This window comes from Pleurodeles waltl, chromosome 3_1, assembly GCF_031143425.1.
Source record: "Pleurodeles waltl isolate 20211129_DDA chromosome 3_1, aPleWal1.hap1.20221129, whole genome shotgun sequence".
Taxonomy (NCBI): domain Eukaryota; kingdom Metazoa; phylum Chordata; class Amphibia; order Caudata; family Salamandridae; genus Pleurodeles; species Pleurodeles waltl.
In genome coordinates, this window is record NC_090440.1 from 440,630,997 (window position 1) to 440,775,175 (window position 144,179).

Genomic DNA, 144,179 nt, shown 5'->3' on the forward strand with positions numbered 1-144,179 from the left:
ACACCTCTGTGCCCACCCCAACAACAGGTATAGCCGCCAACCCCCACCAGCACCACCCTCCCAGCATCCCCTCAGCCTGTTTCCCGTGCACGCTCACCCAGGAGGGTGGGCATCTCCTTCGCCACGGGCACCTCAAGCCCTGCCCCATTCAGCCCTGCTGCCCTCAGTGAGGAGGCTATTGACCTCCTGTGATCCCTCACTGTTGGGTAGTCAACCATACAGAATGCCATCCAGGGTGTCGAGAGGCATTTGCAACAAACAAATGCATACCTGGAGGGCATTCACTCTGGCGTGGCGGCCCAACAGAGAGCATTTCAGGCTCTGGCCTAAGCACTGATGACAGCCATTGTCCCTGTCTCTAGCCTCCCTCCTCCAACTTCCTCTACCCAGTCCCAATCCCCTCAACCTCAACCTATCCCAAGCACACCTTCAGACCAGCAGTCATCCAAATCAACACACAAAGCTGGCTCAGGTAAACACAAGCACCAAACTTCATCTCACTGGCACTCACACAAGCACCATCCCCATGCAGAAACACCAACATCCATTGTCTCCAGTGTGTCTCCCTCCTCCTCGTCCTCCTCCTCCCTCTCAGGAGCGTCTCCACTCACACCTGCATGCACTACATCCTCATCCACTACCTCCATCACCAGCAGGCCCATCACAACACACCCCTCACTGGCAGTCACCACCCCCACATCCATGCACACGTTCCCTGTGTCCTCTCCCAGTGTGTCTGTGACCCCTCCTCCCAAAGTACACAAACGCAAGCACCCACCCACCCAACAGCCATCCACCTCACAACAGCATCCAGCCCATGCACGGCACCAAAACTCAGCAGACAGACACCTCCTACAACCACTCCCTCTTCCTCCCTTCCCAAACCCCCTCCCCACCGCCCGTCCTTCCCCTCGGGCCAGAGTGGCCAGAACCCAGCCCAGAACTTCAGCCACCAAATTGTTGTACGCTGTGGTTCCTGCAGCTATCAAAGGCTCAAAGGGGGCACCCGTCAGCCATCCAGTGTGCCACCAACCCCTGTCAAGGCCAAAACCATTCCGCCACCTGGCAAGGTGAAGAGGAGGACAGGAGCCACAACCACCCAGCAAGGCCACCTCAAAGACTCCAGCTGCCAGACCCAAGGTCTCACCACCATCTGCCAAGGTGAGGAAGGGGCAGAAAACACCAGCCAAGGCACTTCAGCCTTCTGAGGCTGCAGGTGAAGGCCTGGTGGCTACCAGCACAACCGCCAGCACTGCCACCTACACCGCGGCCAGCACCGCCAGCAGCCCCGCCGCTAGCACCGCCGCAAGCCCCGCCACCTGCACCGCCACCTGCACTGCCGCAAGCACCACTACTGTCAGCAGCCCCAGTGGGCAGCCCTCCGAGGCTGCAGGAGAGGGGCTGGAGCCTCCCTCCACCACTGGCAGCACCGGCACTTGCACCACGGCCAGCACCGCCGCAGGCACCGCCGCAAGCCCTGCCACCTGCACCGCTGCAAGCACCGCCACCTGCACCGCTGCAAGCCCCACCACCTGCACTGCCGCAAGCACCACTACTGTCAGCATCCCCAGTGGACTGCCGTCCGAGGCTGCAGGAGAAGGGCTGGAGCCTCCCTCCACCACTGACAGCAGCCCCACCAGCCCCGGCACTACCACCAGTTTGCAGCAGTAGCCGTCGCCGGATGGAGTCTAGCCCTGCCTCCATGGACTATCATGCAACCTGGTCACTGCAAATCTCGTGCCTCAGACACCCAGGTGAGGGACTGTGAACTGCCACACCCCAAGTGTTGCATCACTGGGCACAAAGCCCCCTCCAGAAGCAGTTGAGATATGCAGCCACTCACCCAATCCTTGGCAGGATGAAGCACACTGGTCACAACGCCCCCTCCAGAACCAGTGGACATATGCATCCACTTACCCTATCCTTGGCGGAATGAAGCACACTGGGCACAAAGCTCCCTCCAGAACCAGTGGAAGAAGGCATCCACTCACCCTATCCTTGGCAGGATGAAGCACACTGGGCACAAAGCCCCCTCCAGAACCAGTGGAAGAAGGCATCCACTCACCCTATCCTTGGCAGGATGAAGCACACTGGGCACAAAGCCCCCACCAGAACCAATGGAGATATGCATCCACTCACCCTATCCTTGGCAGGATGAAGCACACTGGGCACAAAGCCCCCTCCAGAACCAATAGAAGAAGGCATCCACTCACCCAATCCTTGGCAGGATGAAGCACACTGGGCACAAAGCCCCCTCCAAAACCAGTGGAGGAAGGCATCCACTCACCCTATCCTTGGCAGGATGAAGCACACTGGGCACAAAGCCCCCTCCAGAACCAGTGGAAGAAGGCATCCACTCACCCTATCCTTGGAAGGATGAAGCACACTGGGCACAAAGCCCCCTCCACAACCAGTGGAAAACCGTCACCCACTCGAGAGACTGTGGCCTTGCACTCCCCAGGTCCAAGCAGTAGGCAAACCACCCACTTGAGACACTGTGGCTTTGCACTCCCCAGGACCAAGCAGTGGGCAAACCACCCACTTGAGAGACTGTGGCTTTGCACTCCCCAGAACCAAGCAGTGGGCATACCACTCACTTGAGAGACTGTGGCCTAGCACTCCCCAGGACCAAGCAGTGGGCAAACCACCCACTTGAGAGACTGTGGCCTTGCACTCCCCAGGACATCGCTGTGGGCATGGAGCCCCCTCCAGGAGCAGTGGCGTTTTACCATCTTCCGGCTGAGGTGCACCCCCCTTTACCCTCCCCCTGAGGTGCCTGTGTGTTTTCGAGCTGATACCCCTGCAGTGTTCTCTCCGTATTGAGGCAGAAGTCAAGTGTGGACTTGGCTTATGAGTTTTGGCCCAGTGATCCATGGACATTTTGTGTGGACATTTTACCGCCTTATGTACATATTGTATATTTTTGTAAATACTGTTTTTAAAATTCTTACGTATATCTGACTATTTCTAAAATATTACTGATTTGACTCTATTCCTTTTGTCCTTGCGTTCTTCCAAGGGGTTGCAAATGTGATGTTGATGCATGTGTTTGTGTGTAAGGTGTTGTGGGTGAGGGTGGGGGTTGGGGGTGGCGTGTTGCGTGTCACTATCTTTTTCCTCCCCCGGCAGTACTCACCGTGGTCGTCGCCGCTGCCGTTGTTACTCCTGGTAGATGAGGAGGTAGACCAGCATGGGGAGGACCTGCAGCTCGGGCTCCATGGCGTCCTGGTTCTCGCTGAGTGTCGAGAGGGGAGTGGTTTCCCTTCCAAGTACTGTTTCCGCCGTGCTTTTGATGGCGTTTGTACCACCCAGAAAAGCTGGCGGATGGGCGGGTTGTGATGGAGTGGGCGGTACAATGACTTCTGCCTGTTGGCGGTTACCGCCGCAGTGTTTGTTGCTACCGCCGTGGCGGTTGGAGTGTTAAAGTGGCTGTATGTTATGGCGGTTTCCACCGTGGTCATGATCCCATTTTTTTTACTGCCGGCTTGTTGCCGGTATTACTGCCGCTTGAACACTGACCGCCAGGGTTGTAATGGACAGTATGTTCTGCTTTTTCATGTATTGTTTCAGCAGATGATGACATGCACTTCTGGTAAAGACCTCTCAGATATGAGGTATGTATCATGCAATCTCCTGTCCTCTTTTCCTTCCACTCACATATTTAGCTATGCTATGTTTGGCTCTGCAACCTAGGCTTAAGGTGTCAGTAGCCAATGGTGATTGCTGACAGACATGAGAACTGTATCCAATAGATACCTGGTTACGTTTAGTTTCAGTCGGGTGATACCTTGATAGTTTATCCTCCATACAAGTGGGGTGGTTAATGCTTAGTCCTTTTCATGCAGCTGCACAGTTGAGGAGGATGTTAAGTAGTGTATGAAGTGTCAAGTGAAGTTTGTGGCACATGTGTGAAGGTTGGATCATGGCCTTTCGCTTCACAATGGGTGTAGTACTTTTAGATGGCCATGGGACCTAGCTGTGATTGTGTTCTAACTTCGCTGTCCAAGGTCCATGTAACTGTAGAGTAACATAGGTGACAGACAATTCTACAAGTATTGTGCCTATGCTAGTGTATGTTTTGGGGATTGGGTTCCTCTGTTGTATTCTGTGTTTGTTCCATGGGATATGTGAATTTGTAGCTATGGTATGGATATTTAAATAGCCTCTACCTGGTGATACAGAGGACATATCTGTGTGCCTCTGCGTTGTAGGTTGTATAGCATGAGCCTGAATTCTATAACCTGCATATGTGCATTGCCTAACACCATGGATTACATCCTAATTGTATGCTCTGTCATGCTCTATCTGCAAACTGGAATGCTGACTCCACAATTATGTTGACCTGGATTTCGACCTCTCTGACATCTGTCCTGTGACATTTCTGTTGTAATGTGTCTCCTGCTGAGGGAGTCTCTGTCTGATGCCCATTACATTGGCTGTTCGATACAGGGGGCATGACCAGACCACAGTTGGCAAGCATGGCAAATGTACATGTATTATAAAGGACACATACACAGTAGTTGTTACTATATGTGATTTATTGTGTATATCAAAAGACTATCAGTAACCATTAAAGTGCATAAATGAAGACAAAAGTGATAAATGAAGTCATGGTTGATGTATTCATTAGGGTAGCTGCTACACCAGGTGGTTACACATGTCCTGTGTCCTTGTACCATGTCAAAATGGAGTTTGGTTTCTGAAAATTCAACAGGGTGTATCTGTGGCACACAAGGGTGACAAAACAGGAGAGGTTCACTTCCTGGCAGTGGGTTTGGTCTTGTCATCTGCTCCAGCTGGATGTCTGGGTGGCGTCCATGCTTGCAGGGATGTTCTTTGGCTACAGAGGGAGGGGTGTCTGAGGCCTAAGGTTCCCCTGGCAGGGCCTCCATTCCACTAGCTGCCACAGATGTAGAAGGGGCAGATGTAACATGTCTAATGGAAGGGGCCTGACGTTGTGTGGAGAAAGTCATCAGGGTGATATGGATATCCCTCAGCACTCCTGCATGGTAGACATGTGGGCATTTTGTGACTGCCACTGCTACATGACTTCTTGGTGGTGTTCCCTCTGCAGCCTTTGATTTTCCCCCAACATGGTGATGATTTGGCCCATCTTGTCTTGGGAACTTTGGTACGTTCCCAAAACTTGGGAAATGGTTTTCTGGTCACTTGTGTACCTTTGTGGCCCCATCCTCTGGCCCACTGCATCCTTCCCCTGCACCCTAGCTCCACTTGACTGTGCCCCTGGCACACTGTGCCACTCCCAGTGGTTGCAGGTCCATCATTGTCAAGGGTGTCAAGGTTATACTCAGGTCCTTATACTGTGGGGCACACAACAGATTGAACAGTCCTTAGATCACAGGTTTGGGCATGAATGTTGCCTGTGATGTTGATGCAACAGGGGTGGGAGCGGTTGAGGTAGGCAGGGCCAGGCTGAGAGTCATAGACTGACCAGGTGTCCCAGATGGGCCAGGTTGTTTGTCAGTGTCCAAACAGCCAGAGGTGTGGTCCTCACTGGAGTCTTCATCCTGAGAAGGACTGACAGTGTCAGGTATCCTCTCCATTGTGGCAATGACAAGGTTACCTGTGGAGGGTGTGAGATACAGAGTTCAGGTTAGAATGTGTGTTTGGTTGCTTATTTGTGAGATGCAGACAGTGGCTTAACATGATTCCATGCAATGACATTGGCAAATGCAGAACAGCATAGCCTAGTTGCACATACAACTTTGTGACTTGTTTATCTCAATCCATGTTGTGAGCTGTCATACTAATTAGGTTCATGTTTTTATGCCGCTGCAATCTCAGTATATCTAATATATAACATGACTGTTCACTGTTACTTTGTGAATAGTCAGTCTTGCTAGTTGTCTCACATTAGAGCTTCACAATGCGCCATGGTGTTCCAGTGGATACACAATAAGCGAGTATGCAGGGGAAGTTGTCCGGTTACTAGATGTTGTGCATGTGTGTGGAGTCTGTCATCTTACTTTCCATACCAGGTCTGTCTATTTCAGGTTTGGGATCTTTGATCTGTGGCCATTGGGAATGGTCACTGAGCTGTAGCTGTACTTTGCTTTGGTTGCTATTGTGTGAGTGCCATTGCATTGCTGTCATTGCCATGTACTGATCCTCAGTAGGGCAATCTAATTGGTATAGCTAGTACATTAGTCATACATGCAAACGCTGTGATGTGATGTACACAATTCAGGTTTTCAAAATGATGGATTAGTGCATTCTTGGAGTTGTAGTGATCTGATGAGCCTATAGTTAACGTGCCGTTGCCAAGGCCTGTGAGGGCAGATGATTAGGTGAGAGGTGTAGTAGCACAATTAGTAAATTAGGGAGGATTTGGGTGGTGAGGAAGCATGCAGGACTAATCAACAGTGAACATGAATGTTGGGGGTACTTACCAGACTCCAGTCCCATGTGTATTCCAGTCAAGTCCTCAGGATGCAATATGTCCATGACCTTCTACTACCATGATGTGACCTGTGGCGGAGAAGAAGGGGGCCCACTGCCAATCTTCTGCATGGCTATCTGGTGCCTGGATGCCATGGAACGGACCTTCCCCCGTAGGTCATTCCATCAGTTCCTGATATCGTCCCTTGTGCGTGGATGAGTGCCTATAGAATTGACCCTGTCGACTATCCTTTGCTACAACTCCATTTTCCTGGCAAATGGTGTTTGTTGGACCTGTGCTCCAAACTGTTGTGGCTCTGCCCTGACAATTTCATCCACCATGACCTTCAACTCGTCATCTGTGAAACGTGGGTGTTTTTGTGGGAATATGAGAGTGGTTGTGTAGATGGTGTGTAGGGGTGTTGTGAGTATAAGGGTGCAGTATTGGGTAATTGGTAAGGTGTGGGTGCTGCGTTATGAGTGTGAGATGGTTGTAGCGGATTGTGTGTGCTAGTGATGTGTGTACTGTGATAGCTGTGCTGATGTGGGATGTGTGCTGAGTGAGATGTGTACGTGTACCTATAGTGTAAGAGTGCTATTTCTATATTTTGGCATTAGCTGAGTATCTGAATGGCATACCAGTTGCAAAGCATTGTGGGTTGTGTAGGAATGTGTTATATAGAGCAGGTGTAGGGTATTCAAACTATCCAATGTTGTGTTGTGTTCTGACTCTTGAGCCGAGACAGCTGCGGTTTGCACTGCCAATGGTTTTCCGCCATGGAAGAACGGCTGCAGTGATGTATGGCTCGTAAAATGATGAGTGGATTTTTGTTGGGCTGGTGGTGCTGGTGGTGGGACCTCCTCTTTTCTGTCCTCTAGTATCCTGGCGGTTTCGGATTTTTGGCTGTTTTTTGGCAGTTTTCACAGTGTGAGTCGTAATATGGCAGTCAGATTACTGACAACATGGCAGTCTTTTGGCAGATATCACCGCAGCGGTCTTCCCAGAAGATCGCCAAAGTCAAAATGAGCCCCAAAATCTCATACTGATTCAGCTAGAGTAGCTAGGGAAAGATTAACATACATTTTAAGTTCCCGGTTCTGCACCTGAGTTATCGTAGTTAGACAATTATTTATGTCCAGTAGCGAGAAAGCCGGTCAGCAGAGATCACTGAAGTCACCCAGAATCCTTTTTCAGTTTTGTCTTTTTTAGTTTTCAATCAACAACGTCCTACGCAACACCTTCATTCTCACCACACAGCAGACTGCCCCTCAATATCCATTAAAACTGTTGACTATCAATTACTGTGAATCTCCTCAAATATAGGAGGAAGAAAAAGGATGACACACAAGTGACCAGTTTATCTCTTAAACAGAGAAAAAACAAACTTATCTAGTATATTGTAATCGCCAGTGAATGCCAGAAGTGTTCTTCCACATCAGGATGGCTGCCAAAAACAGTTTTAGCTACCTTTCGGCAGTTAGAGTATTATTACAGTTAATTTTATGAGCAAGCTATCTGCAAGATCATTTGATTAATAATGATGTTAGATACTCATACAGAAAGAGCTTTTAAAAGAGGTTGTAGTGCACTGGGAGTATATAAATGGTAGTAAAAATAAATATAACACACATTAAAAATGAAATAAATTAAACATTTTGAAAAGAATACAACAATCCAACAAATTCACATATTTAAAATTAGAAAATAAACACATAATACCATCCATAAAAACTGTAATATCTGAAAAAAGATATGTAACTACACACAAGTTAACCAATATGATTTACAATAAAAGAAACTGACCAAATAAAAATATAATCAGAATTAAGTGAACAAAGTAAAAAGAGCACAAAACCACAATACTTTTCCCAGGAGAAACTTAGCAACTGCAGGAAAACCACACTCTGCCAGACTGCACAAAGAAAAGCCAGAAGGAACATTCCAAGAAAATACTGTGGCTCGTTCACAAGTTTAAAAATTAAATGTACTACAATGTAACCTGACATAATTTGTAATTGCAAATCTATGAATCAATTACTTAACTCTCTCTTTTATTATGTGTATTATTCCTATTAAAGAAGGACTTGAGTGAAAACAAAGCACTGCACACCAAAAAATCCAACTCCTCACCCATGTCGGGTCTGCTGGCGAGTGACTACAGCTTGTACACACACGGAATACGTGGCCGGGGTTTTCGTCAACAATGCAGGTGGTATGCGCTGTCCATAAGACATGTGCCGTCCTTCAGGAAGTAATGTAACAATAGTAATGACATATTAAAAATGTACTTAAAATGTATTTAAATGATTAGAAAATGTTGACCAATCTATTGAACAAAATACAAGTGCATATGTGAAGTAGAAATTAAATAGTTCTCCAAAAATATAACTGTATTTTAAATAGTACAAACTAATGTATACTGACAGGGGGTGCCTTAGAGGTACCCTCTGAACCCTAATAGTCCTCTAGTGTTCTGGCTGACCTGTCCTATCCAGCCTGCCAACACAGATGAGTTTCTGATCCCCTAGGAGGTGAGAGCCCCACTCTCAGAGGTGGGAAACAATGTGTTCTCTGGCAGAAGGTGTTTACATTCCTTCCAGTAGGAAGGCTAGTAAATTAGCATGTCAAAGCACTGAGCATCATAGAGCGCATGGCTTGAGAGCCTGGCTTCCCCCAGACCTGGAGGATGCCACCCCCTGACTGAGGCTCATTTGGCACCAGGACAGGCAGGAAATTAGCTATGCTAGGAGGCGTTACACCGCCAGGCTAGTCAAATCCCTAAAGTGGGCTACCTGAAGTGAACACGAAAATTAGGAATTCACCATCTTGGTTGTGGTGAAATTAGGAACTCTGGGACAGGGTGATGCCCACTCTCCACAGAAAGTGGTCATCTAGGGGGCGTAGTGACCCCCAGGGGTAAATAGCCCATTGGCTACTATCCTTTACTCCCCTTAAGACCCCTAAATTGAGTATTTAGGTGACCCCCTGAGACCAAGAAATCAGATTAATTGGACCAAAAAAGAAGGAAGACACCGAAGAGCTGTATGAAGCAGGTACTAAGAAGCACCAACTGACCTGGCTCCAACCCTGCTGGACTATCTGCTGTCCTCGACAATTACGCCAAATACGATTCGTCCTGCAGCTGATCAGCCTCCAGAAGTCTGTGAAGCTGTCAGCACTTCAGAAAGCAACCAGCATCTCCAGAAGAGCAGAGGAGCTGCTTTCCTGCATGTTTGAAGCCCTAAAGACCGACACAGGAGTCTCTTCCAGAGTGACTACGCTGGACAAAGCAACACTGCACCTGAGCAGCACAGCTCGAGGAGGAGTGAACCGATGGTGCCAATGAGATCCAGAGACCCTCCAGAGCTGAGCCCCTCTTTGGGTTTAGCTGGACTGGACCCCTGCTGCTTCTTTGTACAGGACATCGAAACCAGGAGTGTCTCCGACAGTGAAAACCTGACAACTGAAAGCACCACTGTACCTGAGCCCCCTAGCTGAAGTCAAAGTGGACCAACAGTGCCAATGAGGTCTCAAGACCCTTGAGAGCTGAGTCCCTCTTTGGGTTCAGCCAGACTGGTCACCCAGTCCCCACTTGCAGCCTCTTTTCCCCAGGAACCTTTCCCATTAAAGTGAATGGGACCCCCATGCTGTAAATCACCTCTGCACACAGATCCAGTGCCTCCCAAAGTTACCTGTTGGTGCTGCCTTTGTCCTTGCCCCATACTTGCCAGTAAGTCATTGCCAAGTACCCATAAGCAGTACATGTCTTTTTCCCATAGGATAACATTAGGGCACCAAACACTGAAAAGCACCTCTGCACCCGGATGTCCCAGAGCCAACTAAGGTGACCTGTTGGTGGTGCCTTGGACCTTGTCCCCTACTTACCTAAACTCCAGAAGACGAGCCCTGTAAGTCGTTGCCAAGTACCAGGATGCTGTATATGCTTCTTTTCCTATAGGATAACAATACCGCATTAAAGTCAATGCAAGTGCATTTGCTGTATACTTCAATACTACTAACTTAAAAAATACTTACCCAATAAGGAAGTTCTTGGTTTACAAACAACATAAAAATATGTGCTATTTTTCTAAATTGGTACAGACCTCCTTATGGGGTGTGTCTCATTTATTGACTGTGCGTATCTAGCAAATGTCTGACACTCGCCTTTGATTAGCCTAAACTGTTCGACCACCCTACCACAGATCGAGCACTTGGGATTTTTAAGGAAAGCCCTGTCAACAACTAAGGGGATACCTGGACTCTTTACACAGCATACCTCCTTTTGGTATGCTATATAAAGAGCCAGCTTCCTACAAAGTGGTTCTGATCAGAAACCAGGTTTGAGACACAAAGGATACCATCTACAAGATGGGTGATCCTAGCTCTCTCTCAGTAGTTCACTTCCTCTGGGGGAAACATGGTGGGCTTCAACTCATGGACAAGCTCTCCTCCTGTAAGGCCAGGCAGACTCTTTCCCTCAGCAGCCAGGTAGATAGATAGGAGAAGTCACTTCATCTTTGAGAGACAGGATGTCAAGCAGGCACCAGCCTTAATCACAAAGACGTCCTTTGAGTTCTCTGCAGAGCCTTCATTTTCTTGGTCTTAAGGGGCTTGACACTGAAACAAAGTTAAGGGGTTCGGGTCCCTCTTGTATACATAACTTATAGAAATGAGATATGGACACACATTATCTCAAACTTCAGAACTAATTTGAGGTGTTTCTCTTTTCGTGTCTTCTTCTCAGGCTGCTCTACAGACACAGTATTTGTACATATGTAGGTGGTATTTGAATAGTGCAAACCTAGCAAAAAGGCAGTGGAACGCTGTGCAAAGTAGGTTCATGCTGCTGGGGCTGTCAAGATCCCTGACCAATTGTAAGTATCCAATATCCTAGTTTTTGAATTTTTGGCACTTACCACATGCTTTCTAGCTTGTGTGTGGATGCCTAGGTCTGTATCTTGAATTGAGGGCAGTCCTGGACCTGGAGGAGGACTCCAGGGCAATCTCATTTGTTAAGTGGACTACCATCCCTTTCACGTTTTAGCATATAGAGCAGTAATAGCAGCACATTGTGTTTTAGTGGTCCTGTAGATGTGACCACACCTTTTTCTCTGTGTCACAGGCCTGGAGGCCCATCTGCCCATTTGTGTAAAGTACTGCTGTTAGTAGACCTGGATCATAGTGCTAATATCCCAGCACGTTTGCCTGTATGTATGAGTGTAGTATGCATGATACAAACATAACAAGACTGAACGAACCAGAGCGAAGGAGGCCTGTAGATCCATTTTTGTAACCCCAGGTCTGTTCATGTGCACAATATGGAGGTGATGTTACTTTCTCAGACAGTGGAAGTGTACCACTGACATTCCTGAGACTGTAATGAGGTGACCTAAACACTGAAGTGAGGAAAGGAGTCATATTCCCCTTCAGAAGTCCGCTTAGGTCCTTCTGCTGTGAGGAACGCCTAATTAATCTTTCCGAGCATTGCTATCTGGTAGATAGTGGGTTTGAAGGATGGGACTGCAGTCTCTGCTGTTTAGAGTGTGAAGGATTCCTTAGATGAGGTTGGTCTTTTGTCTCTCTTCTTGATGATTCTCAGTTTGGCTGCTGATAGCCAGGTTTTGAATGCTCACACCTCCTTGTGCTTATGCTGTAGGCACTGCAACCTGGGATGTCAAGGTTGTGAGAATCATCACTCTACACAAAGGTTGAACAAGTTTAGAAGTCAGCATGGAACACTGAAAGAGAATAAACATCCTCTGTCTGACTTCTCAGTATAAAAGTCAGAGCTGCTAACTCATTTGTTGTTCTAATTCCAAGTTCTCTTTCGCTAAGGAGAGGTCCTGAGCAGAGGACTCATAAGATTGCTGTGAAACGTCAGCAGGTGTTAGCTGTCCAGAAGTGAGGACACATCACCTGGAGTCTGATCTGAAAGGAAGAGCTGGCTCCCTGCCCTGAAGCACCTGGAAACCTGGCCTGTGAAGAAGAGGAAAGTTGTGAGTCAAACCTACAGGAAGAGTCAATCACCAGGATGGGCAAGAAGGAACTGACCCAAGAGCTCAGGGTCCGTCCACCAAGGTCTCTGGGGCATGTCCCAAACCAGAAGCAATCACTCTAGCAGAAGTTGCTACCCCATGCCACTTGCCTGAACGGGCTGCACCTCTGACACTGAAGTTGCTGGAACTTGCCACAAGCCTGATGCGGCACCTGCCAAAGTGTCTCCATGTGGAATCTGCTATTGAAACTGAAGTCAGCTAGCCTGTGACATTTGCTGCATGTGCGCTTGAGTGGTCTACTACATTGAGACCCTGAGTACAGCTTTCCTAAGCAGTTGATGACCAGATGTGCACCAGATCAGATGGCCAAGCCACCAAGTGAACTATAAGAGTCTAGAAAGAGGCTAACTGCTGCAAGTCAGAACTGTGAGTTGAAGCGACTGGAAAGAAGCCTCAACCCTGGCACCAGTCCAGCTGTGCCACCTCTTCAACAACCAGTGCATGTGGCCTCAGAAATGCAGTACAGCCAAAGAAGAACTTGCAATGAACAATGATGGCCAACAACCAGCAACTATTAGCAGTCCCAAAACATGGCCTGCTGTTTCCAAAAGCTTCCAGAACAGCCACCTTTGATGCAGCCCATGCACCTGTGAATGGGTAGGAAGCTGGGTTCTGACGCAACTACAGCCAGCGAGCCTTCCACAAAGGAGGGAGGAAAATGAAGACCGGAGTGTGGTATGGTCCGAACTTCTGGCCAGCCACAAGGACTTGTATTGGTTAAAACTACTCAAGACCAAGGGACTGAACGCACTATTCTGCCTTAGAGAGACTAACACTGCACCTATCTTTCAGACCAACCATAGACTGCCTCAAGCCACTGAAGGGAACTGGGAGGAGGAGAAGCATGTGGGTACCCTTGACTAAAGTGCATTGGCCCTGCCCCGGAGATTCAAGAGTGCCTGAATCTTGTAGAGTGCTGCATTGTGTTTTAAAGTGCTTTAAAGTACTTTCTTTATTATACTGGGATGGGCAATCAGTTATTACACAGCTGGGTAATTTTTGAGTGCTGAGCTGGATGCTCTCCAAAGTTAACATCACTGAGAAGCCTGTGAAAAGATGTCATGATTACAACTGAAAGCTAAATGCTGAAAGGGTTGTACTTGGGTCAGTTTGCACAACCACAGCAAGATAGACCTTAGAGGCAAACAACAACTGCTTGCTCCTTTACCCTCCAAACGGGGCCTGAGAGATGCTATGTGCAGAGTGACGCTTCTTATACCAGGTAACACTGGGGCTGACTCCAGATTGGAGCACCCTTAAGACAAGTACAATGAAGTGTGAGGTTTCTTTCCGTGTCTATAATCAGCCTCTCTGAACAGCAATCAAGGACATACAAAACGGTAGGTCAGACCTAGAGACTTTCTGACGTAACACAATAGAAATTGCTGTCCCACGTTTCCGCTCACCCATCAACCAAATGGCATTGATCAGGAAGTACTAATTAGCAGGCCCTGGGTAACAAAAATCCTCAAGGAATTTCTAAATGTAGACCTGTATCCATGTTTCTCACTTCAGTGTCTGGAGCTCCAACCCCTAACCCCATGTATGCAGGCAACATACGTCAACTGACGGGGAAGCTGTACTCATGTGAGGTGCCAAACCAGAGGCATCGAAAATGAATCCCACTGGCTTCAAAACTCAAACTCACACACACAGCCTTACCATTACACACGTACTACACACTCACACACACTCAAAATATGTACAGGATGCCAGTATAAGGCTATACTCAATAACAGAGATAACAAATATAGCCACACTATCAGCCTCAAAAGTATTTTGTGCTGACACCACTGCTTTATACTCTATACCCAAGGTAGGTACAGTATAATGATACGCTTGGAGGACACCTCCAGGTTACAGAACTGTCCAGAACTTTACAAGGTTTGGGACAGGCCCAGGAATCTGTGCTAACACTAGATTGACACTACTAGGGCCAAAATAAAAGTCATGATTGTTGGAGTGTAGCTTTTATAATCAAAATTAACATGAATTGCTTGCAAAATAATGTACAATGATGCTGCATAGAAAATGTATTAATGTGCTACTAATGTACGCGTTTGAAATATGCCCACGGGGAGTGGCCACCAATGTATACGCTGATTAATGAAATTGACTCATAATGGATTATTAATGTACTAATGTATTATTCAGTATTAAGCAGTAAGGGTTATATGTTAAGGTTTTGCTAAATTAATCACTAGGCCTTAGTTAGCAAGGGTCTGGGCCTAGCGGCCTGGTCTCATATTAAATGTGTTTTTCTAACGTGCAATGTGCTGACTTGCTGAAGGACACAAAACTGTACTTTTCCAGAAGTTAGAGATGTGTGTGAAACAGTAGTAAAATTCTTTCTCATGAGACCCGACTTGCTCAAGGAGACGTTCTTGCCGAATGCAACAGTGTAATTCACAACAGGTGCAAGGTCGCCTGAACTGGTAAAGACAATGGAACTACTGACTGAAACAGCGAGTGTAACATTTCCTACCTGACATTCTACTCGTTGAAGACGTCACTTACTGGAGCCAATAAACTACTTGAGAACTGCCTTAAGTGAAAATTCTAGTAAGGTGATCGACGGATCATTGGTCAGAGATAATGATGCACCAAAGTTTGCCCAATTGGAAATTAGAAGTTTGTACGACAAGATTGATATAATGACATGTCACAAGGAGAACTCAGCCATTCTTTGCCATTTAGCCATTACCTAGCCAATTTGCCATTGCTATTACTGAGCCATTCATGCTGGTACATTGACAATTCTGTCAATCCTCTCCTTTCTTGCCTTGCCTGATACTTACTTCTCCTCCTTATGAGGGAAGTGTTCCTTATTGCCCTGTCTTGCTGAACTTTGCTGCTTACCCTGGCTGATGGCGAATCAACTGATGTCCTGAGGACAAAGGCTGACTCTGTATGCTGACCCATTACGGACGGTAATAATATATGATAATGAAATTGTAATTGTCTGTTTGCCTTTTCTTTCTAGGTACCAACTGCTGTTTTGATAGAGACCATAGTTTAGATGTTTTCTAAATTTGTGTTACTAAATTGTTTTGCATTAAGCCCAACATGCGGATGCTAATTCGAGGTTAGTTAAGGAGTTCACTAAATGAATGCAAATAGACAAATGACTGAATCTTTGCTTTGTTGAATAAATGCGCTAATGATACTCTGCTAAAGTTAATTCATGTTGACGTCGTGCTTTGTTCTAATGTTCATGATCTTTGCTTTGATGAAGTCTTATTCAAGTTGCCATATGGTGACATTGTTGATGTGTTTTCTGGTGTTGAGACCAATAAACTTACTAGTAGAGTGTAACAAATAGGGAAGAAATATCATAAATCTTACTAAATTCGGTGTGGTTATTCATAGCTGAAAGGCTATGGGGTGTTCCAATTCTTATTAATGTCATTAACTAATTTGATGGATTTGTTATTGTGAATATTGATGAGGTTATTGAACTATTGATTGAAATGCTGAATAGATATCTTGTCTTAAGGTGTCTCCAATCAGGGTCAAAAGATTCATTGGCCTAAAACGAGTCCCCGTGTAAGTTAAAATTATTAAAGGCGGGACGCGTTATCAGTTCTGGTAGCAGATGATAGTTTAGGCCCTTTGGGGCCCTAGGACAAGGGATCATTGTTTTAGAATTGTGTTTTTGAAATAATGCAAATTGGAGAGACAATGTGCCCCTAAGTCCCAAATGACTTTCCCGGAATCTCAGAGCTTGCCGAAGTGAGTTGGGTATGTTCTCGGCGTTCTAGTGATAGTATGCGTGACGTAGAATTTGCGCTTGCACAGATTATGCATACCGCAGGTGAATTGTGAGGAGTGTGCGTACTCCGCAGTATGAGAGTAGGGAAGTCGGCGAACTTTGTGCGAGTGTGGCGCTTTGTGCTCAAAAATTGTCTCGGCTCCTGTGACAGCTCGGGAGAGACCAGCACAACACACGGAGGTGAGGCAGGGGCCATAAAATAAAAAAATATATATAAATAAAAAAAAATAGGGGAGACTGAATTGAAAGGCCGCTTTTCATTAAATTGGCCTCAGCTTTTTTTTAGGTGAGGATTTCTAGTCAATGCTTTGGAAGACTTTGGCTGCCAGGCTTGTTCAGGGTCTCTTATTAGTGAGCTATTTTCCTAAAGACATTATTGGTTGCTATGGCTCTTTAGTTCCTGTTTGCACTCAGCCAAATCCGGATTCAGTTGTACTCGGAGTATTAAGATAGGCTATTGTTTTTTCTTTGTATAAGGGAACTATTAGAGTGGAAACTACTTACCTAAAACACTGGTCTTGCGACTGGCCCCTGGTCCGATTTGCCGGCCCCTCTCTGTGCTTCGTTGATGACTCATCGCACCTGAAGGATCAGGACAGGCGCGTTTTTGGTGGGACACGGCTATTCCGTGATTTTGGATGATGCGGCGTTCTCCACATCACACGCTGGGCACAGGTCGCTCGGTCGCCAGGACTCCTAGAACAACATGTACTGTCCAAACAAAATGCCCTGTGCCTTCGGATAATCACATCCACAAGGCTCCATCTTCAGAACCTCCCCTACCGTCCGCAATAGATTTAACCTCTAACTCTGCTTCACCCCTGCCTCATAATTTATCACCCTCCATGAGCAATTTGGCAAGCCTTCACTTTAGCTCTGACTGTCCATCTGATGAATTAAGAATTTTGCCATCCGACACGGATCCCAGTCCGGGATCATTTGGTAAAGGATCGCCACTGCTCACTCGGTCAACCCCTAGCTGGAACTCTGAGACCTCCTGCGGTCAGGTAATGGACACGGACTCTGCCTCCAAGCCACTCTATGGGTGGGGAAAGGCCAGAAAGAGGTTACCCCTTCACCGATTAATGGTTGCATCTCTGCCCCTCAGGTGGATAGTTCCGTTTCTTTCCCACTGCAGGAGTCAATCAGCAGGGTCAGGGGAGACACAGTAGCTGGATCCTCCCCTCATGCTGCTATTCCTGCTGGGTCTTCCGAGTTAAATGGTCAAAATGGGGCTCTGTCTCAGGAGCTGAAAGATACGGCAAGCACTGACACCCCCCGGAAAGCTTACTCTTGCAAATACTAAGGGAATTAAAAACCTTGAAAGTTTCCCAAGATGATGCAAATCAGAAAACAGAATCATAATTGAACTTAATCTGTAGTAATATCCAGCAACTTAATTCGCGAATTACGGATATCGCGCAGCGAGTTTCTGATCTTGAGGACGTCCATGTGACTGTAGAACCGTCCCCGGCAAAGTGTCAGGCGGACCTGCTAGATCTACAGATTCGGCTCAACGACGCCGAAAATCGTTCATGTAGATCCAATTTGAGATTCACGGGAGTCGCTGAAGGCCGTGAAACTGGCCAGACAGTTCCAGATCTGGTCACTGGTCTTATTCAACGCCATGTTCTATTAGAACCAATGGACAAGCATTCAGATCTCACCATCATGCGGGCCCATCGTGTCCCCGCAGTTCAGCCTCCGAACGCTAATTACCCTCGCACTGTTCTAGTGAATTTTGGTGATTTTCGCATCAAGGAACGGATTCTTCAGCAAGCAATTAAGACTAAAATTTACCAGATTCCCGGTGACTATGCGTTCAAGATTTTTTCAGATATGTCGGTGGCAGCGGCGCATCGGAGAAGAGAATTGAGAGGGATGATTCCGGCATTCCAAAAAGCGGGGGCTCAGGCTGGACTTGTGCAGCAATCCAAACTAAAAGTGTTTTTTCAGGGTCATTCGAATTTTATTCATACAGTGGATGCTGCTAAATCCTTGCTACATGTAATTCAAAGCTATGAGCAGTCAGGTCGAACAAGGGGGGGTGGGTCCGGGCTAGAAAAAACTTAACAAGAGAATGGCAGGGCGACAAACTGCACTATGAGGGATGATGATGCTGCTTGAAAATGTGGGATTCTTTAGATAGCGTCCGCAACACATGTCCAGGGTACTTCACTTTAGTCTCTCTCCAGTCTGTGGCTTAGGGTGCTATGTCAAGGTACCAGGTTAGGGAAGGTTGGGGCAGGTGGGGGCGTGGCCTCGGGTCACCCGGGCGGGAGGGCTCCAGGTGTGGGCCACTGAGGGTGAGGGTTGGGGGGGTAAGGGAGGTAAGGGAGGGAGTGGGTTTGGGGGGAGAGGTATTGACACCAGGATCTGTTTTTGTCACTTTAGAGCGCCGTTATGTCTATTGTAGTGTATTTGACGCCATAGTTTGGGGGATATTATCCAGACCAGTTCAAGGTGTAAATCAATGACAAAATTTTTGCCTCCATTAAGAATACTCTCCTGGAATGTCAATGGATTAAATACCCGTAGGAAAATGTCTGCAATTGAGGAAAGGGTAACCGCTTTAAATCCCTCAGTTATACTTTTACAGGAGACTCATATTCCGGTTAATAAAGTTCCGGATTTCCACATGTTTAAAAAAATGGCTGATTTTAAAGTAGTCGCAGCAGCTTCAGAGGCTCACAGAGGTGTGGCAGTTTTCTTAGCCAGAGCCCTCAATGCACAGCCACTTGATTTTTTTTCTGACCCTGACGGGCGATGGTGTTGGGTCCAGTGTTTAATTGCCAAAGAAAGATTTGTCTTTGTTAGTTTTTATGCCCCTCTGTTCGATGACCCAGCCCCCTATGTAGGCTTGTTTCACTCCCTCTTACAATTAACAAGCAAAATCATTATTGGAGGAGATTTTAATTTCCTTCAGGATCCAGTTTTGGATACCACGGTTAGGGGTAAGAAACAACACAAACCCAAAGTCGCAAAAATCTTTAAAGATTATGTTAAGGTCTTGATGCTTTGCAATCCCTGGAGAACGAATGCTCCTGATGCGAGGGAATATACTTGTATTTCCACTCAGTTCAAAAGCTCCTCTCACATCAATTTGTTTCTGATATCAGAAACATTGTGTTATAGAACTCAGTCGGTCCAACACTCCGGTCTTTCAGACCATGCCTCTCTGGTGCTGGAAATGTCTCTCTATTCCAAAACCCCTACAATTCAGACTAGAATGTGTTTTTTTAATCTCCAGCTTCTTTTGGATGAGGAGTGGCTACAGATCTCTCAGGCTGAAATAAGGGACTTTTTCAAACGCAATCAGGGATCCTCAACTCCAGCTGTAGCCTGGGATTCATTTAAGGCCTTTTTTAGGGGCTGGGTAATTGCCAAAGCAAAAACAACAAGTGATGGACGGAAGGCTGAACATTGTCAAACACTCACCCCCAGTCATAGATCTGGATTTAATCCATCGTTCTTTTGCTCACCATGCCACCCCAGTTTGGACCCAGCCATATGCAAATCAGTCTTGACCCTGTTCCTCATGGGAACAGTCCAGACCGAACTGCCAAGCCAGGTCCTCACTGGACCGGAAACAAGCATCTTGGGACCGGTTTCAGGGTTTCACCCCTCATCAGCCAAGCTAGCTTGAATCCAGTGGCATGGGAAGCACGGGACCCACGTCTGGGCCTACCCTTCCCACTTAGGGTGACAAAGCAAAAACAACAAGTGATGGACGGAATGCTGAACATTGTCAAACACTCACCCCCAGTCATAGATCTGGGTTTAATCCATCGTTCTTTTGCTCACCATGCCACCCCAGTTTGGACCCAGCCATATGCAAATCAGTCTTGACCCTGTTCCTCATGGGAACAGTCCAGACCGAACTGCCAAGCCAGGTCCTCACTGGACCGGAAACAAGCATCTTGGGACCGGTTTCAGGGTTTCACCCCTCATCAGCCAAGCTAGCTTGAATCCAGTGGCATGGGAAGCACGGGACCCACGTCTGGGCATACCCTTCCCACTTAGGGTGACAAAGCAAAAACAACAAGTGATGGACGGAATGCTGAACATTGTCAAACACTCACCCCCAGTTATAGATCTGGGTTTAATCCATCGTTCTTTTGCTCACCATGCCACCCCAGTTTGGACCCAGCCATATGCAAATCAGTCTTGACCCTGTTCCTCATGGGAACAGTCCAGACCGAACTGCCAAGCCAGGTCCTCACTGGACCAGGTCCTCACTGGACCGGAAACAAGCATCTTGGGACCGGTTTCAGGGTTTCACCCCTCATCAGTCAAGCTAGCTTGAATCCAGTGGCATGGGAAGCACGGGACCCACATCTGGGCATACCCTTCCCACTTAGGGTGACAAAGCAAAAACAACAAGTGATGGACGGAATGCTGAACATTGTCAAACACTCACCCCCAGTCATAGATCTGGGTTTAATCCATCGTTCTTTTGCTCACCATGCCACCCCAGTTTGGACCCAGCCATATGCAAATCAATCTTGACCCTGTTCCTCATGGGAACAGTCCAGACCGAACTGCCAAGCCAGGTCCTCACTGGACCGGAAACAAGCATCTTGGGACCGGTTTCAGAGTTTCACCCCTCATCAGCCAAGCTAGCTTGAATCCAGTGGCATGGGAAGCACGGGACCCACGTCTGGGCATACCCTTCCCACTTAGGGTGACAAAGCAAAAACAACAAGTGATGGACGGAATGCTGAACATTGTCAAACACTCACCCCCAGTCATAGATCTGGGTTTAATCCATCGTTCTTTTGCTCACCATGCCACCCCAGTTTGGACCCAGCCATATGCAAATCAGTCTTGACCCTGTTGCTCATGGGAACAGTCCAGACCGAACTGCCAAGCCAGGTCCTCACTGGACCGGAAACAAGCATCTTGGGACCGGTTTCAGGGTTTCACCCCTCATCAGCCAAGCTAGCTTGAATCCAGTGGCATGGGAAGCACAGGACCCACGTCTGGGCATACCCTTCCCACTTAGGGTGACAAAGCAAAAACAACAAGTGATGGACGGAATGCTGAACATTGTCAAACACTCACCCCCAGTCATAGATCTGGGTTTAATCCATCGTTCTTTTGCTCACCATGCCACCCCAGTTTGGACCCAGCCATATGCAAATCAGTCTTGACCCTGTTCCTCATGGGAACAGTCCAGACCGAACTGCCAAGCCAGGTCCTCACTGGACCGGAAACAAGCATCTTGGGACCGGTTTCAGGGTTTCACCCCTCATCAGCCAAGCTAGCTTGAATCCAGTGGCATGGGAAGCACGGGACCCACGACTGGGCATACCCTTCCCACTTAGGGTGACAAAGCAAAAACAACAAGTGATGGACGGAATGCTGAACATTGTCAAACACTCACCCCCAGTCATAGATCTGGGTTTAATCCATCGTTCTTTTGGGTCCAAACTGGAATGGCATGGGCAGCAAAAAAACGATGGATTTAGGCCCAGATCACTGTACTGGGGGTGAATGTTTGACAATGTTCAGCATTCCGTCCATCACTTGTTGTTTTTGCTTTGTCGCCCTAAGTGGGAAGGGTATGCCCAGACGTGGGTCCTGTGCTTCCCATGCCACTGGATTCAAGCTAGCCTGGCTGATGAGGGGTGAAACCCCGAAACCGGTCCCAGGATGCTTGTCTCCAGTCCAGGGAAGACCTGGCCTAGCAGTTCGGGCTGGACTGTTCCCATGGGGAACAGGGTCAAGACTGATTTGCATATGGCTGGGTCCAAACTGGAATGGCATGGGCAGCAAAAAAACAATGGATTTAGGCCCAGATCACTGTACTGGGGTGAATGTTTGACAATGTTCAGCATTCCGTCCATCACTTGTTGTTGTTGTTTTGGTAATTGCCAAAGAGGCAGCTGATAAATCATTTCTGAGACAACAAATTACTGCACTCAAGTGAATGCTGGGAGACCATTAATTGTCTGAATTTTTCAGTTCTTAGAGGAGCTAACTGGCACCGAATTATATTTTTCAGCAAATGGTTATTGTATCGAACCCCGCAGGCCCTGTCTCGCATGGGGACCGGCTATCCTGATATGTGTTTTCGTTGTAAGGAAGTAGGAGTGGCAGGCTGGACTCATGTGATTGCGACATGCCGATGTATATAGGGATATTGGGATGGAATTTTCGAGATCCTAACAACTATGGCACCGGTTTCCATATCCCCCAGCATTCGGCTGATGAGCTTGAGTTACGACCCTGAGGCAAGGCTCCCTTCTAGGTGGGAGAAGCTCGTATTTATTGCCACTGTGGTTGCTAGATCTCTTCTCCTAAGAAATTGGTGCTCTAAGCTGTCTGCCACTAGTCAAGAACGGCGTTGTAAGATGACGCAAGTCAGGGTTCAGGAAATGAGATATGCCAGCAGAGTAGGTAGTGGTAAAAAGTTCTCCCTGATCTGGGGGGATTATTTCTTAGATAAGCCTGGCTGAATTTCTTTATTTGCTTATGGTTTAATTTTTATATTGAATGCTTATACACAACTTTTTATTCTTACTGAAAATGACAATGTATCTTTTTTTTTTTGGTTCCGGTGTTATTCAATCCTGGGGAAAAAAAATAAAAAATTGTCCACGTGGGTGTTGGTGATGTACGGACCCTGCGTGGTCTAAGACTCCGGAATATATTGATAAGTGTATGAGACACTTGGTTTATGTTGTCATTTGTGCGGTTTAATAGGTCAATCGGGCGTGATTGATGAGTCGAGTTTGAGTCAAAGTGTGTGAATGAAAACCTTTGATGGAGATTTGGCAAGTTCTAAAGTGCACTAGGACAAACCATTGACAAGTCGGGAGTAAAATTTGCAGGTCAAATTTTGCTTGCGAGTGCAGGATCTGAGAAGGAGAGAGTAGCGGCCGAGGCTTCAAGTGAAATCTCTGTAAAGTTCTGAAGCGATTGTGTTATCCTTCCTGTAGTAAACCGGCAAATTTGAGTTTTTGTTGTTAAGTGCTCGCAAAAATACTGCATTAGTTTTGTATGGATTGAGAGTGAGGAGGACAAGCCGCAAGACTTTGTCAGCCGCAGTGTGTGTGAGTGTGACGTCATTGGAGCCGCGCTGGGATGGGTCGGTTAGCACAGATTGGCAGCCGTCCGTGAGAGGCAATTGGTTGAGATAAGAGGAAAGGTGACTGCTTGGAACAACAGCAGGCGAAGGCCGTGCCAGACACCGGTACGATACAGATGTTACCGATGAGGGAAACAGCTGGAGGGGTTCTAGTCCATGTACTGTGGTCTAGAGGTGACATTTTGTCATTCACAAATGACTTCCCCAGATTGAGGGAGAAGCCAGTAGAGTGGTACCAGAAGACAGACAGGTTTGTGAAGCTTGCGAAGTGTCTTTGGAAGACTTGAATACACTGTTTGAGATTATAGTTCCAGCTGATTTGTGGCTCGAGTGCAAGAGAAGTGTCGACTGGCCGACAGTGGAACCGGCAAGGGACAGGGTTACAGGAGCACCGTCTCCTGAGGTAATGAGGTACTACTATAAGGTGATTGAGTTTTTGAAGCAGAAGGTGCCGCCGCAGAATATTGATTGGCAAAAGATTGATGGAACTGCACAAGAAGGCAAAGAGTCGATACATGCTTAATATGAGAGGTTGTTGAAGGCTTTCAAGCACTACAGTGGTACAGAGGTCATAGAGGAGAAGGACATGAATCACCTCGTGTTTAGGTTTGTTGAGGGACTCAGACCAGAGATTAGCAAGATGATTAAGAATCTTTTGATCTGTTGGCAAGCAAAGCCGATTGATGATGTGTTGCAGTATGCGAAATACTGTAGTGACGAGATTGAGTTGAAGCTGAGAAAGTTGAAGGAAAAGGTGATGGTGATGCAAATTAAGGCAGCGCAAGCAGGGATGCAGGGGAATGGAGTACAGCAGATGGTGCAACAGCCGCAGGGAAACGGAATGTTTCAGACACAAATGAGAGGCAGAGGTCGGGAGGTTTTGTGAACCGTGGTCCAGACTTGAATACTGTTGTGGTTCAAAATGATGTGCAAGGGATGAAGAAGGTGTTACCATACCATGCGTGCGGGGCATGGGACACTGGAAGCGGGAGTGCCCGATGACGGTGCAGGAGGGTGTTGTTCAACAAAGCAATTATGTCAATGCACTCTCAAATGTCAAAGGACCAAGAATGAGGGGTCCAAACCCGAACTTTCAAAATAACATGGTTCAGATGCAGGGTCTTCGACCCATGCAACAAGTGCAAATGCCACATGTACAGCCAGTGCAGGTGCAGCAGGTGCAACAGCAGATTCCTGTGGTAGCCAGATAGCAAATGCAGTTGCCTCTAGCTCCAATGGGACAGCAACAGGTGATGCTTCCTCAACAGGTCACAGGTCAGACAATGAGTCAAAATAATGCAGTGCAACAGTTCCCATTGCGTGGTGAGAATGGAATAAACGATGACTGGTCGGATGACTGTTCAGATAGTGAGGAGTGCAGGCTTGCAGCGTCCCTAGAAGTAGATCAGAGGGGACCCTATGTGCAAGGGAAAGTGATGGGTCAAAAAGTTTCATTCCTGGTTGACACAGGAGCTACACGCTCTACAGTCAGAAGTGCAGAGGTTCCGAAATTGCCTCTTTCAGGGCGTACCATAAAGGTTGTAGGGGTGGCAAATTAGCTCCTGACTAATCCGATTACAGATGCGGTCTAAATTGAGATTCGTACATTCCAGGGATTGCACAGGTTTGTAGTCTGTGACTCAAGTCCTGTGTCCCTACTGGGAAGAGACTTGCTGTGTAAGACGAGGTGTTCGATCACCTGTTCCAATGAAGGAATTGAGGTGCAGACAAACAGTGATGATGAAGGGGATGATGGTCAGATCTCAGAGCCAGAGACGGAGACCACAGATGAGGAATATCCTTTGATAAGCTTTTCCTGATGTTCCCTGTGACCGATTTGCCAACAGAATTGCAGGGAACAGTCACAGAGAAGGTGTGGGACTTGACAGGAAAGGAAGTGGGATTGATAAAAGGAGTAGAATCAGTCAAAATAGATGTGAAGCCAAATGCTGTGTTTCCCCGGTACCGCAGTACCACATGGCACAAGATGTCCTTATACAGGTGACACAGATAATTGCAGACTTTGTGAAGCATGGAGTCCTGAGGGAAGTGATGAGCAGTCCATGTAATTCACCAATAATGGGACTGAGAAAGCCTTGTGGGAAAGTTCGAATTGTCCAAGATCTGAGGAAAATTAATGACATAGTGGTGAAGTGCTGCCCAATAGTGCCAAATCCAGCTGTGATTATGTTCCAGGTTCCATGTGATGCAGAGTGGTTCACAGTTGTTGACTTGTCTCAAACATTCTTTTCTGTGCCTCTTCCTGAGGATAGCCAATTTCTCTCAGTTTCAAATTCTTGGACAAGGTTTACAGTTGGTGTCGAATTCCTCAAGGGTTTTCGGAATCGCCTTCCATGAACATGCAGTAGACCTGTCCCAAAAAATTGGCTGCACAGAGTCGGGGGCAGGGAAAAAATCAAGTGTTTGGCTATGACATGCAATTTAAAAATTACCTAACTGATGTCATGTGTAGATGCTATGGTAAGACAGGGTGAAATCCAAATAGTAGACAGTGTGCAAGATTCCTCTATTAAAGTGATTACTCTTCTTGCCATATCACAAAGCCAAGAAGCATTAAGAGTGTCAGCAGCACTCTTCCTTGCAGCCAAGAGGATGCTTGGCTCAGGGAGGATGGAAGACAATGAATAGATAGGGTGTGAAATGATGTTAATGACAGAGTGAAAGCAGAAATTAAAGATTGCCAGGTGATCTCATGTCACAAGAAATCTGCAATCCTAGCTTTCCAGTTACAAAATCACTGTGTTCTGTAATTTGTTGTATGGTACTGCAGCATTTATATAGCGCTTACTACTAATAAGTGGGGTGCTGAAGCGCTTGTATACATGAGTAGCATGCTACACCATGTAGGGTGTGTGGCTGTGATAACGCGTCCTTTTATGTTAATTTATTACACATTAGGACTCGTTTTAGGCCAATGAATCTTGTGACCCAGTTGAGAGACACCGTAGGACGAGATAGCTGATCAATATGTCAATCAATAGATCAATAATGTCGTCAATATTTACCACAACAATACACTTCACTTTGGTAAAAGACATTAATCAGATTAGCGACGCAACCATGACCTTTCAGCCATGAATAACCACACCTTTAATAGAATATTATGAACTTTATTCCCTATTAGTTACAATCTACGAGCAAAAGGGTTAATCTCAATACCAAGAAGCAACTGTGATAAGTTTTCATTAACGCAAGAATCACAAATATTAGAACATAACACGGCGTAAACATAGATCAAGATAACAGAATTTTGAACACACGTCAATTCAACATAGCATAATGTCAGTCGTTTGTCTATTTGCGTCAGTTTAAGTGAACCCCTGTCCTAACCACTGATTAGCATTAGCATGTTGGGCTTCATGCGAAACAATTTAGAACACCAATTTGGAAAAACATCTAACTATGGTCTCTAACAAAATGAGCAGTTGGCACCTAGAAAGGAAAAGCAAACAGACAAATTACAAATTGCATTGTCATAATTACCCTCCAAAGATTAGGTCAGCACTCAGGATCAGTCTTCGTCTTCAGGGCATCAGTCAAAACGCCATTAATCAGGACTCAACTAAAGGGCATAGGGGACACTTCCCTCATAAGGAGGAGAAGTGTAAGGATGGGCAGTTTATGGATGAGGATGGTTTTAATAAATATCAAAGTCACCAAACAGAGTGACAGAGTTTCTGGATAAAATCAATAGCATTCCCTACCTAGTTCCAATGACCCTTCTGTGACATGGGTTTTTATCCCTTTTCCGTTGTACATTCCCCCAAAATTCTATTGGACATTTACTATACCCCACTATCTTCAACCTATCCAATTTAACATTAGGTAATTCCAATTGTCACCCCACATTAGTTCATCACATTTTGATTGGTCTCCATAATTGACGTCTTCGGAGGTGGCACATCCGGAGTTACTTCATCCTTTGGCATCTCTTGGCACGTCCTTTGGTCAGCAGTTTTCGTCGTTCACTGGTCTAAGTGACCTTGTACATAACATTAATCTACACTTGTTTCAATATGTTTAAACATTTATTCCAGGGCACCAAAAAATGCGCCTGAGAACGGAATCACAAAGATACATTCATCTCCCAAGTTTGAGGAAAAAGAACATTTGCAGGGTCATGGCCCTTTGCGAGTCAGCACACTGGAAAACAGGAAAATGCATTTAATATGAGAGCTGAGCAACTAAACTGCAGCTCACGCTAAATTAAGGCTTACGAGGAATTTCAATACGGTTTCATCAATACGAACGTTAATATAAGCTTAACTGAATCTAATATAAACATTTTATTCATCATTATTAGTTTGCGTATACATTGGTGGCCATTTACCGTAGTCACAAATCAGATGTGTGTTTAAGCAAATTCGCTATTATTACAGTTTCTATGCAATATCGTCACACATTAATATAGATATTCTGCTCTAATATAGGTTATATAAATCTACGCTCTCTCAGTTGGAAGAATGTTGTCTTGTTTTGATCCTATGTGGGAAGAGTATCCATGTTGTGTGAGATGACCATTAACGTCTTGTTATCTTGTTATGGGACAGAGCGTGCAGCAGTGTGATGGATGATGATGTGTGAGAGAGACAAACGTGTAGTTTAATGCTATCTTAGTTCAGTTGAATTACACTATTGGAGCTCATACACCAGAAATAACAATTTGTTGTAGAAAGATCCAGGTAGAGAAAAGTTGTGTACCAGGAATGTAACATCATATAGTCACCCTTAGGAAAGGGTGGTTTCGGTGGAACTACCATAAGAAGAAGGGGAGACAGAATACAAGATAATAAATGCAAAAGGAGTAAAAGGGTGGTACAGACGTTAAAGACAGATAAAGAATTGAGAATAAACAAGTGAGATAAGGGACAGAAGAGAGGTTACCCTGAGTCACTATGAACAACTCATGCAGTTTTATTTGTTTTCTTTGTAATGTAGTCTGGTTTTTGTTGCTTTGGATTTTCACCACACTACTATCCTTCTGTGTGAGAAGGCATGATGGAAATGTTGCTAGGTGTAAAAAGCACATCGTTTAAAAGTCAAAATCCTCCCCATTTTCAAAATATATTTGGCCAGTCATTTGGGGGAAGAGACATGTCTAACCCATCTGTAACATACTAATGTTTGCAAAATTAGAGAACTTATACTATTAGGTTCGATAACAGTCCCTGTGTATCATTTTCTATCAAGACGTTTCTGACATAAAGAGCATGACTTGGGGCTACCAGAATCCACACTTCCTTAGTTGGAATTTAGAACTAGTTTTTAAACTGTTTTTAGTTATAAAGATGCAAATGTCATTTGATTTAAAATGCGTTTAACTCACAAAAATACTTGTACTTTTGACTTTTTTATCGTTCTGATATGATATTCTTGAATATGAAACACACTACTCATAATAGCCTAGTTTCGGCTGTAAAAACTCACTCTCAACTTAAATGTCATTGATTGAATATTTGTTACACTATACATTTGGCAGAATAAATACTCCATGCACATATTTTCTGGGTCCGTTGTTCTGGACAGCTAAACAGCAATCTGAAAGTGTAACTGCCGGTTTCACAACCTTTGTTTTGGCAATCTGCACTAGCACAGATCAGTGAAAAGGGGGCTATTTTGCATATGCACAAATGTACAAAATGTAATGCTTTCATTTAAACCAATTTGGGTGCAATTGACTTTGCGTACAGGTGGAATATAATAACCAGCTGAAATTGGCTGTGTTGTGAACACTGTGACAAGTCCCATTAAGACTAGATCTATTTTCATTAGGTACCTGCTTGAGGATTCTTTTATCACTTGTAGTAGGAATTGTGAAGTTTTAGACACACGCAGACGTGTCTGCCTCTTATTTAGTCTGTCATATTTTTATTATGGATGTTCCCTGTACATCAAACTAGCACTAAGAAACAGGGGCCGCTTACAGTGGCTGACGTGTTATAATTGGTTTAGTCACAGGGACATATTATTTACATGTAAATCGAGATAACGTTTATTGCCATATTTGTTCAGTCTTGTTGATACTTTAGGGTCTGCAAGTACTGTTTTATTTTATAAACATCAGACTCAATTGTCACTCATGTTAGGCCATAATTTAAAGGCACTCAGTGTCAGGAATATCACACCATCGGCCATGTCGATTTGCAGCAACAACTCCAGGAGCGGTAAAGAGAGATGTGGCTTTCAACCTGGCACTGCTTATCATTCCGAGGCACTAGCTGTGACAAAGAATAAATAGCTATTTTCACCAAGAAAAGGTATGCTGTGTGTCCATATTAAGGAACGCATTCTTTTTTAGGTTTCTGCTTCTGTCAAAATCTTTCACAGCATTTGGCATGCTGACATGCCAAATATTCAAGCCTCGGGTTACGGAGCCTGAGCCAATGTTTGATGGCCGCCAAGTTATACCGTGTGTGTTTAAAGTCCGTTTTCTATTTCTCACATTCATACATTATCATCTCGCCTCGAAACGGAAGCGGAAGCCTACTGGTAAACAAGCAGGGCGACGGAGGAGTTTCGAGAAGTTCTGTTGCACGGACACTGCAGATTCGGGCTGAGCTCAGTAGGGAGGGAGAGAAGAAACCATTGCTTTGTTTTGGCGTATTTTTGGATGGTGGGACAGGGGGAAGAGGCGGGTGAGATTTTTGCCGCCTCCTCTCACTTTGAATTCTCGTAAACGCAGCGCTTTGTTTCAAGGGCGGGAGCCTGTCATTCTTTGTGCGGCGCCAAAATGTGCTTTATGTGAGAGAGAGGTGAATACAGGACTCCATCTCTCCTTTGTGCGACTTAAACATTGTGGCTTTCTTCGTAGAGGAATAGAAATAACCTGTGAATTAGAATACATGAAGGTGGTGGTTTCTTTGGGACTGCTAAATTGCCCCCTTTCCAACACCAACAGTAAAATACCAGTCGTTTCTTTTTCTTTTAACAGTCTGTAAAGAGCCAGATGTGATGCTACACAGGACTTTAAAAAAATAATGCATTGTAAATTGTTGTCTTTTACTACTTTAATTATTAGTTAAGGATCTTTAGTTCAGTGTTATAACCCTTTTAAAAGCGCTTTGTAATTATATTTTTAGTTAAAGTATTTACAGGTAAAGGCTAAATATACTGGCTTTAGATAATCCTCCTTACCTTTGTACTGATCAGGACATTAAAGTACTGGTGGTGATGGTAGAAAACCTGTCACGTGGCAACTCTAGACAGTGCTGCAAATGTGGGAATTCCTTAAGGAGTGTAGTAGAGTGTATGCGCACATCTCTGCAACAGCTGTGCAGACTGAGCTGCATTTTTGTTCTTTATCAGTTCAAGAGTGCATGTGGAAACCTGTCTGTATAGGATAGACTGTCTGATTTTATTTTGAAAGAGGTGGTAGCTTTTCTTCCTCTTCTCACCTCACTCCTTCCCTTCTCTCCATTCACCCTTCACTCTGCCTTACTTCTGTATTTCCACTTTGTCTCAGTTTCAGCATACTATCCCGTTGTCATTTTTAGGGTTGAGTCTGTGAGTGCATGCGCTTGCGAGACTCTGTTGTGTACAGTAAAGTGCATGACGTCCGCCTTTCACTGCGCAACTTTTCTTTCACATCTCATATCCCAACCTGCCATTACTCAAAATTCGGCCACCTGCAACACTCCTTTCTCTGGTTTCAAAGTATGAGGATTTATGCAACAGTCATGCTGGCTGTTGGCGGTAATTCTGCAAATATTTTAATGTCATCAAAACAAATCAGTTCTAGGTGATGACATTCCCATGCATTATAGTTTGTGCGCTGTACACTTTTATCAGTAAAACTGTATGTCTGTGCAAATGTAATGGTCACTCCAATTGAAGATGTGTTGTCTGTAATGGCATTGCAGTGCCACACCATGCATACTACACTTTACCCCACGCCACTCAACTCTGCACCACTCTACGCTTCTCTACACTGCAGTCTACTCTGCGCCATTACACTCTATGCTGCTTCAGTGTGTGACTATTCTGCATCACTCTTTGCCAATACATTCTACCCAACTCTTCTCTACTATGCACCACTCTACACATCGCCACTCTACTCTGCCACCCTGCACTCTATGCCACTTCACTTTGTGATCCACTCTATGCCACTTCACTTTGTCATCCACTCTATGCCACTCTGCACTTCATACCACTCCACTCTGCACCACTTTACTCTGCACCACTTCACTCTACGCTGAAACAATCTGTGTGCTACTCCAATCTATCCTGCACCACTCTACGCCACTGAACTCTACTCTTAACTGCTATGCTGTATGCCAATGCACTCTACAACACTACTCAAAAACAATACCACTGTACTCTACGCCACTATACTCTGCAACACTCTACACCATTTCACTCTGTGCCACTGTCCTTCTCTGCACTATGCCAATGCACTCTGCCACTCTACTATATACCATTGCACTCTACGACAGTCTACTCTGCAACAGTGCACTCTGCCACACTACTCTACGCCACTGCAGTCTACTCTACCACTCTTCTCCACTCTATGCCAATGCATTCTACGTCACTCCACTCTGCATCACTCCACACTATGCCACTGCACCCTATGCCAATCCACTTGAAGCCACTCTAATCTACTCTGGACCACTGCACTCTACAATACTGCACTCTGTGGCACTCTACTCTATCCCACTGCACTCTCCACCACTTCACTCTACTCTGAAGCATTCTACTCTCTGCCACTGTATTGCACTCTGTGCTATTCTACTCCACTGCACTCTACACCCCTAGACTGTATGCAGTGAACTCTACACCACTCTGCTCAAAACCACATCGCACGCCACCATACACTACACCACTCTGACACTCAACTCTTAAAGACTGCACTCTACACTACTCTGCACCACTTATCTCCATGCCATTACATTGTATGCCACTCTAGTCTGCTTTACACCAGTCATCTCTACACCCTATCCTGCACCACTCCACTTTACCTTCTACAACTTCACTCTACTCTGAAACAATCTCTATGCCAATGCACTTCAGACCACACTGCTCCACTCTGCGCCCCTCCACTCCATTGCAGGTTAAGCACTGCAATCTACGCTGCACCACTCCACTGTGCTCTGCACCACTTTACTCAAAGCAGTGCACTGTAATCCGCTGTACTCTATGCAACTTTACTCTGCAACACTGTATTTTATGCCACTTCACTCTTCACTCTGCAACACTCCTCTCTCACCTCCGTTCAACGCTAGTCCACTCTGACATTCTACTCAATGCCACTCTACGATACTACTCCACTCTCAGCAACTCCCTCTATGTCACTTTATCCACTCTATTCTATGGCACAGTACTTCACTCTGTGTCACTCCAGCACTCCACGCCACTCCACTCCATGCAACTCTATGTCTATGCCGCTCTTCTCCACTCTGCTCTATACCACTCCACAACACACTATGGGCCTCATTATGACCTTGGCGGTCACCAGAGGGTCAGTGGAATGTGCGACAGGAGCTGCTGCTCCCGCAGCACCTCCACATTGCAGTCGGCTCCACTAGGAGCCGGCTGCAATGTTAAGGCCCTGTTCACCGCTGGGCCGGCAGGTGGAAACTCTGTTTCCGGCCTGCTGGCCCTGTGGTTAACTCTTAATAGGGCAGGCAGGGTTCAGGCGGCCTAAGGGCGGGAAGAGTTTGGTGGCGGCCTCTGCTGCCCACCACACTCATAATGAGGCCCTATGCCACTCCACGACACTCTGCTCAACAATATTCTACTCCACTCTGTCCTTCCACTCTACTATACACTAGTCACTTCACAACACTATGCCACTCCAGTCTACGAAACTCCAGTCTACTCTACACCAGCCCAAGACTCTTTAAGCCACTGCAAAACACCCCACTCTACTGCATGACACTGTATGCCACTCCACGACAATTTACACCACTCTATGCCACTTTGCTCTATAATACTCCACAACACACTATGCCACTACACTAAACGATATTCTACTCCACTATGTCCTTCCACTCTACAATACACTAGTCACTCCACAACACTATGCCACTCCAATCTTCGACACTCCACCCCACGACTCTCTAAGCCCCTGCATAACACCCCACTCTACTCCATGACACTTCACACCACTCTCCTTCATGCCACTAGCTTTAAGCCATGTTGAAGAGCTGCCAAGCTGGTGTACAACATAGCTAAAACAAATTGGCCAAGCCAATAGCTCTTGCATAGAGAACTATTGGCAGTGCGAATGCTTGTTTTCCTTAGCACTTCTCTATAAAACATGTGCTTTCTTACTCTCTTCCTTACTGCTTTCAGGTGTTGCATTTTGCTCTTCTTCCACTACCCACAGCTTGTCCACGGCTTGCTTCCCACTCCTGCTTGCTTTTTACTGATTTCATTGCCTCAGGCGCCGCTGTTGCTACCTTTTTAACTACCCATTGACCGTATACATTTACTACTCCCACCACATGCTCTTCCGTTGCTCTCCTCCTGTCAGTCCTTAACATTTTTTTTCTTTTTTTTCCTAATGGCCCGGCAGCTCGCATTAGCTAGCTGGCCCTCTCTGTTTTCAGTAGATTTTTTGTGCACCTTTTAAGATCTTTACTTTTTTTTTTTTTTATCTACCTGCCCTCAAAGATGAGTCCCCCATCTTGCAATTGTAAATAAAACAATAATTAAAACAGTGGCTGTTTCATGCAGTATAGCGTGTATGCATGGTGATGCAAGTGCGCTTATGTCATCCTTAGCCACTATAGTATCATGATGTGTACACGTGACATTGGCACACGCATCACACTTTGAGATTTTTTATTTTTGCCAGTACTGCAGACCGTCTGCAAAAAAACATTGACAAGCCATATGGTTGAACATGCAAGACCTATTGGATTTACCAATTCTTGCTTCTGCAGCAGTAATCTGCTCTGACAACAAACTAATAAAATTGTGGATTTCACAACTTCCTGGATATGTCACATAAGGTTTACCCATTACTACTCAAGGTCATTATCTAGAGTAAAGCATGCCCATACGGAAATCATTATGCAGTAATGCAGCCAGAACCAATCTTAATGTAGTACATCCTTGTCATAAAATCATCGTAGTAGAGCCCCATTCTAAAGATATCATGGAGTCATTCTCGAGTAATTGAGTCTCATTCTGCAGTCATCTCAAGATCATTGCTTAATAATAGAAATCCGTCATGAAATACTCATTGGATCATCCTGGAGTAAACCAACCTAATCCTGAAATCATCACAGGACCATCCGACCGTAGTAAATGATCATCACATGTTTTCCACTGAAGTAATCAGGCACCCATCCTGGAATAACACAGCTTAAGCCCCGAAATCATCATGGGATCATCCTGTAGTAGTTAAAGATGATCACATGTTTTCCACTGAAGTAATCAGGAAGCAATCCCGGAGTAGTTTCTCTGAAGACTCTAGAGAGTCCTCTCATTTAAATATTTCGCCCTATACACATACTTCAGGGTTGTTTCGGATGACTTCCCAAGATAATTACAGTAATAGCCCAGCTGAAGTCATCAGATGACTTCGAATGACTCTAGGATGATCTTCCTTTTTGACTTGGGTTTATAAGAAGCCAAGGTGTTAAGATGCTAGGAACCTATTAACCGTGTTAGGAATGTTCATATTATTGTCGCTGGCAATGTCATGCATAGCTGCATTTATTTCCACATTCTGTGATACACTAGATTTGGTTTTAGGAAAAACATTTTTAACGTTTATCCCCGTTTCTTTGTGCTAGTTATTCATTTACAAAAGAGGGTTTGGAGATCCACGGAGTCCTTGAAGTGATAAGTAGCACTAGTTATCAGAAAACACTGCAAATGATGATGTCATATTAGAAGTACCTGCCGACATGAGGAAATCTGCATCCATGCTGGTGAGATAAGACATGTTTTGTGCTACCCACAGGCTGTGGCCATAATAACGACTGTTGCAATGCCGCATTCCACGCAAAGAACAGTCATTCCGGGATAGTCGATACTATTCAAATTCTACCTAATATTTAAAGTGGACAGCCCTTGAGCCAGGCTTCGCAATAAACGCATTAATCGTATGGACCAGTTATTCGACCTATGTTAGAACCACTCCATGACATATTTTTCAGTCAATATCATACTCGGATCAGTACACTGCCAATGCCCTCTTCACACCAACTGGACAAACGTGGAATAACTGAAGAAATATGATTCACGCTGCTAAGCATCGGAAGATTTAAAAAAGATTCCGCCCTTAAGGTCTAGACTAGCTCCGAGCTACATAAAATGATTATTACATGACTGACCTGTCCTGGTTTTTTCTTTTCAAAATCTGGTCACACTACTGATAGACCTCCGAAGCTTCTAGCCATGCCTACCTAGGTTCATAAGATCTTAATGGAAAACTCAACTAACAAACTGGATTGAGAAGACAAAATGAAAATATTATAGTGAGGCTTGAAAAGCGGAGCATAGCTGCAAGTCATAAAAAACCTCACACTTTGCACATCACTACTTGTTAAATGATGTGACACTAATGGTCATCAAGCAAGACATGGGAATATTTCCACATAGGATTTAAACACCATGCAAATCAAGTGTAGCACCATGCTCAGTATAGCGTGTTTTATCCATGAGGGCTCACACTTCAGCAACCCACAGTGGTAGCAAGTACTATCTAAATGCTACAGTGCGAAACTACAGGCATCCAGAATTCAAGAAAAACTGAAATGCTTGTAGTCCATTTCAGTGATATCACAATCATGCTGTGGCCAGTTCACTTGACACCATTTTCTGTGATGGCACTGGAGAGCTAATTGCTATTTTTAAAACCTGTAGACTCACTGATCTTTCTCGCAGCATAATACTAGCAAATATGTGACAGATTTCAAATTAATTTACTCTCAAGAACTTTGGGTAAGTATAGCGTAAGTCTGCTACCTACAAATGCACTACTTCTACTTCTCCCCTCCCCAACTCTCCCTACATCCAAAACAATAGGTGAAAGCAGCAGGTCCTACTGCAAGAAATCATCCCGGTCCATGACTAAGTGGCCTTAGGTCACCTGCAGCAAAGTGTAGCACGTTCCAAGCTGCGGTGCAGCTGCCAACTACTGAAGGGCGGCTCAGACAATGGTTACAAAGCGGACAGGCACGTGCTGACTTCACAGCCAACAAGTGCTTCGGAAATTCTGTGTAGCGCACTAGGACTGGATAATTTGCCAATCATGCGCCAATCCTATGGAAGGTTACACAACAAGAGCCCTGCTCACTCCCAGACGGATCACAGACTGTATTCAGCCATGGGATTGGGTGTTGTGCGACCCCAAAGAACTGAAATTACTGACAAATCTGATGTGTACACAAGACATTAAAATATCAATCTCTGATGGGAGACATCTGAACGTCACCTATGGGCTGAGTAAGTAGCGTACTGGTGGTCGGTCACTTTATAAGTAATGTTCTATTTACTTATTGTACCGTTCGTCACTAACCACCATCTATGTATCTGTAATGCAGCAAGGGGCTTACCACCTTACTATTCAGTTAGTTTGGAAGGGTTTCTTCAGGAATGTGTACTTGGTCAGTGCAGCAATGTTTGGTCCCTGACTGGTTCCCTGCTGTGTGTGGTCTTGCCCGATTGTATTGCATTTTTCTAGCTCATATGCTGCTGTCTGTTCCTGACCTGCCTACAGTGTGTGGTTCTTTGTTCGTGGTTCCTGCTGCCTGGGTTTGCTGAGCATGGCTACTGGATTTTTGGCTTGTTTGCTCAGAAGAACCAGGGGTGTGCTTTATCATGATCAGAGTATGTAAAAGAGGCAGTGTAATGGATTAGCAAAGAGTGCACTGGAGTTCTCCTTTTGGTAGTAGTCTCATGTACATTTTTAATCATTGCTGGTAGGCAAGTATTTTAATTAACGAATGGCCATGTATACTTCTATAGTTCTTTGGTTTTCTTTAATTATTTTGTCAAGGTCAATAATTGCTTCTTTGTATATCAAGGGGGGCGTAGCTGGTATGATGAAGTGCTTCGCTGATGCTTACATGCAATATTATCTCAATCTTTAGAAGGTTATGCATTTTGCTGTGATAATGCATGAACTACTTGTGTGATATCTATGTTGACTCATTCATGTGCTGAGCCTATACAAGTTTATTGAACGTGATTTCTTTGTGCCAGAAAGACTCAATCTCAGTCTTTCCTTGTCTATCCTTAACTAATCAGCTACGAGGTATATGGAAAAAATAAAGGGGGAGGGACAAGAGTAGGAGATGGACATAGTTTACTGAACACACAAGGTTTTATGTGGCGGACCTCTGTACACCTTTTACTGGGGTTCCTATAGATGTATTTTCATTGTGCCTTAACTGCTTCGAAGATGACTGTCTAAACCCTTTACTCAGGTGTCTGGATTTTCTTCGGTCTATACTTCTCCTGTTTGGATGAATGCCACTGACAAATATACACTTGGGTTAATGTAGTGTTTTGAAGCTTTACTGTGGTATTGGTATGTAGCTACGTGCTCCATGGTAATGTAGCAACAAGTGGAGATATTCGGGAAAGGAATGTGGAGGGCTGGTGCTCGAGGGTTGTGGTCTTTGGACAGCGAGCAGAGGAGGATGTAGGAGGGGCTGTTCGCCGCTTGCTCATAAATAAAGTAACTTTGGATGTTACCTGGCTAATGTCCATTCTTTACAAATTGGTGACAAGTGCAGAACGAGGAAGGGGGACCTGGGAATAGCCCAAGGCACTTTCCGTACGGAGAGCAAGCGGAATGCGGAAGTGGTCTTGCGAGTAAAACCAAGCATCGGACACGTCGGAAGGAGGCGGAAGAAGTAAAATAGCCAATGCGGAGTATTCAATTATTCAACTCCGGTGAGCGTACAGTTTAATTGACTGGGGTAAATATTCAATGTAATCCCAGCGTGTAGTGCAAGATTGTTATATCCAAACGCGTTAGCCGTTGCGAAGCATGTCTTACCAAGAATTAATTTGTCAAAGGAAAAAAAAATATATATTGTTAGTTTAGGACTAGAAGGGTTAGGTTTATATACTCAAATGGAGAAGAAGCAAAGGACGGAGGAGACCATCAATTCATTCAAAGACACCTTAGAAGATTTGGATGCTTACCATCACCCTACTGTATGTGTGGCTATTGACAGATTTTTTTCAGAGGAAACAAAATATGGCAAAATCAATTGAGAATTATGTATCTGCCTTAAAAAAAATGGCAATACCGTGTAAATTTGGAGCATTACAAGAAGACCTAATTAGAGATCAAATAGTTATGCATTTGAACAATGACCGCATACAAGGAAAATTGTGGGTTTGTGGGGAAGCTCCACTCTGAGAAATAATAGCCATAGTGAAGAAAGCTGAACTTTCAAAAAGATGTGCGAAAGCCACACGTAAGGGAGAAAATGGAGAAGAATCAGTCTGCAAAGTGTCAAATAGTAGTGTTAGTAAATATAAGACAAACTAGAAGTCTACTGCTAAATTCTTCAAAGGTAGTGGAAGCAATAGTGGAAGGAAAGTGAACATTAAAGGTCAAGAATGTTTTAGGTGTGGAAACATGGGACATTTTGCAGGAGATAAGAATTGTCCAGCAATTAAAAGTAAATGTTCATATTGTGGAATTCTGGGACATTTTGCAAAAGTATGCAGGAAGAGGAAAGGAAGAGACAGTAAGGAGACTGTGAGGGTCATTCTGACCCTGGCGGCCGGTGGCCGCCAGGGCCACCGACCACGGGAGCACCGCCGACAGGCTGGCGGTGCTCCAATGAGCATTCTGACCGCGGCGGTTCAGCCGCGGTCAGAAGCGGAAAGTCAACGGTCTCCCGCTGACTTTCCGCTGCTCATTGGAATCCTCCATGGCTGCGGAGCGCGCTCCGCAGCCATGAGGATTCTGACCCCCCCTACCGCCATCCAGTTCATGGCGGGAAAGCCGCCATGAACAGGATGGCGGTAGGGGGGGTCGCGGGGCCCCTGGGGGCCCCTGCCGTGCCCATGCCAATGGCATGGGCACGGCAGGGGCCCCCGTAAGAGGGCCCCAAAATGTATTTCACTGTCTGCCTTGCAGACAGTGAAATACGCGACGGGTGCAGTAGCACCCGTCGCACCTTCCCACTCCGCCGGCTCGATTACGAGCCGGCATCCTCGTGGGAAGGTCGTTTTCCCCTGGGCTGGCGGGCGGTTTAACTGGAACCGCCTGCCAGCCCAGGGGAAAACTCGTAATACCCGCCGCGGTCTTTTGACCGCGGCGCGGTAATTTGGAGGGCGCGATCCTGGCGGGCGGCCTCCGCCGCCCGCCAGGGTCATAATGAGGCCCTGTGTGTTGCATTTTGGAAGATGAAAAGGACGAATTTGAGGGAGATGACTCAAATGGGAGAAGGCATATTGAGTATTGGAGGGGATGCGGTTTTAGATATGTATGGAGAGAATAAGAAGGGACCCATGTGTAACGTGACAATTGGTAAAGTTGACATTGACATGATAGCTGACTCTGGGTCACCATACACTATTGTACACCAATATGGAAGGAAAAGTTTGCAAAAACTTTAGGTCAAGAGTTAAATACTATGGATGTTCATCCTGTTACATTCACTGGTGAAAAGATTCCCATGATAGGTTATAAAATAGTCACATTTGAATTTCAAGGAAGAAAATCTCAGGGAAAATTATACGTAGCTAAAAAAGGACCTTCAGTGTTAGGATGGCTTGACCAAGGAAAACTGGGTATAACGTTAGATCCTAACAGTAAAGAACATGTTTTATCAGTGGATGAACTGACAGTATATTAGTAAGTGAGAGAATGGAGGAAAAAAAATCCCACAGTATTTTCTGGCAAGGTGAGAGAATTGCATGGGTATGTACACAAGATAGTGCTAAAGGAGGGAGCTATACCAAGATGCCACAAAGCAAGGAATATACCACTTGGGATAAGAAAGGAAGTAATGGAGGAATTAGATAAATTGGAACTAAGAGGAATCATAGAACCTGTGGAGAGTGCGAAATGATTGGCACCTCTGGTTGTAGCACGGAAACCAGTTGAGGCTATGCATCGATTTGAAGGATTTAAACAAGAATTTTGTAGTGGAGAAACATCCACTTCCAAAGATTGATGAACTGTTGGCACAAACCAAGGATGTGAAGTGGTTTCCCAAATAGACTTTACTTCCGCTTACTATCAGATAGAATTACATCTGGAATGTAGAAGTTTAACCTTATTTATCACACCTTGTGGATATTAGAAGTGTGTACGCATGCCGTTTGGGTTGGTTTCAGCGGTTAATGCATAAACTCTTTAAGAAGATCAATGGATTTACATACTTCCAAGATGACATCTTAATAATGGGGAAAGACAAAGTGGAACATGGCAAGTTAGAAGAAGTATTGAGAACACTGAATGACAATGGATTGACAGTGGAATTGAAGAAATGCAAAATTGCAGTGAATTCAGTAATGTATCTAGGACATGAAGTGGGGATGGATGGTATTTCTCCAAGGAACAAAATAGTTAAAGCTGTGAAAAATGCCCCAGCTCCTACATCGAAGGAGGAACTTAAATCGTTTTTGGGTCTAGCAGAATTTTATTCTAAATTTGTATGGAACTTTGCAATGAAAACGCATGGGTTGAGACATTTGTTGAAGATAAATAAAGAGTTAGTTTGGAATGAGGAACTTCCGATGGATTTTGAGAACATTAAAACTAATATATGTTCTGCTGTACCATTACAAGGTTTTGATATCAATGCCTGTAGTGTTGTGGCCACAGATGCAAGTGGCAAAGGTTTGGGTGCAGTATTAACACAGTTAAATGATTGGGGTGAAGATTGTTCTATAGCGTATGCTTCTCGTTCTTTAACTCCGTTTGAGAAAACATTCTTGGTGATTGAAAAGGAAATGTTGGCAGCTGTGTGGGGTATGGAGAAGTTCAGGCAGTATGTATGGGGTTCCAAATTCAAATTACGCACTGACCACAAACCTTTTGAGAATTTTTTTGACAACAAGTAACATAAATAGGGCTACGCCATGAATAGCTAGGTTGACATTGCGATTGTTAGATTTCGTGTGCGATGTAGAATGTTTACCTGGAAACAAAAATAAGGTTGCTGATCATGTGAGTAGCTTACCATTGCCATTGAATGAAGATATTATACAGGAGGAGAGTGAATGGGATGAATATAATGTGGCTATGGTTTTGGAAGATTGCACAGCTATTTTAGTGGATGAATGGAAATTGAACTATGAGAAGGATGTATGTTTATCGCAAGTGAGGGAGTTTATAACTAAAGGTTGGGGAGAGAAAAGTAAATTGCAGGATGAATGTAGACAACTTTGGGAAGTAAGAGAAAAGTTATCGCTTAATGTTGCTGGATATATTTTAAGTGGAAAAAGATTAGTTCCATCTAAGGATTTGAGAAGCAAAATATTATAAATTTGTCCTGAAGGTCACCTTGCCATTGTTAAGTTAAAGAAAAGAGTTAAATCAGTTTATTGCTGGCCAGGTATGGATGTTGAAGTGGAGAAAATGGTAAGGAATTGCCTGATGTGAACAAGTGCTGATAAGACACAATCTACATTTAGGCCACCATTAAGCATAGATATAGTAGGCCCTATTTTGAATGAAGAGGGAGTGACTAAGTACATTATAGTTGTGATAGATAATTATTGGAAGTGGCCGGAGATAGAAATGAACGAGGCAGTTGATACTAAAATAGTAATTTCATTTCTTGAGAAAATATTTTTTGAGAGGGAATTTCCAAAAGTATAATTAGTGATAATGGCCCACAGTTCACAGCTGGGAAGTAGAACAGTTTCCTAATTAGACTGGAGTATGTCTCCCTTTAATGCCATTCCTATCATCCTGCGGGGAATGGAGCAGTAGAGAGATTTACTAATCATAATGGGAAGTGTTCATGCGGACATAAATGCAGGGTTAGATTGGGAGAGAGAAGTGGCTAAAGCTATATGGGTTTACAGAATCACACCAACATTAACAGGGTACAGTCCTTTTAAAATTCCGAGAGGAAGGGAGCCGTGTTCTAAGGATAATAAGGCATGGATGGATATGAGCTTATGTGGTAAATGGTCTCCCTTGGTGGTAAAGAAAAATGTAAAAGATGTGCAGATGTTGTTCAGGGAATATTACAACCGGAAAGATGGAGTGAGGGGCGTTAAATTGGAGTCTGGTGAGTGGGTGGGAGTTAAAGTGGGACACAAAACTAGGAAAGGTTGTAGTAAATTTATCAAACCAATGCAAGTTAAGGAGGTGTTTTCGAAATTTGCATTAAGTGATGGGAAAGTGTGGCATTTTTGTAGATTGTCAAGATGTAACAAGAATTTAGATTGGCTGAAGGAAGTATCTGAGTAATTGAACAGTGATCATACTAATGATTGGTTGTGGGATGCTGTAATGGAAAAAAGTTGTACTGCGAGAAATGTTGGGAATTCTAACATTAGGTCTAATCCTGGGGAGAGTGGAAATGTTGTGTCCATACCTGTTTGGAATTGTGTACTTACACGGTTGGGAAGGAATGTGAAGGTTCCAAATAAGTACAATGAGTTTGTAAGGAATTAGGAGATTTTTTTTTTTTTTAAAGAATATGTTAGGACATTCTAATTTAATATGTATATTATTTTAAAAAATGTATTTTACATTGATTGAGTTATATATATGCAGTATCATCCAGAGGTAGCTGCAAGTGTGTTGTTTTTAATTCATTTTGTTTTGTTGGGTAAAGGGAAATGTGGTATTTGGTATGTAGCTACGTGCTCCATGGTAACGTAGCAACAATTGGATTGATTCATGAAAGGAATGTGGAGGGCTGGTGCGCAAGGGTGGTTGCGGTTGGACAGGGAGCGGAGGAGGATGTAGAAGGGACCGTTCGCCGCTTGCTCATAAATAAAGTAACTTTGGATGTTACCTGACTAACGTCCATTCTCTACATTTACCACCCCCTTATGACGATGGGATTGTACCCCCACCATGCTACTATTCTTTCAACAGATACCTAGATTACATGCGTCCTAAAGAACACCCTGTTCATTGTACACATCACTACAAACATCCTACACGTATCCGTATTGTGAAGATTGCAGCAATACAAGTAGACCATGTGTCAAGACCTCAAGTACCTCCCTCAAAGTTTCTCACTTAGGTCATACGTCTCATCTCTGCAACCAAACATACGGCTCCATCTGTAATGATTACAGAAAGAGTGCCACATTCGTAGCAGCTGTGTGCTACATGAATGCTAAATAACATGTCATTGCAGTTCAGAACGGTAAAGGCATGCACTTCTTAGCATAAGTTCCACACATTTATGAGTCACAGTAACTACAAAACCAAGAGCTTTCAGGCACACGCCCAGAGTTTTGGAGGTGCACATCAAATCTGGATATGTCCGGGCAACCCCCGATGTTAGATATCTTGCTGCAGAGCATCATGGTGAGGTGTGCAGCATAGACTATTTGCAGAGGACTTGTCCAGGCTCATAATTGATTCTTGCAGTATCCTAAGTTTCCCTCCTTAACTGTAACCCATTATCGGGACGTTCCATGTAGTTGAGACACGGCCCCTTCTGAAAGTACTTTATCACTTTGGTAGCCGCTCTTACCCAGGAATGAGCCCTGAAGTTGCCCGAGTGGCTTCCTCTTTTATCCTATGTCCTCAACCACCTTTGGGAGTGTTGCAGCAAGCAATACTTCTTAGTGTTTTTTACGTTAATTTAAAATCCCCTTTTTCTTTAGCAACCTTATTTTGACCTTTGTCTCAAATGTCACCCCATTTCAGTTTGCCGTTATTCAAACTTTAGGATTCGAGGAAAAATTACTGAATATAAAAAATGATCCGGTAAGTCTCATGTGTAAAATCACTATGGAAATACAGTTAAATAATTTTGTTGTAACACTTAATGAGAAAATATAGAGATCTGAAATGTGAGCTATAGTTCTTTATATTGGTTTGCTACATCAGGCCTGAATTTTTTTTTTTTAAATAAAAATGTTTCTAGACCTGCAGGTCAAGTAACTTGAAAAATCTACTGGACCTAACTGTAATGTAATTGACTCATAACAGGTCTCACATTGTGTGATCCTTGGGAAATTGTTTACAGAGTCGCATGTTTCTTCATTCTCACATTTGATTGCACCTTCAAATATGTGAGCTCATCATTTCTGTAGTACCAAAAAAAACCCTTTTTTGTTTGACTAAGTGGACTAAAGTTTGCTCTGTGTATTACAAAAATCTAGCCCACATATAGGGGACACTTCACCCATGACCTACATTTAGGTTACTAATATCATTGCCATCAGTGCAGGAGTGTTTCTCAGTTTGTTTAAACACTCACTTTTAATAAATGCATTACTAAACCATGATGTGGTAGCATAGTGAAATCTAGATACAGTAAATTTCCAAGAAATGTCCAAACTTTCCACTAACAGCTTTACTGATAAAACTATATAGTGTATTAACAATCTGTGAAAATTGGGTTTCAGAAAACATCCTTTACACATCAACACGTAAAGTATTTGGATTTGTTTTCATCCTATTAAAATATTTCTTTTCATTACACAAGTACAAAAATGGACTTTCACAACTACTGAAATACCTTTTGAAATGTTTGTACAGTTGACTTAGTCATTTAAATGTTGTGTGTTAGGCAAAACCTGACACCCGATAGCCCTTTATTTCACTCTTAACAGCAGGTCAGAGAGTCTACCTTAGGAAATCCTGGAACTCTGCAGTCCTAAAGAAAATTAATTGTAAGATAAACTGCCTTTTGACCTCTGTCTGTGAACACAGAGCAAATGTGACATACAAGAATAAGATTTTTTTGGGTGTCTTTTATTGCTCCTCCACTTTCTGACTGAACAGAACACTTGCCAGAAGGGGTGAGTAAGTTCTAAAAATTATTTGCCACAGCGAGTGGTTGAGTAGATTTTTATTTTTTCTCTCTCTCTCTCTCTCTCTCTCTCTCTCTCTCTCTCTCTCTCTCTCTCTCTCTCTCTCTCTTCTCTCTCTTTCTCTCTCTCTTTCTCTCTCTTTCTCTCTCTCTCTCTCTCTCTCTCTTTCTCTCTCTTTCTCTCTCTTTCTCTCTCTTTCTCTCTCTTTCTCTCTCTTTCTCTCTCTTTCTCTCTCTTTCTCTCTCTTTCTCTCTCTCTCTCTTTCTCTCTCTCTCTCTCTCTTTTTTCTTCTTCTTCTTCTTCTTCTTCTTCTTCTTCTTCCCCCCCCCCCCCCCCAAGACTTGTCAGCTGTAAAGCCCAACAAGGCGCAAATTGCTTTACAGGCCATTCACACTCCTTTCATATGTGACACACAAGACCGTTCACACCGGCAGGCACGGGTCCAGCAAATTACAGCACGCAGATCAACAGTCAGCGTCATTGACGGGCTCATCACATTTCTACACCCACATGACTGACACAGCAGTCACACTGGCTGGTAACTGACGGAGTGTGTGACTGGCATTTGGCTGGCAATGTGTGTAGGGAATAGCAACAAGTCACTACTCGTACACTGCCAGCCATCCGCCAGCTGACCACAATGCCAGCCATGCACCAGCTCACACACATCCCAATTTTTTTTTTTAATACACAAAAGAAACCTCAAGCCAATTATTTGCTCGTGGCTAAGGCGTGGGTGACTGTCCTGCGGTAGTCTGCTGGGATCCATCTGACCCTGATCATGATTCATGATTGCAGGAATTATGGTAGTTGCCATCAAGAGACTGGTTAACCAATATGAAGACAGCGAGAGCTTCCTTATCATGCCCATCAAAAAAGTTAAACCCAAAAGCGTCTTCATTTTATCCAGATTTGTGGGAGTCTGGCATTGCTGTCCCTCAAATACTGTTCAGCATACAAATTAGTCTGTCCCAACAGTTTAATCCAAAAATACATTGTCTATCAACAACTTGAAGAAATGTATAGGTAAAAAATCGTCAGTATTCACTCTACACCCTGCAACACAAGTAAAGACAGGCAATGCCAGTTGCACGATGTTTGGGGTGATGAAGAGTTCAACTCTTTCAATGCAAAACCTTTCAGCCCCAGGCTGCAGTCCAGGAGCCTCTTGCTGCACTATCCGCACCTCAGTGTCCTCCTCTAAAACAGGCACTTCCTCCACACTGAGAGTGACTTCATCAGATGTTTCCGCTCAGAAAATTCACTGCCAGATTCTTGCACTTCCTCCTCTGCCTCAGATACAGAGTTAGTCTCATAATCATGGTTAGAGGAAGAATCGAAAAGCAGACCAACAACCTGCTGAGCAGTAATCCTGCGGCTAGCCATAATTCTTACTAGTAAAAGTAACTCAACAAGTAAGTCAATAACAACCAACACTGTAAAATACATAACATAGGGGGTCATTACAACCTCGGCGGTCTGCCTTGCAGACCGCCGAGGTTGCGGGAGCCAGAAAACCGCCAGTGCTGGCGGTATGGCTGGCTCCGTATTTTGACTTTTCCGCTGGGCCAGCGGAAAAGTCACATCAACATTGCCGCCGGCTCGTAATTGAGCCGGTGGCAATGCTGATATGCAGCGGGTGCAGTAGCACCCATCGTGCATTTCACTGCCCGCAATTCGGGCAGTGAAATGCGCTACGGGGCTCTGCCTGGGGGCCCCTGCACTGCCCATGCCAAGTGCATGGGCAGTGCAGGGGCCCTCTGAGTCCCCTTACCGCCAGCCTCTTCCTGGTGGTGCAAACCACCAGAAACAGGCTGGCGGTAGGGGAGTCATAATCCCCAGGGCAGTGCTGCTTGCGGTGACTGACCGCCACGGTTGTAATGACCCCCATAGTGTGGCTTTATCACAAAGACCTATATACTCAAAAACGATACCACTCACTTGCCAGAGATAGCTAGACTCACCAGCACCTACCCAGCACAGAAACAGTAAGCACCAACGATATCCCACTAAAAAGGAAAAACGAAATAAAATTAGACATAAGACAACACAATACGCATTGTGCATAAATCCAAGGAGAATTTCACACATAGTGCCATATAAGCTAAATATGCTGCAATTATGGCACCATTTACAATAAATAAATTCATGCATGGCAATGATATTCATTTGGAGTAAACAGTACAAAAAAGTTTTCTTACTAAACACTTGCAGCTACGCCAACTGCAAATCTACCAGTGCGGAAACTGTAAGAGGAGTCACAGCAAAGGAATCAAAAGCTTTGCACTTGAATTAAAAGGGGATATAAAACAATATGATCACAAATGCAGATGACGTGTCAGTCTACACATACTGCCGCCAGCCCACGCACACTGCCACCAAAGCGCCAGTCCAGGCACATCGCCAGACAAATGCCAATACACACACACAGCCAGCCAAATGCCAGTACACGGGGACTATCAAATGAACTATTACACCAAATGTTCAGAAACTTTCCCTGGTGTCTAGTGATTTTCTGCCACCCCAACACAGCTGGGCCTAAAGAAAATAGCTAATCTGCCCCCAAGGAGGGGAGAAACTGCCAAAATATTTTCCCCCTTAAAGGGGAGCAACCATTGCCCAACTGGATGCTCCCTAAAATGGCTGAAATACAAAAACCCTTGGTGTTTAGTGGTTTTCTGCAGATGGGCCTAAAAAAATGGCCGATCTGCCCCCAAGGGGGAAAGAGGTGGCCAAAATAATTACCTCCTAAATTAGAGCACCCCTTGCCCAAGGGGCAGCTCCCTGTAATGGCTAAAATTGAAATCCTTTGTGGCCTAGTGCCCCCCCTTTTTTGGGGGCAGGTGGGTCTAAAAAATGGCTGGGCACAAACGCCCCTCCCCCCCCCTTTGTCCCCAACAGGAAGTAACACTTGCCCAAAGGGGCGCTCCCCACGGAACAAAAGCAGCACACACAAAAAAAATCCCTAGAGCGTATTCTTACTGCACAATCGCGAACCCATGCACAATTGTGCAGCAGTAATACATTTCAAACATGCACTCCTTCCTTTCCTGCCGGTGTCACTTTGAAGCGCCCCACCCCTCCCTGGAGGAACACTCACCCCTAATTTTCTCCCGGTGCTGGAAGCAAATGGCTTCCAGTGCCTCCATTGATGACGCTGGTGCTTGGCGGGCTTGCTGACATCATCAGATCGCTGGGGGAGGGGACAGGGATGGCAGCGGAAGCGCTTCAGCTGCCGTCCCTGAGAGGTGGCTTATTTTGGGCTGGACCACGGGAGGAGCACCAATTGTACCATCCTTCTTGTGTATTTCGGCCACTATGTGAGGGTGGCAGGCAACACTTCGCAAACCACTTTTGAATGGGGCTATTTATCGCGATGTGGTACGTAAAGGCAGTGATTGTTGCAAATACATTTTACCACCATATTATTACAACAGAATTCAGGAGGTAGTTCTGTATGACAAGACTGTGCACATTTCTGTATAGCATTTTGTTGTGATTATGGGCCAAATGTATAAGTAATTCCAATAGTAATTACCAAATTGCAATTTTTTTTTTTTTTTTGCGAATCGCAATTAAGTAATCGCTGTTGGAATGTATGAAACTCCAGGAGTTTCATATAGCGATTCGCAAGGGCTCGCAGATGGACCTACCTCATTATTATTCTTGAGGTAGGTTGAAATTTGCGACCCATTGTGAATGGCTAAAATCACAGGGATGGTGGCCTGCTGGGCTCAGCAGACCACCATGTCTGGGATTGCTTTTAAATAAAGCAATTTATATATATATATATATTTTTTTAATGAAGGCCATTTTCTGCAAAAGGAAAACGGGATACGTTTGAAAAAGAAAAATGAAAAGTTTTCTTTTCATTTTTTTAAGAGTAGGCATCAGTCTGTGGGACCACTGCCTGCTCTTAAAAAATATTTTTGCATACATTCACATTCCCCTTTGCGAATGGGTTAGCACCAATTCGAAATTGGTGTTAACTGCATTTGTTTTGCGACTGCATTAATGAACATAAAACAATCATACATACATACATCTGTGATTCGGTATTAGGAGGGGATGCCCTTTACATGCCCATTCCTAATACCGAATCGTTATGCAGTCGAAAATTAGACTTGATACATACCAAAATGTATTTTTGCGATAACAAGCAACCCAGAAATGTTTGATACATCTGGCCCTATGTGATCTATTTTTTATTGTGCAGCATTTTGGCAGTACGATGTTAATTTAGCTGTGATGTTTTTGTTGCATTCTGTTTTGACTTTTTTTGTTGTACCATAATATCGCCTTGTGTATGTTATTGTATTGCGTTCTATATTTTTTTAAATGTCTCCAAATGCAGCAACATTTATAGTCTAAAGAAGCAGATGCTTTTAAATTTCCTTTTATAGCCATCTATTTAACACTGTCTGTGGAATATTAGTTCTTCAACTACTTAAGGTAACAGCCAGCCCCAAAATCTGGCAGAGATGGTCTTAAATGAACGCTTGAAGTGCTGACTTTATGTGATATGGCCCAATATGTTTTTGCTCAGATTTACAAATTATGCAGCATATGGTGAATTACATGACAAGTGCGGTAAATACATAAATATGGTAAAACAGAGCTGCAGATCACATACTTGCGGAAGTCCTGATTGTGCCAACCCTAACTGCTCTTAATGGTTGTTTTGAACACTTTATGGATTCAGCTTACCTACTTTCAAAAGCAAAATCATCTGTCTCTCATGCATCTCAGTATCATTGCCAATGAAACCCAGTTAAAAGTTTTAAGAAATAGTTCCACTGTACGTTCTACTTCTTCCACTCTACCATCTGAGCTAACAAGCCATTCCATCCTTGATCTTTTCTGGAGGATTCACTGTTGTATGTCCTACAATCGGCACCCAGCCCTTTAAAAATAACATAACCTTTTAACCAATTTGCTTTAATAATCAAGTTACCTAGACAGGCCCGTTAATACTACCAATATTTTTAGATAGGAACCTCTCTACAGAGAAATCTCAACAACACATTTTTAGGTCTCCGCAACCAGGCAGCGTGAGTTGCTTGGTTACGAAAGTCCTGTTGCAAATTTACAATGTGCTGACTGCTCATTCACTGCCAACCATTGGTTGGCTTTGTCACACTCATTTACTTGGCTTATACTCAATGGCTAACCTTCCTATTCTTGTGGTTGTCCCTCCTTTGAGGCGTAACCACTTTACGTTTCTTTTCATTTGCTGACTTGTATCCTTCCACTGCTTACATTTAGGTTTCTAAATTTTAGGTTGAGCCTAAAAGACAGCTCATGCAATGGCAGTTGTGAGGCATATTGTGGCTTACCATGAATTTAGAGGGGCTTTACGTTGGTTGACTTTTCTTGACACTCTTATTTGCCTACTTCTTATTAGTCTGCTAGTTTGCCAGTCCTGTGTTTCTTCCTCCCTATGGAACATTGCCTCTCGATTGGCTAGCATCTTAGCTTACATTGTTTGCTCTTTAAGCACTACTTTTATCTTGATGGTGCATGTGTTTTTTAGCCACCCCCCTCATGTACTTCTCCGCCCCTGTGTTGCTGTCCAACTCCTCTCCCTGTTGCACTTGCCATGTTAGCCCTTTTGCCTCCCACACCCATGTCCTCAGCGTTGAATCGCTTTTTCCACCTGCCCTCTCACATGTTGCCTAACCTGTCTCTCTGTTTTGCTTTTATGTCCGTCCCCCACACTCTCCCTGGTGTTGCTTCCACATTTCTTCTATGTTAACTGAGACTACCCCAGTGCTTGTTTGTGCCCCTTTTCTCCCTCCCCCCGCCCAACCATTACTTCTGTTTCTCCCCCCGTAGGCCCCAGATCACTTTGATCACTTTAAAGATGAAAACTATTTTGCTCATTTTCTTTTCTTTTTCGTTACCAGTCCCACTCTGATCAGTGGCTTAAAAAGAAAATAAAGTGCACGCGGCTCATGTACTTGCAAAATGATCCCGTGGCCCCATCAGGCTTTTTCTTTTTTTAAATTTAACCACAGTACAGTGTGAAAACCATTTGCAAGGCCACACAATGGCAAGGCTTTCAGCACCATGTATTTTTTCTAGCTCTCTCCCTTGTGTGTTGATTTCCCCTCCCCCCTCCAATACTGCCCCCACTCTGTGTTTCTCCTCATCCCTACTATCTTGTCTCTAATTGCAGATCCCAGAGATACTTATGCTGTGGTATGACTGATGAGCACACTTTTAGGATTGATTTTTATCTCCTTCGTTCTACATATTGAATGAAAGCACAAGCTTTGGCACACAAAGGCGTTTATGGTGCTGGGGCTATAGACTACACTCAGTCAGCTGGTGTCTAAGGCATAAGGTGTACTTAGAACAACACGTTTCCTCTGGGACCTGTAAACCTGCTGCCGGAGTACTACAGATTATCAAATTGCTAAATCCTATGAAAATAAGATTAAACATTGGCATTGCAGTTCCTGTCACACTGCCATTTTATTTATTCTTTTATAGATCTGTTCAGAATTCTGAAAGGGAAAGGTATTTAAAAAAGAAACTAAGCCAATAAAGATTGAAAACTTTAAATTCAGTTTGTAGTTTTGCAATACCACAAAATGTTTGATTTTCAGCCAGTATTTTGAAATTTGTTTTCACTTTTCTTTAAAGGATACTTTACAGAAATTGGCAAGCCAACAGCTTGGAGCTCACATTAGGAATGCAAGATCTATTGGTTTTGCCAGTGCTTGTTCAATTAACTTTTAAGGGACTTATGAATTGTATCTGTTATCATTCATTCCTTTCTTACTAAAATGTTTAATTTAGCCTCCTAAAATTAACCTGATACCAACTATGTTCCTTACTGAGGCTAAATCTAACGTTTGCTGTAAAGCTGAGCATGAATCACAACTGTAATCTTCTGGATATTCACCTTTTTCCAAGGTTTTTAACCACTGTATTTTAGTGTTTTTCTGATACCTGATTGATCTCATTCTGATGTTTATTTCATTACAGCTTCTTTTTATAAGGTAGCAAGTCTGTGTTCAGATTTGTGCATTTAAAACCCCCTGCCAAGCCTTAAACTCCCCTTTTACTACACATAAGGCACCCCTAAGGTAGGCCCCTGGTAGCCCTTATGGCAGGGTGTGGTGTACATAAAAGGCTTTACATAAACTATTTTGTTTTACTTGTCCTGGAAGTGAAAACTCCCCAATTTGTTTTTCACTACTGTGACACCAACCCCTCTCATAGGATAGCATTGGGGATTCCTTAATACATTTATTAAGTTTAATTCCTGACTGAGAAAGAGGAGTACTGTTTGTTTGGCACCTATGGACTAGTAATAACAAATCCTCCTTAATGGTAAAGTTGGATTTATGATAACTTTAAAAATGCCTCTTTTAGAAAGTTGCCATTTTTCTGCTCTTAAACCCTGAGAGCCTGCCTCCAATACATGCCTGTAATGGATGACATCTGGGATTTGTGTATTCTCTCTAGACAGCCAGACACAAAGGGAGCTGAGGTGTACCTGATAGGCCATTCATATCCTGATGGGCCATCCTGGACAGGATGGCAGAGAGGAACAGACACTTTTACCTGAACATGGCTTTGCCTGAGTCCTCAGAAAGAGCTGCATATCCCCTGTTTCTAGAGCCAGGGAAGGAAAGGGAGAACCTATGTGCATATCAGAGTACCTCTTTGCAATTACCCCTTCTTCAAAGCCACTACTGGGTTTAAGAACTGTTTAGTTTTATATAAGGCACACTATCAAATATTAAGTCAGTTATCTGTCGATGTTCATATCGTTATCATCCAAATTTCAGAAAGCGAACAATCATATCTACAGTTCTTCAATTTTTATTGTCCATATTTCAAAAAGAAACAATACTCATGTCTTCAGTTCTTCTTCAATTCTCCAGCTGTTAGTTGTAGATGACCAAAAGAAACTCGCCCGCCAACACGTGTTTCGTCAGGGGTACCCCGAAACACGTGTTGGCGGGCGAGTTTCTTTTGGTCCTCTACAACTAACAGCTGGAGAATTGAAGAACTGAAGACATGAGTATTGTTTCTTTTTGAAATATGGACAATAAAAATTGAAGAACTGTAGGTATGATTGTTCGCTTTCTGAAATTTGGATGAGAATGATATGCACATTGATGGATAACAGACTTAATATTTGATTGTGTGCCTTACATAAAACTAAATTATCAGTGATTTATTGCTGAATGTAAGGAGTTTAGGATGACCTCCTTTTGAGTGCACCACCAGTGATATACAATGAACTTTGACAAGTAGCGCCAGACACTCTTCTTATAAGGTCACCCTGGGTTGTTATCTGGGTTTAAGAACTGGACTTATGACCCTACCAAATCAGTACACTTCTGGACCTGTGGATACTCTGCTAGGAAGGACTGCTGTGCAGCTATAAGGATTGCTACTCTGCTGACCTGGAAGGATTGCTTTCTTGCCTGTGCTTACCGACTGGGATGGACAATTATTCCCAGAACCAAACTGACTCCAAGGGATTCCCGGTTTGCCTCCTGGTCTGATGTCTTACAGACATCTGAGACTTCACTCACCTTTACTGCAGCTTCTGGACTCTAGGCGCTGTGAGTCTTACCCTGCCAAGTAGTGCCAATACAGTTCTGGTCCCTTGGAAATGGGTCCTGCAGGGGTGTGCTGAGAAAATCCGTGCATCGCCATCACTGCGCCGCTCGGAACCTATGCAACATTGTTGCCGACAAAGACATCATAGCATCAACTGCACGGCTTTGAACCGGCACATTATCTCCAGTCTCAACACATTGCCTTCACATCATCGGGTTGTGCATCTCAGTGATGACACATTGCCTTCGTAGACGGGGTTCGCCACTGCACCATGGATTGAGGATGAACAAAGGCGCATCCCCTGACCGTGCGGATAAGAACCGACACATTGCCTTCAGATCATCTTCTCTGCTCCTTGCATCGAGTCCTCAATGTCTACGCAACCCTCTATACAAGGTACTCTTTCAGCAGTGGAACAAGGTTGGTAGCTGTAGCTAGCCCACATTCCATCACGGTCGGCCTGAACTTTGGATTTACCCCGGTCTAGCACAACCAGATATCCCCAGTTGGTGCTGTATGCGTCTAAGCACTACAGTTACATTTAATCTTTAAAAATGTATATCTCGACTTATACTTTTTGGATTTTTGTTGTTTTGGTCTTTTTTTCTCGTAAAAATATTATCTATTTTTCCAACTAGGTGTGGAGTCCTATATGGTGTTTTCACTGCGTTATTGTATCAAGTGTTGCACAAACACTTTACACATTGCCTCTTACGTTAAGCCTGCCTGCACTGTGCCAAGCTACTAGAGGGTGAGCACATGTTAATTTATGGTGTGTAACTGACTTACCCTCACTAAGATTGTGGTCCCTACTTGGACAGGTTTCATACCCCTACCAGACAGAGACCCAATTTCTGACACGTTCTCACATTTTTCATTTTTTTATTTTTTTTAAGTTCTTTAAATCTCACTTAGCTGACTTCTGAGCTAGTCCATCTAAGCAGATATAACCTGTTTAGATGCAAGTGTTTGTCTTCTGTTTATTTGCTATTAATTATATAGTGCTTACTATTTTCCCTCATTAACAATATTTCCTATAATGTTTTTTTTATTTTTTTTATTTTTAGTGATAAAATGAAGTGATGTTTTATGATGGATCATGATGCTCCTACTCTCAGACCTCGTAGAATCCAGAACCAAAATGTGATCCACCGCCTTGAGCGAAGGCGAATCAGCTCAGGTAAACCTGGGACTCATTGGCACCAAGTACGCATTTTCCACCAAAATGTGTTTCCTAACTTTACTGTGGTAAATGTGGAGAAACCACCATGTTTTTTGCGCAAATTTTCTCCCGATGGACGCTACTTCATTGCATTTTCTTCAGATCAGACCTCCTTGGAAATCTATGAATATCAAGGTTGCCAAGCAGCAGAGGACCTTTTGCATGGGTATGATGGGGACATTTTGGCCAATGGAAATGATCAAAGATCAGTCAACATACGTGGAAGGCTCTTTGAGAGGTTTTTTGTTCTTCTTCACATTACTAATGTCGCATCAAACGGCGAGCATCTGAACCGAGAGTGCAGTTTGTTTACAGATGACTGTCGCTATGTAATTGTAGGGTCAGCTGCTTATCTTCCTGAAGAGCCTCACCCTCCTTTCTTTGAGGTTTACCGTAATAGTGAATCTGTGACTCCAAATCCAAGATCACCCTTGGAAGATTACTCTCTGCACATAATAGACCTTCACAGTGGAAGACTTTGTGATACCAGGACGTTCAAGTGTGACAAAGTCATCCTTTCCCACAACCAAGGACTTTACCTTTATAAAAATATTTTGGCTATTCTATCAGTCCAGCAACAGACAATTCATGTGTTTCAGGTTACTGCTGAAGGCACATTCATTGATGTCCGGACGATAGGTCGGTTTTGTTATGAAGATGACTTGCTCACTCTGTCGGCAGTCTATCCTGAGGTCCAGCGAGATAGTCAGACTGGAATGGCTAATTCCTACAAAGAGCCCTTTATCAATTCATTAAAGCACAGACTTCTTGTCTACCTCTGGAAGAGAGCAGAACAGGATGGTAGTGCTATTGCAAAGAGGAGGTTCTTTCAATATTTCGACCAGCTCAAGCAGTTGCGCATGTGGAAGATGCAGCTTCTGGATGAAAGCCATCTTTTCATCAAATATACTAGTGAAGATGTGGTGACACTGAGGGTGACCGACCCGTCACAGGTAAAATGTGATTTTGAAAACAGTTACAAAAATCAGCACATGGTGGCAATGGCATCCTTTTAATATATGTGACTGGGAAATGGAAGAGCTATTTGAAATTCCACAATTAATTTCTTCACCTGTTGAGATGCTATGCTGGAGCTTTGTCTGAGTAGTATGAACAAAATATATAATCTGCAATGAAATCTGGAATACTTTCTTCCTTTTACTCTGTTTGGATTTGGCCATCTTTTTAGTAAAAATCTTATTTTTAATTGAATTTTTATACAAGGCTGCAGAGATTACTGTATATTTTGTTTTTAAAGAGTCTAGGTTTATGATGGCGTCACTGCTGCCTTAAAGATGCATCACTGATGCAAATGACAAGCTTAAGTGGTTCCCTACTTATAAGAAGCTATGAAGAATCAGTGCAATTCTTGTCACTTTACAGATAAACAAATTACTCCTACACATTACCTGACAATTTCATTAAAGTTAGCGTCAAAAGTTGTTCTAGTCCACTGTTAAGAACTTAATTTAATTTTTCAAGGGCAGATACAGAAAACTGTTCTATATGCTTGTTTTATAGTCCTATCAAGTAGTTAAAACAAGACCAGTAGTGCAAGCAGACAAGTGATTGGGTGGGTGGAGGGGTAAGGAGAAAAAAGATCATATGTATAATGAAATGGAATTGGGAATAATGAAATGTGTAATGTTGGAATCTTTGCAGCACAGATTAGTTTCAAGAGATTTCAAGGTGGTTGTAAAAGCATGATTTACTGAGACTGACACATTCCGAAAGTAATGGCAGAATCATGATTGATTAGATGAGTGTAAAGGTGCAAAGTAACAGAGGATAATTTGAAAGTACTGCTGTAATTCCTTTCTCCTTTCGTTCAACTCTTTACTGTTGCACTGTGTCCAGTTCATATACATCCTCCCAAATGTTCAGTTTGTAGTCTTTTGGTAGGGCTTCCATACTTCAGGTACTAAACCTCTTATCTTGGACTCCTGTGTACTGCTAGCTTTCCTCGAACTTGTTGTGGAGGATAATACTTGTACACAATGAAGTTTTCATTTGTACACATCACCATCACTCATAAGGATTAAGTCATTTAAAGTCCATGTTTACTTGAACTCAACAGGGTTTTGTGAGCTTACTTTAGCTGTTACATAGGCACGTTATTTAGCCTAGGCTTGCTTGTGCCCTTTCACTCTGAGACATGTTTTTTTTTTTTTTCCTGTTCTTTTTGCAGAAGCCTTATATAAGTGGAGATGTTTTATTATTTTATCCGCTTGTCCTTTAACAGGGACTACTGTTTGTCTTTTCTCCAAACGACATCTCTTTCTGTACCTCATTCAAGGTTGTATGTGATAAGTTATGAATTCTTGCCGGCACAAAGCATTCATGTCCCCAACTCTTATACAGAAATATGTGTTGTCACGTCAGGGCAGTTTTCTCAGAACACCAGTTGTTTTATTATAAAACACCTCACTGCCCCCTACACGATAGAGGGGAATTCCAAACAGTTGCCATCATACACTTCGCTTCGCCTTTGTGGTTTCTTCTGAGACCTGACGCAGTTTCTCCCTCCACGTGGGAGAATGTGCAGTAGATCAACAGACCTTCATTACCCGTAATCACAGGAATGGGGGATTAGATTCTCCCAGGGGACCTAATGGGCAGATTGTGGCTTACACCGCCATGCTCTTTTTAGAAAACCTTTGTAGTGCAGGTAGGGATTTTAGAACTATTGTGACAGTATGGTGGGACACTGCCTATGTCTCACTTTTCTTGTCACTGCCTTCCTTTTAATATGTTTTATCATCCTTGTAATTGCATACATGCCTTTTTACATAGAATGCAGTCCATTCAATAAAACTATTGAACCTAGTCCTGCTTCTGTTTTGCCTGTGTATGTGTGATTATGAGGATGGCGGTCGGACCGCCGCCACTGCCAGGATCTTGGATTGTGCAGTGACTTTAGAGAAAGCCGTGATCAGTCGGTGGGGGGGGGGGAGGGTGCTGCCAGTGGGAATAGTGGAGTATGGCTGATGCTTGGGTTAAGACCTGCTGGACATCATTTCAGGAAGTGCTGTGGAGAGTACACTCCTCACACCTAAGCAATTCCAAAGCACTTTGTAAATATCAATGAGGCTTAAACTTAAAGTGAATAAATCACTTTGAGGTCTCTCCAATGAAGACCTGATGACTAAGAAAATGATCTTTGAGTTGTCCTGTTTCTTTTTCTCTTCCTATTGACATGTCCAGTTATGTAGTAGAGGTAGAAAGGAGCCAGCCGCAATTTTGAGCTATCTGTTGAAAAGACTCAACACTCCATGCGTTTACCAGTTTGATAAAATATGCCCTTAGGATCTATAACCCCATATAGTGAATTTCTGTTTTTACTGTTTGCTTTTAAATGGCACTTAGAGTCCCTCTGGCTCAAAAACAGGCCTACAAAACGTTATTATAAAACACCGCTAGAAATCTGTTAAAGTATTTGAAGAATAAATCGTATTCCTCCATTCCTTCACTGTCCTCCATAAAAGCAGATTTAGTTGATTGCAAAAGTGGCACTCTGCTCTCCGGCTCACACCTCCCTCTGCGTTTGGTTTGATTTCCAAAGCTAATCCCTACTTCATTAATATTTTTGCTCTGTCAATCGTTGGTACATCTATTGTAGTGCAGAAAGATTATTTGGCTGCGTCTCAGATGATATATAAAAATGAGTGCATCGGGCCCATGATCCTATGTTAAATTTTTTAGATTGAGCATAGCAGCGCGCAATAGCTGCTTTTCCGACGTGTTATCCCTCTATGGGCTTTACCACGCCCACCTCATGCCGATCCCTTCCATTCGTTTGTGGGCTTGCCTTTCAAAAATCCCTTGATGTCATTGGTAAATGCATTATGTTTGTCCCTCTTTAGTGCGGTTTTGTTACCACCTTGGGGACTGATCCTGTTACAAGGATAATTGCACGATTGCCCATATACTTCAGCATGGGTGAACTTTTTTTTTGTTTTATTGTTTTACTTTTGTCTCACTGCTTCGCTCTCCATGGCTGCCACAGCGCTTACAGCGCAAACTCGATCAACAGTTTTGACAGGAAAGCCATTTTAAAACTTTGATTCCATATGCATTGATGATATGACAATTTCTTTATAATACTCTTATAAATTCTAGTCTTCTACCATGGTGTACCTTTCCTCCTTCGCATATCTCGACAAGTATTTATATTTATTCCATATTTGTTTGTAACGCAACTTCTGTAACTGCCACTTTTATTTAAGGTGGTTGCTGTAATAAGTTTCTGCAAAAAAGATTTTACGTTCCTGTTTGTCTTTATCTGATGTGTATGGGTTAGATCTGAGTGTAGAATCGGCTGACGTCGATCACAGATTTTGCACGTTTTGCCACTTCCTCATGCCCCAGCAAGAGAACTTAAGTGACATGTGCCGGCCGTCTTTTGCAGTGTGAGTGATGACAAACCAGTGATCACTGGAACTTGCGTTAGTAGAGCAGTGTGCAATGTTCCAGTGTTGCAATAGCGCGGAGGGTGTTGGTTGGTGGTCAGCCCATCATTGCGGAGCTTTTGCTGCGGTTGTGCCGTCGCTGGGCTGCTGGATGGAAAGATTTAAGTGTACTTTGAGAACTGTGTGTGGTTGCCGTTATTGAACAAGCTGAGGAGTGCCACAGGATTAAGGAATCATGGCTGAACTGTGTTTGGGTCACAGACCTGGAAATAAAATCGTGGAATCAGCTGGCTGAGTCCTGTTCTTGCACGTAGAAGTGCATTGTTAGAACGGAGTGAGGATAACACTGGTTACCGCATTCGAATACAAGAATGTGGGGTGTAGTCAGGTCGAGGCACTGAATGTATGCTTATTAGCCAGAGATTTCCACAGCCCATGGTCGGTGTGGTGGCAGTAGTGCCAGATGGCGCAATACTGAAGCCCTGTCCGTTTTATTTTTTAGAAATGTGTGCTGGTTTAGTTCAAGTGAAGGAAGCCTAGTACTCTCAGGATGCATTATGTACAGATAACGATCCCTGCCTCCTGTGAGGCGATACCCGAGAGAACACACGGAAAGGCTCGACAGAAACGGGATCAAGCTGTATTCTAAGACCAAACAACTTGTTTGTCCTTTTACGCAAGAGCACAACTCTTCATAGTACATACCATTTTTTATGTTTGTGTGAAACTTTTGCACTTCCTGCGTGTACAGCAATAAATAGAACACAGTAGACACGTTAACGTGCTAACTGAAACGCATAGTGGAGGGTGGCTGACTCGTATTGGCATTTCAATATTTAACTTGCAGGTTGTGCCATCTACTTCATTGAATTTGTAATTGTCGTTGATTATTTGCAAGATACTACTGTGTGACCCACTGCGCCGTATTTGTTAACATGTCATGTAATGTATAATAATGTACAACTTCGTACACAAGAGGGACATCAATTGAACGCCATTGTTCGCTTTTAATTCTACTGCTCCTTAATTCTACCACACTTTTTTTCCTTTTATTGTTTACTCTTTACTATTTCCACATAGCTAAAAACAGAACCATTCACAGGCTGTTCCAGAAGACTGGTGCAGTTTTACTCTCCGTTTTTTTAACCATTGGAAAGAGGTTCATTTGAAAACTGTCCCAGTTAGTGTCTTTCATAATCATTTATTACGTAATCAACCCCTCTCCTGTTTAGGTCGAGCATAGCAGTGCCCCTGAAGGGCTCTTGGAATTATGTGAGAGAGGGGACCAAATTAAGCTGCAGGCTTGACCAACTTATGTGGCAAGAAAAGTCCAGTTATGCATTTACAACGCCAATAGCTCTAACCAAAGCAAAAGTGAGATCTATTGCATTTAAATGCTTGTTTGTCAGTTGATGGTAATCATTCCTAATAAATCTTTGTACATTCCTATTGCTGCTACTTTCCTGTTTAGTCCCAAAATGTTTCTTTCTCCTATGAATTTCACCCCAGCAACTGGTCGGCCTGATTTCTTAACCAATGAATTAACATCAATCTGATTTTTTTTTTTCTTCTTTTTTTTCTTTAATAAAAGGTTTTTTTTGTTTTCACTTTTGATTATAACACATAACAAACACAACGCAGTGCAGCATCATCTACCAGAACAGTATCCTACATGATCAACAGTTTATCATTTTGAGACCTACAGTAGATGTGATTTCTATAAGCATTAATTGGGCATTAAACCATGAAAGGCTCAGAAGGGACAGAGTGTAGACCATCTGCGTTATCCAGGTATCGGCATGAATCAGTCAAGGTCTGCGAGGGCAGCGGCAATTGTAACTAAATAGTAACTCAGTGGTTGTCCGATATCTCTCGGCCTACACGTAGCACGTTGAAGCAATGCATACAGCTTGCTGGTGGTGTCTCAGTATGTGGGACTGACCAACCAGGAGACGGCGCAATCCTACATCCCCAAAGAAACAATGTAATATGAGCGGGGGAGGCAGCCGGTATGACTGCTTCCTTTTCCCCGCGAGTATGGCGGTCGGAGTTTTCTGACCTCCAAACTCTTAATGAGGGCCTACATCACAATGTCTTAAACAGGTCACAAACCGATCACTCATTCTCCTCTCTCTCATGGACTATGCTTGTCTATGACCATGTGTAGCACACTACAAGGTTTGCGCTGTAAAAATATCACATGCATACGTACATTATTTCTTTTCTCCTTGAAGCTTTTCCTTTGAGAGACTGGGGTTGGGAGGTCCCTTGGAACCAAGCGACACTGCTGCTAATAAGAAGGGTGATGGAATCCTTAAGTGGATAGTGAATAGTGTTTCTGCCATCCTCTTCCGTTAGACCTTGGCATGGTTTCCCTGTACTTCTAGCTTCTTACCCTGCGCTGTAATTCATTTTGGCTGGTTTTGATACTCTGGACACTTTACCACTGCTAACCAGTGCTAAAATGCAAGTGCTCTCTGTCAGAATTGTATTGGTGATTGGTTATCCATGATTGGCATATTTGATTTACTATTAGAACATTGGAATGTTGGCAGCTCCATTGAAAACAATGGAGTGCTCCGGGCTTTTACTGGCCGGTAAAAGCCCGAGCGCCAACATTCCAATCTTCTTTGTTCACAGCAAAAGCTGTGAACAAAGCCTCACAGAGCCTGAGGGGATTTTAATCCCCTCCGGTTGCGTGAAGCCTTTGTTTTATTTATGAGAACATTCTGCCCTCTAATGGCTGAATGTTCTAATAGCCTTAGAACCCGCTGCAGCAGGCTCTACCGGCTATTAAAGGCCCGCTCCCTTGTTAAAGGCCCTCGCCTTCGGCCCAGGCCTTTAACGAGGGAGCGGGCTTTTAATAGTCCGTAGAGCCCGCTGCAGCGGGTTCTAATGCTATAATAAGTCCCTAGTAAAGTGCACTTGAGGTGCCCAGGGCCTGTAAATCAAATGCTACTAGTGAGCCTGCAACACTGATTGTCTTCCCCACATTAGTAGCCCTGTAAACATGTCTCAGACCTGCCACTAGTGTCTGTGTGTGCAGTCATGCACTGTCAATTCGACCTGGTAAGTTTACCCATGTGTCAGGCCTAAACCTTCCCTTTTACTACACGTAAGTCACCCCTAAGGGTCTACACTTGATTATCTCCCATAATCTCACGAGAGTGTGCGCAGTGGTATTTTCTCACAGGCTATGCATGTTTCTAAATTTCCTCCAGTGATTTATTCATGAATTGCTCCTAAAAATTGTGAATTCATTTCTTTCAGTCTTTGCTCATACATTTCTTGTTCAAATGCTCATAATTAGGCTCATTGTAAATTTCGCACAATTTAGCCCTTTTTTAGTGCCAATTTGTGTTCCTTTTTAAAACCAAGTTTAGCTATTAAAGACTATTCTGTCTCAGGCTGAAGCTGTACATTGCTTTCCACTGGCTAGCATTCCTTGCCACTCTCAATTGCCTGCCTGCCTCTTATTCATGTACCAGTTTGTCAAGCATTGTTTCTCCTTTACATGGTGCGTTGCCTCTTCAGCCTTTTTTTTTTTTTGATTGGCTGGCATCACTGCTTCCGTTACTTGCTTTCCAAGCACTACTACTTTCTTTTGTGTGAAACACTCCATAAATTTATTTTTAGTCATCTGTGTGCATTTCTCAACCTGCGCTCAGTGTTACTCTATGTGGACTGACTGCTTCTCCTCACCCTTTTCCTCATGCTCTTGTTCTGTGCTTCTCCCCATTTCTTCCCCTCACCTATGCCATTTGTGTTGCTTTTCACCAACACCAAGTTGCTTTTGTGCCCCCTCCAGTTTCCCCCTTGCTTTGGCATCCCCCCACCCTCCTCTGTGTTGCTCCGTTGTTCACCACACTGCCCTCACCCTTTGCTTCAAAGTTCTACCGGCTATTCTCCCGTGCCTGCTTCATTTTATAGGGGCACACATGCATGTGCACAAAATTATATAGGCGTCCAACTTCAAGCCTTTTTTAATATATTTATTATTATTTTTTAAGCACGCTGCACAGCATTATGAATGCTGTTCAGTGTGGCTAAAATACATTGGCAAAGCTAATTGTTAAATATGAGAGCTTGCTATTTTTGCTGTCCATGTTCCAAATCTTTTTTTGGTCACAAACAGTAAAAAAAAAAAATACACAAACTCCGGTGCAAGACACCTTCACGAGGTCTTGCATTGGTTAAGCCCAGGGCCTGCCCTCCAGATTGAATATAATATTGGAAAATATATACTATGAAACACTAGATTGACTATTGAAGAGTTGTTTTCCTTTTTCAAGCCATAAGCGTGGTCCTGTATATCAACATAGAGCTTAGTGGGGGCAAAGGCCATGCCCCACTAATGGAGTACATTTGCCTTTCTCAGAACATTCTGTTTTTAGACTTCTGGTATGAGGCACTGTATCACACACAAACTTGTATACACCATCATGCATTTACCACCCAGGTGCTAAACAGATCAAAACACAAGGAATCTATTTACTCCTCATAGGAGGCTAAGTATGGGCCAGGACGAAGCTACCTGTCTGCCTTAAATCCTGTTTATGTTCATATCCCATATGAAGGATGTGGGAGCATAGCAACATCTCCCCCACATTTGTTACGTTTGTCATAATGTGCCATTTTTGAATAGTACTTCAATGGGCTAAGCTTTTGGCCTCTGATTGTTCTATTCCAACTACCAAGATTTCTCAGAGTTTGTTGTCTTACTAGTTTGGGAGGAGAAGCTGCCAGACGTTGGACAGGACTTGCTGTTTTAGATACGTGCTTCATATGACTGCTGCGTGTTACTCTTAAACAAGCTTCGCATGTTTTAATATTCCTTTCTCATTGTTCTCATGCATCTAGCTCTCTATTTCTTGGCTTTATTTTGTAACCACTTTGCTATGTTTAGTGTAATATTATTTTTTGTAATGTGCATTTATATAAGCGCTATAGTATATCTAATAAATAAATGGTCTATGCTAGTCACGAGCATGAGACACTAGATGACACATGATGCTATGAGCCTACAAATAAGGAAATACATGCAGTGATGAGAGGCACAAAACGTCTTGTTGAACCAAACACCTACATGTCCCCACAAACTAGGTGCTATTCACTTACATGGAGCCAGAAGAGAGGTGCCATAGACTTTGATAGAGCCCTGTAAGTTTACAATCCACGCAAAAAACTTTCCCCCAAAGTTAACACGAGCAAAGGCATACCTTGGCACCGCCACCTCAAACACTAACCACATATGATTAAAACACGTCATGTTACGTTATGTAGACAAACATACCCAGATGATATTAAGCATCTACCAAACACATGGTAGTCTGCTTGCAAAATTAAACCTATCTAGCACATGAACTACAAAACAAAATTTACGTTGTAGAGAGAGACCTCTGCACGTGTTCATGAACATCTTCCAAATTCATCAAAACTTGTGTTGCTTTCTTAAATATACATATACTGAACACAGCATGTTGGTATCAAATGTTCTATGTATGAAAAAAGTATCCAACACTGGCAAAAAAGACATAATGGAAGAAAAACATACTCTAACAATCAAAAAAGATTAATTGAAAGACACCTGAATTCCAATATAGTAAATTACTTCAGTGTGATGTTCACAAACAATGTATATGGCTCTAAATTACATTTCTAACTGCTTAATCCTTGTCACTCTTTAACATTACAGCAGCCATAATTGTTGGAAAACAATTAAACATTTCTGAAAAAAATGAAATTGTGGTTGATGAGGTGTCAATACTCAGTATGGCAGAAAACCTTAAAATACTTGAAATTACTAAGTTATACTTGTTCAACCTTAATGTTTACCTTCGCCAGAGAGGCTGAAGAACATATCACACATATAGTACCACATTTTGTAGTCTGAATTATCACAAGCTAAATGAGCAGATTCTTTCCAGTACCCAAAAGTGGAAAGGCACCATAAGTTACTTAAAGTACCATTATACAATTGTATATAAGCAGCATGTCATAAAACAGAACACCTTACGTCAATAGCAACCATTGTACAAAACACGTTCTGCTCTCTGATGCCTTCACGAAATACCAGTACATAGAGGTACAAAGTACTGCACAATTATTATTTAAATTCAGGTGTAACTACATCAACTGGATAAGGGAATCGCATGCTTACAAGCATTCACATCTCATTTTCACTTTTCACACATGATTGCATGAGTAGGACTTAAGGGGGTAGCGGAGGTACCTTAATTTTGTAATTTCTTCTTTTTCTTTTGAGTTTGTGTGTATATGTATATGTGTGTGTGTGTATATATATATATATATAGCTAGGGGGAGGGGCAGGGGGGTATACGTGTGTGTGTGTACAAATACTTTGCACTTTACCTTGGAGATACACCTGACTGCTCGTGCAAAGCTACCAAGGGGGTGAGCACCCAATATGTATACCCCTTGATCTTCTTCCTAGCGTTAATGTTTTTTTCAGGAAATCCACGTCAACTGGTAAGGAATTTCTCAGTGCGAGAATCTCTAGAAATAAGGCTCTCAGTAAAGGCAGCTACATAGAAAATTTATTCAGAGAACATGCATGACTCGATTTGCTGGTAGTTACAATGGGTTTCAAATACCTTGCTTGAGCAACACACTACATTTAGAGTATTGCAGTTTTGTGTATTAGTTCAATGTATGGCAGGTTGTTCATTACTTAAGAGTTTATGCTTTTTTTTGGCGGGATGTGAGTTTATAATGTGTCTTGTGTACAAAATGTTGGACGTGTGTGATGACCAAGTTTGTATTCTATCTTGGCAGATGTCTCTGCACCTCGTCTTTGTTGTCTCCTTGGAAGGGAGTATGTAGCAAGTGTAGTATCCACATGAGCAGCACTTTGTGTCCGGCGTGATAAGCAATGATTGCTCTTATTAGTCTTTATGATCCTGCATTCCAGGTGGCCTTGAATGTTTTTTAGTTCTTCGATGCATGCTGTATCTACTCTGTGGGGGTTAGAGCACATCCATCGCTTTTCCTTTGTTCCTTTGTTTGCCCTTCGAAAATCGTTGCTTTTCTGCAGTGAATTACTTATATGTGACCCTCCTTTTGATGTGTTGCTCACACCCATAGTGACTGGCATTATTATGTGTAAACTTTCACTTCTGGCCATTTGTGTTAGTTGTAGCAAGCTATTGTTTTTTCTTTGCCTCGGCTCGTGTTTTCGTTCAATTCAGCCTCGAGGAGCAGCAGTGAAGTCCCAGTCCAACATCCGCTCACACTACTAAAAGTCTTTCTCAGAGTTTGATATCTTCTTCCGCTTTGCAGCCTTGAGCCAGAGGTCATTGAGGCACTAGATTGGGAGCATATAATGGCTGATCTGCCGGCCACCGGGCTGCACAGCGTCAGCATAGTTACCTCAGACAGTGGCTTCAGCCGGCACAGCGGCGAGCAGGGGCTGCAGGAGGATGAGGTGCATGGGCAGCCGCACAGCGGTCCCTCTGTCATTGAGCGCAGTGCTTGTATCAAGTGGCTGTACAGCTGCATGGTGGCACGGGAGGGTTGTGGAACAAGTTGTTAAATTGAGATCACCACATGTGACAACCACCCTCCATTTCATAACATACTCTTACATTAGACAGAATCACACCACTGCTAACCCCCACTGGGTTCATGATTGAAAATAAGGCCATTTGTTGGCCCTGCGACCCCAGTGTACAAATTGCCACTTAATGTCTGTTAGAAATGGGGTCTCTAGTTAGCAGTGGTATGCATCCTGTCCAAGTAGGGACCCTCACTCTAGTCAGGGTAAAGGAGCCACACAGCTAAGATAACCATTGCTCACCCCCTTGGTAGCTTTGCACGAGCAGTCAGGTGTATCTCAGAGGTAAAGTGCAAAGTATTTGTACACACACACACGTATACCCCCCTGCCCCTCCCCTATCCCCCTATATGTATGTATGTATGTATACATATATATACATACACACACACAGTGATGTGTTTGTTCCTTACTGGCAGGAGAGATGTCTGCCCACTCTGCAGGAGATGGGATGGGTCAAACCTTCTACTGCATGGCAGGTGCTGCATTGGTTCCTTTGTTGCAAGCCAGTTGCTGCATCGATTTTCAGCCACGGTGATCCAATACATGGATTTTCTTCCTCGGGATACCAGTTTCTCCCCCCACCTTATCAAAAAGCACACAACCTACATGAGCTTTCAAACTTTTCTTTTTGTTGTGTTTTCATTATGCCTTGTTCTTCCTCTAACACTTTGTGGGTAGGTGCAGCCCGGGTTCAGCAGTCTGTGTCAAGGTAATGTAAGGGTGGTAGTTTTCATTTTTAGTGGCAATCTGGAATTTGAGCTCAGTTTTATGTTGCAGTCTGGTGTTACTGCGAAGAATAATCCAGTAATACATACATTTTATTATCTTTATGTGAGATACTAACCAATAACACAGTGAAAAAAGCAAGCTTTTTAAACCTGCTTTCACATCCAAAAGGTGAGACCTATTGGCGATGCCAATGCTTGTTTAACTTATTTGCCTCAAGGGTGTTGCCTACTTTTTGTTGCCTGCGTAAAGGAGGCAACACCAATGCACACCATCCTGCAGGATGGAACAGTTAGCAGGGTTGACAGTCCAGAGCAAAAGGTTCTTTTCTGAGTACCTGTGCGAAGTAGTGCTGAAGGTACAGAACAGATAGACCTGCAGCGTTGGAGGAATCCTGTTAATTTAAATGGGCCAGTTAGTTGCATTTCATCAGTAGCACACTCTGGGTACAGCAACTTCTCAGCACATTTTAGTGTGAGCAGTGTGGCTAGAAGAGGGTTTTTGCATTTTAACATACAGGTCTTGGGGGTGAGGGGGGGGTTCTTTACCGAAAAATGTGATGGGCGCCTTGAGACCCTATGGATGATTAGCTGCTCTTTACAAATCCTTGATTGATGGTGATTTTAAAAAAAATACAAGGATGAAATGTCTATTTGTGAATTGCCCCTGTAGAAGTAGCTTTTATCCTTATACCTTGACATTGGTGTCATGGCTGCTAATTTTACTACCAGCAGTTTATGCTGGCATGGAATGTTAAAGATAGGATGGCAAGTGTTTGGTGACTTTAAACAATGTTTCAACGAAGTTAAAAGTTATGTCCTTATCTTTAGTTATGTTTTTTTTCCCTTTTATACAGATTGGCTAGGGCAGCTTAAAATGTACAGTTCTGGTGGTGGAGTAACATAATATGTATCTTTTTCTAGCCTTCCTTCTTTGTGGTGTACAACATGGTGACAACGGAAGTTATTGCTGTATTTGAGAACACTTCTGATGAGCTGCTTGAGCTTTTTGAGAACTTCTGTGATCTGTTTAGGAATGCCACACTCCACAGTGAGGCTGTACAGTTCCCATGCTCTGCCTCCAGCAATAATTTTGCCAGACAAATTCAACGGCGGTAAGTAATACTCAAACCTGCGCTTGCTTTTTTTGGATCTTAAAAGGCAATCAATATTTGTTGCTGACTGTTAGAGTTGCTGAACTTGAAAGAACTGTTTTTGCAATGGCTGTACAAAGCCCTTGCTTGTATCACTTTTTGTTGTCTTTTCTTGTCACTGTTTTTCCTTGTACCTCTTAGTGGGATATTGTTTGCCACACAATATAGTTTCACAGACCTAAAATGTCCAAACAACAAGTTAGAACCTACAGCAGTTACTAGAGTGCAAAACTAACTTCCAGAGAGGAACCTGGCCTCTCAAGATTCTCTTTGGGTAGAAAATAGATACTTTGAGTGGTTCCCCATAATACTCCTTTTCATTCAGAAATGCAAGAGATCTGAGGTTCGTGAGGCAGTCCCTGTACCAGGTTCCAAGTGTGCCCCACAGCTCATAGGTTGTGTGACTTACCCTACACTCCTATGACCCTCTTCCCTCCCTCGCACTTGGGTCCTCCAGGTGCTATCATCCATGCTTTTCGATTGGGGAAGGGTAACATTAACAGTAAGTGTCAAGTCACTGTACTAGCTGTTACTAAATCTGATTCTATTCTTTTAAAAGTTATCAGTTAATGCCCATTGCACACTCACAATGGATACCATTCTGGAGGCCATTTACTTTGGAAAACCACACTACCACCAACACAATATTTCTACATATGGTTCATACCTATACAGACTGAGCAGGCCCACTCTGGGAAGCAGTGGGCAGGCAAAAAAAAAAAGAAAGGTTTTCTTTAATAAATAATTGGGGTCCCGCTAGGGGCACCTATTGTAGGCAGTGGTAGGACTCCAAATTGTATCCGTATCCTACTGTCTTACTGGCAGTCGCCAGTAGGTAGTTCTAGTTAGGACCTAGTTTCCATAGGAAAAGTTTTTTTTGACTTGGCTGTATCTTTGTTGCCGTTTGACTTCTCTTCGTGAAATTTTCCACAAATGTGTCAAGTTGGGTCTTGTGCATGGAAAGTTTCAAGGTGATCTGTCCAGCCGAGGCCGAGAACAGGGGATGGGGTCATGAAAAGTGTGTTTCCCCTGTGACCCAACTGCAGCCCGAATTACACCAAATTTGGCAGAGAAGTAGTTCTTGGTCCAGAAAGTACACTTTTTGTTATTTTGTGTGAATCGGTTCAGTAGTTTTCGAGAAATTAAAGGAAATCCTAATTTATATATCTTGGGTCACAATGACTTTGTGAATACACCAGATCGTGTGCAGAGATCTGATTGGCTGCCAACTCTTCAACCAGGAAGTGTTCATAGCTATTTTGGGACGCTGCGTCAGATGAGTAGCAGAAACAAACGCCGAAAGAAAAGGGGACAGAGTACAAATACATTAAAGCCCTATCCTTGGCCCTGGGTTACCCCTGGGACCATAAGCAGACAACAGATACTTTTTTTTATTTTAAATTATGGCACATTTCGCCGTAAATTCAAAAACAGAAAACAACCACTGACTTGTGCACTTTTTAATGAAGCCCCGGGGTGGGTCAGATTCTGGGGCGTGCCGTTTTTATAAGAGAGAGGGGCACACACGGCCCCCTTCCAAGAGCTTTTTTTTAGTTTTTTTTTTTTTAACGTTTGGTTTTGCCCCAGGGACCACCACCTCCCCGGGCTACATTAAAATAAATATGTAGGTGGGGCCGCATGGACCACAACCACTCTGGGGATTTTTATTAAAAAGGAGGGGGGGGGCACAGATTCCCCTACGGGGGCTTTCTGGTGCCCTGGAGACCACCACCTCCCTGGGGTGAAATTGTGCTTAAAGGAGGGGGTCTGCGTGCTCTGGGACCACCCCCTCCCTAGGGCCAAATACAAATTTAAAATATGGAAGGGGGGGAAACCTGGCTCCTCTCCCAGACCATAAACTGCCCTGGGGACCACCACCTCCCCGGGGCTGGCCCGTGCAAAGCAAAGGAGGGGGACCCAGGGCCAGCTCCTGCTATCTCCTGAGGGGACCAAACTCAGGAGATAGCTGTTTGCTTTTGTTTGGCAGGAGTTGTGACCACTCCCACCAAACAAAAGCAAATGCTAACCCCTTCCAGCAAGCAGGTGCTGTCAAAATGCTCCTGCTTGCTGGAAACCGTTTTCTTCTCTTTCTTTGCATGCAGCCATGTGGGCAAGGGAAGAGATGAAAGTATTGTTCCCATACACAGGGATCTGAATTCCCAGCAGCTCTCTACATGCAGGAGCAAGGCTGGCTCGGACCACAGGGATGGGACCTTGAGGCAAAATTCCCCCCCCCCCCCCCCCCCCCAAGGTTTTAAGAACCAACACCTGTGCAAAATACTATTTAGCCTAACCTCCTGTGCATGACTAATGTAAAGCAAATTTGTTTCTCTGTATTTCCACCATGAAACGTTATTTGTAATCCTTGATGTTTGTATTCTTGCTTTTTCCGAGCACAATGTTAGGTACTCACTGCGGCCAGTGGGTTTTTTCTCGTCATCTTCTTCTCAGACCATAGATTGTGTTCTCCCTTCTAAAAAATACAAATATTTAAAAGACCTAGAAGCCCTGCATGTTCCCCCTCCCAAATACATTAGTGGTATGCAGCTTCTTTGAGCCCTTTCCCCAGGATGAAAGTCCCCTCAAGTGCGTTTTCACAGATTTTTGGATACGCATTCTTGGTGCACAAAGAAGCACTTACTTTGTAAAGTGCAAATCATCCAAGTGTGTTTTCTCTGCAGTTGTACCTTTGAAAAGTTATCTGATGAAGACGGTTGATGAATAATCGCAGTGGCAAAGTTACAGAGACGCAAGGTTGCTGGAGACATTACCTCTGCCTCCTTTACGCAGCCGGAGAGTGAGAGATGCACTATACATATTCTCAATGGGGTAGCATTCACTTACAAATTGGCCAGTAGAAAGTACTCCATTTCAGTAGACATTCTGCACAAAAGGGGGGGCCTCTTCTTGGATAAATACGCAGGTGAGGATTCATTCTGGCACAATGCTCATTTCACAGAAGTTAAACCTCAGCAGGAAGCACTTACAGATATAAACAAAGCAGGTGCCCAAGTTGAAGCTCCACTAATTATCCTAATTTCTTGCGCATTGTCAAGGCAAACCAAGTGTTTTTTCTGCATTTCCACCTTGGAAAGTTATCTGTTAACCTTGATGGAGGTTTCTGTTTTAAAAAAAAAAAAAAATTTATATCACAATATCTCATGTCGTGACTGTGACTTCAGAGATCATGTTCTCCCTTTTGAAAACTAGAAGTATGTTAAATGGTCTAGAAGCCCCGCCCTTTTGGCACCCAACCCCTATACATCAGTGGCGGGGTGTGAGTTATTTCAAGTAACTGTAGCTTGTGCCCAAAGGTAACTATAACTGCTGAATTTCTATGGTTATGTGAGCCTAACTAGAACGTTCCAGTTACCTTTTGTTTTTTTCAGTCCGCATAGTGGCTGTTGCCTACTGGTAGTTACAGTTGGGTCCGCTGTTCCATAGAAAAAGCATCTTTATGTTGATAATAACTTCACCCCCGTTTGACAAATCGGCACAAACGTTTTCCAAAAAGGTGCTTTTTTTAAATTTATTTTTTTACTAGTTTGTGTATGGAGTGTTTTGAGGTGGTCTGTTAAGCGAGGCAGAGCAACCCATCTTTCATGATGTGGGCTTTAGATGTTGGGATCTCCAGGGACTGATAAAGCTCAGGGAGGTGGCCATTTTTCCCCCGTCCACTTAAGAAAACATATGACCCAGGGGTCCCCAGGGCTTAATGGACTTAATGATGTTTGAGGGGGTGGGGAGCACTTGGCCCACTCCCCTATTAAAAACATAAGCCCCTGTGGGTTGTGTGCTGTGGGGTGTTGACTTTACCTATGGTTATAAAATATTACTTCATGTTAAAAAAACTAAAAATATTCACTAAGAAAAACAACGGTTAAAGTAACGTTATAGTTATGTGAATATGTATGTGACAACATTAACATTTTGAACTAAAAATAAAAAACTCAGAAATTCACCAGTTATAGTTGGCATAGACTACTATAACTTGCACCACACCATGCACTGCTTATGACCACATATATTTCATCACTGTTGATTGTTGCAGGCTGTGTATGAAAGGGGGGTGTTGCAGATTGAGAGGGAGTTTTAATGCAAGTCCTGGCCTGTAGAATGCCAGAAAAGCATTTGAGCTGGCCTGTTGAGGCTAGCAAGTTCTTCATTCTTTGTTTTGTTTTCCTAAACAAAGTTCAAAATTTGTTAGTGTGTTTGTAGATTTTTATTAATCTAGTCCTCACTGTAATTGAAAGTTTGTCCATTGACATAATCTGTCTAAATTTCATTTTTTTTTTTTTTTAGATTTAAGGACACAATTGTCAATGCAAAATATGGTGGCCACACTGAGGCAGTTAGGAGACTTCTAGGCCAACTTCCCATCAGTGCTCAGTCATACAGCGGCAGTCCCTACCTTGACCTTTCCCTTTTCAGCTATGATGACAAATGGGTCTCCGTCATGGAAAGGCCAAAAACATGTGGAGACCATCCTATACGGTACGTGTAATCTGTATGTTTAGAGATTTTAATTTATTCTTCTTCTTGTATTAGTGTTCACTTCCAGTTGCTGCATGCTCTTTTTGTTGCTGTTTTAATTTGGGCTCACATCTTTAAATATATTGCGCAGACGTGTTATGTTGGTGTGTGAATGGAGTAGAGTTGCCATCAGTAGCTTTGCAACATTAGTAAGTCTGCTGTACATGTCAACTCATGTTGTGTATTTTTAAATGTATAATCAATGTATTTGGCCACTTACGTATCACGTATTGACTTTACTAAAACCACAATTTATATTGGTGTCATCAGTTGAATGCTAAAAGGTGAATTGTTTGAACATCTCAAAACCATTAGTGTAAAGTATGTTTTGTCTGTGACTGGTTCCTTTTGATGTACCAAGCAGACTACAGTGATCCATCCCCACCCAGGGTACCACAGCAAACCATGATCCTACACTTTCATGGTTTCTCCATGAGCTTGGTATGTTTAAATCACACGGAGGTTCCCAGAGAGGTGCACTCTGGACTCACACGGGTTCCCATTCCTTTGTACCTAGTCAGCTATTGCTTTTTCCTTTGAACCACTTTTCATAGTTGGTTGCACATCCCAGTTGTACAATAGTATGAGGGTATTGGGAAGGGAGTCTTCTTAAGCTGATATTGTACATAGAAATTAGTTTCACTACATGAAGATGCACCTTTTGGAAGATTGTGTAAATGAACTGCAGCTCCCAGAATTCTGAGGGACTAAAAAAACTTTGCAGTGATCACGTGACTTGGTCACTGAGGTAAACTGACATGGTAAATGGACTTGCATTTAACCGCGAGTAAGGCCAGCCAGCAATGGCCAATACGTGTTGGTGTTTAGTTGTGCACTTTTGCTATTTTGATAAATATATCACACTGTGACATGAGTGCATCCTGAGTTCTTGCTGTTGGAAGACAGAGGAATGGTGGTTTGTCTGTAACATGTTGTTGATCATCGCAAACAGAACGCACCCTTCAATGGCGAAACCAGTCCAGGGTTGCTTGTGTTATGGTTCAGAGAGGACTGGCTTGGAAGTTCAGGTTGGACTGTTGCCATTGGAGCAGGATCAAGACTGATTAGCTAGTATACAGCTGGGTGCAGACTGAGTAATTGCCATTGGCTGAGATTATTTCTAGCTTTCCATCCATCATTTTTTGTATACTTTAGTATGGTGCACATTCTGGTGATCAGGTTAAGCGTCCGGACCAAACAGACCTACAAATTGTGTAAATCTGTGTCTCTGTATCTCTGTCTATCCTTTGTTTTAATGCCGAACATTTCTTGGGAATATGTTTTGATTGGTTATCTTACCAAAAGAGAACCATTTAAATTTGTAAATATTAACTTCAGAATTTCGTTCCTGTTATTTCTCACCATCTGTTCTTCTGATGGGACATGCATTTTTTTTTCTCGAAAATGCAATAAATATTATTTTTCTTATGAAAATTATTTGTAACTGTTTTTACTTCAAAAATGTTTTTGTATGATCCCTGTTTTTTCTTATAGTTATCTGATTTACAAGCATTTTAGGTCGCGTCTGCAGGCTGTTTTCAGCTGTCTTTTGAAAGGTCTATTATGTACGAAAGTGACCCGAGGCACTGCAACTTCATACAATCAGTCCTGATTCTCCTGCAAGAGTGTGTCCATTGTGGTGTTCTAAGCATTGTGGATTAATTCATTTATTTGTTTATATGCCAATCACTTTATCAACAAGAACGCAGGCTTCACTTTGGCTATCCAGACCCCTCCTCTGCCCTCCAGGAATGTGCTATTTTGCTCTTTATTCACCCATTCCTCCTGTTACGTTCCATTTTTACTCTTCCTCAGTCTTGACAGTTGCCCAGAATTTCTCATCTCCGAACACCATCTCACCAGTGCCTGCAGTTTCCGTGGCCCACACTGGCCTTCAGTGACAGGATAAGGAAAATGTCCAGATCTGGCTCTTAATCTATTCAAGAGAATTTGCTTTTGAACTTTGCATGTGAGCTAGACCACCATCAAGAGAGTGTTGAGGGCTTATTTTGCTGTTGCGAATACTGTGCCGCATTTCGGTAAGTAAGAATTTCTTGAGTTGCTGCCCATCAGTGTTTGCCTGTTACAAACGAGAACTTCCATTTATAATAGCACCGCGTGTTTCACAAGTCGGCACAACCTGGTTGTTCAAACCTCATTGTTCTTGGCAATTATGCTATTGCTGATAAAGTTGAAACCTTGATGAGCATGTGTTGAAGGTGAAGTCAGGTGCTGCTTCCTGTGAGTAAGTCAAAGATGCTTAGGCTTTTTTTTGTTAATGGATCTAGTGTTGAAAAGCAGGCACTTTATTTATCATGCTTCTTTTATATTTTTCTTTTATTGTGGGACTGTGTTGGAACCTGGCATCAGGGAGGGAGCAGTGAGGATATATGTGAGAAACAGGGTCACATTCTGGTGTTGTGGGGGAGGCCTGGGGTGGGGAGGAGGGTGAATAGTCCAGTTGGATGGAGAACCAGTGTGGCTTTGACAGGGAAGGGCCCCATGGTGGCAGCTTGAGAACCTGTAAAGAATACGGACTGGGCTATGATTGGAATGGAATGATGTAGCATCAAGAGATAGACACTCCCTGGGAATCTGGCAATCGGGTGTTTGCACTGTAGCCTCTTTCTGGTGAAGACCATTGTAAGTTTCTAACATCTTAGATTGTTGTCCTTTGTGGATGGCAAGTCATGGTGTACAGGTATATTGGTTGGTGGTCTATGATGTCTGATGGGATGGCTCAGCGTTCCAATGTGCCCTATCTGCACCATTGTGAGTTGGTAATGGCTAAAACATGTCATTCCTCATGCACGTGCCTTTGGAATGAGGTGGATGCCATTTGCTTTCATTTTTTATTTACAAATCTAAGATGATAGACTTCACTTGGGTGGTGAATGAAAGAAAATAGCATAAATGTGTCACTATAATTTTTTTTTTTTTAAACTTGCATGTATTTTGGGGAAATGAGTGGGTTTGGGAGTAAGAGAAAGGCAGCACACAAAGGGTAAGGGGGGGGCACAAAGGAGATAACACCAAATTAGCACGCTGGTATGACAGAGCGAAATGGAGCACAGAATGGGGTAAGGGAGAGAAGCACACACATGAGAGAGGGCAACATGGAGTGGGAGAGGGAAACGGACACGGAGGCAGATGGAAAACGCATGCACCCATTGAGTGCTTAGACCAAAAGAAACAAGAGAGCAGCGCACAAGGGGGAAAAGCAGTGGGTCTAAGGGAAAGAAGCACATAAGGGAGACCGTTGGAAAACACATGCAACCTTGTGAACTGCTTAAGTTAAAGGCAAAAAAGTAGCTCCTTTAAAAGATCAATGGAAGGACACAAGTAAAGGGACAAACACAACATGTTCATTGAATAGGAACCAAGCAAATTAGTGAAAAAAAGCCAACCAACAGTAACTAATGCGTGGGCTTCAAGCCCGCTGTGGAATTTGGTAAGCAGATGAGAAGTGTTATGCAACTAAGACCGCTTTTGCTGTCTGATGGGCTTGACCTGCAAGTCAGAAAGTTCAAAATGACAGCCAGCCCCCACTGCCCTCAATCCACAAACTTGCTTTTTTGAGAGCTAAGCTGGAATCTCGACATATAACGAAATAAGATTTTACAGTGTGCAGCAACAAAATGCAGTCTGACAAAGAAATCAAAGGTATTAGTCCATTGCAGTCCTCCTTTGACGCGCTTACCATTTGATCAGTAAGAGCTTCTGAAACTGCATGGCCAGGCTGCTCAGGGACTTGGGCACATCACCGACAAACATGCAGGGTATGTTTACTACTATAGGTACTCCACTCTGGGTAAGTGTTAATGTTGAGCAGGATAAGTAGTGAGGGTGGATTTCTTAGAAAAACGCTAGACATTGTTAACGGCTGATAAGATTGTGCTGGCTGTAAGTTACGATTTGAGTGCACAGTTTCCTGAATTACAACCAAACAAGGTTAGCTGGAATAAATAGTTAAGTGCTGCACAAGCATTTTATTTATTGTTCGTTAGAAGATTCACATTTGGTAAATTAATTTTGTGGAAGGTGAAGCTTTTAAGAATCTGAGGGATGAGATTAAAAGTCGTTCTCGGTTACTTCAAAGTTAAGAAATGTAATTATTTAGATTTACTGTACAAAATGATTTGTAATAACCAAGAGAGAAATTTGCACATCTCAGTGTGTGAATAGAGGAAGTTCGAGGTCCCATATCCCAATGGTATTAGGTCAGACAGTGGTAAGAACAGCTAGGGGATTGTGAAGTAAACTACAACCTATTATAATAATCTGCCTTTGCATGGCAAAGGTGATAGAGCATTAACCCCTTCGCTGCCAGGCCTTTTCCCCCTCCTGTGCCAGGCCTTTTTTTGGCTATTTGGGGCAGTTCTCGCTTAGGCCCTCATAACCTTTTGTCCACATAAGTTAGCCAAGCCAAATTTGCGTCCTTTTTTCCAACATCCTAGGGATTCTAGAGGTACCCAGACTTTGTGGGTTCCCCTGAAGGAGGCCAAGAAATTAGCCAAAATACAGTGAAAATTTCGTTTTTTTTTAAAAAAAACAATGGGAAAAAGTGGCTGCAGAAGGCGGCTTGTGGTGTTTTCCCTGAAAATGGCATCAACAAAGGGTTTGCGGTGCTAAAATCACCAGCTTTCAGGAACAGGCAGACTTAAATCGGAAAACCCAATTTTTCAACACAAATTTGGCATTTTACTGGGACATACCCCATTTTTACCATTTTTTTGTGCTTTTAGCCTCCTTCCAGTCAGTGACCGAAATGGGCGTGAAACCAGTGCTGGATCCCAGAAACCTAAACATTTCTGAAAAGTAGACACAATTCTGAATTCAGCAAGGGGTCATTTGTGTAGATCCTAAAAGGGTTTCCTACAGACAATAACAACTGAAAAAGAAAAATATTGAAATTGAGGTGAAAAAAACAGCAATTGTTCTCTACGTTTTACTCTGTAACTTTTTCCTGCAGTGTCAGATTTTCGAAAGCAATATACCGTTACATCTGCTGGACTCCTCTGGTTGCGGGTATATATTGGGCTTGTAGGTTCATCAAGAACCCTAGGTACCCAGAGCCAATAAATGAGCTGCACCCTGCAGTGGGTTTTCATTCTATACCGGGTATACAGCAATTCATTTGCTGAAATATAAAGAGTGAAAAATAGCTATCAAGAAAACCTTTGTATTTCCAAAATGAGCACAAGATAAGGTGTTGAGGAGCAGTGGTTATTTGCACATCTCTGAATTCCGGGGTGACCATACTAGCATGTGAATTACAGGGCATCTCTCAAATAGACGTCTTTTTTACACACTCTCTTATATTTGGAAGGAAGAAATGTAGGGAAAGACAAGGGGCAAGAACACTTGTTTTGCTATTCTATGTTCCCCCAAGTCTCCCGATAAAAATTATACCTCACTTGTGTGGGTAGGCCTAGCGCCCGCGACAGGAAATGCCCCAAAACACATAGTGGACACATCACATTTTTTTAAATAAAACAGAGGTGTTTTTTGCAAAGTGCCTACCTTTAGATTTTGGCCTCTAGCTCAGCAGGCGCCTAGGGAAATCTACGAAACCTGTGCATTTTTGAAAACTAGAGACCTAGGGGAATCCAAGATGGGGTGACTAGTGGGGCTCTGACCAGGTTCTGTTACCCAGAATCCTTTGCAAACCTCAAAATTTGGCTAAAAAAAACTGTTTTCCTCACATTTCGGTTACAGAAAGTTCTGGAATCTGAGAGGAGCCACAAATTTCCTTCCACCCAGCGTCCCCCCAAGTCTCCCGATAATAATTATACCTCACTTGTGTGGGTAGGCCTAGCGCACACAAAAGGAAATGGCCCAAAACACAACGTGGACACATCACATTTTTTCATAGAAAACAGTGCCTACCTGTGGATTTTGGCCTCTAGCTCAGCCGGCACCTGGGGAAACCTAGCAAACCAGCGCATTTTTGAAAACTAGAAACCCAGGGGAATCCAAGATGGGGTGACTAGTGGGGCTCTGACCAGGTTCTGTTACCCAGAATCCTTTGCAAACCTCAAAATTTGGCTAAAAAAACCTGTTTTCCTCACATTTCGGTTACAGAAAGTTCTGGAATCTGAGAGGAGCCACAAATTTCCTTCCACCCAGCGTCCCCCCAAGTCTCCCGATAATAATTATACCTCACTTGTGTGGGTAGGCCTAGCGCACACAAAAGGAAATGGCCCAAAACACAACGTGGACACATCACATTTTTTCATAGAAAACAGTGCCTACCTGTGGATTTTGGCCTCTAGCTCAGCCGGCACCTGGGGAAACCTAGCAAACCAGCGCATTTTTGAAAACTAGAAACCCAGGGGAATCCAAGATGGGGTGACTTGTGGGGCTCTGACCAGGTTCTGTTACCCAGAATCCTTTGCAAACCTCAAAATTTGGCAATAAAAACACTTTTTCCTCTCATTTCGGTGACAGAAAGTTCTGGAATCTGAGAGGAGCCACAAATTTCCTTCCACCCAGCGTTCCCCCAAGTCTCCCAATAAAAATGGTACCTCACTTGTGTGGGTAGGCCTAGCGTGCACAAAAGGAAATGGCCCAAAACACAACGTGGACACATCAAATTTTTTCACAGAAAACAGAGGTGTTTTTTGCAAAGTGCCTACCTGTGGATTTTGGCCTCTAGCTCAGCTGGCCCCGGGGGGGGGGCAGAAATGGCCTAAAATAAATTCCCCCCCCCCCCTCCCCCCTCCCCCCCAACCTCTCCCCGGGAGCGACTTGCCTGCTCCCCTTGCATGACATTGGCGCAAAAAAAAAAAAAACCCGGTGCCTAGTGGTTTCTGCCCCCTTGGGGGCAGATTGACCGAAATACGGGCAAGCCTGCCCCCAAGGAGGGCCGAAATGGTCTAAATACAATTTGCCTTCCCCAGGGGAGCGACCCTTGCCTAATGGGTCGCTCCCCCATCTCTTAAAAAAAAAAAAAAAAAAAAAAAAAAATGTGCCCTAGCGTCTAGAGGTTTCTGCCCCCCCACCCCCCCCCCCCCCCCTCCCGGGGGCAGAAATGCCCTAAAATAAATTTGCCAAGCAATCCGGCTTTTGAAACGCTCACAGAGACTTCAAAGGGAAGGAAATACATTTCCTTCCCTTTGAAGCCTCTCTGGGCCTCCCCCACGTGATCCAAAGAGAAATGCAAAGCATTTCTCTTTCGATGTGGGAGGCCCTGTGACAAATCAGCGCGCACTGACGTCACAGGGGGAGTGGGGGGTGGAAGGGGAAGGGCTTCCCCTTCCATCCCTGCCTTGGGGGGGGTGGGTGGGGAGCACAGGGTGGGCGGGGAGCGCTAGCTCTCCCCCCCAGTTCCCGGGTGTAGGACGAGGTCACCTCGTCCAAGGCACGCGAGAGGTTAAGAATGTAGGGAGTGAATTTAATGTGGATATTGAATCCAGCTAACTTGATTGTAGCTGATAAATGGTCTTTTAAACTTCTTTTTAAGTGGTACAATAATTTAAGAAATTGTGCTCATGAAATGTTCCTGAATGGGGTATAAATTAACTTTTAAACACTGAAATTGATATGTACATGCCTGTAAACCATAAAGTGTTTCTCGCTCGTAGTATTACTATTTATAGCAATAGTAATGCAATTGCCTGTTCAGTCATTGAGTGCAGTTACCACGATTGTGCTGAAAAAAACTGTTAGTGAGACCGTACCTAAGCAAATGATAACCGGTTAGAGCAGTATAAAGAAATCTTGGTAAAAGGCATGGGCTTCCAGACTACTTTGCGAAGTAACTAAATAGTTAGTGAAAATAGTTACCAATACAATGTATCTGTGTGTGCAAGATATGTATCTCAACCTGGAAACCTAAATACAGCCTTTTTTAAGGTAAGTTAAATTAATTTCATCTGACTAACTTTCAGTGTAGTAACATAAAGGTGGTTAGTGGGATTGTTTAAAAAGAAGTTATGATCATATTTTTCTTGACCGCCCCACTTGCTTCTATGCTCCCTCTTTCTCCACAGCCATTACTGCTTGGCCCCCGCAGCTCTTTAACTGAAGTGAAGTCCAGGGTGATAACCAGTCAGCTTATACCTGCTCTTTTAAGGCGTGCTTTTTTTATTGAAAGCGTAACCTAATTACTTATGTACAATTGAAGAGCAAAAACTTGGTTTTCTTTGCATTTTTTGACGGCTCTTTTCTTCTAGTTTGGAAGGCTTAATTGGATGCATATCTAATTCCATAAATTGGAGAGAAACCCTATGATATTTTGTTGTAAAACTAAATTACAGCTTGATTAGTGAAGTAATGTCACTGATTTTATAGCTTAATTAAGTAAGGGTTTTTGAGTTATGCAAAACAAGCATTGGCAAGGTCAGTAAATATCCACTCCCTCAACGTGAGGTATTGGCATTGTCAGTGTTTTTTTCTTTTCTTTTTTTTTTGCCATGATGTACAGCAAATTAGCCGGTGTGCCGCATGGCTTAATGTGAAACAAAAAAAAGAGCTATGACACAACTATAGAGCCTTCTTAGGTTGAGCACACATGTGCTCTGGCCTGTTGTAATCTGTGGGCTTATAACCACGCCCATCACTATTACTCGTTCATGGGCTTGCCTTTCAAAAATCCTATATCATTGGTAAATGCCTTCCGTTTGTCCCTCCTTGGGGCAGTTTTGTTACCGACTTGGCCGTTGCCCCCGTTACTTGCATAATGGCACTTTTGCTGATACGTTTGACTGTGGGCGAACTTTTTTCCTTTTACGTCTCTCCTTTGCGCTCATCCTCATGGTGACGCTTTGAATTGGCCTGCTTATATCAACTGTTTTAATTTTCAATTTATGTGGCAAGACAATTCCAGTTAGGAATTTACAACGCTAATACCTCTAACTCGAGCAAACGCTAGACGCATTGCATTGCAAATGCTTGTTTATTGCAGGGGCAATGTGGAGGGTGTTTGGGGAAACACTGTGATGCAGCCAGTGCTGCATCGTAATAGTGCCTTTCTTTGATTGCAAGGGAGCAGTGTGGCGGGCGGGCGCCATGGCCAGTGCTGGCAGTGCCACTGATTTCTTTTTTTTTTTTTTATATATATATATATATATTTTTTTTTTTTTTTTTTTATATGTTGGGTTGTTGGCCAACAGATACAAAGCAGGACGGGAAGTTGAGTGTGGGCAAGCAGATGGACGTGGAGGAACAAGGAAGGGGGAGAAGTACACGAGTGAGCAGAAAAACACACTGTGGTTGAGTACCTAAATCCAAAGAAAGAAGAAGCTCCTAAAAAAAAAACAGTTGAAGGACACAAGTAATACATCCATGTTTCAGGCAAGGGCCACATGCATGAAGAGGAATGATACCAAAGGCAGCTGACCTATAAGAAGCATGCAAAAGGAGACTCACAATGAAGCCAGCCTATGGTAAGTAGTGCATGGTCTCAAAGCCCACAGGTAGAAAACAAAAGATCTTGAAGAGACATAAAAAAAGGTAAGCTCAGTGACTCTCCCCATCCTCCACCAACACCTAAAGCCTAACACCTGCCCCCGTTATCTTATAAGCAGTCCCAAGGGACAGTAAGATAATATACGTGTGCTTTTGCTGAGTGCGGGCTAATACGATTGAATCTTTTCTGTAACATTGTAGGAAAGCTATGTAGTATTGTTTGAAGCCAAGAACTCTGTTTCTTGATAACTTGTTTTGTTTAAAACTGGGGAAATCAACTTGGTGTTTTATGCAAGCACAAATGATCTGTTTCCCAGGTCATAGTGCTATACCAGAGCTTTGTGAGGTTAACAAAGTAATGCTCAACTTAGTTGATTATTAGTGAAGTAATTTGAAGCCCGTTTGTGGAATAGTTATAAAACCACATACAGAGAGACTCCCTCTCTCCACTGTCCTCCCTTCGTCTTTTGTCTTTCTATCTCAGCTATTTCCTTCTCCTCCCTCCCTGGTCTACACCTTTTGCTGCTGTTAACCTGCTTACCATTACCTGAAGTGCTGTCTATAAAGAAAATCAGTCAATGGACGTTTTTCTCTTGTTCTACTTAGATCTTGCCCTAGATAGACTTATTTGACAAACATCTTATGTGGGCAAAACCAAACAATAGATTCAGTAGTGCGCCTCATGTCATAATTTTGGGCAATCATATTTCTTTGTCTTTGTCAAGGTTGCTGGCAAAATCCTGCACTCCAAGGTGAGTGTTATCAATCTACCACTTTCTTCTTCCCTGTAAAGAGAGGGGGACGTCTCAATATTTATGTAAAGAACTGGGAACTTATTACTCAAGACACCTGGGTTTTGGAAACTGTTCAGGGTTTCAGAATAGAATGTTAAGAAATTCCCTCTCAGCTAACATTTGCAAGGGAAGTGTTACTCAAAAAGGAACAACAGGAGATTGTGGAGAAAGCAGTAGGATGCATGCTCTTAAAAGCTGTGATTCGAGAAGTTAGTTTAGGGATAAAATATTGTACTAGACATAGTTTTCGTCTCTTCTACAAATTTCTGAAATTACCCCGTGTGGTTGATAAAATCTTGTAGAAACCTCCAAAGTTCTTAAATCATATACCCTTTTGAAGGATATGAATCATAATAAAGTTGCCAATTTCCAAGATAATTCCTTAATACTTATTACTCGGCCAGCTTTGGAAAAAGTTCTAGGACGACCTCAACATCCCACAAAGTCTATTTTATACCTCACTCCGTATCTTGTTCCAGAGTTAATTAGCTTTTTATTTAAGATGGGTCGTGACCCTGGGAAAGGCCTAGAGCGGTCTCTTAAACTATGCAGGACCGTCTTCTGGACATTCGGCGGTCCTCTGAAGAGAATAATAGACATGTCAGAAGAGGCATATGCGAAAGGTCTGCCCACAGATCTAGAACTTCTCCGGTGCTTGAGTCAACGGGCCATGGTGCTCTTGGGAAACGCTATTCCACTCTGAGTAAGTTACGTGTCTCCTTTTCCAGTGGGTTTCGAGTCCACTTCCTGATAAATTCTCCTACATGCTCCATAGGCCACCACTCACTGCTTATGGGTGTCTGATCATTTTTGGTGAAAACATCTCCTCTCCCAGAGGATTTTAAAAAATATCTTTATTAGGTGGGCATGGTGGATCATCCAAGAGATCGTCTGATTCTGAGTTTTCTTGGTCCACAGCAAGCACATATTCATCATATGAATTTCCCTCTGGCTCATGATCCCCAAATTCTAGGTTTAAAACTTCTGCTTGGTTTGTGCCACAAGGGTCACCCTTCTTTTTTGTGCCTCAAATGACACCACTCCTTTGTGAGGTGCCTGGACCTCCGATCAATCTGGAGGTGTCTCTACCTTCCATAGCCGATGAGGTCGTAGCACTCAGATGTTTAGTTTTTCCACCTTTTCTAGGAAATTTTGTGGTCAACATCAGAAATGGAACATGTCTCGTCCGCTTGCTCTTATTGTTCATTACTTGAATTATTGTCTCGTGAATGCATATGTGCATTTCATATTGTATGAGTTTTTTTTATTTTTTATTATCTCCTCATTAATTCTGCCCTCTGAAAGGGCCTAATGACCGTCAGAATCTGGCATATTTATGGAATATATTAGCGGGTATTATATATTTCTAAGAACTAATTGTGTATATATAAATGCTCTTAAGCAATTTTAAAAATTATTTGTAATCAGGCTTTAAGTTTTCAGATGTAAATAAATGATCACCCGAGTGAATGTACAGGTCTTCCTCACGATGCGAGATGCACTCGATCAACTATCAAGCAACAGCTGATTGCAGCTTGTAACGTCACTAGAAATAGACGACAGGCTGTCGTCTGTGAAAACTACAAGGGCATTAAGCCAGAACCAACATGGCTGCCAACGGTGAAGGAGACACCGAGACGTTAGCGATAACGAGAAGCTCTTACACTTAAGCTTTTAGGGATGGGGAGAAGTGAGGGACATCCCAGAGTGCCAGACTTGGGGCCCCACGGGGTCGGGTTATCCCCAAGGTGTGCCTCGGGGGGGAAAGGAAGGAGGGGGTGGGGGGGGAGGACGGAAGGCGCATAGGGTGCTTTGGGGGAAAAGTAAAGGATGCAAAATGTGGTGGAAGCGTGGGGCCCAGAATCGTCCACACTCAGAAAAAGGGAACCAGCATGACCTGCACCACTGCAAAGTGGAGACAACACTTCTTGTTTACAGGTAAATTCGATAATATTAAGGGCTACTTATCTGGTTGAGGAGCAGCATTCAAAAGAGGATGATTGTTACACTCATGGGCCTTTTATCTGTTGCTGTGGTGGTGTTCTGGATTGTTATACTACAATGTAATGTACTGTAAAGTGCTGCAGGAGTGGCATTATTAAAAGAAAATGCATAATGGAGGCCTCCGGTCCTGTAATGAAATTAGAAAAAAAAAAAAAAAAAACAGTGAGGGCCCTAGGGGAGGGCCAAACCATATACCAAGAAAGTGGAATGCAATTTGAAGTTCCCCACCCAAGGATGTGGAGTCGTTGAGGGAAGTGGGAAAAACTAGGGACCCCAAGAGGTGAGTACCTAAGTGACCCCAAGCGAACAGAAGAGCAGAGGTAAGCACCTGGTCTTCCCAAGGACTAACAAGAGGACTTAGAAAAAAGACTGTGCAAGAACACCAGTCTAGAAGAAATCAAAGGTGGATTCTGGCAGAAGAAGACTTGCAAAAGAAGGGGACAGAGTTCAGTCCACAATGGAGTGTCCAGGAGGGGCAGGAACTACTACCCACCCTTCTGCGGATAATGACCCGGGTCGACGGCGGAAGATTAGACCAGGAGCTGCAGAGCAGCCCTTGGAGTGATGCAGATGATGTCCCACGTTGGTCAATAAAATAAGAGTTGTGAGGCTGAAGAGGACCCGCAAGGTCCAGAGGACTCTGACAAATTGAGGGAGAGTCAGCAGAAGCAGTCTCAGCCTCCACAGCCAGCCAGCACAGTAAGTTGCAGTGAGGCCTAGTCAGCACACCTGGAGAGGAATCCCACGTCGCTTGAGCAGCAGAGAGGAGACTGTTCTTGACAGGATGAGGTACTGGAGGCCGGAGCTACTCTGAGCCTGAATATACCTTTGAGCAGGAGAAAACAAGTCTTGGTTGCTGCAAGAGTCGTAGTGTACAGGGGTACTGTCCTGGAGAGGCAAGGGCTTACCGTCTCCAAAGTTGGACAGCAGGCAGAGAGGACCAAGGGTTCCACTCCAGACCACTACCTGTGTTGTAGGATCCCGCGGTTCCAGAAGAGAGCAGATCCACGTTGCAGTTAGTGCCTGTAGATGCTGGGGAGTGACTTCCTCGCTCCAAGGGATATTCCTTCTTGTTTCTTGGTGCAGGCTGATGTCTTGCCAATCTCAGAGGATGCACAGCTGGGGAAATGTTGCTATTGCTGGAAGGAGCTGGAGGAACAATGTTGCAAGGTGAGGTAGTTTCGGGAGTTTGCTTGTCGTTTCCTGAAGAGTCCAGTTGCGGTTCCAGTTGAGAGAAGTAGGAGTGAACAATGCAGAGGAGTTCAGGTGGAGTCTTGCACGACGAATCTGGGTACCCAACCGCAAGGGAGACCCTAAATAGCCCTAATAGGGGGTTTGGTCACCTTTCCAGGTGACCACCTATCAGGAGGAGTGTGATGTCACCTGCCTGACCTGACCACTCAGATGCTCCCAAGGGTCTCTGCACATCTTGGTTTCAAGATGGAAGAATCGAGTGGCCTTCTGGAGGAGCTCTGGAATCCACCCCTGGGGTGGTGATGGACAGGGGAATGGTCACTCCCCTTTCCTTTGTCCAGTTTCGTACCAGAGCAGGGACCAGTGGTTCCTGGACTGGTGCAAACTGGTTTATGCAAGAAGGGCACCAAATGTGCCCTTCAAAGCAAACCGGTGGCTTGGGGAGGCTACCCCTCCCGAGCCCTGTAACACCTATTTCCATGGGCCTCCCTTTCCCATAGGAAATCCTTTGCTCTGCCTTCCCCTGCTTCAGGTGGTCAAGCAGCAGAAGTGCAGAAACGTGTCTGAGGGGTGGCAGCAGCACGGGCTTTCTGGAAAACCCTAGAAGACTGGTAGGAGCAATACTGGGGGGAGGGGGCCTCTAAGGAACCCCCAGAGTGCATAAAATCATACAACCAATACTGGCAACAGTATTGGGGTATTAGTCTGACATGTTTGATACCAAACATGCCCAGGTTCGGGTTTACCATTATGTAGCTGGACACAGTGACCTGTGCCCAGTACATGGGTAAAATGTCTTCCCCCCACTTACGAAGTCCAGTGCAATGGAACTTGATTTTGCAGGGACACCTCTGCTCATGCAGGGACACACAGGGACTTGCACCCTGCCCTCTGGGCTAGGAGGGCCTACCATATGGGTGACTTGCAGTGACCTATGGTGAAAGGGTGCATGCACCTTTTCACGTTGGCTGCAATGGCAGGCCTGCAGACACATTTTGCATGGGCTCTCATGGGTGCACAATACATGCTTCAGTGCATGGGGAACTCGTGGTGCCCCAATACCCTAGGTACCTAAGTAGCAAATACTATGGACTAATAAGTGGGCACCAATATGCTGTGGTGTGCACAGAAATCAAATGCAACCAAATTAAGAGGGCGAGAGCACAATCAGTGGGGTCCTGGTTAGCAGGATCTTAGTGAAAACAATGTAAGCACACAGATAGCAGGCAAAAAGTGGGGGTGACCGTGCCAAAATGATAGTACTTTCCTACATATATCATAAAAAGCCTTTTTGATGCAAAGTGCATCTGAAACATAACATTATAGTTGTGACTGCCACTGGGTAATGTGTGTTACACTTATTGTTAGTTTGGTGTAAACCCTTTCAGTATATTTTGTGAAATAAAAGTTTAAAACAAGGTTGCAGCGCAGGTGTTAAAGAGTTAACACTTCCGTTTACTTGTCATTTAAAATCGTGAATCAGAAAATTCCGAATCTGATCAATGCAAATCTTGTCAATTACATGAGAATGTTGTTCTCAAAAGCGATTGGCTGAGGAACGAGATTTATTCTTTGTCATCTTCAAATTAAAACTGCAATTTTCACACTTTTGAAGAAGTGCTGTAAATTGTGAGTTTTTTCTCAAAGCAGCTGCTTTGTCTGTGAAAAATGCACTATTTTACACAAAACAAAAAAAAAATTTATGTCTTAAAAAATAAATAAAAAAAATAGGACACCCCCCCACCCCTATTGCAAGAGACAAAGGACATGTGCATTGGGGTAGACTTTCAGGTTTGGTTGGGCAAAGGCCAGCAGAAAAACCATGCTGCTCAAGTGCAGAGTTAGGGAAGCTGCCCTCACAGATTGGGTGTAGTGCCTGCCTGAGACCACGGCCTTGCCTCGTGTGCCATGCACAACAGGGCTGGCAAACAAGTGTATTCTAAAAACCGAGTTATGATTCTAGTAAAGGCATGCAGAACCACTGATTGAAATTCAGAAGTTATGGTAAGACACAATTAAAACGCACACCACAAACCACTCCCTTTTCTAGCCATGCTGAATGCAAAAAATGTCTGTTTTTCAGTGGCGCAGAAAAAAAAAAGATTTTGAAGAGCAAAACGTGTGTTTTGTTTGTGCTGCCTGCCATAGCTGTTAAGCCCCTGTGGGGAAAAATCTGAATAATTTATACATGATCCATGGGTGATGTTTCCAGAGGTCTCATCATAATTTTGTATTAAGCCTTTAGGGATATAACTGGCGAATTTTAATAGTTTTTTTTGTTTGAGCTAGAACTAGTGTGACCATATGACTGCCACAGTAAATGGGTTATTTTAATCGAAAATTAATTGATTTTTTTTTTTTTTTAAATGATGATGAACCACTCGACGCTAATAGGTTCCCTTAGCTGCAGTTAGTACATTTAAATAATGCGTTGTACTCAAAGCGCATTTGCCACCATTGGCTATGGCTGCTTAAGTATAGAAATGCCTAATTAATTTTCAATTTTAGTATATCCAGTTTGTACCGTGGTCTGAAATCTGCGGGCCTATATAGCGCAGAAAGCCTACACCAATCCTTTTTCTGTGACATTGTTTGTTTTTCAGTACTTGTCATCTGAATGTACAGTTGCTCTCCGCATTCCTTTTCTGGATGGAGCGGTAAGGTATTAACGTTGCTCTTTGAAGATCTACAACTCGGTTCTGGTTTCCATGATCATTGAGGAATGCTCTGGAATCCACCCCTGGGGTGGTGATGGACAGGGGAATGGTCACTCCCCTTTCCTTTGTCCAGTTTCGTACCAGAGCAGGGACCAGTGGTTCCTGGACTGGTGCAAACTGGTTTATGCAAGAAGGGCACCAAATGTGCCCTTCAAAGCAAACCGGTGGCTTGGGGAGGCTACCCCTCCCGAGCCCTGTAACACCTATTTCCATGGGCCTCCCTTTCCCATAGGAAATCCTTTGCTCTGCCTTCCCCTGCTTCAGGTGGTCAAGCAGCAGAAGTGCAGAAACGTGTCTGAGGGGTGGCAGCAGCACGGGCTTTCTGGAAAACCCTAGATGACTGGTAGGAGCAATACTGGGGGGAGGGGGCCTCTAAGGAACCCCCAGAGTGCATAAAATCATACAACCAATACTGGCAACAGTATTGGGGTATTAGTCTGACATGTTTGATACCAAACATGCCCAGGTTCGGGTTTACCATTATGTAGCTGGACACAGTGACCTGTGCCCAGTACATGGGTAAAATGTCTTCCCCCCACTTACGAAGTCCAGTGCAATGGAACTTGATTTTGCAGGGACACCTCTGCTCATGCAGGGACACACAGGGACTTGCACCCTGCCCTCTGGGCTAGGAGGGCCTACCATATGGGTGACTTGCAGTGACCTATGGTGAAAGGGTGCATGCACCTTTTCACGTTGGCTGCAATGGCAGGCCTGCAGACACATTTTGCATGGGCTCTCATGGGTGCACAATACATGCTTCAGTGCATGGGGAACTCGTGGTGCCCCAATACCCTAGGTACCTAAGTAGCAAATACTATGGACTAATAAGTGGGCACCAATATGCTGTGGTGTGCACAGAAATCAAATGCAACCAAATTAAGAGGGCGAGAGCACAATCAGTGGGGTCCTGGTTAGCAGGATCTTAGTGAAAACAATGTAAGCACACAGATAGCAGGCAAAAAGTGGGGGTGACCGTGCCAAAATGATAGTACTTTCCTACATATATCATAAAAAGCCTTTTTGATGCAAAGTGCATCTGAAACATAACATTATAGTTGTGACTGCCACTGGGTAATGTGTGTTACACTTATTGTTAGTTTGGTGTAAACCCTTTCAGTATATTTTGTGAAATAAAAGTTTAAAACAAGGTTGCAGCGCAGGTGTTAAAGAGTTAACACTTCCGTTTACTTGTCATTTAAAATCGTGAATCAGAAAATTCCGAATCTGATCAATGCAAATCTTGTCAATTACATGAGAATGTTGTTCTCAAAAGCGATTGGCTGAGGAACGAGATTTATTCTTTGTCATCTTCAAATTAAAACTGCAATTTTCACACTTTTGAAGAAGTGCTGTAAATTGTGAGTTTTTTCTCAAAGCAGCTGCTTTGTCTGTGAAAAATGCACTATTTTACACAAAACAAAAAAAAAATGTATGTCTTAAAAAATAAATAAAAAAAATAGGACACCCCCCCACCCCTATTGCAAGAGACAAAGGACATGTGCATTGGGGTAGACTTTCAGGTTTGGTTGGGCAAAGGCCAGCAGAAAAACCATGCTGCTCAAGTGCAGAGTTAGGGAAGCTGCCCTCACAGATTGGGTGTAGTGCCTGCCTGAGACCACGGCCTTGCCTCGTGTGCCATGCACAACAGGGCTGGCAAACAAGTGTATTCTAAAAACCGAGTTATGATTCTAGTAAAGGCATGCAGAACCACTGATTGAAATTCAGAAGTTATGGTAAGACACAATTAAAACGCACACCACAAACCACTCCCTTTTCTAGCCATGCTGAATGCAAAAAATGTCTGTTTTTCAGTGGCGCAGAAAAAAAAAAGATTTCGAAGAGCAAAACGTGTGTTTTGTTTGTGCTGCCTGCCATAGCTGTTAAGCCCCTGTGGGGAAAAATCTGAATAATTTATACATGATCCATGGGTGATGTTTCCAGAGGTCTCATCATAATTTTGTATTAAGCCTTTAGGGATATAACTGGCGAATTTTAATAGTTTTTTTTGTTTGAGCTAGAACTAGTGTGACCATATGACTGCCACAGTAAATGGGTTATTTTAATCGAAAATTAATTGATTTTTTTTTTATTTATTTTTTTAAATGATGATGAACCACTCGACGCTAATAGGTTCCCTTAGCTGCAGTTAGTACATTTAAATAATGCGTTGTACTCAAAGCGCATTTGCCACCATTGGCTATGGCTGCTTAAGTATAGAAATGCCTAATTAATTTTCAATTTTAGTATATCCAGTTTGTACCGTGGTCTGAAATCTGCGGGCCTATATAGCGCAGAAAGCCTACACCAATCCTTTTTCTGTGACATTGTTTGTTTTTCAGTACTTGTCATCTGAATGTACAGTTGCTCTCCGCATTCCTTTTCTGGATGGAGCGGTAAGGTATTAACGTTGCTCTTTGAAGATCTACAACTCGGTTCTGGTTTCCATGATCATTGAGGAATGCAAGTTCATTTTATGCAGATATTTCATACAAATTGATGTTTTGCTATGCATGAAATCTTCATTAATCCTATAGAGGAGAGCTGTGCAACCCTAAGCTTTTGATAATACCTACTATTGGTAAATTGAACACTTGTAGCTGAATTTTTATTTTTTAAGATTTGTCGTGTGCTTTAAAATCACATTAAACATACTAAGTTGCAGTTTCGCATATCCTTTTAGTATCATAGCTGAAAAGTCGAAGAGAGTTGACCTTTGTAGCTCAGGGCGCACAGGCACACATAAACACGCCAATTTTGCCAACAATCTCACTTTTTACAAAGAATATTATTAGTGTAGTTTCAACTTGTCAGTTTTTAAACTGCAACATGAGCCATTGTTCCTCTGCATTGCCGACATCTAAGGAGGGTCTAATTGAATGTTTCAACCACATTACAAAGACAGCGACCAGTGACTGGCTCCCTGTTTTTGACAGATGAAGCTTTAGTCTTCCTGCCTTCAGTTCTTTAAATTGTATCGATTGTTATATATGTCCATGTTTTATAGTTGTGTTACTGTATTGTGATGCAGGGGTTTCCTCTTGTAAATGTAATCTTCTTCTGTTTTAATGTAAATTGTGACAAAAAAATGCCTCCAGACTCTTATTCCCAAACATTCAAATGAAATGCCCCGAGTAGACACATGTAAAGCAGAATCCTTTGGCCATCCACATACAGTTGGGTAGCAATGGAAATCAACAAGAGAGGGACCGGCCATGGGTACCAAGGCGAAAGCATGGATAAGGATAAAATGAGAGAAATCAATTGAGCAACCAAAAAAGTGAGAACTGAGAGTTTGCTAGAATACACCACCATGCAAAATGAAAGAACAAAAATACATCAAGGGAGATCCATGTTAAACGTTTGTTTGGTAATCAGAAACCACACTAGAAGTAAAAGAATTTAAGATCGGTAGGCTAGGTGAAGCAAAACAGAGAGCACGAGAAAACTGTAAACTATGATGAAAACCAACAGCTGTAGCCCAGTAGTTCTTTAAGCATAATTTTAAATACACAAGCAAGCTCTGTAGTTTTCACCCAGAGTGTAAAGTATCTTAAAAATTCGAATTCATTTTGCTTTGCCTATCGCTAAACCAACTGTAGCTTGCTCGTCGGAGAAAAAGGAGTACCAACGTGTAATGAGTGTTACCTATAAAAGTCAAAGTGCAAGCTGAAAAAGAGCAACAAGTAAAAAGAAGAATCGAAATTTCTGAAGTCAGTATATGGTGGCTAGAAGCATTGATTAGCTGCATTCAAAAGTTGATTCGAAATTTAATGATGGATTTTGTAACTTTGTCACTTTAGTTTTCTATTACAAACAAGTTTGTTTGACACTGTCTCGTCTTTTTCTTTTCTTTTTTTTATAGGTTTTATGCCCGGGATTCTGGTTTATTGAAATTTAAGATCCAAGCAGGACTGTTAGGCCGTCCCATCAACCATGCTGTGCGGCGACTAGTCGCATTTACATTCCACCCATTTGAGCCCTTTGCTATATCTGTGCAACGAACTAATGCAGAGTATGTTGTGAATTTTCACATGCGTCACAGCTGCACGTAGAATAAAGGAAAGCCGAGAATAACGGTCTTCTGTATTCCAAGTTAAAATCTGTTTGCAAAGAATGTTAGCAGTATTTTAGAATTGGACGGGATAACACATGGAACAAACAGCAAAGTAATCCTCGTTATGAGATGGCGACATTGATGATTAGAATAAATTAGCTGATCAAGTATTTTGAAATACTTATGTCGTCTTTATATGAAATAATGGCCACATTGTCTGGACCTTCACAATAAAAATATGGGAAGTGTTTTTTAACTTATGTCTATTTCTTTTTACTGACTATCATTTGACCTAATGTACCTATTATTATACATCATTAGGATCTAACGGCGCGGGTAACTGTTCTTTAGAGACAATCTATTTAAGCCTTTGTGGGGATACATCTCAGGAATTTATACACGATCCTTGAATGATGTTTTCCTGAGGTCACTTGTGATTGATTGCCCTGCAAGAATCCAGTTCTAAAGCATTGCATTGTTAAACCTAAGGAACACCTTTAGCAGCATGAGGTATTTCATCAAAAGAAAGTGCAACATTTACAAAAAGGGGTTTCAAAGTTTAAAGTGAGAACTTGTGCATATATTGCAGCAGGAGCTTTCTGCAGTAACTGAATACTACGTGCTATTGGGTGCTTTCTGACCCATCTAATAAGTTTATATAAATGCCATTCTCTACTTGCAGCTCTGCAAAGAAAGACCACACCACTAATACCACTTGTTGTATATAATGTTGTGGCTTCCTTCCAATATAAAAATGAAGAGGGTAGAAAAGCTTCTGCTCATGGCTAGAAAAACATGAGTTATAAAGTTTGGGTTTCCTGATAACTTAGCAAATTCTGAATTGGGGTTGGGTCTTGTTAAAGAATCCTGTCAACAATACAGCGATTGCTTTAATACCGCCAACCTTTCCTAAGTGTGTGTGTGTGTGTGTGTGTGTGTTTGTGTTTTCTTTTTTTTTTTGGGGGGTAGAAAAACCTTTGAATGTTTTGGCTAAAGATTAGTTAGCGTTAACTGTCAGACAATATACAATCCAGTTTTTCACAGAAATTTTTGATATAATGCATACAGCTGTCTAGACTGTAACTGAATATCTTAGTTTAATCATTTTATTTTTTATTATTTGTTGTGGATGAATTCAAAGTACATCTCACTGTGATCCATACATTTGACCATTACACTTCGAAGAACCCAGCGGCTCCGTATCTACCCCAGAAGTGACAGTCGAGCTGCATGTGAGCGTCATGCCTGTTAGATTCTACTCCTTCTGATGCAGTTCCAGATTCCGCTTTCGACTTTGTCAGTTATCCAATGCCTCCAAACTTTTCCACAGTGTGTTAGGGCTCTCCGTCCCCACCAAAAATGACAGCACGAAAACTATGCTGTTGACTGCAGGAAACATGTCGGTTACGGACCTGCACGTGTTGTCTTTGATGACTGGCTCTGGACACAACTGAGTTGTTCGATAAATGCTCTGGGACAGTGGTTCCCAACCTTTTGACTTCTGTGGACCCCCACTTTATCAGTACTGGAACCCAGGGACCCCCACTGAATCATTATTGGAATCTGGGGACCCCCTCCCCCATTGAGTTAATACTGAAAGCTGGGGATCTAATCTGTTAATATTATTAAATTTCTTAAGCCACCGCGGCCCCCCTGAGGAGGCTTCACAGCCCCCCAGGGGTCCCCGGACCACAGGTTAGGAACCACTGCTCTGGGAGATAAAGTTTTAAATCATCAAGCGCAAGAAGTCATTCTTTAAGTAGCTCCTGCTCCATGATGTGTACTCGGTCATGATGCAGTTTCTGCAACCACTTCACCTCCTGCTCCTTGTAGCCCACTGAGTCCAAGCAAAAGGCTGTCAGGTGGGACTCTACCCCATCCCAACACTCTGACTCCAAATTGAAGCCACAAATGTGTCCAGATACAAGTCTGATTCCATCATGGTAACCAGCCCCATAACCGATTCCTAAGCTGGTCATGTTGCACCTGATTTTCCCAGACCATCTGTACCTAGCAGCAGATGAACACCTTTAAAAAGGCCATGCTCATCTATCCCCGCTCCACCAGTAACTGGGCCTTTACTGAGTGCAGTACAGACTTGCACTCTATTCCTGGGATCCATATCAGTTTCTGCTTCCCGACACCACAGGTGATTGTGGATCATCTGGTGCTGATGCCCACTTCGGTTCCCAAAGAACATCTGCTCAAGCTCTATGAAATTGCAAAAAGCACAACCTATTGTCAAGCATCCTGATTACAACTCTCTGCTTCTACAGCATGAGAGCTATCAGCAGAAGCTCCATTATCTTTTTGGTTATGACACAGAACCTGTGCCAAAACTGATTGCACCCCAGGATATTGACTATAACGGTAAGGGTGATGGCTACCACCCCCTAATTACACTGATGAGGCCTTATACTTTGATTACTGAGCAACAGTGGGCTTGATACCTCCCCAGCGACAGAGTTTGACTTTTCAAATGGGCTTCTAACGGAATAAAGTGCCTTATTTGCAGTGGTTGAGCAGTACAGATTCCCTCCATTGAGACTAAGATAAATGTTATGGCATCAGTTCTACAGCCCTGGCCAGCAACATCTGAGCCCTTGGTCCAATTTAACGATGCCTTCACAACTGCACTGATGGCTTCCTGGTTGAAACTGTTGTGTAGCCATTTTAGTTATAGCTCCATGCACGTTATTTTAATACACTAGGCCTGGTGAAACGTGGTAGTCATAGAAACATACATATCCTTACGTGGGACAGTTCCTCAGAAAATCGGTTGTTTTATAATAAAAACACTTCCTTGTCCCAAAAAAAGGTTAGAGGGAGTTCCAGCCAGATGACCACGACTATATGCTGATTGCTGAACACTTTTCTACAGCTGCATACGCAGACTTCAGGCCTTTGCTCAGGTATGGGGAATGATGTCTTCCCAGGGAAACCTGAAGAGCAGAACTAGAGCTTAACATGCTGTGCTCTAAATATAGCCTAGGTAGGAATTAGTCTATTGACTCTAATGACAACCTGGTAGCGTTATTTCTATGCTTTACTCTCTGTCACAATTTTAATCCTGTCAAGCTTTATCGTCCTGGTTATTGCTGTACATGCTTTATTATCTGAGATGCAGTTGCTTCATTAAAATCTTGTTTAACCTTATGCTGCCTCTGCTTGTCATTGTATATGTGAGACTAATGTAAGTGAGAGAAACGGATGGGATCTGAGTGACCACGATTTCCCTGAGGAGTCAGTTGTGTCATGTGCTCGGCTGCCCAATCATCCCTACTTTCAGTTGGAGATGAGGCATTGCTAGTTAGCCAGAGCAAAACCTGAATTGGGGCGACAGGTGTCACCTGTAGTGGGTTAGACTCAGTCTTCCCACACCGCAGGCGATTCTGCCACTCAAAATCCAGTAGTCTCATTATAATGGGACATGGCGCCGCCAACGTTTGGTCAGGCTCTAATTTACGGGTCATCCAGAGTATCTCTATCTCACTATATACAAAGACATCTCAGTACTATATACTGAGACGTCCATGGTACTGGTGATTTCCTCCTCAGCTAAGTAACTAAAGCTGTAGGTTGTTCAAGCTTGAACCATTAAAAGGATAATCCCCACTTGGTGTGCTAATCTCTGAACCAATTTACCATTCATTATGGCGAATCCACAATAAGTAGCAAGTGCAGTCAGTATGCAACCACCCCTTACTGCCTATTTATTGGCACATGGCCCAGGGGGGGTCCTGTCACATTTGTTGTTGACGCTCACTCATCGTAGAGAATAGAACTCTTTAATTCTTGGGTCACATTTCCAGCAATTGATGGGAATACTAATACATTTCATCACTATACACCTGCAAATATACCTGCACAATACAGAGCATATGCATATCTAGAAATACCTCTATCTTGTCAAGAACCTAATTGGCTTGATGGTGCCCTACCCCATACAATTTTACATGTTAGGTTCTCTAAATAATGATGGTCCTTCCTGGCCTTTATTGGCCACATATACACCTCACCCTGCCGTAGCGAACCTAGCGGTAGCTGAAGTCCATCGCTTATATGCTGACCTGATTGCAATATATAGATGCTTAGTAATGGAAACATTGAACACAAACCCACCACGTGCTGCTCCGGCGCAACCACATGCAGTCACACCAGGCATTAACCCTGTGACTGTACATTCGATCATGGGGTAAAGTACCCGCCAATTGAAAAGAGATTCTGTTTTCCATTTCCAAAGCAGTATTTCCCCATACTAGACCTCAAGATAAACAGAGTATTATTAAACAATGTGCTTGCCATTTGGGATGGTTCCCACTTTAGATAATTGTAATACATGAGGCACAGTATTTGCCACGCTCTATACTACCGCACATTGTACGCCGAAACTTGCCAATTTACCGGAAGTGTTGAAGCAAATACAAGATGAATACGGGACTGCCCCGGCCCTGGACTTGGGATGCAATTAATGGGCAACTTTGCCACAGTATCCTCAATTATATTAAGTAACCCTAAAGGGGAAGCAGTCACAATAGTGGTGCGCATGTGGCTCCGGGACTTTCCTCCACAGGTTCAAGAACGTGAGCTGCCAAAGATTATCGCAGAGACCTACTCTAGTATTGATCAAGATAGTCTGGGGGCCAGACCAACTAAACCACAATTCCAAGGTAAATCTAATAAAGATTCTACCAAGCAAGCTCCTGAAGGTACTGAACGCTGGGATAAAAAAAACAACAAACATCTAAAAAAGAAAGGGGAGAATCTCTGCGTACGGCAATCCCACTGAACAGATATAATCTCAGAAATAGAGATTATATAAAAACACCTGACAGATATCAATATACTGATACTTGCCAATCTCGTTCCTTTTAGGATTCATCAGAAAAACGCAGTGAGAGGTGGGTGGTCAGAGCGAAGGACTGAGTACGTGAAACAGACCGGAATCATAACGCTCGACAGACGTTTCTGTTAAAGGAGAGAAACTTCCACATCAAAAACCCCAATTTAAAAAGAAGGTGGCAGCAGTCACAGTCCGACATGCCACTGAAGAAGAGGGCACTCTTGAAGAACAAGAAGTGGGCACTAGCGCTATTAGACAGCGTGGCAGAGGTCACAATAGTCGCCGGAATCGTCTAGAGCATCTGGAGGTGAAAGCAACTAATGACTTCTTACAAGTAGAAACTGCGGAGATACGTGCCTCCACGGCTGATAGGGTGTACAAAGTTACGTTACAACTAGAAGGAGACATTGAGCACACAATCGTCTCCCTCTTTTGGGAGCACGGCGTAAATATTCATGACATCCTGTTGGCCGAACAAGATTGGCCACCTGACTTTGTCCATACCTCCCCATATGGGGAAGAGGTTATTAAACCTTCTTTCTTGCCTTTTGTTCCCGAGATGCTTGCAGAGTCCTACGGCATAGGTTGAGCATTGGTGCACCGATGGCTCTGCACAACCTGCAGTAGGCACAAAACACCAAAGTGGCTACATGGAAGATAATACATTTTGTCCCCAGCATACGTTCACACAAACCCTAGGGGATTGCACAGCACAATTAGCAGAGCTCAAGGCTCTGGTGATGGCACTGGAACACACGGATCCTACACAGGTAACACTGATTGTCTGTGATTCGTACTACTGTGTCCAGTCCTTTAATGAATACCTCCATTACTAGTGCCAGAATGGGTTTAGAGATTCTAAAGGCAACACCATAAAACACAGGCTTCTGTGGGGGAAAGTAGCGAATCTGAAGGAAACGCTGCCAAATGTCCATGTTGTACACACTAGACACCAGCGCGTTGGAATACACGTTGCTGGAAATACACTGGCTGATGAAGCCGCAAAATCAGCAGTAGCTACGGCTACTGTTGCTGCAATCACCCGCTTTGGTGCGAAACCGGACAAAGACATATGGGCTGTTGTGAAAGCTACGGCTGAAGGTACGCCCTATCCAAAAGCATTTCCTGCTAAATATCCCTACCAAATGGGAGGCTGCCTAAACGCTGAGGTTAAAATACCAGGCGTTGGGGTTCCAGACATTCCCAATAAAGATACAGGACCAGAGTTGATTAAAGCAGCGCACGAGGTGGCAGCATCTGCACATGCTGGTGTGGCGGCTACAATATCATTGTTACAAGCACGTTCTTGGTGGCCAGGTCTGTACAAAGGGACCAAGCAGTATGTCCTTTGCTGTGACATCTGCTAACAAATTAAGGATTCCACTGTTAAACACCCACCGCAGACACCCCTCCTAATTTACAACAAACCATTACAATGTGTGTACTTGGACCATTGTTGTCACCTAACACCGGACAGTGCATACAAATATATTTTAGTCGCTGTTGACTCTTGCTCCAGGTTTGTATGGGTGTAGCCACAACGCTCGGCTGACTCTCGGACTGTTACTAAAGATTTGCAAGTCTTTAACGGTACATATGCAGTTGCGTTTGTCCACTCGGACCAAGGCCCTGGTTTCGCCTCAAGGGCATTCGGGGACACCATGGCTTCGTTAGAGGTCCAACTCCATTACTTTTCTCCATTTCATCCCGAGGGAACTAGTGTTGTGGAGCGATTAAACTGTGACTTAAAGCAGTCCTTAACAGCCAGAGTCTTGGATGCGGGTCGTAGTTGGCTTAATCACCTGTATGGAGTCCAGAGAGCACTTAACAATCTGCCTAGAAGATCCCTTGGGGGGGGGTCGTACTTCATATGAGTGCCTGTTCGGAACTCAAATATATGTTCCAGATCTTGATGGTCCTGCCGTGGAGGCAGCAGAGACACCCTTTGACATAAATGAATGTGTCACTATCTTACAGGAATTGCAACAGTTCCATGATGACAACGCTTCTGCCAGTGCTGCCGCCACAGGAATTAAGGATGTGCCAATAACACCTACCGGCTGGATTCCTAAGGTTGGGGATCTAGTACGTGAAAAGGTTACTGTGAAAAAGGGGTTCGGCCCTTCTTATCGTGCACCTGCCCTTGTCTTGGGAATACACGGTACCAGAACAGTCTTTCTACCACCGTTGGCTGGTGCTAAAGAAAAAAAAAAAAAACGCTTTGTGTCTGTCGTCCGTGTCAAACTACAACATGTAGCCGATCCTGCACAGTAGACCAAGAGGAATAGGCAGTAGTTCCTGAATCCCTCTCACTACTGGTCAAGAAGTCCCTCTACAAGTTACTAGGAGCAATGCTGATCCCTGTCCGAGTGTGGGGAGGGTGGAAAATGATCTTGCGTTAGTTCCACTAACTTTTGTTTTAACAAACATCACAGAAATAATTGATCGATTTGATACAGCTTCAACACTGACGGATGGAGTCATTTATTCTGAACCACCGTGGGAAACACCCACCCCGCCTACAAATGCGGCTCCAGCTTTTTCACGAACTGCTTCTGCATATTTTGCCGATATCAACGACACACTTTCGGACTCATTCGCCTTTTCTACAACAGAACTGTCAAAAACGTGCAAGCTGATAAACTGGCTTAAAACAAATTACTTTATTTTCCCATGGAACTATCTGTGGCTTTGTTTGACTGTTTCAGCTTTCCTCCTTTGGATTGGCTTTGTCATAACATTCTTTTTATTGATACATGGTCATTTTCTTCCTGGAAGATCAACAGTTGAACTGGTGGATGAGGTCCTAATGGGATTGTTTGGAATAAAGTAACATTTGATATATATATATATATATGGCCCCACTGATGTCATTCAAATTCCATATGTGTTTAAACTTTCAATGAACGATGTGTTAATACCTGGAGTTGTTTCTGATGATTGGGATGTGAAAACAGTTTATTATAAGATGAGTGAATTGCAGTATTATACTGTATTTGAAAGTGAAGATATTTACCAATCTAAAGAGAATTATGGTGATATGTTATGCTATAATTATTATGGGCACCATTTCATTCACAGAGTGAGTGCCCCAAAGACTATTTTTAATTACACACAATGGAAGCATTGTCCAACTCCACCACAGGGGAGCTCTAAAACATATTCTGAAAGGTTTGCATATGTTTCTGGGCACAATTTTTAAAATGCTGAGTCATATTATTTTAAATTGCCATCAATGGAAAATGTATATATGTTATTGACTGATAGGAAATTCATTTATTCGGATTCTTTTGTTTCCCTGTTGACTATAGAAGGCTATGAATATTGGCTAAAGTCGATTGACTTAAAAAGTGTGTGGGAAACACGAAATTGGCAAATAAGGGGAAAGGAAGCTTTGTTTAGAGCATGCCTGATACCTGTTCAAATTATATTTTTAAATGAAACTGTACAACAAACTAGTTGTTTAGGCTTAGCAAAGATTAAGGAATTGAATGTGCCCAAATTCCTGCCGCTGCAAAATTTCATAAATGGCAAAAATACATAAATGCATCTGAAGATCAGCTTGATTGAATGGGTCTAGAATGGCATGTTCAATGCTTCACTGGCATGTCCTGGTGGGTGGTTTTTGTGGCCAATAGATACCAATGGGTGTCATAACTGGTTTATAGACTCCACAGTTTTTTTTTTTTTTTTTTCATTTTTTTTTTTTTTTTTTTTTTTTTTAGAACTAATACGCCGGACCCTCGCTATACATCATCCGACCATGCGGGTATAGTAACAACATACAGTGTAGGAAAACTATGCCAGCAATGGTTGATGAGTTCCTCACTAGATGCGGTTAGAGAACACCTCAATCTCCTGTCTAATAATACTGATTTACAGGACTTCCTGTTAGGCCCTAGAAAACATAGCAGAAAGCACTTCTCATATGAAGTTTATAATGAGATTTGTAAACTTAGCAAAAATCTGCTTCCCGGTTAAGGCAAATAGACCAGGAAAACTTGCAGAAGGCATTAGCTGTTGTTGATAATGGGATAAATACCCTGTCCGACCGGATATACACCTTGAATAAAAAATGTTCTTCTGCAATAGACAATTTTCAAAGTGACATGTCTTCATTACAGCATGGACAGAGTCAACTAAGGTCCATTATGCAGTTGGGTTTGCAGCCTTCAAACACTGAAGGCTGGTCCCATTCCCTGGCAACAGGTTAGAGCAAGGGACATATTCTCCACATTTAATTTAACGTGACAACAACAACTAATAGCTAAGAAAGAAGCAACTTATGTCATGCTAAATATTAAAAAGTTAGAAAAGTTGCCTTTTACTGTGGCTGAAATACCATCTGCTGAATGGCTAATACACGGAGTCATTAATCTGCCTATTTCAACACTTCAATTCACGTCCCGTTTGAAACACATTCCGGTAGGCAGATATGAAAGGCTGGGAGATAGTTACATCCATGAGGTGTGGGAGATGCCCTTCTCGTACAAATGTCTCAGTAGCATGAAAGAGGTCTTTCCTAGCGGTAGTGAATGTGAGACTTCTGTCAGCCATTCGATGGTTTGTAAACAGCTGTCCTTGCACAGGGCGTGTAACGCTTCTGCAGCGAACTTGGCTTGTTATCTGAAGGGAGTTCCACTTCCCTTAATTAAACCTGCGTTCCAGATGCTTTCAAATGGCAGCTATGTTCTCCTCAATAGTGAAAACGTTTGTGGGATGCAAGCCGGAATAGTTTGTTGTTTCGGTTTTTCTTCCTACAAAACAAAGGGAAGTAGCTGAGATTTGGCCCCATATTGTTAATTCTAATGTGAATTTTGACAAGTCGAGCAGACTTGAGGTTTTATTGTTTCAAAAACATGTGGTGCTCACATCTGCACACAAGACTTGCAAACTTCAGGTGGCAAGATCATCTGCAGAGATACTGTCCCTTTTAAGTACCAACTTTCCAAGACACTTTGGTGAACTCCTGGGACGAATATTTAATGCGTCCAGTACTACTGGAATTACAAACTTTTTTTAAGGCTGTTGGTTCTGGTTTCGTTCACACCTCCTCTATATTAGGTTTCATACCATCAGCCATCCACTCGATATTTTCCAGTATTTTGGGGGGATTTCTGATCACTTTGGCTGTTATAGGTGGCATTTTGCTATTGCTACGTTTTCTGCACAATGGCTGTCCTGCCGCACCATGGAGGAATGTAAGTGCTTCCACCAGTGCAGCTGTGTTGTGAACACATGATGCAGTACTTCGGAGCAACACTCCTGGAGCAATTGGAGTGTGACTGGTCTCTGTCATTCAGACCGGTTTTGCATTGTCTGCAGCCCGTGTTTCGATGCCTCTGGTGCTCGTTTGAACTGGCACTGGAAGTTTGTCTTTCTACACAGCGCTTGCTTTCACTGGATACTGATCTGTTGATGTTCTCACTGAGGGCTCATTACCAGACATGCGCGTTGAGAGTGCGTTTGATAGGGGAGCTGCTTATGAGTTGCCCTTCCTGGAGGATGGGGTTCTGTACTCATTCTTTGGCACACCACGGAATGCTGCTGCCTAGGCTGATGCGCAGGCTCTGAAACACAAATGCTCCTTGGTCCTTCTTGGCATAGGCACTTCCTACTTTAACACCTACTGAAGTGGAAGATTTTCTGTCTTCAGTTGCCCTGGATTCTATTGACGGTTTCCAAATTGACTCTTGAATTTCGGCTTATGCCACAAAGTTAAAATCTTTCAAATTGTCCTTTTTACAATGCCCAAGTGTCTTTTTGAATTGTCATTATTGACTTTTTTTTAATACATATATATCTCTTAGGTTGCTATTTAGGAGCTTTTATATATGATTAGGCTTTGAACCAGCAAGGAGAGGGTGTTGTGTAGCCATTTTCGTTATAGCTCCATGCACGTTATTTTAACACACTAGGCCTGCAGCTGTGCATTTAACCTAGACATATTTTAGTTAGCTTCGTTTATTATTATTAGTAACAATAGCCACATTTGTGGTCTTGTTTTAGCTAGCTGTTCCTTGCCTAGTCCAGCACTGTGTTCCTAAACAATACATTTCTTTCACTCTGTGCTTTTCCAAGGCTGCAGTAAGATAGGTTGCCGGTGAAACGTTCTAACACTTCGTCTCTGGTTTTTATAGAAACATACATATCCTTACGTAGGGACAGTTTCTCAGGAAATCATCCCAATACAAGAGGGAGATCCCAGCCAGATGACCACGACTATATGCTGATTGCTGAACGCTTCGCTACAGCTGCATATGCAGACTTCAGGCCTTTGCTTAGGGTATGGGGGATGATGTTTTCCCAGGGGAACCTGAAGGGCAGAACTAGAGCTTAACATGCTATGCTCAAAATATAGCCTAGGTAGGAATTAGTGTATTGACTCTAGTTACAACATGGTAGGGTTATTTCTATGCTTTACTCTCTTTGTCACAATTTTAATCCTGTCAAGCTTTAGTGTCCTGGTTATTGCAGTACAGGCTTTATTATCTAAGATGCAGTTGCTTCATTAAAATCTTATTTAACCATATGCTGCCTCTGCTTGTCATTGTATATGTGAGACTAATGTAAGTGAGAGAAACGGATAGGATATGAGTGGCCACGATTTTCCTGAGGCGTCAGTTGTGTCATGCACTCAGCTGCCCAATCATCCCTACTTTGCAGATGGAGATGAGGCACTGCTAGTTAGCCAGAGCAAAACCTGGATTGGGGCGACAGGTGTCACCTATAGTGTGTTACACTCAGTCTTCCCACACCACAGGCGATTCTGCCGCTCAAAATCCAGTAGTCTCATTAGAATAACGAGAGCCTACAAGACAAAACCAAGTACTTGCCTGCCTGTTAGCTCGCAGGTTGCCAGTACCTGCTAATCCGAACTTTCTCACCAAGCACCCTTACTCTTATTGTGTAGGCTTCCTCCAGTGGGATCTTGCTGGCATTCCCAAAAGATCTTAGGGCCTCTTTGTCTCAGTTGATGCATGAAGAGCAAGATGCAGGCAAGTATGTTTCTATGCTGGTTTGGATACTGCAGATTATGGCATGACAGTTTATACCAGTGTTATCCTCCAAAGCCATGCTTGGATGCAATCCACCATATTCACCAGCAATATTCAGGCTTCGCTGATGGACATGCCCTTTGATGGACCTTGCCTCTTCTGAGTGAAGGAGGACTCTGCTTTGGAACACTTTAAAGACCAACCCTATCCTGTGTTTCTTGGGGGAGATGACCGCTGCCCAACAATTTCCACACCAAATTTAGGGGCTAAATCAGAGGACTGACATCTAGACTGAGACAGCCTTCCCAGCCAGTGATACACCAGGCTGCTTAGTTCTTTCGTCAACACAAACCAGAAGACAGCAGGTAGCCAGCATGGGTTCCATCTCATCTTCTCCTAATGCAGTGGCTAATGCAGTGTTAGTTTGCCCTCAGTGGCCCATGCCCAACCAGTGGGAGGCACAACCCAGCACTTCCTTTCAGTTTGATGAGTCATCATGTCCGATAGATGTTTCTTGCAAATTTGGAAAAATGCCAAGCCCTACTGTCGGACCTGGCCCTTTTTACAAAAGTTTTGCTTTTCTCCTATTTGTTCTGACCCTTTTTGTTGATGATAGGACTCTGGGCACTTTACCACTGCTGATCAGTACTAAAGTGCATGTGCTCTCCCCTCTAAAATTGGTGTGATTGGCTTACACCCAGTTGGCACATTTAATTTACCTGTACGCCCCTTGTACAGTGGTTTCCGTATACCCAGGGCCTGTATATTAAATGCTACCTGCGTGCCTGCAGCGCAGCTTGCACCACCCACAGAAGTAGCCTTTCAAACCTGTCTCAGGCCTGCTACTGCAGGGCTCGTGTGTCCAGTTTACTACCACAGGAACCTGGCATCTAAATTTTCTTGCCAGGCCTGGATCTCTCCTTTTCACTACATATGTCACCCCTGTGGTAGGCCCTAGCTAGCCCTATTGGCAGGGTGCTGTATGAGTAAAAGGCAGGACATGTGCCTGGTTGTGTGGCCTGTCCTGGTAGTAACACACAGCCTATTTGGTTCCTCACTACTGTGAGTGCTGCGGTTTTCATAGGATTGCATTGGAATTGCCCTAAAATGTTTCTAAGTGGTATTGTCTAATCTATGAGGGGTAATGTAGGCATGTTTGGTATGGTTTTAATGGCAGTGAGAAATGCTGTTTACTGATGTAGGTGTATTTTGTATTGCCATTATAGAAATGCCACTTTTGGAAAGTGGGCATTTCTGTGTGCTTATGACTCTGGTGTTTTGCAGCTTGACTCCAATCCACGTCTGGGGCAGAGTGATAGCTGGGCTTTGTGCATACTTTCAGACAGCCTGTACACAGGCAGGTGGAGGGTATGCATCTGCATATTGAATGGCCTTCCTGGGCTGGGACAGGGAGAGGCAGGGCACACCTGCATTTGTAAAGGCTGTGCCGTGGCCTTACACAACGTGCTCGTTTACTCCTCACTGAAATCTGGAGCCTGTGCTTGTGGAGGAAGGGGACACTCCTGGAACCGGTTAGTACTGGTTGGAACCCTTTCTCCCCCTTTTGCAGAGACTTTGTAAAATGAGTATAAGTACAGGAGGTCTTCCCTCCCTCCCCATCTCCCCCCCCAACATTAGGAGAGCACTTTTGGAACTGGGACCAAACCTCTGCCAGATAGGCTACTGGACTACACAAAATGACTCATCTGGACTGCCCTTTTGTCTTTTGCCCTGCTGCCTGGCCTCTGCTAGGTGGCACAAATGACTCATCAGGATCGCTTTTCTGCTTTGTTGCCCTGCTGATTCTCCCCCTTCCCCCCCTCCCACAACTCCCCTCCCCAAGCTTGGGCTGGTCTGGCACTGTTGGTGGTGATCGCCCCTACCTGCCTGAGGGGTGCTGGTCTCCCTGTCCGCTCAACCTGTCTTCTTGTCCTCCAGAGGTCCACTGGGGAGCCCATGGAGTGCAGTCTCCTCCTCCCAGGCCGCACTGCAGCCTTAGCGAGTGAAGGGCGCTCCTCTTTATCATTTTCACAAGCGCTTGGTGAGCGACATGCTTCTTGCCGCCCGGTGGAACCCCCTCTTCCAGAAGGGCCCCATCAGCTGGCCAGTGGAGGTCACAATCCACCCTCATTGGGCCCCCCCCCACCACGGAGAGACGGAAGGCAGCCTTGTCTCCCCTTTGCTGGCTCGGAAGGACTGATCATGATAGTGTCTGGGCACCTCCTGATAATGTATTTATTGAACCCTGTTCATTTCTGGAGATTCTGATGACCTGACTACTTCTGCCTGAATACCGGTAACCTATATGTTTACCCGACTACTGCTGACTTTTGCAGAGTACTAGTAATTTGTGTGATGTGACAACTGCTTGTGTAGCAGTGTAATACTGATACATGTCGTTTTTGGTCTTATGGTATATGCAATAGAGTTTATTTTTCATATAACTTGGTGTTGTGTTTCCTTTGTGGAGTACTTATTGGGACATATGTCGTGCAGTCGCGTTACATGTTCCCTCTGGGATAGGCCTGACTGTTTGTGCCAAGCTACCAAGGGGGTGAGTAATGGTTATCTTGGGTGTGTAACTCCCTCGCCCTGACTAGCGTCGATGGGTTCTGTCTGGCTTTGGAGCAGCTAGCCTACCAGAAACCCCATTTCTAGCACCTGGCTATTCTCTCCTCCCCACCCAGTGTACCACTCACACCAGAGTGAATTTCAGAAGACCATCTCTCTTCTACAGGAGGTACACCTGTTGCTCTCTAGGGGAGGGTACCAGACTCTGAGACAAGTCAGGTTTGTTCTACTCACTATTTCCACAGCCACGAGAAAGTATGTGCGTCTTAGTTCTATCTTGAACTTTCGACCCCTGAACTCCTTCCTTCATAAGGACAAATTATGAATGTTATCAATTGCTCAAATCCTTTCTGCTCTGGTTTTCAGTGTCCATCTTTGGAGGTCCAGAGTGCCTGTAGTTCAACACTAGCTACAGAAGGTGGGTCTTCTCTGCAAGACAGCAAGATTCCTGACATTGTTGTGGCATACTGTAAACAAGTTGAAGTCCCAATGATTCCAGTACAGAGGCTTCCATTTATTGGTACTACTCTGGGCACAGAATTCAATGTGCTTACTGGATCCAGTTGAAGGTGGCTCTGAGACGTATTGGCCTCCTACCCTAATTCACCCTAATTCATCCTAATTCATCCTGCTCATCCTCTTGCCCAGCTGGTACATGTGCACTCTGCAGTGGAACCTGAAATCTTTGTAGACCCAATATCAAAGCTGCATTTTCTGACACCATCCAGTTCTCACAGGAGATAGCCTGCCATCTGCATTTGTGGCTGACCAGTTGTTAGAAATGGGGTTTCTAGTTGGCAGTCAGTTTACTCCTTGTCCAAGTAGGGACCCTAACTCTAGTCAGAGTAAGGGAGATGCACAGCCCAGATAACCCCTGCTCACCCCCTTGGTAGCTTGGCACAAACAGTGAGAATGATCTCAGAGGCAATGTGTAAAATATTTGTACCAACACACTTGCAGTAACACAGTGAAAATACCACAAAATGACTCCACACCAGTTTAGAAAAATGGCCAATATTTTCTAAATCAAACAAGACACAAATCCAACATCACAAGCAAAGATGTGAATTTTTAAAGTAAAAAGAGTCTTACTCCATATAAATCAATAGATGTATGGTTTTAGCACAAAGTACCTGGTATGCATCAAAAAGAAAGTTGCACTGGTGACCGTGCATCGGAAAAGCAAGTGATGTGTTGATTCCTTACTCGCAAGTGGGGCCGTGTGCCAATTCTTTTTCCGCTGGGCAAGCGATGCGTTGATTTTCATTGCAGGGAAGAGATGCGTCGATTTTCAGACAAACAGCATCAGGTCAGTGCAGTGATGTTGCACGTTTTGAAGTCTGGGGACGCACAGCATCGATGAATCCGTGCTGAGCTGGTGATGGGTCAGTTTTACTGGCAATGCGTTGATTTGTCAGGCGCTGCGTGGACGCTACATCAATTCTTTTTTGCTGCTCGGCTCTGGTGTGTGGACTTTCACCTAGGGTTCACCAGCTTCTCCTTTCAAGGGCACAGGGACTGGATGTGGCACCACATGGCAGGGTATGGGTCTCAGCAAGAGATCCCAGGTGCTGGCAGAGGAAGTCTTTGATGGCCCTGAGACTTCAAGGCAGGTGGCAAGCTCAGTCCAAGCCCTTGGAGAATCTTCACAAGTGGGATACATAGCAAAGTCCAGTCTTTGTCCTCTCTAAGGCAGAAGCAGCAACTGCAGGCCAACCCAGCAAAGCACACACAGCAAGGCTCAGTATTCCTCCTCCAGCACCTCAGCTCTTCTCCTTGGCAGAGGTTCCTCTTGATCTAGAAGTATTCTAAAAATTTGGGGTTTTGGGTCCACTAATTATACTTATTTCTGTTTTTGAAGTAGGAAATCTTCAAAAGAAAGTCTCTGTTCACAAGATCCTTCTACACACCAGAAGGTTGGAGATTGCATCGTGTGAGAACAGGCACAGCCCTTTCAGTTGTCAGCTCCTCCCTCCCCACTATAGCCCAGGAGACTCATCAGGATATGCAGGACACTCCTCATCTCCCTCTGTGTCACTTTCTAGAGGGAGTTCACAAACAGCTCAACTGTCAGTCTGACCCAGACATGGATTCCACAGGCAGGCAGAGGCAAAAATGCCCACTTTCTAAAAGTGTCATTTTTAAACAGAGAATCTAAAAACCAACTCTGTTGGTGTCTTTTTTAATTATGAGTTCAGGGACCCCAAACTCCTTATTCTATGTTTTCCCAATGGGAAACTGCACTTAAAAGATATTTAAAGGCAGTCCCCATATTAACCTATGGGAGAGATAGGCCTTGCAATAGTGAGAACTGCATTTGGGAGTATTTCACTATTAGGACATGTAATACACACCAGTACACGTCCTACTGTTGAAATACACTGCACCCTACCCATGGGGCTACCAAGGACCTACCATAGGGGTGCTTTACATGTAGTAAAAGGGGAGGTTTAGGCCTGGCAAGTGGGTACACCTGCCAGATTGAATTGGCAGTGCAAGACTGCACACACAGACACTGCAGTGGCCGGTCTGAGACATGTTTACAGGGCTACTAATGTTGGTGGCACAACGAGTAGCATTTGATTTACAGGCCTTGGGCACCGCTAGTGCACTGTACTAGAGACTAGCAAATCAAATATGCCAATTAGGGATAACCAATCATAATCACAATTTGTATGGGGAGCACTTGCACTGTAGCACTGGCCAGCAGTGGTAAAGTGCCCGGAGTACCAAAAACCAGCACTCAGTCAAAAACACAGGAAGAAGAGGGAACAAGACAGGTGAAACCACACCAAGGATACAAGGCCTAACGCAGGTCACGATCTGTCCTGTGGAAGGCTACTCTCCCTTCACCACCCAGTGACCAGTGGTGTTGGACATCTTTCTGTTGGGTTGGGGGCCTGTTGGGAGAGATGGAGATCAGAGGCCTCTGGTGTCCAGTCGAGCACAGGCTCCACATCAGCCTGTTGGAGCTAAGGGCCATTTGTCTGACCTTGAAGACTTTTGTTTCATCCCTCCATCATAGGGATGCTTGTGTAGGTTCTCATGGACACTGTTTTACTGCACCAAGGAGGACAGTCTGGGGTCTCGGGTCCTATATCAAGAGTCTTTGCATCTCAGAAGATGCCTAGATTGCCAGGACAACTTTCTGGTTGCTGATCACCTGGTGGGGTTGTTGAATGCTAGAGCTGATCAACTGAGCAACTGTCATCTGGCAGATAAAGAGTAATATCTACATCCTGAGATGGCACTGGACATTTTCCACCATTGGGGAGAATCTTGACTAGATCTTTTCACCAGCTGCAAACATGTGGTGTGTTTTGCTTTACTTCTGACTGAGCCAAGATATACAAACTGAAAGGAGTCGAAAAGATTCTCTGGAGTGCACTTCTTAATCTTAAGAAGACATTTATTATAGCTTTTTGCAAAGTTCCTGAAGGAAGGTTTGAATAGTAAAAAGTGTACTTTCAAAATGTGCAACAACAACGTAAGACCATGTATAAAGAATCTTCAATCTATAAACAGCAAGGATACAAACACTTATATTGATATATAGATATATATTCATATGCAATGCAAAGCAAATAATTAATAACAATTCATCAGGGCCTGTCAAATGCTTCATCTTTCTCATGCCAGCAAGAAGATGACCCCGTTCAACTGCGAGAAAGAGATCCTCACCCTCACTGGAAAAATGTCAGCCATTTGACATCCAATCCTGACCGAGGTCTCGGAATTCATCGCTACTGAGCAGGGCCATCTTTTTATAACTTAAACAACCAAGGAAAGAGCTTTCTAGAAGACCACCCCCTCTCAAATGGAAATATAAAAAAATGCTGGCTAGTTTAGGTAAACCTTGAAAGGAATGCGTCGGGAGCTGGACACCGCCCAAGGCAATCCTCCCAAAGTCAAACCGTTCTCTTGCCTATGATAAACACTAGCTTATCGTACTGACTCCTCACCTCCTACATATTGTGTAGCAGTCCTAACTCTTCAGTGAGAAGAAAAACACGTAGAAGTAGAAAAACATATTGCATAACATGTTTGCACGGAAAAATACTTTAATGTGGCAGTGAAGCTAAGCTGGACACAAAATGGAGTCTATAACCAGTGACCACTAAAGTGACAATAGGCAGCTAAACCAGGTGTAAAGCGGTGTGACACGACATCAGTGGTCAATACTCAAATAACACTACAGTGGTGTCAACAATTTCGCACATTGGAGTTTCAGCAAGGACACTCATTAGGAGATACCTTTCAGCTTGAATGGAGCAAGGGACCCTTGTGTGCCTTCCTTCTACTACCATTTCTGCCTGGAGTTCTGAGGAAGATGAAGGGCGATCGGGCCCAAGTCCTCTTTTTGGGGTAAGATTGGGCAAGGGGAGTGTGGTACCCACAAACTCTTAGCGTGTGTATCTCCCATTTAATCAGGTTTCTACTTCAGAAGGACTTCTTGTCAGCAGCAGATGAGGGTCCTCCACTCAAGTCAATGGAATACACAACTTATTTCTCCATGCGTGAAGACTGAGCAGGGGCACTGAACTGCTTACAATCTGCCACATGAAGTGGTAGATGCCATCCTTGCTGCCAAATGCCCATTAATGAAATCTATTTATGTCAGACTTTAGGACAAATTTGCAGCATTGGGTGGTGGCCAGGACACTGACCACTTACAAATGAAGCTGTCTAATGTCCTCGTTTGTTTTGCCCTTAGCACAAGAAGGCCTTGCAGTGGTTTCTGTGAAATATTATTTGCTGACCCTTTCGGCCTTCCTAAATTTGCTGGACCAATTTTTCTTTTGATGCACATGCCCCCGCCTCCAAAAACCCATCTGTGATCCTACTGTGGGACCTTAACTTGGTCCTGACATTCCTCATGTGTATGCCTTTAGGGCTAATGCATGCTGGCTTGCTATGTCTTCTGACCTTGAAGACTGTCTTCCTCATTGAGATTACGTTGGCTCACAGCACCTCATATGAGTGAACAAGTACTTTAATGCAACTGCCCTACTCTTAGTTTTCTCCAGACAAATTGGTGCTGAGGACTCTGGCCACCTTCTTACCAAATGCTGTGGCTCTTTTCCTCCTTATATAATCCATCACTCTAACAGTGTTTTTGCTTCCACTCCCATCTGGAAAGAGTGTGAGGGGCACATTGGTTGGACCTCCAGATCGCCTTCATCTTTTATATAGACTGTAGCAAGGACCGTCAAGTGGACAGTCAACTTTGTGCAGGGTTCTCCGGAGCAAAAACAGAGAAGGCTCTACAGCATTAGGATTGTGTTGAAGTGGATAGTCTTCTGCATTAAGATATTTTACACACCGAACAAGGAACAGCCCCTGGAAAGTTTGGTAGGCTGTTCCACCAGGGCCAAAGCCGCTAGATCTGCTTTGGAACAGGGATTTGGGAATCTGTGCATATTTTCATTCAGCACTTCTGCCTTGAAGGCTAGGTCCGGCTGGACAGACTCTTGAGCTGCTCAGTCCTTTTAATTTGAATCCACTGTAAAGACCCCCCGCCACCCCACACCTTGGGGAGGTAACGTATAAAAAGGTCCCAGGTTAATACTCTGCATACTATTGCCAGCAATTATGCATTATCTGCCTAAAATCTTGATTTGAAGTATGCATTAAAAATTAATACATTGAAAACATCCATCTCTGAAAAATGAAAATTTGATTCACCAAATAAACTGTTCAGATAACTCAAAGTTGTAAGCTCGTATGACCTTTTGCAATCAACTTTTTTCCCTCAAAAAACACAGTATGGACTTTCAAAAAGCACCTAAGTGTTGCAAAATAAACCATTCATCACTATTTTGTGATAGTTTGTTGATTACTTTTTGATGACTATTCAACAATTGATTTTAGGTCTTGCCTAAGAGAGTGTGCATGTGCTGTCACTTGCAAGACGTATTGTTTATTACAAAGGGCTTTGGCCCCACTCATTGTTTGTTGGCTTCATCGTCATTCTCATTTGCTGCTTCTTAATTGGCCAGCCCATATCAGTTTTCACTTCCTCTTTTTCTGTGTGGAGCATGGACTAAGTACACATTGCTTCATTTTGATTAGTGTCCTTCCACTGCTCATGCTTCAAGTGCTATTTTTCTTTTTCCTTGCTGTTCATGTTGTTTGTTTGTTGTTGCTTCTTCCGTCCCACCCTCCCATTGTTGTGTTGCTTCATCTCTTCCACCCTCCCACACTTCTATTGTCTGAGTTGCCCCTGCAACAGCCATAAGAAAAAAAATGCTATGATGCTGCTAGCCCTGACAGTGTTCTAGTGCCCATTGTTAGTGTTGCTTCTTACCTCGCACCACCCTGTTGTCCATCTTGCTTCCTGATTGTGTTGCTTCTTCCCTCCAATCCTTCCATTGTCTGTGTTGCTTATTCCTCACCTAAACGCCCTGTGTCCATGGTTCTCCCCACCCCGCCTAGTATAGGAAAAAAAGAGCTATGACGCCTGCTGGCTGTGCCATTGACTTTATTTTAGCCCCCCTTTATCCACATTGCTTGTTACCTCTCTCCCTTTTTCCCACCCACCTTCCCGTTGTTGTCTATACCTACTTGTCACAAGAAAAGAAGTGCTAGGAAGTAGCCTGAACTGGCTAAACAATAGCACTTTTTTTTAGCCATGCTGTAGAGCAGCCGCTGATCTACAACATGGCTGAAAGGTATTGTCAAAACTAATATCTCTTGCATAAAGAAGACCTATTGGCTTTTCCAGTGCTTACTCCTTATGGGAATTAACTTGGGAGACAGCCGTTTCAAACCTCTTGATGGATCTGCAGAATCGAGTTGATGTGGCTGAATCAAAATTTTGGAAAGTTTAGTCAAATACAGCTTTTCAAATGAATAGCATGTTACAACGTATAAGTATAGAGTCCCTCTAATCTAATAATTCTTAGCTAAGCTGCACTTCCCTTAGGGGGAAACAACCTGAACAACTACGTTTGAATTACTACTTGCTTTAACAACGAATCTTGAAGAACTACTGGGTCTTAACAACAAAGTTTTGAACAACTACTGGTTTAACAATGATTTTACCTTAACAACTAATGCCAGAACAACGAATTTTAAGGTAAGTGAATTATTTTTTGATGAATTTTAAGGTGAGTTTTGTGTTTTGTTTTTTATTTGTTTAGGGTTTAATTATTATATGTTTAATTTTTTAAAGGATATTGTGTGGATTAAGTAATGGATTGTATGGGTTGTGGGTGTTATGGGTGGGGAATTGTATTAATACTCAGGTATTATTTTAAGTACTTGTATTTTTTATATGTTGTAATTTATGTTGTGGGTTTAGGAGCGGGATATATGGGACGTAGGGGTTATGGGTGGGGAAGTGTATTAATACTCAGGTATTTAAGTACTTGTGTTTTTTTATATGTTGTAATTTATGTTATGGGCTTAGGGGCGGGATATATGGGACGTAGGGGTTATGAGGTGGGGAAGTGTATTAATACTCCGGTATTATTTTAAGTACTTGTGTTTTTTTATATGTTGTAATTTATGTTGTGGGTTTAGGGGCGGGATATATGGGATGTGGGGGTTATGGGTGGGAAAGTGTATTAATACTCAGGTATTAATTTAAGTACTTGTGTTTTTTTATATGTTGTAATTTATGTTATGGGTTTAGGGGCGGGATATATGGGATGTAGGGTTATGGGTGGGAAAGTGTATTAATACTCCTGTATTATTTTATGTACTTGTGTGTTTTTTTATATGTTGTAATTTATGTTGTGGGTTTAGGGGCGGGATATATGGGATGTAGGGGTTATGGGTGGGGAAGTGTATTAATACTCAGGTATTAATTTAAGTACTTGTGTTTTTTTATATGTTGTAATTTATGTTGTGGGTTTAGGGGCGGGATATATGGGATGTAGGGGTTATGGGTGGGGAAGTGTATTAATACTCAGGTATTATTTTAAGTACTTGTGTTTTTTTATATGTTGTAATTTATGTTGTGGGTTTAGGGGCGGGATATATGGGATGTAGGGGTTATGGGTGGGGTAGTGTATTAATACTCAGGTATTAATTTAAGTAATTGTATTTTTTGGGTTTATGTTGTGGGTTTAGGTGTGGGATATATGGGATGTAGGGGTTATGGGTGGGGAAGTGTATTAGTAATTGGGTATTAATTTATATATTTGGGTATTTTTATTTTATTTTGTGAAATCGGTGTGGGGTAGTGTATTCATCTTTGAGTATTTTGTTAGGACTTTGAGTATTTTTTTATATTTTATAAAGGATATATTGTGGATTAATTTTTTGAATGTGTGGGTTGTGGTTGTTATGTGTGGGGAAGTGTATTAATACTTGGGTATTAATTTAAGTAATTGTATTTTATTAAATTTTGTCATTTATGTTATGGGTTTAGGGGTGGGATATATGGGATCTAGGAGTTATGGGTGGGAAGTATATTAGTAGTCTGGTATTATTTATTGTATTTGGTTAATTGTTTATTTTTTTTAATTAAAAGTATATTTAGAATTAGGGGTGGGATATAGGGGATGTAGGGTTTATGGTTGGGGTAGTGTTTTTATGATTAGGTTTTTTTCCTATGTTTGAGTTTTTTTCTATTTATGTTATTATTTTTGGGGATGCAATTTGGTTTATTGGTGGATCATGATTTGGAAATGTATTGATAGTTTATAATTTTTTATTATGGTGAATTATTTTTTCGTGGTTTTTTTTAGGTTTTGTATTTTTTTTGTTATTAAAGGTGTAAAAATAATTTTGTTTAAAAATAGTTATGTTTAAAAATGTATATTTGAATTTTTAATAGTATAGTAGTTGGTACAGTAGAATTTGGAATATAATAATGTTAAATTTTTTCATATTTATTAGATTTTAATTTGTTTTTGTGATTTTTAAAATGTGTTAAAATATATATATTTTATTTTGATTATTTTTGTTTGATCTGATGTAATTAATATTATTTTTGTTTTTTAATTATTATTTTGGATGTATAATGTTATATATATATTAATTTGTCTTAATATTATATCGAAAAATTAATTAATTAATTATTTGTAGATAAAATATAGATTTATTTTTTAATTTTTTTAGGTGTTAGACATTTTTTCATTTGCAATAATGTTTTTTTTCATGCAAATTTAATTTAAAAAAAATTAAAACACCATTCATTTTTAAAAACATTTTGTTTATTTTGAACATAATCAAGTTTAAAAAATGCAAAAAAAATCTTGTAATTATTATTTGATATTTACAGATTTTTAGAAATGTTTTACTATTTTTTTTTATATTTCTTTATCTGTGGTATTTTCTTATTTTCCCTATTATAGTCTATGAGTGAAATAGTCCGTTTTCTATTTTTAGTGCTCTTCCATGTTTACGTTGTTTGACGTCTTCTGTTTTCAGTCGGAGGAGCATCGCGGTCAAGATAGGATGGAAGCGGAGACCTCGTTCAGGTAAGTGGGATTATCATTTTTTTTACAGTATGTAGTAGGGTATTTTTATTACAGAAATAGTTGTCGGAGGTAGTTATAAGGTAGGTAGTAGATTTTCGGTGTTTGCTATGTTTTTTATGTTTAATTATTTGTTTTTGTATGTTTTTGTATACAATAGTGGTATCGTAAAAGTAAACAAATTTGTTTAGCAGTGTTTTATCTTACAAATGATTATACTGCTTTTGTAGTAGTTGGAAAGAATTTTATATTCTTTTGATAAATTTATTTTTGGGATTTTTGAGGGAGTCAGTTCGGTTTATGAAAAAAAAATGTGGTTCATTGTAATAGGTTTTGTAATTAATTTTTTCTTTTGTGTTAGTATCCTTTATTTCATTTTCATGTCTTTTTCTTAATAGTTAATGTTTTAATTAATGATGTGGCTTTGGTTAGTATGTGATTAATTTTTTTACTTTTTTTTGGTAAAAAAAAGTATATTTGGTGTTTTACATTTTTTAGATTTTTCTCGAATTTATGGTTTGGTAAAGTATTATATATATATTTTTTTTATTTTGTTTATAGTATATAGAGTTGTTTTTTAATCATCCATTTAATATGACTATTTTGTTATTGTTTTTGGATGATTAATGTTTTTTTTTTTTTTAAGTGAGATGCTTCTATATTAATGAAGAAGATTTATTCAGCAACACGTGTTTGGATAAAGACATGAAAACTTGAAAGGTAGGAACAATTTTTGTTGTCTAAATTTAGTGTAAATCTTTTTTGAAAAAATGCCAATTTAATTGATGGTGTTTTTTTTTTTTTTAGAACTGGCAAGTAATTTTTTAGTAGGTTAGTGGTTGTTAGTAATGTAGAATATATGCTAGACTGTTGAAGTAGTCTGATGGTTTTATTGTATCAAATTGTTGTATTTTTGCCAAAATTGTTTCGGTCATTTCTTTGCTTTTTTTACTTGTGCGTGGGTTCAGGCTACCTGAGAGTGATTGAGCAAGTCTAATTTCTTGGAAACTTTGTTCCTTTTTCAAAATGTCCATGAACCGATACAGGTTTGGGTGGGGTTTACCTATTACTTTATTGAAGGCGTTGTGCCATCCTTCTATGGCATTATTAGTCTTTGCACCACCTTCTAAACAGGTTTGGTAGCAGTTCCACCATTCTATTGGAAATCTTGGCTTTCGTCTGCGACCAGATCTGTTTAAGTGTCCAATCCAGGTTTCTTCAAAGTAATTTAGTAAGGGTGCTAATTTGTCTTCATTTTGTGTATAATAGTTAGAGTCTGTTATTGCGGTGTAATACTCATCTACTTTTGTAGGTGGTACAAAGCATAATGCTGTGAGTTTTTTTAATTCAAATTGTAGCATGCAGTCTGAGAAATATTCTCTACTTAGGGATGATTTTTGTATTCTACGCCAATATGCTTGTGAAAAGTGGAAAAAGCATCCTTGAATTTGGGTTTGTGGATATATTTTTAGTATTGTATTTATCATTGATAATTCGAAATCTAGTATTACTTTTCTAGGTGTTTTATTTAATGTTTTGTTTTTGATTGTTGATAAAAATTCACTGTAAGTAAAGGAATGTTTATCAGGCAGTAATGCATACACTAGGGGGATTGTAGTGTTATTTTTTGTGGCATGTATGGTATAAATTTCAGTGAATGGATGGGGTGTAGATTTAAAGGTTCCATCCATCATCCAAATTTCACTATTTTGTAGGATTAGTAAATTGGATGTTGTGCTGAATATTAAAATTCTTTTTTGAGGGTTTTCGTTGTCGTGAATGAGGAAAGTTTCTTTGGATAAGGTAATTGTTAGTTCTGGGGGGATGTTAATGTCTTCATAGGTTTGTGGTGTTATATGTTGGGGATTACTTGCCAGTCTTTCTCGTTGAAATATTCTCCTAAGGTTTGGTACAGAAGGCATGCTACCGGAAATCTGTATTGGAATATTTTGTACTACCTCCCTCATAACCTGTCCGCAGGAGTCATTGGAGGTGTGTGCAATGTTTTTTATTTTTTGTATGTTTTCTCTTATCTCAATTTCTATTGCAGAGGCAGAGTGGTTGTGATCTGTTGTCTTAACAACGGTGTTTTCTAGAGTTACGGCTCTGCCTCTACAATGTGAAGAGTAGAATTGTACACACCTCCAATGGCTCCTGAGGTTGACAACCTTGTCTCTGCAACCTTCATACTTTAGCAGCTGGTTTCCGGTTCTTGAGGTTATGTAACTTGCTTCTCCTTGCAATGCCATTTGTGAAATATCTGTAAATAATATAAAAGAAATAGGTTAAAAGAAGTTTGCAGTTTTTATTATTAAATTTGTGGTGGATTTAGTTTACCACATAGTAAGTTAATTAATATATAATGTGTCCTATTTGTAAGTGTTTGGTGTAGGTGGTTTGTTAACTTTTATATTTGGTGATTGTGTGTTATTTATTGAGGTAAGTGCTTTTAGATTTGTATTTGTGGGTCTATTGTGTTCCTAGTTTTTGTTATGAGGTAAGTAGTTAGTGGAGTTGTAATAGTATATTATTTGATAGTTACTCTGTAGCACCTAAATTAATGTAAGTATCTAGTTAAGTTGCTATGGTTATTTTGTAATGTTCTGAGTATTTGTAATGTGATATGAGGTAAGTAGTTGGTGGAGTAGGAATAGTAATTTTAGTGCTATTTACTGTGTAGCAGATGCTGTGACGTAAGTATGTGGTGGAGTTGTAATAGTAAATTTTGGGAAACATCCTTTATTATGATGTTTTATTTACGAAGTCGTGGTTAATGAAAGTGTAACAATGCTTTTTTTAACCACAAATCCGTTATTTTGTGACTTAACTATGTATGTTCTGAATAATGAACATGCGTGGTTAAGGTACAAAGAAGGGAGTTGGCGAAGGAGGACGACGCAGCTGACAAGGGGTTGAATAAGGTAAGTGGGGGGTTTTAGGTTTTGGGGAGGGGTTGGGGGGTTAGGGGTTTTTAGGTTTTGGGGTGGGGTTGGGGGGGTGGGGCGTTTTTGGTTTTGGGGAGGGGGTTGGGGTGAGGGGGTTTTAGGTTTTGGGGTGGGGTGGGGTTGGGGGGGTGGGCCGTTTTTGGTTTTGGTCAGGGGGTGGAGGGTCAGGGGGTTTTAGGTTTTGGGGTGGGGTTGGGGGGGTGGTGTGTTTTTGGTTTTGGGGAAGGGGTGGAGGGTCAGGGGGTTTTAGGTTTTGGGGTGGGGTTGGGGGGGTGGGGCATTTTTGGTTTTGGGGAGGGGGTGGGGGGTCAGAGGGTTTTAGGTTTTGGGGTGGGGTGGGGTTGGGGGGGTGGGCCGTTTTTGGTTTTGGTCAGGGGGTTTTAGGTTTTGGGGCGGGGTTGGGGGGGTGGGACGTTTTTGGTTTTGGGGAGGGGGTGGGGGGTTAGGGGGTTTCAGGTTTTGGTGTGGGGTTGGGGGGGTGGGGTGTTTTTGGCTTTGGGGAGGGGTGGGGAGTTTTAGGTTTTGGGGGGGTTGAGGGGTGGGGTGAGGGATGTAGGGTGAATGGTGCCTATTAATAATGCTTTTATCAAGAATGCTTTTACAATGAAATATCGTTGTTAAGGCATTTGTGGTAAAATTATTAGTAGTAAGAACAAAGTTGGTGTTCTGTCCTCGTTGTTAAGGCACTAGTTGTTTTGGAAGTTGGTGTTCTGTCGTAAAATTTAAAATTTTATTTTGGTTACTGTGTAGCAGATATTGTAATGTAAGTATGTGGGGTGTTTGCAATAAGTTATTTGTAGTGTAGTTAATGTGTGTAATATATTTTGAGGTAAGTAGTTTGTGGAGTTAGAATAATAATTTAAGTTCTATATAGTGTGCAGTAACTGCTTTGAGTTTAGTATTTGGTGGAGTTGTAATAGTAAATTTATTTACAGTAATTGTTCTGCACATACTATGATGTGATGATGTGGGGTTTTTGCTATGGTTATTTTGCAATGTGCTGATTTAATATTTCTGATTTGGTCTGAGGTAAGTAGTTGGTGTATTTGTTATAGTTACTTTGGTTCTATTTGGTCTGAAGGATGTGCTGTGAGTTATGTATTTGGTGGATTTGTAATGGTAAATTTATTTATGTTTATTGTCCAGCAGCTGTTTAGAGGTAAGTGTTTGGTGGAGTTGTAATAGTTACTTTTTTTATATAATATATGTACTGTGTTTGTGAAGTGTTTTTAATTTTATTGAATTTATGTGTGTTTGGTGTTAAGTTAAGGGGTATTTGAATAAGAATGTTTGTTTAGTTTTATTTAATTAGAAAATCTGGTTGTATGTTATAATGAAAATATTATACTTACTTTGATTTTGTTTTCTTTTTTCAGATGTTATTTTTTTTTAATTGATTTATTTCACTTGTTTATGTCTTCTGGTGTTGTTTTGGGTTCCTTGCAGTCTGTAAGAAATAAGAAAGAGTGTATTATTTAGTTTATTATTTTGTTTTATTAATTATTTAGTTTTTTTGATTTATAAGTATTTTTTTTAGTAGGTTTGAAATTTGGTGAATAATATTTGGTTTTTGGTTAAATTTATTAGGTGAATTATTATTTTTTTTTTTTACTAATTTGTAGTTCTAATATTTTATATATATATTTAAATTATATTATAATTAATTTTTCTAGTATTATGGTATTCGTTATTTAACAATTTTTTTAATGCCATTGTTTATGGTTTAGTGAAATTGTTTTTGAATAATGGTAATGGTTTACCTTTGATGGTGAAGGTGTGGTGTTTATCTTTTTGGTCAGATTCTTGATATTTATGCCTGTAACAAAATAGTACGAAAGGTACATTAATTACATATTATTTTAGCTGTGGTATAGGTTAGTAAATTTCTTTATATTTATTTATGGATATTTTACCTTGTTATCTCAGTAGATGGCGGTGTTGGCTAAATTATATTTTAATTATTTTCCGTAGTGATATGCTTGTCTTCTCTGTAAGTTGTTCGGTGTAGTAATGAGTAGAAAATGGAGGTCGTTGATATTTTTATGTGTTTTTGTAAGTATTGTTTTATTTGTAAATTGAATGTGTTTTGGATGTGTTTTTTTATTGTGAATTTGTTTGTGATGTTAGATATATATAATTGTGGAGTGTATTTGTTTTGTAGTTTGTATTTTTTTTATGTTCGTTCTTGTTTGTTTAGTAGAGGAAGTACTTCCTGGGTCATGTAGAAAATGTTGTAGGACTATTGTTTTATGTAGTTTTTTTTTTTAGTGTTGTGTCTTTTTTATAATTATTTAAGTATTATTTAAGTATTATTTATTTTGATTTAAAACTATGTTCATTTGTTTTGGATTTTTGTGATGTTTTTATTTTTTGTATGTAGGAAAGATATTGTTCTTTTCGATTTCGTTAATTTTTTACGTAGTACTGTAGTGGTTTTAATATTTTATTTATTAATCGTTGTTGTTTAGTTGTGATATTAATTATTAATATTTTTCGTTGTTTGGAGTTCTTTTTAAATATATTAGGTGTTTAGGCGTTTTCGGTGTTGGGTAGTATTTGTTTGGGTATTCGTTGTTTGGCTAGTCGTTTGTTTGGGTAGTAGTTATTTTAGGATTCGTTGTTTAAGTATTCGTTGTTTGGGTAGTAGTTTGTTTGGGTATTAGTTATTTGGGGAGTCGTTATTTAGGTAATTTTTGTTTGGGTGGTCGTTGTTTAGGTAGTTATTTGGGGAGTCGTTGTTTAGGTAGTCGTTGTTTACATAGTAGTGGTTTAGTGGAATATTTGTGATTTAGTGGTTTTCGTAGTCGTTAAATAGGTGTTCGTTGTTTAGGAATAATTTAGTTAATGTTTTTTTTCGTTGTTTAGACTTCGTTGTAAAATAATTTGTTTTGTAGTTTTTTCGGTGTTGGGCAGTCGTTGTTTAAGTAGTAGTTGTTTAGGTAGTGGTTTAGTGTGATATTCCTCTTAGGACATGGCTTTTTCATTTCATTTTCTAATGCCCATGCACCTTTGAATAAATCTGTACAAAATGTGACTTGCAATTGGTCCGTCTGAATTACTTTCCTACATTTTAAACTTTACGTAGAGCGTTCAAGGTAATTTAGTCAGTGCTGGCCCTTTTCTGATAGATACATATTACTGCAGATTCCAAACATCAGACTCCTGATGCTCATAGAGCAATGATGCTGATATTTGACAAAAAGCTCCACCCCTTGGCCTTTTAAGTGGAATCTTCTGAAGGGGATATTATTTATCCTTCTGGAAATATGTTTGTGATTTAGTATGAAAAGCTGTGGAGGTACTGGACTTGACCTTCGTTACTGCTGAGACAAAGTCCAACATCTTGACTTAAATCCCACAATCATCTACAGTTTATTAACATTTATTGCTGTTCATAGGGGCATTTTAAGTGCCAGTTTTAGTTATCTGGTCAGTCTTCAGACAAATCAGCTTGAAGCCCTACTATCCAGTCATCTAGGGAATTAAGCTTACATTAAATCGCTAGGTCTCCTTTTCACTTGCATTCACCCTGTTAATAGAATCAAGCCCCCATCATGTCATTCATTTGATTCATGTCAATAATATAAATCCAGTGCCTCTAATCTCTGGCAGTACAACAGTACAGTATATTTTCTAATTAAATAAACTAGGGTGTAGCTTAGTCAGTTTGGCAAAGGGTGTATACACATATTTCACAAACATCACTGCCATTGAAATGGCAGTGAGATAGTTTTGAAGGCTAATGCACTTGTTGGCCTATGTGTTTGCATGTGTGTGACCGTAAACCTGTAGCTGTTTCCTGAGAGATTTAAAATAGTGAAAAACCAACCAACTTAGAAGAGCTGCAGAGCACTATAGACAGACTTCTGCATGTAGTATGTGCTTGAAACCAAACTAAAAAAGAAACAAAGCATGAAGAGATGGCATGCAGTAGGAAGATGTCAGCGGGGAGTAGGACATAGGAGTCTAGCCAAATACCACAGTATTTAGTCCTCCGTTTTGTCCTCTAGAAATAGAAAAAAGGTGACTTCCAAAATTTGTCTGTTTGAGAAAGTCACCCTTTTAGTATGTTCACCCCCAGTGTTTCTGACTGATAGTGATGGTAACTGAACCTGACTGTGCCCTAGGCTTTGCTTAACAGGCCCGGGCCAGTGCTCCGAATAAAAGGTATATATTGTGAAATGGCACAATGTTATAATTCCAATTGGCAATGACAGACCCGGTAGGTCCTAGTAGATAATTGGGGGGGATTCAAACTATCCCCTAGTCCCTAATATATAGTAGGGCAGGGAAGTATAGAGGCCCAGTAGATTTCCTCCACTGGAGTGTCCACTGCTGTGTGCCTGCTGTCATTTTTAAAGACTGCCTTCAAAATGTATGCAAATTCGACTCTGGAATTAAAGGTACTTGCAAACTAACAATCTGCCTTATTTGTTACAGATAAGTCACACCCCAAGGTCTCCCCTAGATGCCCCAGGTGTAAGGTGTCATGTAACTATAAGCAGAGACATTATAAAAGATCTTTTATGTGCCTTAATGAGGGAAAAACAAAACTGCACATTTCATTTCCCCCCATTGTAGACATTTTGCTCCATAGGCTATAATGGAAATATTTTTCATAAGCCTAAATATTGCTCAGAAAAAGATAAAAAATACCACAAAATGATTCAAAAGAATGGTAATGATAAATGCGACAATATGTAGTTGTTGAATTTATCATAACATACAGAAAATAAATTGAGACTTTCTTTACTGTAAGCCAAGTTCCAGCCTGCTAGTGGGCTCTCCTGATTGGTCAGTCTGAACAGGATTAGCCAGGCTGCTTTGATGAAGTGGTAAGTGGCCTTCACTGAGCCGAGGTTATCTGATGGGGGAGGTAGACAGGCCAGGAAGGGGACTGTGGGAATGAAGCTGAGGCTTCAAAAGGATACCAGTCATAAAGGAATGCATCCAGGTCAGCCCTCTCACCCCTGTGCCCCACAGATAGATGGTGGGCCTAGGAAAGGCATTTGCAGTTGTCCAGAGGGAGAGTTAATAGAAATGAGCTATACCAGGGGGTTGGTTTAGACAGATCTTGCACCTCTGGAGGAAAATCATCTCTCTGAGAATTATAAAGTGTAGTGCTTTATGCAACAAGAAGATGCCACACTTTGGAGGAAGTTGTCATACTTATGGGTGGCGCCCTGCAGCTTATTGGACAACGATGCCCACTGACTGTCCTCCAAGATCAAGATGATTGAATAAACGTGGCTGATCTGCATTGGAATTCAGATCTGCTTCCTGAAACTACAAGAAGAAGGACTGCCCTGCTGAAACCCTGGTTTGCAACCCAGAGGCCTGCACACTTAAAGATCACGCTTTTTACACACAGGAAGCACGTCCCAAAGGACTTTGCCTTGCTTAAAAAATAATTCAGGAGTGGGCTCCCTGAAAAAACAGGTTAAAAGCGCTTCCCTGCACCAACTTCCACAAAGGTCCTCAACCTAGAGTGCCTCCAGTGGACATGCAAGGATTTGGTCAATTGTATTGTTGAAATTGTAGTTCCAATGTTCCAAGGAGCAACTCAGAGTTTCTGTAACCTTGGATTGTGGTTGTGGATCACTTTCCACCATCAAGAAACACTTTTGGAATGGAAGTAAATGTAAAAGTGTTACATTGCGGAAGGCTGGAACTCTTGACTGTGTCCTGGTCCATTGCAACCTTCCCTTTGAGTGTTATTTGCTTCTAAGTGCTACTTTAACTTTTAATCTTGAAAATTGATATCCCTGGTTCCCTATATTGGATTTGTGTCGTTTTGGTGTCATTTAAAAAATATTTACTATTTTTATAAATGAATGTGGGATTTGTATTGTGTGTAGTGTCTTACTCATTAACTGTATTGGTGTATTTAAATGCTTTACATGCCTGTCTCCTGAGTTAAGCCTGACTTCTCATTGCCAAGCCAGAAGGGGTTGAGCCAGGGGCTAATTATGGGACCTTGACTAGGCACACACCTGTGTTGGGGAGTGTATTGCTCCCAAGTTGGCCCCCAAATTTAAATATCTGAATGACCTCCCACTATGAAGTGGAATTTGAGGGAAAAAATGGTATACTAGTATACTACCAAATGTCCTTTACTACTTGCATAAGATACAGGGTATATTATCAATGTCAATCGATATTGTGACTTTATGAAAAATTGCAATAAAGATATATTTAAAAAAATATGCAGGTGGCACGTGCTACCCCCGCAGCCCCAGGCACCACCAAGTCCCCAGGACAAACAATTTAATAAGGGGGGGGCATATGGCCCTATGCAGCCCTGGGACCGCCACCTCCCTGGGGCTAAAGTTGAATAACATATGCAGAGGGTCTGCACAGCCCTACCCAACTTCAGAGACCCCCACCTTCCTGGGGCAAACATTTAATTTAATGCTTGGGCCATGCAGCCCTCCCACAGCCCTGTGGACCGCAATCTCCTTTGGGCTAGAGTTGAATAATAAATGCATATGTACCCCTACAAATAGACAGCCTCTAATAGTCGGAATGGATTTTTTGATGGAAAAGGGAAATGGTATTCACAGTTTTTCCTTATCAGCCTGCTGACTCCTAGGTGTGTGTGTGTGTGAATATATATCGAAATTCACTTAAAAAATATAATGGTTACAGGGATGTTGTAGTCAAGTTCTGAATTTACTCATACAAAACCATAGAAATTCAGCAGTTACAGTTGGTTATTTCAAGTGACTGTAACTCGTGCCCGCCATGCACAGTTTTTTTCTTCAATAATTTGATTGCTCATGTTTCATTGATATTTTTATCGATGTTATGAAAGTTGTAATGAGTGCTGTAATATCAGGAATAATTAGCAGTGCATGGCGAGGGCATGAGTTATAGTTACCTTAAGGCGCAAGTTATAGTTACTTGAATTTCTATGGTTTTGTACGAGTGAATTCAGAACCTAACTAAAATGCCCATGTAACATTTGATTTTCTAAGTTTTTTTTTTTATAAATTATATTTCCTAACTATAACGTCACTGTAACCTTTTTGTTTTTTTTCAGTGAATTTCTATGTTTTTTTAAAAAGTAAAGTAATTTGCATTACTATAGGTTAATCCAACCACTGCCGTGCACGGCCTTTGGCAGTTGCCAGTCCCTGTGCCTCTCCATCCACCTAACCTGTTGCTGCTCACAGCCTTTGGCCATGCACAGTTGGAATCAGCCACAGGGCCTGTTTCACTGGGTGTGAGAATAGGTGTGAGAGGATGTTCTCTAGCTGTGAGAGTGGCTGCAAGAGTGTCTGTCTCAGTATGAGAGGGTCTATGTGGGTGTGAGAGGGAGTATGAGTGTCTGATTGCGCTCCAATAGATGCATTCTCCTCCATGAAGAATTTCAGATCAGTTTTCAATTTGGAATTGCCGAGTATGCACACTTGCTTTGCCTTCCCCAAGCCCAGAAGTTAGGATCATTTGTCCTTTCCAGAAGTGAAGCTTCAGCGGGGCACCTGCTACGTTCATATTTGTAAGTGCTTCCTGATGAGGTTTAATTTCTGTGAAATGAGCATCATGGCCAGAATGGAAGCTCACCTGCTCATTTATCCAATAAGAGTCCACAGTTTACACAAAATGTCTAACCAACTGGAGCACTTTCTACTGGTTAGTAAGTGGTTCATCGTTGGTCAAATGTGTATTATGGGGGAGAGGAGGTCTGCACAGCTCCCCTCCCCTGGCAGATTTCAGCCCCAGGGACCCCATCCCCTGGGTCCCACTACAATTCCAGGAGGGGGGCATGTGGCCCCCTCCTGAGGCTGATCTTGACTCTGTGGGCCCCATCCCCCATGGCCCAACACATGGCCCCCCCTCCCCCAGCCGATTACGGCCCCGGGGACCACCATCCCCCAGGGCCTGGCCTTAGTTTTTAGGGTTTTCTTTAACTTTTAGGGACTGGGGCCTCGCAGGCCCATTCTCCGGGCCGATCTCAGCCCTGGGGACCCCATCTCCCGTGGTTCGGCCTCAACATATTTTATTTGGCAGGAGGGTGCCCTGGGCTGATTTTGGCCCCAGGAACCACATCCCCTGGGGCCCATCACTTTTAAATGGGAGAGGGGAACATGCAGCCCCCTCCCCAGACCTATTTTGGCCCCAGGGGACCCTATCCCTAGGGCCAGGCCATCTCTCCTGGGTGCCCTCAAGGGCACACATTGTGCAATGGGACTGCGGTGGGGAGCCTCAAGGCAGCCCGCCTCCTGCAGGGGCCGACATTGCTGTCACTGAGAGGAAGCTGCTAAAGATGCAGCTCCCTCTCTGTGAAAGCAATTGTTTCCTCTGTTTCCTTGCCTGCATGTCTGCAGGCAGGTAAACAGAGGAAACCTCTTCTTGTGGCAAGTGAGAGCTGTTTGATAGCTCTCACTTGCTATAAGCAGAATGTTTCCTCTGACGTGGTGGGAGCTGTCAAATCTCCGCCAAGTCAGAGCAAACAGCTATGTTCCAGGGGTGGGCACCCCAGGACATAGCAGGAGCGGGCTCTGGGGGGGGGGTTGCGGTCACCAGGGCCATTATTGGGTCCTTGAGAGGGCAATGAGGCCCCTCCAATCTAATAGCCCCATGGAGGTGATGGTCCCAGAGCCCGAAACTGACCCCCTTTTCTTTTTTTAATGTTTGCCCCAGGGAGGTGGTGGTCCCAGGGGCTGCAGAATCCCCCTCCACCGTTAGAATTTATCCCCTGGGAGGTGGTGGTCCATGGAGCTGCAGGGGGAGGGGGCGAGGGAGTCGCACTGCTCCCCTGCATTAAATTAAATGTTTGACCCAGGGAGATGGTGGCCCCTAGAGCTGCGGGGGGGCCATGTGACCCCCAACATATGTTACTCTACTTTAGCCATGGGAAGGTGATGGTCCCTCACATTAAATTCTTGCCTCTGGGAAGTTACGGCCCCCGGGGCTGGAGGGGGGACTACATGGCCTGCCACATTAAATGAAAAGTTTGCTCCGGGGAGGTGGAGGTTCCTATGATATTCAGCTTTAGCCCCAGGGAGGTGACAGTCTCTGGGACTGCGGGCTGGAGTGGCAGTGCTGCCCCCAACATATTTTATTCAGCTTTAGCCCCGGAGAGGTGGCAAGTCCCCAAAGCTGCAGGAAGGAGCATGCAGCCCCCTGCATGTGTTATTCAACTTTAGCCCCAAGGAGGTGGCTGTCCCAGGGTTTGGGGTGGGGGCAACACAGCCCCCCTACATATGTTATTCAACTTTATCCCTGGGGAGGTGGTGGTCCCTGCGGCTGCAGGGGGCCACACAGCCCTCCATTAGATTAAATGTTTGCTGAGGGGAGGTTGTGGTTCCCGGGGACGCATGTGCCCCTGACAATTATTTTAAAATATATCTTTATTGTAATTTTTCATAAGTCACAATATCAATTCACATTGATAATATACCCTGCATCTTATGCAAGTAAAAAAGGACAAATGGTAGTATACAGGTATGACATTTATCCAATTTATTTCACCATCAACTCTCCTCTACACCATTTGTTTCCTCAAGTTCCATAAGGTAGTGGGAGGTTGTGCAGACATTAAAGTTTGAGGGGGGAGACTACTGTCTCCTTGTAGTACAGATTGGTTTATGTTTTAGGTTCTGACAGTCTGTTGTACATCAGTTTTATGAGAACTTGTGTGTCATGTCCCACGGCCCTTGTAAGGGGGTGTACGCTATGAGGAGAGGACAGAATTCACTTATTTTGTTTTCAAACTTAAACAATGAATTGAACGTCTCTCGGAATGTGTGTTACATATCGCTTTTAAGACATCCGATCTGTATCTATGCCCAGAGAAAGGACTATTGTTTCCAATATAGTATGTAGAGGAGTTTCTCGGCACAAACCCTTAAATGTCACTCCTGTATGTAGTGCCTTCATGTAAGGGGTAGGTACTAAGGGACGTATCTGCATTTCAAGTTTCAGTCAAATGTTTCCGGCCTCTGCCCTAAGCCTGTCGTGTCTGGATTCTAGTCCCCGCAGCTCATGCTCAGCTTCTTATCTTCTTCCATAAAGTCCTCCAAAATTTCTATTGCAGTGTCCTAGCTGCCCAAAATCTCTGCCAGAGCTCTGCTATAGGCTGTCTTCTCACACCCTTTGCATCTTCACAGCAGAGGGCCGTTTCTTCAGTCCTAGACCCAAGTGGAGACATCCGTCACCCATATCTCAAATGCCGGTCCCAACAGGCATTTCCAGGTCAGTGCAATCTTGTGTTTGGTCTAAGCAAGGGCCAGGTCTATGATCCTAGTGCCCACCTTGAGCTTTTTCGTCTCGAGAAGCACCCTAGCAGGCATGCCTCCATTAAGTGCAGTGGTTTTCATCCATGTGTCTCCTCAAGATGCTTTAACAGCCATCCAAAATGTTTGGAGTGTGGGGCAATCCCAAGGTGTGTGAAGTCAATGTCCGGTGTTTGGCACTTCAGGCAGTGCTTAGCATCCCCTCCATAGATCACTTGAAGCCTGCGAGTTATGAGGTATGCCACATGCATAGTTGATCTGGATGTATTTTAGCCTTGTGTTGTGGGACACTCTCTGGGGGTAGCCATGTATGTTATCCCATTCTTTATCTGTGATTGCATGTCCCAGGACCCTCTCGCACCAAGTTCTGAGAGTGTATAATGGTTGTTGCCCCATTGTGTTCAGCACTTTGTATATCCATGTCACCTGTGTTGTTGCAAGGCAAGTAGCAATTGAAGTATTGAGTGTTGTGAAGGCTCTTCTCTCCCCACCCCCCATAATTCCCTAAAGGATTCCACCAGTGCCTCATATATCAGCAATTGGCCTCTGGGTAAATGGAATCTGTCCAGTAGGTCCTCTATCAGGACAAGGGTCCCCATCTCAAAACAATCCCCCACCGTTGTCACCCCCACTACAGTCAATGCCTGTAGTTGGGCCTCAGTGAAGTAGCTAACCGGTGTACTGTGAGGTAAGCTCACCATCTGTAATGCCAGTGTATGCAATGGTGTCCTCTGTGCCCTCACCACGCTTTGGTGCCACCCATATAGGGCCACTTGTAAAAGCATGCTCATCCGCTGGATCAGGATGTTAGGGCACAACAGCTTAGCTAGCAGAATTCCTTGTGGTGTCAATCCCATACGATCTTGGGCATGTCCACTGGTATCTCCTAACCACCTGCTCACCCACTTTAGTTGAGCAGCTAAATAGTAGAGCTCAAAGTCCGGCACCCCAAGACCTCCCTTTGTAGTTGGTCTTCTTCTGTGTCTGTCCCCATCCCAGATCAGCTCCTGGGGCAGAACATTCAGCTGCCTAAACCATGCTCCCGGGATTCTCACTGGTACATTGACGAAGTAATATAACAGCCTGGGCAGCATCACCATCTTTGAGAGTGACACATGGGCCATGAGTGATAGGCGCATGGACCTCCAGTAGATAACTTGTAGTGAGCGTTTTGCCTGGTCCAGGTTTCCCTCTTTCATATCATCTAATTGGTGGTAAATGTGAATTCTAAGGCATTTAAAGGTCACTGGAGCCCATGTGAATCCGTCTGGGAGGTTCAGCGGTAGGGGGTGTCCCTCTTGCAAGGGATTAAGATGTAATTCTCTTGACCCTCGTCATCGAGTCCACGAACCACCCTTAGGGCCCCAACTACACCACCCCACAACGAAAGAAGAATGTCATTTGCATATAGGGAAATTAAATGATCGTGGCTGTCTACTGTAATGCCATCCCACCTTCCCCGTTGTCTAAACAGTTCGGCCAGGAGTTCTATAGCCAGGGCGAATAACAAGGGCGACCGTGGGCAACCCTGCCTCGTGCTTCAATAGATGTCATAAGTGGCAGAGATGGTGGTCCCTGTTTTAACCCTTGTGATCGTTTTCCGATATAGCAGTTTGACCCATTTAATCCAAGCTTCTCCCAGTCCCAACATGCACTTTATGGCCATCAAGTAATCCCACTGCACTGAATCAGAGGCTTTCTCATGGTCTGCTGACATGAGGAGCGAATCTGGTTGATCCAAGACTTTTGGATGCTAGAGTACCTAACAAAGCCTTCTAAGATTGAGTGAGGTGTTCCGCTGTGGGATAAATCCATTTTGGTCTCTATGGATGATGGTCGGCATGTGAGGGAGCAATCTGGTTGCTCTGATTTGACTTCCATGTTCAGCATAGATAATGGGTGAAATGCAGTAACAGGTGCTCCCGTTGTTCTAGTCTTGGGGAGGGGGACAACAGTAGCACTACGTGTGGTATCAGGGAGGCAACCATTTGCAAGGATTCAGCACAGAGTGTTTCCAGTTTCGGGGTTTGTATGTTAACATATGTTGCATAGAAGTCCACTGGGAGTCCATCCAGGCCTGGGATTTCACCAGTGGCCATCTCTTTGATGGCTTGTCTAGTTTCTGGAGCTGTTATTGGACCCCACCAAGGATGTCCTCGCTTCATGTGTTAGAGTCAGGAGGAGAAGCCCAGCCAAACAATCACTCAGTGTGTGACCCAAGGGGGCACCTGGGTCGATGTACAATGCTTCATAATATTGCCTACATTTTCAGTTTAAATCCCCTGTAAGGTGGACCGGCATGCCTGTTGCAGCTGTCAGGTGCATAATGGGGGAGGGGGGACTCAGAAATACAGGCCAAAATAGCCATGCTTGCAGCTTCCCTGATTTACCTCCTTCATTGTGTGCTTTGGCTATATAAGTTTTGTGATCATGGCACCTCAGCTTTTCCACTATGACATTGTACTATTCTTTTGCGTCCAACAAGAGCTGTTGTGTAGTGGCTTCTGCTTTCAAAGAAACCTCTAGTGTATGAAGTGTTTTGTCCAATGTGTGAAGCTCTGCATTGAGTTCTTTACTAAAATCCACCGATTGCCCAATGCATTGGCCCCAAATCACCACCTTGAAGACCTTGAAGACCTCCCACTCTAGTAAGGTGGATGACGCTGTTCCCTGATTCTTGTCAAAATACTTAGTAGTTGCTATGGGCAAAGTGTTCCTGTAGCATGGATCTTCCAGTGTCGCCAATTAAAGGTGCCATGTTGGGATCATTGGTCTATCCTCTAATAGTCTGTGCTCCAGGAGTGAAAGACTGTGGTTGGATAGTGTGCACTCTAAACACTCTTTAAAGGTGACACCTGCTCAGTTGACTGCAGCGGAGGCAGCATCCAAACATGTATAGAATGTGTATAAGGGAGAAAAAAAGGAATAATCCCGTTCCTCTCCATGTTGGACTCTCCAGACATTGACCAGCTCCCATCACCGAAGCCATTCCCCTAAACCTGCTGCCACTGTATGGATGAGTTCAGCCGGTAGAGGGGGTGTTGAGCGGTCTAAGAGTACATTGGATACCCAGTTATAGGGGGTTATTCTAACTTTGGAGGAGTGTTAATCCGTCCCAAAAGTGACGGTAAAGTGACGGATATACCACCAGCCGTATTACGAGTTCCATAGGATATAATGGACTCGTAATACGGCTGGTGGTAAATCCGTCACTTTTCCGTCACTTTTGGGACAGATTAACACCTCCTCCAAAGTTAGAATAACCCCCATAATCTCCTCCCACCAAGCAAATCATCGCTCACCAAGTGCCCGGAGGGGGGTGAAGCGATTGGAAGAATGAGAGCTGCTCGTGTTTGGGTGCGTATGTGCTGGCCAGTGTTATTTTTGTGCTCAAGAGCCTGTCTGTCACCAATGCATATCACCCTTCCACATGTATCGGGGAGCAAGAGGGTTCAAAAGGGGTGCCTGTTTGTATCAATACAAACACTCCTCGGCCATAGGTAGAGTAGGAAGTGGCAAACAGTTGATCTTACCATGTTCCACATAATCGTTCTATCGCTCCTCCTGCTAAGTGTGTCTCTTGTATCATGGTTATATGTACCCCTCTATCTTTTAAATAAAGGTGGATGTTGTAGCGTTTGGAGGCTGATCCCATTCCCCGTATATTTCAGGAGACCCATATCAACCCCCAGTGTTTATGGTAGTCATGGAAAGTCAAGGGTATCTCCAGCCCCTCTCATATTCCATCCAGCACTTGCCCCTCAGTTGTTTTAGGTGTGGTGTTCCAGAGATGATTAAACAAAACAAATCCCAACTCTCTTCCCCAGGAACCAAATACATCAATTCAACTCCACCCAACTCCTACAGAGAGTTGAGTGAAGTGGTGCCGGCCGACCAATGGCTATGCCTCAGGGACCAGCTCCAAATTGTGACTTAGCAGGGAATAAGGTCTTGGTTTAGTCTTTGCTCAGTTTTGAGCAATAACAGTATGTGGGTGCAACCAAGGCTGGTTATACCCCTTTGAGGATGATTTACATGCCCCATAGGTGGTGTACTGTGGTGGGTTCCCACCTGGGTTGCCGGTCATCTCCTGTATAGGTCAGTGTCAAAGTAATTCATCTACCGACTGCAGTGTCACTCCAGGTAAAACCCCTTGCGTCAATACCAATCCAACCCATTCTTAATCTATTGACCGCTTGTCTGATAGGGATTCCAGCTTGGATTAGATCCCGTCTTCTTGATATCCACTGCCGCTTGTATACTGCCTCTTTGCCTCTATCCGTCTCTATCTTGCTATGTTTCTTAGGGGTTGTGGGTTTCCTTGATCTGTGTTTTCTGTGGTCTCTTCCTACGTCCGTCTATGGTTGTTTTTGCCCCTCCCCCATGGGGCCCAGAGGATGCAGTACCCGCCCGGTACCCACTCTGTACATTTCCAGCTAATCCCATGCCATTGTATGGTCTTTACTGAAGTAAGTCTTGCCGTCCAGCATAGTTTGCAGCTTGGTGGGGAACGTTAGAGAGTACTTGATTCCTTCTTCTCTTAGCACCTTTTTCACTGTCATGTTGGATGCCCATCTCGACTGAACCACCGCTATGTAGTCAGGAAACAAAGTTACTTTACCATTGCCAATATTGTAGGAGCTGTCTTCTATGGCTCTTTGCAGGAGTGAATCTTGTTCTCAGAAGTGTAAAAGCTTTGCGACTACCAGGTGAGGTGGTTTACCCGGCGCAGGCGGTCTGGCAGGTACTCAGTGTGCATTCTCAATAGTGAAGAAGGGTGTTGGGCATCCCAGAGCAACCTCTTTGTTAAACCATTGTTCTAGGTATGCCACCAAATTGCCACCTTCTGTGCCCCCAAGTGGTCCCACTATGTGAACATTATTCTCCCGATTAGATCCTTCGGAATCTTCTGCCCTGTGCTCTATTATTCCCACTCTGTTAGTCAATGCTCCCACTTTTTGCGTTAGGTCCTGGTGGGCTGGCTGTATTTCCTCAAGCCCTGACTCCACTTCTTTCACTCTGTCTGCGGGTTTATGATGTTCAGCTCTCTGTAAGCCTAGGTCCACTGTCACCGCCCCAATGCCCTGTTGAAGTGTGGCTTTCGGTCCGTGATTGCCACTAAGATTCTGTCATATTGTGTTTGTAGCGAGTGAACTGTATCCTCTGTGTCTACCGTTGTATCCTGTGTCGGTGGTTCTGACACCGATGTCCCCACTTGGGTGTTGTTTTGCTTTACTGCTGACCAAGCTAAAATACACACAATGAGAGGAGTCAGAAAGATTCTCTGGAATGCACTTCTTAGTCTAAAGAAAACATTTATTATATCACTTCGCAGGCTTGTGAAGGAAGGTCAGTATAACCAAAAGTGCACATTTGAAATGTGCAACAATAAAGTGAGAACATGTACAAACCATCTTCAATCTATAAACAGCAAATATATACATGCAAAGATACAAACACCTATATTGCTATATATATATATATATATATATATATATATATATATACATATATATATAAATACACATTTATATACATTATATATATATATTCATACACAATACAAAGCAGCAAAGCAAATAGTTAGTAAACATTAATCACCGTAGGGCCTATCTGATGCTTCATCTTTCTCTTGCTGGTTCGACCACAAAGAGAAAGAGAGGAATCTACCCTCACGGTAAATATATCAGGCATTCAATGTCTCAATCCTGATTGAGGTCTCTGAGTCTCCCACTGTTGACCTGGATCTCTTATAAACCTTAAACAAGTGATGAAGGAGATTTCTAGAAAAAACCCTCCCGCTCCTCCAGAAGTATTAAAAAATGCTAGCTATTTTAGGTCAGTTTTGAAAAAAACTGGTTGTAAATGGCCAGTTTCCCAAGGTGTTACTCCCAAACTTAAACCGTGCCCTGCTTTACCATAAACATCATTCTAGTACATCCTTATCCTGATGACTGACTGACTCCTTTACGGTATGTCCTAGCCCTTTGGTGAGAAAAAAACATGCAGACACGTAGAATAGAAAACAAGTTACATAACATGTTTTGTACGGAAAAATACTCGCACTTTTAACGTAGCGGTGAAGCTAAGGCTAAGCTGAATACAAAATGGAGTCTGTAACTTGTGATTGCTAATGTGACGGTGGACAGCAAAGCTAAGTGCAAAGTGGTGCGACACGGAGTCAGTGGTCAAAACACAAATATCACTACACTCCGCCCTTTGACCAGTGACTTGTGTAGCCTATAGGTTTAAAATCAACTTTTTTCCGTCTAAACATTCAAGCAAATTAGAAATACATTGTACACAGCGACATAATGATATCATAAGAGCTAATACCACATACATTCCACCCAAAACTTTGCGTAGTTGTTCAAAATCAAGTAACCACTGAAACAACCAGTCCCACCATCCCTGCTCCATATCCTGTTTTACCCCTTTCACTAATGTATGTAGTATATCAATGTGTGCCTGGATAGGTTTAGGGTGGTCAGAAAGGTTAAAACAACACATGCCTTCAAATTCCGTACAACCAAGATCATGTTTCAACAACAGATAGTCTATGGCAGCTTTGTTTTGTAATGCAGCCTTTCTAGGACCTCGCACATCTAATAAAACGTCAGATAAAGCAATAGAAGTATGGTTAATGTTTTTAACTATTAGACATGCTTGCTTATTAATCACCCTAGTATTGTATACAGCTAAACCAGGCACGCCTACAATAGAAAGACCTAAGCTTTAATCTGATTGGGATAATAATTGAATATCTGAATCACAATCTTCACTTAATTGCATAGTGTCTCTAGGATAACGAGTATGTGTAGAGTTGGATGGAAACATCATGAGTCCCAGGCATGTAAAAGTACATGTCCACCTGATATGTTAGCTGGAATGTAGGTAAAAGTGAGGTTTCCACATGAGTACAGCCAGCCAACTGGCAACTTAACATGTTTAACCCCTTCGCTGCCAGGCCTTTTCCCCCTCCTGTGCCAGGCCTTTTTTTGCCTATTTGGGGCAGTTCACGCTTAGGCCCTCATAACTTTTTGTCCACATAAGCTAACCAAGCCAAATTTGCGTCCTCTTTTTCCAACATCCTAGGGATTCTAGAGGTACCCAGACTTTGTGGGTTACCCTGAAGGAGGCCAAGAAATTAGCCAAAATACAGTGAAAATTTCGTTTTTTTCAAAAAAATGGGAAAAAGTGGCTGCAGAAGAAGGCTTGTGGTTTTTCCCCTGAAAATGGCATCAACAAAGGGTTTGCGGTGCTAAACTCAGCAGCTTCCCCGTCTTCAGGAACAGGCAGACTTGAATCAGAAAACCCAATTTTTCAACACAATTTTGGCATTTTACTGGGACATACCCCATTTTAGCAATTTTTTGTGCTTTCATCCTCCTTCCAGTCAGTGACAGAAATGGGCATGAAACCAATGCTGGATCCCAGACACCTAAACATGTCTGTAAAGTAGACAAATTTCTGAATTCAGCAAGGGGTCATTTGTGTAGATCCTACAAGGGTTTCCTACAGAAAATAACAACTGAAAAAGAAAAATATTGAAATTGAGGTGAAAAAAACATCAATTTTTCTCTACGTTTTACTCTGTAACTTTTCCCTGCAATGTCAGATTATCGAAAGCAATATACCGTTACGTCTGCTGGACTCCTCTGGTTGCGGGGATATATAGGGCTTGTAGGTTCATCAAGAACCCTAGGTACCCAGATCCAATAAATGAGCTGCACCCTGCAGTGCGTTTTTATTCTATACCGGGTATACAGCAATTCATTTGCTGAAATATAAAGAGTAAAAAAGGGCACAAGATAATGTGTTGAGGAGCAGTGGTTATTTGCACATCTCTGAATTCCGGGGTGACCATACTAGCATGTGAATTACAGGGCATTTCTCAAATAGATGTCTTTACACACTCTCCTATATTTGGAAGAATTTTTTTTCGAGAAAGACAAGGGGCAATAACACTTGTTTTGCTAATCTATGTTCCCCCAAGTCTCCCGATAAAAATGATACCTCACTTGTGTGGGTAGGACTAGCGCCCGCGACAGGAAATGCCCCAAAGCGCAACGTGGACACATCCAATTTTTTAAAAGGAAACAGAGGTGTTTTTTGCAAAGTGCCTACCTGTAGATTTTGGCCTCTAGCTCAGCCGGCACCTAGAGAAACCTACCAAATCTGTGCATTTGTGAAAACTAGAGACCTAGGGGAATCCAAGATGGGGTGACTTGTGGGGCTCTGACCAGGTTCTGTTACCCAGAATCCTTTGCAAACCTCAAAATTTGGCTAAAAAAACACATGTTCCTCACATTTCTGTGGCAGAAAGTTCTGGAATCTGAAAGGAGCCACAAATTTCCTTCCACACAGCGTTCCCCCAAGTCTCCCGATAAAAATTATACCTCACTTGTGTGGGTAAGCCTAGCGCCCGCGACAGGAAATGCCCCAAAGCGCAACGTGGACACATCCAATTTTTTTAAAGAAAACAGAGGTGTTTTTTTGCAAAGTGCCTACCTTTAGATTTTGGCCTCTAGCTCAGCCGGCACCTAGGGAAACCTACCAAACCTGTGCCTTTTTGAAAACTAGAGACCTAGGGGAATCCAAGATGGGCTGACTTGTGGGGCTCTGACCAGGTTCTGTTACCCAGAATCCTTTGCAAACCTCAAAATTTGGCTAAAAAAACACATGTTCCTCACATTTCTGTGGCAGAAAGTTCTGGAATCTGAGAGGAGCCACAAATTTGCTTCCACCCAGCGTTCACCCAAGTCTCCCGATAAAAATGATACCTCACTTGTGTGGGTAGGACTAGCGCCCGCGACAGGAAATGCCCCAAAGCGCAACGTGGACACATCCAATTTTTTTTTTTTAAACCAGAGGTGTTTTTTGCAAAGTGCCTACCTGTAGATTTTGGCCTCTAGCTCAGCCGGCACCTAGGGAAACCTACCAAATCTGTGCATTTGTGAAAACTAGAGACCTAGGGGAATCCAAGATGGGGTGACTTGTGGGGCTCTGACCAGGTTCTGTTACCCAGAATCCTTTGCAAACCTCAAAATTTGGCTAAAAAAACACATGTTCCTCACATTTCTGTGGCAGAAAGTTCTGGAATCTGAGAGGAGCCACGAATTTCCTTCCACCCAGCGTTCCCCCAAGTCTCCCGATAAAAATGATACCTCACTTGTGTGGGTAGGCCTAGCGCCCGCGACAGAAAATGCCCCAACGCGCAACGTGGACACATCAAATTTTTTGAAAGAAAACAGAGGTGTTTTTTTCAAAGTGCCTACCTGTAGATTTTGGCCTCTAGCTCAGCCGGCACCTAGGGAAACCTACCAAACCTGTGCATTTTTTAAAACTAGAGTCCTAGGGGAATCCAAGATGGGCTGACTTGTGGTGCTCTGACCAGTTCTGTTAACCAGAATCCTTTGCAAACCTCAAAATTTGGCAAAAAAAACACATGTTCCTCACATTTCTGTGGCAGAAAGTTCTGGAATCTGAGAGGAGCCACAAATTTCCTTCCACCCAGCGTTCCCCCAAGTCTCCCGATAAAAATGATACCTCACTTGTGTGGGTAGGCCTAGCGCCCGCGACAGTAAATGCCCCAAAGCGCAACGTGGACACATCCAATTTTTTCATAGAAAACAGTGCCTACCTGTGGATTTTGGCCTGTAGCTCAGCCGGCACCTGGGGAAACCTAGCAAACCAGCGCATTTTTGAAAACTAGAAACCCAGGGGAATCCAAGATGGGGTGACTTGCGGGGCTCTGACCAGGTTATGTTACCCAGAATCCTTTGCAAACATCAGAATTTGGCCAAAAAAACACTTTTTCCTCTCATTTCGGTGACAGAAAGTTCTGGAATCTGAGAGGAGCCACAAATTTCCTTCCACCCAGCGTTCCCCTAAGTCTCTCGATAAAAATGGTTCCTCACTTCTGTGGGTAGGCCTAGCGCCCACGAAAGGAAATGGCCCAAAACACAACGTGGACACAACATATTTTTTCACAGAAAACAGAGGTGTTTTTTGCAAAGTGCCTACCTGTGGATTTTGGCCTCTAGCTCAGCCGGCCCCAGGGGGGGGCAGAAATGCCCTAAAATAAATTTGCCCCCCCCCCAGGAGCGACCCTTGCCTACGGGGTCGCTCCCCCTGCGTGACATTGGCGCCAAAAAACGAATCCCCGGTGCCTAGTGGTTTCTGCCCCCTTGGGGGCAGATTGACCTAAAATCGGCCAATCTGCCCCCAAGGGAGTCAGAAATGGTCTAAATACAATTTGCCCCCCAGGGCAGCGACCCTTGCCTGATGGGTCGGTACCCATCTCTAAAAAGACAAACAAACAAACAAACAAAAAAACAGCAAAAAAACATTTGCCTTGGCGCCTAGAGGTTTCCTGGGGCCAGATTGGCCGGGGCAGAAATGGCCTGAAATAAATTAGCCCCCCCCAACCCCCACCCCTCCCCCGGGAGCGACCCTTGCCTACGGGGTCGCTCCCCCTGCGTGACATTGGCGCCAAAAAACAAATCCCCGGTGCCTAGTGGTTTCTGCCCCCTTGGGGGCAGATTGACTTAAAATCGGCCAATCTGCCCCCAAGGGGGGCAGAAATGTTCTAAATACAATTTGCCCCCCAGGGCAGCGACCCTTGCCTGATGGGTCGCTACCCATCTCTAAAAAAACAAACAAACAAAAAAAAAAACACAAAATGTTTTTTTGCCCTGGCGCCTTGATGTTTCTGCCCCCCCCGGCAGAAATGGCCTAAAATAAATTTGCCCTCAACCCCTCCCCCCCCGGGAGCGACACTTGCCTACGGGGTCGCTCCCCCTGCGTGACATTGGCGCCAAAAAACAAATCCCCGGTGCCTACTGGTTTCTCCCCCTTGGGGGCAGATTGACCTAAATTCGCCCAATCTGCCCCCAAGGGGGGCAGAAATGTTCTAAATACAATTTGCCCCCCAGGGCAGCGACCCTTGCCTGATGGGTCGCTACCCATCACTAAAAAAACAAACAAACAAAAAGAAAAACACAAAAAAAAAAATTGCCCTCGCGCCTAGATGTTTCTGCCCCCCCTGGCAGAAATGGCCTAAAATAAATTTGCCCCCCCAACCCCCACGCCCCCCGGGAGCGAACCTTGCCTACGGGGTCGCTCCCCCTGCGTGACATTGGCGCCAAAAAACAAATCCCCGGTGCCTAGTGGTTTCTTCCCCCTTGGGGGCAGATTGACTTAAAATCGGCCAATCTGCCCCCAAGGGGGGCAGAAATGGTCTAAATACAATTTGCCCCCCAGGGGAGCGACCCTTGCCTGATGGGTCGCTCCCCATCTCTAAAAAAACAAACAAACAAAAAAAAATAAAAAAAAATTGCCCTGGCGCCTAGAGGTTTATGCCCCCCCTGGGGGCAGAAATGGCCTAAAATAAATTTTCCCCCCAGGGAGCGACCCTTGCCTAAGGGGTCGCTCCCCTTGCGTGAAATTCCCGCAAAGAAAAAACTCCCTGGTGTCTAGTGGTTTCTGCCCCCCTTGGGGGCAGATTGGCCTCATCAAAATAGGCCAATCTGCCCCCAAGGGGGGCAGAAATGGCCTAATTATAATTTGCCCCGCTAGGGGAGTGACCCCCTGGGGGCAGAAATGGCCTTCCTGAAAAATGCCCCCCCCCCCCCCTGGGAGCGACACTTGCCCAAGGGGTCGCTCCCTTATGTCAATTTAAAAAAAAAAAAAAAAAAATCCCTGGTGTCTAGTGGGGTTTCAAAAGCCGGATTTCCAACAATCCGGCTTTTGAAACCCTGGGAGAGACTTCACAGGGAAGGAAATACATTTCCTTCCCTTTGAAGCCCCTCCGGGCCTCCCCCAGTGATTGAAAGAGAAATGCACAGGGAGGCCCCTGTGACAAATCAGTGCGCGCTCGCGCGCTGACGTCACAGGGGGGGTGGGGGGGTCTTCCCCTTCCATCCCCCGCCTTGGGGGGGAGAGGGGTGCACGGGGGGGCGCGCAAGCGCTCCCCCAAGTTCCCCTGTGCCTTGGACGAGATGACCTCGTCCAAGGCACAGGGGAACTGTAGCCTTGGACGAGGTCACCTCGTCCAAGGCACAGAACCGGTTAATGTGACTGCCAGCATTCACAAGAAGATGACAAACCCTTGTGATTTTGTCATGTTTTTTGTCATGTTTTTACATCTGTCAGTTCGGTGAAAGCACAAAACTATGTGTTCCCACAGTATGTTATGAGAAGTTGATGTTTTCTTTTCTAAACTCAATTGAATGCATTTTTCAACATCACAAGAATTGCAGGACATGTATTAGCACACATTACCTGTAGTAATGTTGTTTGTAATTATCTGAGTGAGATTGTCCCACTTCTCATAGGTTGCTTCCTGAAAGTCCCTGTAATAGTCATGGGACTGAAGTGGGTTTCCTCATCATGTTCTTTCACATCTTTATCCTGGTTAGTTGCATTGAAAATGTCTATCAAAAGCTCGTTGGTGTTGGTATGACGATCAAACACGTTGGCAAAACATCCACAGTGCTTCTCATGGCGCCCATGAAGAGGTCAGATCTGTTGAGCACAGACTGCGCCAAATGAACCCAAATATTGTCATTCAGATGCAGTAAAGGTGTTGTGGAACTTGGTCGTTCAATGAAGTTGAGGTTGAGGGTGTTAGGTCTTTCCCGACCCCACACGCACATGCCCAAAAGGAGACCACATGGCACGCTCCTGGCAAAGACAAGCTGTAGTATGATCAGTAAAAGAAACAAGTATGATAATTCTTGCAAATAACATTTATCAGCTGGAATATGTTCCCATTTTTCCTTTCCTGGTTTCATGATCAGCAGGACATTATTGGGGCCTTTTGCTATAATTTATGCAGGTTCTGGAGGGCCATGTGGGGATTCCCCCCACACTTTAGCACCAGGGTTTTTGTCAGTTGAACCAAAACCTCCCTCCCCACGTACAGTAAGAAGGGCTGGGGCAGTCCCCTTCCTCACCAGTCCTTCATACACTGGGATTATGACAAGTTAGGCAATTCTGTCTCTGATTTGTATGATTAAATCAGCTTCTACACTATTCAACATAATAGCTTTGATTTCTCCTTGGTAATCTGCATCAATCACTCCCCCTAAAATCTGAATACCTTCGAGGGCCAACTCAGATCTAGGAGCAATCAATCCGAAATGCTCTGAGGAATCTATACTCCAACACCTGTTTCACATAGTGCTATGTGTCATGGATTCAGTCTCTAAGCTTGTAAAGCATGCAAGTCAAGACCTGCAGACTCGGGTGTGGCTCTGTAAGGAGCTAAGGCTCCAGGTTCTATTTCCCAGTACGTGATGGTATTGGTGGCCACATGTGGTTGTATTTGCAAAGCTGGAGTTAACATTTGCATAAGGGGTGTTTCAGCATTTGTTAATGGTCTGTTATTCAGAATATGGAGGGCTTCATTTAAATGCTTTCTCCAGTTTTTCAAAGTTCCATCAGATAAAATTTGCAATTGGGATTTCAGTAAGCCATTCATTCTCTCAATGAGTCCTGACACTTGTGGATATTAAGGGCTATGATATAGCCACTCAATA

General features: G+C 43.2%; 1 protein-coding gene across 5 annotated transcripts; it reads left to right on the forward strand.

Annotated features, from left to right (window-relative positions):
* Positions 1-29,812: 29,812 nt before the first annotated feature.
* On the forward strand, positions 29,813-93,865 carry DET1 (DET1 partner of COP1 E3 ubiquitin ligase). 5 transcript variants are annotated; one of them, XM_069222719.1, is made up of 5 exons: positions 29,813-29,904; positions 54,881-55,988; positions 68,670-68,860; positions 73,202-73,393; positions 93,418-93,865. In XM_069222719.1, the coding sequence occupies exons 2-5, from the start codon at positions 54,903-54,905 to the stop codon at positions 93,605-93,607; spliced, it is 1,659 nt and encodes a 552-aa protein (XP_069078820.1). In that variant the 5' UTR covers positions 29,813-29,904; positions 54,881-54,902; the 3' UTR covers positions 93,608-93,865. The 5 variants fall into 5 exon arrangements, with proteins under 5 accessions (XP_069078820.1, XP_069078819.1, XP_069078818.1 ...); XM_069222718.1 differs by having other exon boundaries at positions 29,818-30,094; XM_069222717.1 differs by having other exon boundaries at positions 29,818-29,977.
* The last annotated feature ends 50,314 nt before the right edge of the window (positions 93,866-144,179 follow it).

Bases quoted from the DNA above. Each gene is read 5' to 3' on its own strand.
- DET1 (XM_069222719.1), top strand. From the start codon at position 54,903: ATGATGGATCATGATGCTCCTACTCTCAGACCTCGTAGAATCCAGAAC. The intron at 55,989-68,669 runs GTAAAATGTGAT...ATCTTTTTCTAG, and splicing joins GGGTGACCGACCCGTCACAG to CCTTCCTTCTTTGTGGTGTA. The intron at 73,394-93,417 runs GTACGTGTAATC...TTTTTTTTATAG, and splicing joins TGTGGAGACCATCCTATACG to GTTTTATGCCCGGGATTCTG.